This window comes from Chenopodium album, chromosome 17 (assembly GCF_948465745.1).
Source record: "Chenopodium album chromosome 17, dcCheAlbu1.1, whole genome shotgun sequence".
NCBI classification, from domain to species: Eukaryota; Viridiplantae; Streptophyta; class Magnoliopsida; order Caryophyllales; family Amaranthaceae; genus Chenopodium; species Chenopodium album.
Window position 1 is genome coordinate 28012373 of NC_137850.1, and position 144179 is coordinate 28156551.

Below are 144179 nucleotides of genomic sequence, written 5' to 3' on the forward strand. Positions count from 1 at the left end.
ACAACTATCATACTTTAATATTTTCAAATTCTCTCTCCTCACAACTATCATACTTTACTCTTCCACCAACCCGACTTCCTTCATATTTTATTACTTCCTCTGTTTTAAATTCTTCCTCCATTTTCTCCTGGGCACGTATGTTAATGTTAATCTTTTATCAGTAATATATATGATTTTCAATAAGCATAAATTTTAATAATTGAAATTAATAATCTATTCATTGAAACGATTCTAGCTAACAAGTACACACAAGAATATATTTTTTCTTATGTATAAATCACAAACATTAGTCAAAGTAGGACAAGTAAATAGTGCAAAAGATAGAATTGGAGTAGGTATTTAAAAATAGAGGGAGTACTTTTTAGGAAATTTTGCAAAATAACACCACAAAAAAGACACGATTTTGATAATAACACCACAAAAAAAATAACTTTTATTATAACACTGAAAAAAAAAAAAACCAAAAATTTGATTTCACCACCACTTAACGGATTCCATCCAAGAATCCGTTAGTGGGGCCCTTGAAGACACATGTCAATTGTCTACTGGTTTAAATGAATAAAATAATAATAAAAAAAAATTTAAAAAAACCCTTAACCCAACCCAACCACCACAACCGGCAATACTAACACCCACCGCCGGCGACCCCAATCCAGATCCCATACCCACCACCGGCATCTCCAGCCTATCACCAGCACCCGAGCCGACCCTGAAACACCCCAGCCCAAGCCACCACCGCAAAACCGACGCTAAAACCCATGGAAGCTAAAAACAACGATCGAACACCACCGAAATCGATTGGGAAACTGACCAAAAAAAGGGACCATGGGAACCCTTCACCCTCAAACGGGCGAAATCGACCATGGAAACCCAGAATGGTCAATTTTCATGGCCGATTTGGCCGTTTCAAGGGTAGAGGAAAGGGGGGTTTGTGCGGTGGTCAAGTTGGTTTACGGTGGTTTGGGGTGGTTTTCGGGGATGGGGAAGGGGAAAAGCAGTGGAGTCGGCGGTTATAGGGTGCAAGTTGGACTGGTCCGCCGGTTTTAGTGGGGGCAAGAGGTTCCAGCGGCGGCTAGGGCAGGTGGTGTCGGTGGTGGGGCTGGCTGGGTTAGGGGTAAGTTTTTTTTTCTTTCTTTTTATTAATTTATTCATTTAAACTAATAGACACTTGACAAGTGTCTTCTAGGGCCCTACTAACGAATTTCATCCAACAATCCGTTATGTGGTGGTGAAATCAAATTTTCGGTTTTTTATGTGGTGTTATAATAAAAGTTTTTATTTTTGTGGTGCTATAATCAAAATCGTGGCTTTTTTGTGGTGATATTTTGCGAAATTTCCTACTTTTTATTGTTTCTTTAAAAGTTGCGCCATACATGAAAAAATGGAGCAAGTAATACGGAAGGAATACTATGTAATTAAGCATAGAATTATTGTTATCAAACAATATAATGTCAAACACACCCTTCTTTATTTACTTATTCTTCCTTATATGTCCTTTATAATAGTCATGTAAAAAAATTTGTTTGGATACTAGCATACTACCTCTATTTTATTTCTGATTTTGTGCAATAAAAGGGTATTATTTATTAGATATATATAAAATATTTCTTTGTTATACATTAAAAGAAGAAGGAAAAAAAAAACCGGAGGTAGCGTTTGTTATAGTAACTAAACCGAAACATACACCTCATCACTCGTCTCATCCAACCTTAATTATGTGATTAGGCCTCCACACTACCTTTATTTTTATTTTTTTGGGAATTTAAGTGTCATAGTTTGACTTGATGACCATTGTTGGTGATTTATACATAAGAACAACCATAATAATGTGAGATCTTGTTATAATTGTCTAAATCTAAATAGTGTTTTCTAAAATAAACAATTTCTATGTTATATTTTGTACATAATAATGATAATTAAGATTTATTCCACAAAATTTAGCGTTAACAACATGCAAAATAGAAATTAAAAAAATTATATTTTTCCACATATGGATGCCCAAACCTTACAAGACAATAATTTGAGAGAAGTGAGTATATTACTAAGTTAAGATAATAAATAAGGTCCAACTTTTTGATAAATATTGTATTTGGGGTCCAACTTTTTTTTACTTTGTTTTTGGGGTCTAGGTTAGAAATTCTGGTGAGTTAACCTTAGTTTATCTCACCGTTAACCTTAGATAAAAAAGTTAGACTCTTGTAAAAAAGTTAGACCCCTTATCTAATAAAGTTATACCCTTAATGCATTTAATTTAATTATAGAAATAACTAATAAATTTTATACAAAGATTCCAAATTAATAATAAAAGTTAATACAATGTGGAATACATATACCACTTTTCAAATTAATTTGGTTCTCTAAATTACTATGAATAATTTAGATGCTTTTAAAAAAAAAAAATTAAATTTGACAAAAACACTTCTTTTATTTTACGGGTGACAAAAATTATCTGATTTATTTCAAACAATAAAATAATTTAGTAATACTTCGTAAGACTTAGTAATTTATGAAAATAAATATTTTTCATCAAAAAAAATTAATATCATAATTATTAACAAAATAATTTTAAATTTTTTGTTGTATCTGAATTCTCTAAAATAAGGGTGCGATAAAATCTACAAAAAAAAATTTCACAATAAGGGCCTATTCACTTCAGCTTAATTTCAGTTCAGTTTAGTTCAGTTTAACTCCAATCAGTTCAGTTCAGTTCAATTCAATTCAATTCAGTTCAGTTCAGTTCACCTCCTAATTTCCTTCTCTCATAAAATATTCAGTTCAGCTCAGTTCAATTCAGTTCAGCTCAATAAATGTGAACAGGCCCTAATACGATATGTGAATTATGCATAATATTTTTTTATTTGAATTTAAGTTTAATAAATAAGATTCATATTTTATTAAATTGTTTCAAATCTTACTTATATTAAAAGATTTTACTATTAATTTAATTGTTAGTATTATTATCAATTTTACACTTTTAATTAGTGAAAAATTGTCTTAAAAATTGTAAAATATAACAAAATTTATTGATTCCCTTCTTATTACATATTTATTGAAATGAAACATGAATTATTATTAATGAACAAATTAGCTAATTATGTATTTTGCTTACACTATTAAAAAAATTTTAAAAAAAATAAATAAATAAAAAAAAAAGTTAAATTGTTATCAATAATAAAAAGTATCATATAGGAAAGGACATTTTGTGAGAAACTACCTAATAAAGCCTAAAATTTGTGAGAAACTACCTAATAAAGCCTAAAATTTGTGAAAAACTACCTAATAAAAGATAAAATGTTGTAATTCCACCGTTGACTTAATTTTAGCATGTTGATCCACCTTAGAAAACCGCCGAAACCACCGTGAGGGTTGGTTTTCAAGGTGGCAAAGTTATTTTCGGGGTGGTTGGAGGATATTCCGAGTTGGTGAGGGTAGATTAGTGCTTTGGGATAGTGCTTTTAGGGTTCGAGGTGGTGGTTTTGGGGTTGAAAGGTGGTTTAGATGTGGTGTAGACGATTTCAAACAAGTTGTGTTAGTTTTGGGAATGAAAGCGGTGGTTTTGGAAGTGTTTTGAGGTCGATCATCGGTGGAAATTCGGTGTAAGTAGTATTTTACAACATTTTACCTTTTCTTAGGTAGTTTCTTACAACATTTTACCTTTATTAAGTTGTTTACTACAATTTTTTTTTATTATTAGGTAGTTTAAATATGGGTTTTATTAGGTAGTTTCTCACAAAAAGCCCATGATATCACTATAACTAAAAAAAAAATACGAGAAGGGTCCAAGTTTTTCAATTTTTCTAATTGGTTGTTTTATTTTTTTGAAAAAAGAAAGAAAAGAAAAAAAAAAACTTTATTGGTTAACTAGAAGGGTCCAAGTTTTTTAACTAAGGATCTAACTTTTTTGCACACAATTAACTAAATCTCACCGGAAAAACTATTCTACACCCCAAACACTGAGTAGAAAAAAGTTAGACTCCAAAAACAATATTTTCCAAAAAGTTGGACCCCAACTATAATCTTAACTCGTGTATTACTCCTTTTTTATTTTCAATTATTAATTTTTTTTAAGAATTGGTATTAATTAACGGGTGAGCTGGTAATTAGTAGTGCCTAGTGCCTACTTCTTCTACTGAATTGCATATCTTAGACAAAATAAAATCTAACAAAAGATCGAATTTGATAAAATAAAAAATAAAAAAGATAAAATTTAGAGGAAGTTGTAAAATTTGGCCGCAAGTAAAATAATATACAATTTGTTGGAGATCGACTTAGATTAGGAAACTATAACACCGACTCTTCTCTTCTTATATAAGATGCACTTTCATTGCCAATTTTCATTATTTTCAAGCTTTACTTAATTTTTTCAGTCTCAATTTCAATTAGTTTTTTCTCCTCCTTTCTCTTTGATACTTGAATTTCCGAATTCCAGTCTATTTCTTCCTTTGAATATGGAGTATATTTCCCTGGGATCGCAAAGTAACACTACGATCTTTGGCATTTGCAAACTTGCCATTGCATGTAATCTTCCGTTATTTGGATATATGAAGTATAACACTCCCTCTTGTTTAACCATGAACCAGAATTCTCAACCTTCTAAGAAACGCCTTTCTTATCGAGTAATGCAAGACGAAGAGAAGGAGCACATTAAAAAGAAAGACAACGACAGTAGTAACAATTACAAGAACAAGAAGAAGAGGAAGAAGTCATCGGTTGATTATTATTCGAAGGGTATAAAGAAACTAAAAAGGCTACCATCTTTGAAGTTGGAGTATGATAATGCTGCTATTAATCCGCAATATTATCGTGCTACAACTACTAATATTGACGATGATGTAATGGTAGTGATTGTTAAAAAGCTCGAGAATTCCGACGTGAACCCTCACCAGGCACGTCTATCAATCCCAAAATCGAAATGTTGTAACAAGTTCTTGAGTAACAAAGAAGAGAGGTTCCTTCAAAAGGTGGATGAATATGATAGAAAGTGCAAGATACCGGTGAAGGTTAGAGGGTGTAACTCGGTAAAGTCGCATAACATGTTTCTGACTCGATGGGATTATCCAGATCAATGCCGATATAGGTATGTGTTGAATGGGGCTAAACCAAGCTTGAATACTTTGAGAAGAGAGTTTGGGCTAGAGGAAGGAGATGTGATTACCGTCGTCGCGAATCGATCAAAGGAAGATGGTTGTCTTTGCTTAGCCAAGGGGGTGAAATGCTGAGGCCTTCTCTTACTTGGGGAAGGAAAGGTCTTTGGAGCTAATCAAGTTTTAATCGGGATATTTAGCTGTTGTCTGTTGTTCAAGCATGTTTAGGATATCTATTTAGTACAGTTTATTAATTAGTTCCAAAAAAAATAGCACAACTTATTTTAGGAAATTATTGTTGTTTGTTGGTAATTAAATTTGTGAACTTGGCTTGTGCTGTGATTATTTGATTCGATCTTAGAGTTCAGATATTTCTAATACTGGCTTTTTACTACTCCTTGCGTATAAATACTTGTAGGGGGGTATTTTAGGACAATTTCCAAATGGTTATAATGAAATTGTAGTCATTATAATTGGATAAATCTTAGCCTTCCAATTAATAAAATTCATCTTATTCATCTATTTAGTTGACTTAAACATAATAAAAAGTTAGTTTTTCAAAAACAAAAATCCATATAGATCATTTAATCAAAATTTATACATTGTATCCAACAAAAATTACAATCAAATAGATTTCAAATAAAAATCTACCGAAAAAGATTTCAACTATTTTTAATATTGGAAAATCTGGTCTCATGATTAAACCTATGTATTTTATCTTATTGGACGATTTTAATCTTATTGGAGGATTTTTAATTTTTTACTTTTGATGTCAAATAATTGGTTTCTTGAAATTAGAGACAAATCTCACATTTTATAATCTTCATCTTCTTCTCCCTTTTTTCTGGTTTGTTTTATGTATCACAAGCTTAGAGGCGCACGCAATGCGTGCACGATTCCTTTTGCTTTCTGTTTACTTGACACATTTTTCTTATAAAAATGTCTATACTTTTTTTTTTTTAATTTAAAGGTTTATATATTACTTGACATGCATAAATGACATTGTTCCAATACCTTTTTTTTTACTCATACATTAATTTTCTCTCTTTGACTCATAAGTCACTATATAGCAAGGAAAAAAAAAATTGTCTCACTACCCAAATGACCACACTATAAATATGAAAAAAATTACTTCTTTACCCATTCACTATAACAAAGAAAGATACTTAGCTTCTCGTTTCATATAATAAATACTATATTAATTGAATTAAATTGCCTAAAACTAAAATAATTTAATAATTTATGATATTTTTGAATCTTATACAATACAAATTACTATTAGCAAAAACTACATTAATTTGCACAAAAAAAAAACTTACATTATTAGACTTTATCCTAAAATCTATCTATAACAACTCAATTTTACAACTATCGTAGCATACATATCTGATGAACTTGGTTCTATATTAATCTGCCCAAAAAAAAAAAAAAAAAAAAAAAAAAAAAAAGAAAAAACCTTACATCATTAGACTTTATCCTAAAATCTATCTATAACAAATCAATTTTACAATTATCGTAGCATACATATCTGATGAACTTGGTTCTATATTAATCTGCCCAAAAAAAAAAAAAACCCTTACATCATTAGACTTTATCCTAAAATCTATCTATAACAACTCAATTTTACAACTATCGTAACTACATATTTGATGAACTTGATTTGTCTACAACTTTAAATTATTAACAAAATATGGAAATAAAAAATGTTAAAAGTGACCCTAAAGACCTCGCTCAAATGTAACATATTATATAGTGGAATATGTGGTCTACTTTCATAAGAGTAATGCAAAAAAAATAAAAAATTAAAAAATTAAATTAAATTAAATGAAATTAAAAAGGGACAACAAACCCAATTCAACCAAGAAAAAATGTAAATTAACCAAGAATTGCAGTAGATGATTTACCTTTAAGAAGATAATGCCAATCATCAAAAAATGCACAAATTCTTAAATGAACTTGGTTCACACTAATTTATTGTGGACCACTAATATTAGAGAAATTATAGTTGTTTTATTAATTAAAAAAAAAAGTCACTATAATAAAAATAAGGTCACTATGTTGAAATAAAATTCATTTTAGTACTATATAGGCTATAAGAGGTTAATTTTTTAATGAAATATTTTATATACTGGTCAATATGAATAAAAAAGATCACTATGTTAAAATTAGAGTCATAACGTCGTATTCAAGTTCACAATAATATTAAACGTTATACAAGTTTTAATAAAGGTTACTATGTTAAAAATAAGGTTACTATGTTAAATATAAGGGTCACTATGTTTAATATAATGTCAGTTGCGTGTATATAAATCTCGGGTCCACAATAATATTATTGTGGACCAGGTCCACGCAAGTCTTTTTGCAAAAAATGAACTTTCATGAATCAGTAATCTTCCAACATAGTAGAATTGATGATGTAACCGTCAAACAATATATAAGAAATCCCTACATATTCAACCAATATTATGATAATCAATCTCATGAAAACAATTAAATTAAACTCAAAAAATAGATGACTACTTGATAGAGCCGATGATTTTTACTTACGGAAGGCATGGCACTTAACTTTCATAATTAGACAAAATAATACCTATTTGTTTAAAGAGGAACTTAAAGAAAAATTATAGATACATAGAATTGATGAAAATAATTTATGGAGAGATTGAAGAGGAAAAAAAAAATTAGTAAGGATGAACAACTAAGATTGATTTTTTTTTCAATAGTAAGCAGATTTTGTTCCTCTCGTCAAAAAAGAAAAAATGTAGATTTTGTTCCTAATTTTAAAAACTGTCCATGGCTAAAAGATAAGATATAGATAGATTGATTTGTTCCTAAAAAATACTACTATGATTTTTTTTTTAAGAATTTATATTTAAAAATATAATTTGTAGATTGATTGAATCTATATATATATATTGAAAAAACGATACAGTAGTTATTTGTATTCCAAAAAACTAAAAACAGTTTTTGTACGTAGGGTAAACTAATTTTTTTTAAAAAATAGTTAATAGAAAATTAGAAATGTATTTGAATGTAAAGTTAGTTTGTAGCAGTTTTCTTTTATTTTTTTATAAATTTTTTTTTATTTGTACTTTTATTAGAAGGGTAATTTTGGCAAAGCAAAAATTCCCAACCAAAAAAGGGAGTTCCCTTTAAAGATTAACATAGATAGAGGATGATTATTTCTTTAATAAATTCAATGGAAATATTATGGATTTTGTAATGCTGTAGAGACTAGAGTAGTACTATTGAGTAGGTTTATTGTTGATAAAATAAAATCAAATGTTGTTTTTAAAGGATATTGGAGAATCCTTTGAACTTAGAAATTGCAGGTATAGGCGTCAATGGCAAAGTTCAGTTTTTTGTTTTAAAAACTGATCGAAAACTGTTTTTTTTAATCAAATTCTAGATTTTTTTTTATTTCTTATTAAATATTTAAGTCAAGTAAATGGATGGACAAGATTGCTCATTAAAAATAAAGGGTCAAGATTAAAACTAATTACAATAGCTACAATTTTATTGTAGCCATTGAACAGTCTTCTGATTTTTTAATATACGGACAAATAAGAAAATGGAGCAACTATTTAAAAACAGCCGCAAAAAAAAGTGGAGCAAGTACTTTAAAAACGGAGGGAGTACTTTGTTACTCTAGTTTTGATAATTATAATTTTTTTTTTTTGACAGAAATTATAATATTAATGTGAATATAAACATTGACGTATCTTCATATTCAAAACTACTTTGTTTGTTGGCTATATTAGGCAATTGGCTATTAATTCTTCCGTTATTTTAATAGTTTCAAGTTTGCAACAATTGCTATTAATCCGTACAAGCTAAGAGACGCACACAATGTGTGCGTGTGCAATATAAGTAATCTACTCCATATCAAACTCGATTCTTTTTTTTTTTCCACAAAATTATCTATTTAATTGTTCTAATAAAAAAATATTAGTAGGTTTAAGAATTGTTGATGATTTCATATACGCTAAATAATAAAATTTGATTTCCCTTAAAAAAAATTTAAAAAAAAAAAAAAGAAAAGATGGAAGTTTTTTTTTTTTTTTGAACTAAGATGGTAGTTACATTTTAAAAAAAATAAAAAATAAGGATGGTAATTTTTTTAGATGAAAGGGGTATTTTAGGAAAGTAAAATTTATCACCCAAAACCACCTTTCACTTTATATATTACTATGTATATCAAGATATAAGGATTTTTTTTTTTAAAACACAAGATTTTGGATGTTGTATGATACTGATATAACCCAAAATCATTATCTTGTTTCTATTCGTCAAACCCCTTTTTTTTTTTTTCCCAAAGAAGTCCCGCTACGACGGCCCGACAAGTCGATTTCCACGAGGATTACTTTTTTTTTTTTTTATCTGTGTTTATTCTATTATCACTAAATTAAATCACCATAAAAGATAAAAATAACGAAAAGGATAAAATTCTTCCTTTAAACCCACCAAAATCGTTGTTTCCATAAACTTAATGACTTAAATTAATGGGCAGTTCCCACATCAAATATGCTACATTAAGAAACCGCAATTTTCTTTGGTAATTGTTAATTGCGATTAGTATGTGTTTACTGTTTACGACTTGCTGAGCCGAACTCGTACTCTTTTACCTTTGTTGCAGGCCTTGTAGCTGTGCCAAGAACGATGGTGTTCAAAAATGACGAGGATGGAAATAAACAACTTTTCGGCGTTTAATGTACCAATTTATTAAAAATAAAAACACAGATATATGCACAATTAAAACAGCAATAATATTGATCCAACAATGCGAATAGATACCATCAAATACAGAAGTGGACATTTTACAATAAACTAGAAACTATTTGGACATTTATCCACCTATATTCAACAAAAATGTACAAAATATGGTGCCATGATTCTAAGCAAAAGTCTAAAGAATGATACAAGCTTCTTCTCCGCCTCATTTTGTATTTAGCTTCCATGAATATGAACTCTATGAGAAAGTTCCATTGCAATACCTACAATTTCAAGTGAAGAACATGAATAATTGAACATTATAGCAATGTATCACTACAAGTCCCATTAATGTAACATGAAAGTGCAAATATGGGACTTGAAAATGAGGAATTTTATCTAAAGTATTTAGTTCTGCTGTTAGTTAAATTTAGAGAAGCCCTACAACACTACAATGAACTATCACCATGACCAATGAATGGCCAACAAAAGTAAGCAGCCAATGCTGATGAACCACTGAGAAGTCTACACAAGACAACCAGAACAGGGCTGACTAGCTGAGGGTATAACATACTTAATGATTCGTGAAAGACAAAATATATCCACTCCAACCTTTGCCTAACTTGTACCAAAAATAACTTAATACCCAAAAAAGAATGAGAATATGTCCCAAGTAGCAGAGAGAGAAAAACAAACTAAAAACCAAGGTAAGCCGAGAAGGGAGTGACAGCCTGATAACGCAACCATTGAAACAAGTTTGAGAATCATAACATATGAAAAATACCAGTCTCCATGGGTTAAAAATTTTCGCCTGATCATTTCAACTGTTTTAGCCGCCCTCTCACAGAAAATTTCTATATTATGAGCCACACTAAAGCAGCAAGACATACAGGTTTCTTGCCTACTTTAGGATGCATTGGAAGGACGCTTTAATACAAAATGGTAAAGCACTACTCATCGAGTCTATGCTATGTAGATTCTTCTTTTCACCTCAAGTATCTGTGCCCCACCATGGGTATGCACACTAGAATCATACATCTGACATAATAACCGGAGTCCAAGTAACATACTGATGATGCTAGGATAGTTTATCAAGTAATACATATGTGCCCCACCATGGGTATGCACACTAGAATCATACATCTGACATAATAACCGGAGTCCAAGTAACATACTGATGATGCTAGGATAGTTTATTAAGTAATACATATGAAACTAAAACCAAAATGCATCCTTGAACTCTATCATCCAGATAAGATCATCAAGGTAAAATTAAGCTTACTTGCCTACCATTTAGTACCTTCAATGATTTGTTATGCGCTAAGTGGTTGAAAAAATGTGCGAATTGATTAATCACATCCGATGTTCTAAATATTTATGTAATTCACAGTAAGGTGGCCGAAAGCTAATACCCTGCTTTTGAAAATAGTAAGACATGAAGCTAAATCTAAAATAATAAGGAAAAACTGTCAAGAATAATACGACCTTTCGCCTATCTTCCAAGAAAACGACATTTTGATTATCCCAAAATAATATGACCTTTGATGGGCATCCGCTCAAAATAGAATGAAAAATTGGTAACCGGTTTAATGGGTCAACCATAACACATGGCACGTTGTGATTAGTTAGGATTTACTCCCTCCGTCCCCGAAAGAACGACTCTTTTGGCCTGATTTCGCGGGTATTAAGAAAGTTAAATAAAAAGAAGTAAAAGTGTATTGGAAAGATAAATTTACATGGAGTTTGTAAAAAAGTAGAGAGAGAAAGTAATAAAAGTACATGAAAAAACAAAATTTTATATGGAGAATCTAATTTTGCACAAATATTGTTGTAAATTGGTAGGTATTTTAATGCAAATGGGTCAATCATTTTGGAACTAAAATTAGGCCAAAAGGGTCGAACTTTTGGGGATGGAGGGAGTAATATTTTAATTTTTAAATTTCCTTTTTAACAAAATGGATTTTAACTTTATTTTTTCAATTTAAAAAAAAAAAAAAAAAAAAAAAAAAACTTCCCCTATCAACCCCTCCCCTTTCCCGTCAACTGTCATACACCTCCCCCTAGGCCCCTACCTACTCATAACTTATCAGTCATCACTCCTCACCCAAATACTAGCACTTCCCTCATAATCACCCCCTTCCTTTTCTTAGTTTTTTTTTCCCTTAAACAGTGGTTTAAGGATTTCAAGCGTAAGGGGGTGGTTTCGTTGGTGAATCTGTTTTGGGGTTTTCGAGGGTGGCATTAGGAGGGTTTTTAATGGTGGGTAGTTTTGTTTGACGGAGGGGGAGGCTGCTTGTGGGTGTTTGTGGGATGTCGTTTGTGTGGTGATGAATGAAGGATGTATGACAGTGATGAAGGCTAGGCAAAATCGTGGCTGGGGGCAAGAAAGTTGTGCGTAAAATGGTGCACTTGGTGGTGCTGTTGGGTGGTGCTCCTGCCAGAATTTATGGAAGGAGAAGATGAAAAGGGGAAAGGTGGAATCAGTTTTTTAATAGTAGTAAAAAAAATTTAAATTATTTTTTTAAGAATTTAATTGTTAAAATTAAATTTAAATGCTATTTTTTTATAAAAAAAACTCTAACCAATCAATATATGACACGTGTCCTAGTTAAACAATTGAACAGGTTACCAAACGGTCATGTTCTATTTTGAGTATATGTCCATCAAAAGTCATATTATTCTGGGATAATCAAAAGCTCATTTTATTTTTGGAAGATGGTCGAAAGGTCGTATTATTCTTGACAGTTTTTCCAAATAATAATTAAAAAATTACCTGTTGCTGAACTTTTCAATGGCATCAGATGCATAAAGAAGTGTTTCGTTGGCTTTCTCCAAAACCACATAGAGCTCTTTTCCTCTCAATATCCGAGCAACAACCCATGAGTTATTTTTGGCCCTGATGCACACTTCCAGGTCTTTATCATGATTTACATCATCATCTTTAGTTCTACTCATTTCCATGTCAACCTCTTCCCTCAGCTTGCACATTGCAACCAAAGATTCCTGGAAATACCAGATAGAATTAAACGAAACAGTATGATTACAATCAAAACTAACCTCATATATAACGCTATGCATAATGGACAGATGCTATGAATTCCACTGTTACTCATATTGTAAGCTTTGATTGGGGTGTTATATTATTTTTTTATTTATTGGGTGGGGGGAGGGGGGAGGTAACTTAAGACAAAGTAAAAGTTATGGGTAAAAAATACTCAATTTAAGTGAATGTAGCACAATTTGTTAGCATCGGAATCTACCTTTGCTAAGGTTGCAGCTTTTGCTGCAGGAGAAGCCCTGGACACGCATCTATCACCATCCACTAACAGATACCGATAACCACTGACATGGTAAGCATTCTCACCTCCCCAACCTTTTGCAAGTTTTTCTTCAACTTTCAAGATCTTTAATGATGCCTATCAGATTTTTAACATAAAATAAACAACATTAAACACAAAGAATTTCGACAATATCAGCATAAGAATGACCTTTAAACAAAATATATTTAAAGAAGGACAAGTCAAAAGCACTAGATTTAAAATTTTATAAGATTACCAAGCTAAATAGGACCAGAAGGAACAAAATTATAGGGGATTAAATAAAAAAAATAACTTAGGAGTAGATCTACATATATGTATGGAAAATTGCATATGAACAAAGACACAGACACAGACACAGTCAATAAATTAATACCAAACAAAAATAGAGAAAAATAATAATAAGCAAACTACCAAAAGATATGGAAAGAGTCACTGATTGTATAATGCAGTATAGTTGCTAGCATTTTTTTTTTTTTTTGGCAACTGACACAAGATATACTCATATTCTTTTAAAATACGGAGCAGAAATAGATACTAACATTCTCCAAAAGCTGCTGCTTCAGCACAGGTATCTCTCTTTCTGCATTATTAATAGAGGTGACAGGAATCAGAAGAATAATGGTGACATTTTTGTGCTGATGTGCACAAAGATACATTCTCTCTTTTGTTTGCTGAAGCCAAACAGTGGGGAATGAAGCATTCATATCTGATCCCCATTGGTTAGTTACAAGAAAACCATCCTTCCCTTTTGACCACTTGCCCTGCTGCAAAGGCCTTGCAATGAGATATCTACTTTCTCCACCAGGGGAGGTATCTCGTGATCCTTGAACTAGTTCTGTAGAAGTGGATGAAGTTGGAAGGATGGATCCTGCTGTAAGATGAGCAGCAGTATTTCCTTTACGTAAATAGGACCATGAGCTACCACTGGCAGATAAAGCACGAGGAGTCATCCTCAAAACAGCATAAGTATATAAGTTGACAGTGTCATCCTGGAAAATCACGTTAGATATTAGCATTCTAAATATATTTGGCGTGCTGTGATGTACCCAACAAAACTTTTACTGAAAATGATAAAACTAAACAAATTGGAATCAGAAAATACCGGACAAACAGAAGTTGACACCAACAGATCATGAAACAAGACAAGGGAATGGCACCCTGCACTTCCAGCACATGATTCAAGCACTCGTACTAGTGACTGCAAATTGCCCATTTCATTTAGGTAAGAGTAGGTAGTTACATCAAAAGGGGAAATTTAAAAAACAAAAGAAAAAGGGAACAATAACCCATTGTTCAAATTTATTTCGCATTTATCGGCAGAAGCATGCATATTTGATGATATAAATAAACAAGCCAATACTCCAGCATCAAAAACAATATTTAATACCCACAACAAACAAACCAAATATGAACGAATTGATAGTTACTCCCTCCAGCCACATAATCTTCTTGTGCTCCTTCTAAGAATGTCTACAAAAAATCTTCTAGTTACTTAAAATTATTATTATACCCTCTCAATCCATGTGATGTGGACCTCTCCACTCTCTCTCTCTGGAACTCTATTCATACTCTACATTCTACATTATGCGGCTTCTCTTACCCACTACCTATTATTTACTTTTTATTTTCCCACCATATACTAAAAAATCAACCCACTCTACTAAATCCTAAATTTGTGTGTCCAAATCTAACAGGAAGATAATTTGAAGACAGGAGGAGTAAAAAAAGATAATCCCTAAGTCTTGAAACCTGCATATACAGTAATAATTGTGAAGAAGTTGACACCCAAAACCAGAAAGTGTATGTAGTTCCCACATGGAACAACCAAATTAGTAAGGTGATCAGTATTGAACAAAATTATAGAAGACTATCTATAGCATCTCATACCTCATTTATAAAGGGAAATCAAAAAACACTTTCCATGCACGCCATTATTACATCAGTCTGCATCAGTGTAACCACAAACATGGTATGGACCCCTGATTTTGAACCAAATTTGATAGACTAAGTGATAATACAACCCAATTAGGTGAACCCTGCGACCAGGTTCAACAAGCCTATGACCTGCATTGATGAAGATTTTTATTTATGATTCATTTCCGTTCCTAGGTGTACTCAATTTGTTACGCGTACCAATTAGTGTTCTCGTTCCCGTATTCAAATCATATCATACCGCAAACCATGTAGCATTGGTCATTTGGTCTGCATACTTGCTTTACCACAACACTTTGCACGCAAGTAAAACCTGCACCACTTGTCAACGAAGCCAAAGGGTTTGCTACTTTAAGCTTAGAATTATAGCATTCCAAAACTATTGCAAGGGTTCAATGTCCTTTCTACTTTTTTTAAGAAATAATAGACCAATCAAGAATTTTACAATGTATGGCCCAACATGGACAGCCTTTATACTTGCAGGTTGCAGATCTACCTATTTGACCCCATCTTTTTTCATTGGCTGCAAGAAGTTTCTGAAAATCTTCTGAAACTCAAGGACAGTAGGCCCATTTCTCTTGAAAGTTAAAAGTCAGAGTTCCAGGTCAAATTAAGAAATTTCAGGAACTCAACTAAGTAACAAGCCATGTAGCATCAATACAGACAACAGAGATAAACGAGAAAGCTGATGAAAAAACAGCAAATCCAAAATTTAAAAAACATATCGATTATTAATATCTATCTATTCTTACTTAAAGTTTCTCAAACAATAAGTCTGTGAATTTTTCCTTTTTTTTACAATTATTGCAGAAATTAAACCGCTAAAAATATTTGAGGGTTAAAGGCCAAAGCTTTAGAATTAGACAAGTAAAAAGTAAATAAATAAATAATTGATGAGTTACCCATTAACTCGTATAATTTGAGATTACATAACAACAGGCAAAGAGGCCAAGAGGGTAGTGAAAGAGTCAAAGACAATAAGAGGTGTACTACTTACATACAAGCTGTGTTGCATTCAAGTGTGAAATTTTTACATTTATTCAGTAATCGGTATTCCCACGGGGGGTGAGAAAGATAGAGCCTCAAAAAAAAAAAATGTTGGATTCACTACTCAACCCTAATCTCAATGTTTGATGAATACTTGGGAGTTTGGAATGAATAAGTTATCGATTTCTTTTATGGGTAAACAGTTCAATTTAGTACCTGGGGACACACATACACCCAATTACCATCCCCAAGAAGTAATGGGATCTACATACTCTTTGGGACGTCCTGGGGAAGTATTTTCAACGTAATTGTCCCTTCCCCGTCTACAGTACAGGATACACTCTATAACAGGCGTACTCATGCTTCATAGGTAACAAGTGCCATTGATCATAAACTTACATGCCCTGACTACTTTACAGATTACAAGGCCACTCTATTGCCATTGACAATAATTTACATGCCTTGACTGCTTTAAAGATTACAAGGCCACTCCATAGGTAACAAGTGCCATTGATCATATATAAACATGCCTGACTGCTTTATAGATTACAAGGCCACCTCATCCAGTGTGCAATTTCATGTACATATAGCATAAGTTATTGATGGTTCGGTTGAGCAGAATCAACCGATCATAACATCCTGCAAACTCAGTCCCACAGGTGAGCGCAGCAAGCAAATGCGCAAACGAGGATCAGTCACAGCATCATACCATCTGATAGCACTGATGCTTCAAGCAAGGGGCCCAACAAGGGAAAGGCGTAGGGTAAAATTAATGCACCAATAAACCTACCAATCAAACAGTTTGTACGCCTAAAGCATAGAATAAAAATTGCAAATAACTGACTAGCTAGTAGCTACTAAACAGAGAATAAGTCAAAGCTAGGTCACTATGATAATAATTTTGTCCATTGTAATCAACACACCTAAGATTTGACAAGCTGGTCATTTTTCAAGCTAGACCAAAATGCATGGGGAGAAGTTCCCGGTATAGCATATAATCCTCAAAAAAATTTGGATAAGAGTTTCCCAGCATTTGGAACTATTCGAGAAAGGAACAGCCAAAAGAACAGTTAGAACCTTGGGCACAAGAAACATGTCCTGCATAACTTTTCTGGAGAACCCTTAATAAAAAATAGAATTTGAAAGATATATCCAGAGGATCCTTAGCAACAACAATCAAAGCCTTAATCCCAGAAATGGGATCGGCTACAACCAGGATATACTTCCTCTTTGGTAGAAGAACTAGATAATCTTTAGCTTCATAGAAAAGAAATTGTCAGTGCTTACAGGCATGATTATCCCAGTTCCTGCACGGTGAAATACTAATTGATGATGATACGAAAGATATACAAAAGGATTTAATATATTCATGGTTGAACACATATCAAAGTTAGGGCAGACAGGACTACAATTAGAGCTTTTGAATGAAGAGGGAAGGCTTTAATGACCCCTATTGTTGTCACCACTTAACAATAGAGACCACAGGGAGAGCAGAAACTGTTCCTAAGCTGAAAAGACGGAAGAAACAGATCAGAGGCTCCACAGGGAGCAAGGGGGGTTGGCAGACTTTACGGATTGGATGGGTATAGGAGATTTTGTATGACAGAAAGACAGAAAGAAAGAAAGACAGACAACAAGAAGTGTCGTTCAAGTGTCAGTTCAGATAAGAGATTGGTAATCAATGGCTCGGGTTCTTACAACTTTAGAAGAACCTTAGTGAACAACTGCACATGAGGCCACCTACTACAACCCCAAAATACCTATTCCTTCAATCGGGGTCGCATACAGTCCTAACCATCACTTGTATCCGCCACACTGGTCCAGGTTAAAGAAACCTTGGGCTTTACTCCACATTACATATCTTCATTCTTACCTTCACCTTAACCGATCAAAGTTCCTCATCTCTCAATCTCTCATCTACTATTAACCTGTTTTTCCATCTGTATTCCATATGAATGTTATCCCCCATTTATTTTTTGGGTAAAAGGATAAAACTAAGCACTACTGATGGAATCAATAGAAAAAGTGAGGAAGACCAGCCATTGCAGACATCCCCCCACTCATTGAACATCCTATTACAGTATTACTCAAACACTATACATGTTATGATACATCCAAACATTTACAAAAGATTGAAGTAGGCAACTAAGGCAAGTAGCACTATATGGCCAGTTTTTCACAAAAATCATTATAGCAGTATTTCTAGAACTAGAAGTAAAGATTGGGCTTCTTTTAAGACTTCTTTAATCAGGTTTAATTAATTTTAGGATTACGATGATATAAGAGAATTGATTTGTCACTGCCTAGGTCCTAGAAAATAACAGGTGAGCTTTTCCTGCCAGATGATGCAGTACACATCACCTGTCACTGATTCAGGACCAATTTCTGATCCTAAGGCTGAGACAGATGATAACTCAGAATAAGATAAGCTACATTTAAAATCCATCACCACCAATGAACAAAATAATTCAATTATATCAATCTAGGACGCATCAGATGAAGCAATAATTAAGAAAGAGTTAGGAATCTCTTCAACTATAAAAAATAAATAACCCAATTACATACCTGAATTTCTATTGCAGCCTCACGTCCTACAGTCAACATCTGCACAGTTCCTCTTTCTTGTAAAGAATCATGGAAGGATGGTAGTTGGAGTTTCTTTCCAGCAAGGAAATCTGCCTCAAAGAGAAAATTTTAAGTGAGGCACGAGGTAAGCAACTTCAGCACTATGCCACAATGGCAGAAATCCAATGAAGAATGACACAGGAACTTCAGCATTACCCCAGCAGCAGAAATCCAAAGCATACCGTTTTTGACATGCTGACAATTAGTAACTTAAAATAAATTTTTACAACTTAAGACAGTAGAAAGACAATCTCAATTTTATAAAAGAATCAGGCCTTACCAAACAGATAATCAGTGATAAAGGAGAATAAATGTGAGCGGGTAAGTGCTCCAGTAGATTCCTTGTCAAGCATTGCTCTTATGGATCCATTGAACATTACAAACAGAGAATGCACTTCTTTAAGCATTCCCCTTAGGGCCTCGATACGCCATATACCTTCCAACTCCTTATTCTTTTCCACTACCTAGAACAGACAAAACCACAGAATAAATATAGTGGATACTGAACACACATAGTATATGAAGCTGTTGGATATTCAAATTTCCATTCTGTTGGCCTCATCGTGGGATGAATTCATTGTCCTTTCTCTTAATGCCCCAATGAAACCCATATATGATGGTAAAGTTACGTATTTATAATATGCTAAAGTAAAATGGCAGTAATGTCAGCTTTTCCTTTATTTTTAATCTACAAGTCTACCATATGATAATAATAATAAGCATGTATAATAAATTAATTTGATAAAACACATTTCCACTATTAGAAAGAAATATTCAAAAAAATTGTAACATTACACCAAGGGGTGGAGAAAAAAATGAAAAAAGGCACCAAGTGAAATCATATATATTCTCAATTGTGGAAAGATGGGACAAATTGACTATAAACCATGATAGAGGGAGTGTTTTCCTCTCTTACTCATATCCCTTTCCCCAATATCTCCAACAATCTAAGTACAATCTGTCATCACCAGCATCTCCAACAATCAAAATACAATCTACAGGGTACAAGCTCTAAACCCAATACTGGTATATTTGTATTCAACTTAAGTAGTTAAGCATTATTATCAGTACACAACAATTAAGTTTATAACAAACAACAAATCAAGTCTTAGCTCTTAGCCTACCACAAGCTTCTAGAGATAGATTCCTCATCACCCAAGCAGAAACAAAGGCCCACCTCACAATAATAAAAGTCATACAAGTCAATTGAAAGGGATATTTATTAGTAAAAACACAATATACATACCATCACCATCCAAACGTCAGGCTCTGCTTCATAGAAAACATGGGAATGCCTCTCAGCCTCGATGACTTCACAAGCAGCATCTGGAGAGAAGATTCTACAGAAAAGATAGAAATTTTGCTACTGGTGAGCAGAAAACTCTATGCATACGATCAGATCATACCAAAAAATTAACACTCATCACATCAAGTTAGCATGTACATGCATTCGACTACACTAACTTCATACATACAATCTCAAAAAGAATGTAAAAAAACAAAACTCTTGAACAAATCAGTGCAGACATCAGCAAACACAAACTCCATTTCCATTTTACTCCACAAGTAAAAAAAAAAAAAAAAAAAAAAAAAAAAAAAAAAAAAAAAAAAAAAAAAAAAACATCAAACCTTAAACAACTTTAACAATCAGCCTATACCCATTAACAAACTCAAATTATTTGCAGAAATGAATACCCTTCTAAACTATACACGATGTGGTCTACTTCGTAATTCCCCCAATTATTTGTAGAAAAGAACACCCTTCTAAACTATACACAGGATTGCCTACTTCGCAATTCCCCCAGCTATTTGTAGAAAAGAATACCCCTATAAATTACACACAGTATTGCCTACTTTGCGATTTCCCCAGTTATTTGTAGAAAAAGAAAACCCCTCTAAATTATACAAGGTATTGCCTACTTAGCAATTCCCCTTTTATTTGTAGAAAAAGAATACCCCTCTTAAATTATACTAGCACAGTATTGCCTACTTTGCAATTTCGAAAAGAATACCCTCTAAATTATACACAGCAATTTCCCCAGTAATTACAATCGTAATTACAATCATAACACACAAGGTAACAATCATCAAATACAATACACATATCAATTCCGCAAACCAAAGCAAATTAGGTTGAAGCAAACAAGAAATGCAAGAGCAATAACTAACCTTGTGAAGGTGATCAAACCTTCACTAAGCCCAATCACAGAGAGTTGATCAGTCAATGGCAATTCGGAGGGATAGAAATACAGAATTTTTTCAACCTCTTCACCTTCTCGCTGACCCCTTCGCAGGTCAAACACACACAATTTCACGGCGTCAGCTGAGATCGTCGCAGTTGAGTAAAGCCCCATTATTCGAAATCACTCTTGCCCCAAAAATTATGCAAAATTCAGCAAATTAAACCATGAAAAAGTTAGGGTTTTAGCAGTGTTGAATCTACTCCAACAAGGGAGGAAGATTATTAGATTAAGATTGATTCACAGTCATGTCAATAAGAAATGAGAAATTTTTGCATGAAATATTATAATTTCAAAAGAAAAAAGAAATTTTGGCGATCTATGTTGCAATTATGGTATATCGATCCATGTTGCAAACACCCCTGCTACCAGCGAAAGCACTTGCTTCACATTTAATAGTGGTTTAATTTTTTATTTTATCTTACTAATACCCAAATCCCAAATTTATACATATTGATACCACTTAACGGATTTCGTTAAGTAAGACCCATTATTTCATAACGAATTCCGTTAAGTGAGTCCCATTATTTCATTAAATAAAAAAAAATAAAAAATAAATAAAAAAAAACCTTTTAAAAAAAAATTCCCAGCCACCTCCCATCCCCGTCAGCCACCCTCCCCCCTCCCCGTGCCGGCGCCCAAACGTCGTTCTCTCGACGCCAGCGAACCCCAGACCTCGGCCGACGCACCAGAATCCCTTGCGCGACACCGTTGCTCTGCCCTAGCCCCTAACTCCTTTCCCTCCCAAGAAATCCTAATATAACCCCTCTCCTACCCTTGAAACCTCCCAATTGCTCCTCGCACATCCCCGAAACAGGATTTTCGAGGGTGGAGGAGGAACGATTTGGGGGTTTTAAAGGTAGGGGATGGGTTTTTCTAGGGTTTCGTGGGCTTTGGGATTGTGGTTAGGGGTAAGGAGGAGAGGCGATAGTGTGCGACGCGGTGGCTGGGGTCGTACCAAAGAAGAGAGAAAAATTGATGGCGACTTTGGGATGGGTGGGGGATGTAGTGGTGGTAGTCGCCAGGGGAAAGGCTTAGCGACGTCGAGGGGAAGGGGTTGGCCGGTTGTCGGGGAGGGGAGGGGGGTGGCAGTGAGGTTTCGGGGCAGCGTTGTTGGGGAAAGGGAGGTTGGACGGTGCCACGGTGGCAATGAGGATGGCTGAAGATGGAGCAGTGGCAGTGTGGTGACTTGGGTGGCTAGAAGGTGGCAATGAGGTGGCTCGATGATGGTTGGGCCCCACTAGCAGAAAATTGTTTACATTACTATTAAAAAAAAAAATTATTTTCTCTCCCATATACATCAACCAATCAAATAATTTCCGACATCTTCCTCTTAATCATGAACCAAAAAAAAATTGTTCACGTTACCATTCACCTACCCATCTCAATTTATCTTTTACATACATACGAGTAGAGCCGGCAATCCTGACCCGACTCGTGACCCGAAATTGACCCAAAAACGTAGACCCGAAGTTGACCCGAACACAAAGCTGACCCGACCCGACTCATACCTGACCCAAAGGGGAGTTGACCCAAACTTGATCCGATACCCGAATACCCGACCCGATACCCGAATTAACCGGACCCGAAACCCGAAATGACCCGACACGATTTTGACCCGAATTGATTGACCCGAACGGACACGAAACCCGAAGTGACCCGATCCAAAATTAAATACATACTCAAAACGACCTAACTGATTTAGGGCTTAATTACTTTACCCAAATATACACTTATCAAAATTAACCTAAATTAAACAGTATAGTATTGTGTGTATAATATTGTTGAAATGTGCGTGTAATTTAATACTCGTAATTCATAAAGAGTTCCATTTGATTAAGAACACTAGTTATTGTTATTATTACTATTACTCTTAGCTTCTTCTTTTAAGTGTTATGTTGAATTTTTTTCCACTATTCACTTTATCTAATTTGAATTTTGACCAATTCCATGATAGTGATCATATATATGAAACAAACACGAGACATAAGCTACTAGTGTAATTAAAGTGTGGTCCATCATGTGATTACAATGTGACAAAAAATTATGTGGGGTCACCTACTCCACTCACCTATCTTTTTCTTCCTTTCTCTCTTCCATGTTATTTAACTACTTCCTCCGTTCTATTAATATTGCAACAAGGATGAAATTACGCATCCCAAAACACATTTTATATGCTAAATATCTATAATTGTGTAAGAGTAAAAATTATAAAAAGTTGATATTGTGAAAGTATTTTATGAGACGAATCCAACAAGATCCCACATGACTATATTTTGATTAACGTATAAATCATATTATTTGGTCAAACAAGAGTGATGAATAGTGCAAATAGTCCATTGTTGCAATATTAATAGAACGGAGGAAGCATATTTTAGGAAAAATTGAAAAGAATAATCCCACATTTCACCCATCTGTTCAAAATAATCCCACCTTTTCGAATTCCAGAAATAATCCCACCTTGTAACCACCGCAAATACCACCCGAAACCCCACCTAAATTAGTCGATGTTTGGGATCGGCAACGACATCACCAATGTGTTGTTTTGGGGTTGAATTGGAGCTTGTGGCTTCGATTTGTGGGGATAGCCCATCATGGTGGTTGGAGATGGTGGTAGCGATGTTGCTGGCTGCGATTTTGAAGGTTGTTGCGCTGGGAGGTTGGGGTAATTGTGGAGTTAGTGCAGTGGTGTTGTTGTGGGGTATGTTGGGTGAATTTGGAGGTGGTGCAGTGGTTGATTTATGCGGCAACAACTGATTTGGAGATGGTGCGGTGGGGTTGTTGGTATGGCTAGGCGAAGCCCGGGAGTTAAGAGGGGTTGTGATTGGTGGCGATTTGGTGTGTGTGGGTTCGGTGGTGGTGTGTTGTGGTGGCAGCAACTGTAGAGGAAGGTGAGACTGTTGTGATGGTGGTAAGGGGCGGCGACAGGGGGTTGTGATGGTGGTGATAAAGGGGGTGGTCGTGGGGCTAGGAGAATTTTTTATTTTTTAATTGTTTTGTTTTTATTTTAAATTATTTAAAATTAGGACCAATTAGAAGGTGACACGTGTCAAGTCACTTTCTAAAACAGGTTACTAATATCATAAACTGGTAAAAGGATCATTTTAAGAAGATGGGGTTACACGGTGGGATTATTTCTGGAATTCGAAAAGGTGGGATTATTTTGAACAGATGGGCGAAAGGTGGGATTATTCTTTTCAATTTTTCCTATATTTTAATGTTTCTTATGTATTTGCAAATACATAACAATACTCCATTATTACTTCCTCTTTATTTGAGATATAGGGGTTGGTTCACAAATGGCTTTTTGCAATTTAAATGAACACTAGTTAGTGACCCGGACCTGGGTTTGTTTCTCTTCTTCATATAGATAACATGACAAATAATTACATACATTATATCCTTTTTTAAGAAAAATAAATATAATACCCTTTCTAAATTGGATGCACAAATGAACCATTAAACCACGCACTATTCAACCACCGATCATAAGTAGTGAATAATGAAAAATTTTACACGGACTAACCTTCAGAGCTTTGAGTAACTACAAATTAAATCAAATCAACCAACAAAATCTTATTTTAAGATATAGCAAATCATACATATTACACAATCATCGAATCAGAATGTTACTTACAGCTTAAAACATATATATGAAAGGAATGGTGTCCTTTGAACAAGTGTATTATTCCGATTGAGGGTTCGGAATTATTAGAAAGCTAATTATTCAGTAAGGTCAAGTGATCGGAATGCCTAGCTGAAGGCCGCTTCCGATCAGTAATATTAATGCATAATTAATATTACAACTTAATCTTGACTGAACCCTTCGAGTCATACCCAATCGAGTAACTGAACCGAAACGAAGAATTAATCCGATAGGATTAAATGAGTCAATGCAGTATTACGAACAAAGACGTCGGATTCCGAGCTTAGAGCGTCAAAACCGAGCGTCGAAACTGAGCGTCGTAAGTCGAGTCGAATTCAGGAATCGACGAGGCGAGAAATCAAGCAAACAAAAAGTTATAAGTATAGCCCTTGCCTCAAAATGCCCAGGCAATCCAAGGGCTAGGGGAATATAGCTAGCAATATCTAGAGAAACAAGGTAAGGCTCGGCCGCAAGCTCAATATGCCTAGCATGGATGAGCATGCTGGTCGAGCATGCCTTGTATGCATCGCAAGGCCAACATGGTTGGCCGTACTTTCTAGGCAAGCCGGCAGCCAATCTCACACCGTCGTAAGGCCAGCAGCAAGCCAATGCTCGCTGGGCCTCACGAATGGTCGCACAAGCTGGCTGGGCACAACTAGCGCGAGCAACACCACAACAATAGCAGCCCGAATTGCGTGCGATGCCTGTTGTACGTTCGTGTGGGCTGGCCCAGCCAAGTACCAGGCTGCCAGCAGCATGCCTTTGTGCCCAAGGCTGGGCGTTACCTGGCACGCCGCGGTAGGTGGGCTTGGAGAGCCGGTTTTTTGAGGGTTTTCTTGGGGAGCAAGGGGATGGTGGTCCCCCCTTGTGGTCCTCACCCAACCCTTTGCTTTCCACTTGACTCTTGTTGTTCGTTGATTCATTTGCATTTTAATTAGATTTTTGAATTGAATTAAATTGTAAATTGCCTTTTTACCAACTCTCCCACATTGATGGGAGATTGGAATTCAAGGGCTCCTTTCCCTATAAATACCAATCATTTGGCATTGGGAAAGGGCACTTGAGTTGTGAACTTGAAAGGATCTCCACAAGCGAGAACATTTTCGTTCTAATACTCTTAGTTCTTTTGGTCTGGCCCCGACTAAGCTTCGGGGTAGGGGCCGTTCGGGTCGGGACTTGAGGGTGAGAGTCGTTGGAGGCTTGATGTAATACCTTAAAAATTCCCTTTCTTTAAATACCTTCTAACTCCAAATAAAACTCATTTTTAGGAAATATCCAAAGTATTACCGCCACCGTAATAACGACTAAGGATAATTTTCAAAGTCACACAGCGGAAGACTAACTTTTAAAACTCAAATAAAATAAAGTTTAATAAAATCAACACTTTAAAACCAACTTACATTAAATCATTAACTTGGAACCTTTAAAGGCCCTTAAAACCCAAACTAAGATATCAAAACAATAATTATATGTTAGTGTCAACAATTATATAAATAATCCAATACAATAAATAATAAACAAAGAAACATATAACCCTTTTCGCTCAATCCCATCATGCTTGATATGCTTCTTCTACCTGTACTTCTCTTTATTTCAACCTCACTACTCGCCATATAAATGGGTCACTGTAGGGCCAATCCAAAGAAAAACCAGACACAAACAACAAAGTACGAATCAGCAAAAGCTAAGTACATATGCACCAATAGGAATAATCACACTAACATGAATATCCTAGCAATAGACAATAAATAAATAAATAAATAAATAAAACATGCTTGTCATACAACACAAGTCAACTTACCTTTGACTCATGACTCTACTTTACTTTATTAATATATAGCTTTGCATAACGCATTGAACGAGTTTCCTTCCTTAAAATAGCCTATTAAAAATGGAGCTTCCAATTAGGTAGCTACCCCAATTGGCACCTACTATGTCACCTTGTGACGGAATTCCAGTGCATTAATAATAAGAAAGTACAGTGTCCTGTACCCCTGTAGAAGCTATGCTCAAATATAAAGTCACATAACTCCCCCCATATGGTCATACTCAAGGTATATACGTTCCAAGAGTTTTGGTGCGTATCCTCTTACACTTTACGTGATTTACCAATTTAACTTGTGATGACTCCAACCAATCAATCAAGAACATACATAACAATAATCAACACACACTTCCAATTAATTCTTGAATAAATTAGTGAGCACATACTATTTATTTTAATTAAGGTTCCATGCCTAGTTTTGTGTACAAAATTGTACGATTACTACCTTGGTGCATAAAATGCACTAATAACTTCCTTGACTCAATCTCAACTTATATGAGTGAGTAATAAACTAACTTATTGACTCGACTTCAACTATGTGGGAGAGTAAATAAATAAACTAACTTTTTGACTCAACTCCAATAATAAATGGGTGAGAATAAAATCATGAATCATGCTCAATAAATATAACTTTAGCTCTTTTCAATAAACATAAGCCTTGCTTATTAATTACATGCCTTCTTGATAATGAATAGTAAATAATATAACATGATTCAATTACTTTCAACTTGTATCAAGCTCATAATAATTATTCCAATATATTCACATGCTTACATAGAAGCACTACCACAAAAATAGGAAAAAGTAACGCGCAATACACAACTGTCAAGTTGGACAGGCGTTCTCTAGAATAAAATGTTGGGGTTTGGTGAGTCCGACTCAACGCGAAAACAAACCCAAAACCAAGACCGCACTTGCAATAAATAAAACCATAAATGTAATTAACTTAATGACAAGATTAAGATAATAATAATACCTTTGACGCGTGCTTCGCCCGACCTCGAGGGGCTCTTACTTCGAAAGCTAGCCTAAAAAATACGACGACCTCAACCCACAACTCGAACACCGACTAGGTCCAATGCCTTGAAGTTAGCAAGGCCCGACCGAAAACCTAAGTAATTGAATTCAAAGGTTTTCACAAAGGTGATGCCTTTTTCAACTCTTGAGTTCAAAGGTTTTCACTACTAGTGATGCCTTTTCCAACTCTTACTCAAGCATCATTCCGAAAGCCCCAAGTTGGGTATTTATAGGGAATGATGAGAGTATGATAATCTCTCCCATCAATGTGGGACAATGAGATTTTCACATTTTATTTTAAAGCTAATATAAAATTATTTAAGCAAACTAGTAATAAATCAACAAGTGTCAACCATACATGAGAGAGTAAGTGAGGACCACTTGGAGAGGGGGGGACCAAACTTGCTCCCCACTCCTTCTCCCCAAAACTGGCCAACACATCAAAACTCCTCCAATCATGTCGCGCCACATGGCAGCCCCACTTGGGCACCAAGGCAGCCAAGTGGGCTGCCATGCTTGCGGCTGCCATGCACAGCAGGCCCAGCACAAGCGTGCGGGCTGCTGTTGCTCTTGGCCAGCAAGCCGCACATTCTATGTGCGCGCTGCTGCTGCTCTCGTGCGTGCTCTTGGCTGCGGCACCCATGCTAGCATTGGTGCGCTAGCACGCACCAGCCAGCCAAGGCTCGGCTTGGTGCACATGCTAGCCACCATGCTACGCATTGTGCCCTCTAGCATTCGGTTTGCTTGGGGCACTCCTATGCTAGGGGTATTTTGGGAAATACGTTGATTTATTACTATTTGCACGTTTCGTCTTTTACTATTTTCGACTCGACTTCCGACGCTCGGTTTCGACGCTCTAAGCTCGAATTTCCGACGTCTAAATATTTATTACTCGGTTGACTCATTAATTCCTTCCGAATTAATTCGTCGCTTCGGCTCGTTAGTTGCTTGGGTGTGACTCGAAGGGTTCAGTCAAGATTAAGCTATAATATTAATTATGCATTAATATTACTGATCGGAAGCGGTCTCCACCCAGGCATTCCGATCACTTGACCTCACTGAAAAATTAGCTTTCTAATAATTCTGAACCCCCTATCGAATAATACACTTGTTCGAAGGACGCTATTCCTTTCAATCTCCCACTTGTCCTTCCGGACAAGTGTGCTTTTAGTGTACAACCCTTTTCCTATGTCGCTTAATGCCTCTTCATGAACTATTAGGTAAGTAATTTGTCATCCTTATTACGTCCAGAAGTGTTTCTCGATTCCGAGTCCGACTGTCAATAAACAAATGATTTCTAAAATCCATCCGAGCACGGCCATGCATTTTACAGTCTCGCTCAAAAAGAGGCCTTTTAAACAACAAAGACATCTTCCCTATCGTTAATAGGAGGACATTTCCAGTCTTGTAATGTAGCTTTTCTTACTGAGAGGACCTAGCCACCCGAGTGATGCCGTTATAATCCCCTATTACGGCAGACGTTTGACAATCATCAAAGCAGACTAGTACTCAAACAAGAAAGCTCACAATACTCATGGTCGAGGAAAAAGGTTCCGATAGCAATAATGAGAAGTATACTTATGACGATTTTTAATCTCTTAAAGTATTCTCATAGGTCGATCCAGTATGGTTCTAAACCAATACCTGTGCAAATGATTCGTGACGATCATGTCCTTGTAGCACAAGAAATGGTGCTATAAATCAAACTACACACTAATCTCATATGGTCATTAATTGTCCATTGTTTAAATGACCTCGATTAGGGATAATTTTCGATTATAATATTCAATGTTCACTTAATAGGTGTTTCCTTACCAAGACTGGTCTTGATACCCTATTTTGAATATTCCAAGAATCGAATGGACTCATTATTTAATTCTAAACCACAATTAAATAGCCAACGGAGTGATTTAAATCGCATGAAAAATTTAATTACTCCAAAACTGAATGGTTCATCATAGTGATTTACATTAAAATTGTCCAAAATTAATTAAAACACTAAAATAAAGAAATCAAAGCCAATCTCCGATGTGCCTGATTCCCATTGCCTCAACGTGCTTGTTGTGCTTCACTTGAGGCAAAGGTTTAATCAGTGGATCGGCTACATTGTCATCCGTTCCAACTTTACAAATTCTGATTTCACCTTCTAATTTCCATTCTCTAATCATGTGAAACCGCCGCTTGACATGTTTGACCTTCTGATGTTCTCTTGGCTCTTTGGCCTGAGAATTAGCTCCATTGTTGTCACAATAGAGGTCTATTGGACCCTTGATGGAGGGCACCACACCAAGTTCACCAATGAACTTGCGAATCCAAACTGCCTCCTTAGCTGCCTCAGATGCTGCTAAGTATTCGGCTTCAGTTGTGTAATCTGCAGTTGTGCTTTTCTTAGCACTCTTCCAACTAAACGCTCCTCCATTGAGACAGAATATGTACCCAGACTGTGACTTGAAGTCATCTCTGTTTGTCTGGAAGCTTGCGTCGGAATAACCCTCAACAACTAATTCATCTCTGCCACCATAGACCAGGAATTTATCCTTGTTCCTTTTCAGGTACTTTAGGATATTCTTGGCCGCAGTCCAATGCCCCTCTCCTGGGTCTGATTGGTATCAGCTCGGAGCGCTTAAGGCATACGATACATCTAGCTTAGTACATATCATGGCATACATGATCGTTCCAATAAGAGAAGCATATGGAATCTGATTCATCCTTTCTCGCTCATCAGGTGTCTTTGGACACTGCTTCTTGCTTAGGGTTATGCCATGAGACATGGGTAGGTGACCTCTATTGGCCTCTTCCATTTGGAAACGAGCTAGTACCTTATCAATATAAGTACTTTGACTCAATCCTATCATCCTTTTCGATCTATCCCTATAGATCTAGATGCCTAGTATGTACTGAGCCTCTCCCAAGTCTTTCATTGAAAAACATTTTCCGAGCCAAGCCTTTACAGACTCTAATAACGGAATGTTGTTTCCAATGAGTAATATGTCATCGACATATAAGACTAGGAAGGCGATGCCACTCCCACTGACCTTCTTGTAAACACAAGATTCATCTGGATTCATGATAAAACCAAACTTACTGATGGCTTCATCGAATCGCATATTCCAACTTCTGCTTGCTTGCTTTAATCCATAAATGGACTTCTTAAGCTTGCATACCTTGTCAGCATTGTTTTGGTCGACAAAACCTTCAGGCTGTGTCATACACAGTTTCTTCCAAAATACCATTTAGGAAGGCGGTTTTGACGTCCATCTGCCATTTTTCATAGTTGTAATATGCAGCAATCGCTAGGAGAATCCGAACGGATTTAAGCATTGCGATTGGAGAAAAGGTTTCATCGTAATCAATACCATGAACTTGTCTATAAACTTTTGCTACCAATCTAGCTTTGTAAATGAATACATTTCCATCTTTGTCGGTTTTCAACTTGAAAATCCACTTACATCCGATAGGTGTGTAACCTTCAGATAAGTCAACTAAGTCCCAAACTTGATTTTCAAACATGGAGTCCATTTCAGATCTCATGGCCTCTTGCCATTTAGCAGAGTCGGTGCTTGCCATTGCTTGCTTGTAGGTTGCCGGTTCATCCTGATTCTCGGTTAATACTAAACCAAGATATCTATCAGGTTGAGATCTCGGCTTCTGAGACCTACGTAGGGTAACGGACTGAGCATTTGCATTGCCGGTTCGACTTTGCATATTTTGATCACTTTGACCTTCGTCGACAAATGTTGTTTGAGCACTTTGACTGTCATTCTGATTTTGTTGCTCATCCTCACGAACTTCGTCGAGTTTGATTTTCCTCCCACTTGTCATTTGGAAAGGTGCTCCTTCTCCAAAAAGACACCATCGCGAGCAACAAACACTTTGTTCTCCGATTTGTTGTAGAAGTAATACCCTTTGGTTTCTTTTGGGTAGCCCACAAAGTAAACCTTATCAGATTTGGGATGAAGTTCGTTAGAAATCAATTTCTTGACATATGCTTCGCATCCCCGTATCTTTAGAAAAGACAACCTAGGAGGTTTCTTCGTCCATAACTCGTATGGAGTCTTTTCTACAGCTTTCGATGGAGCACGGTTCAGTGTTAGTGCCGCAATTAAAAGTGTGTGTCCCCAGAAAGAGATAAGAAGATCACTAAGACCCATGGTTGATCGTACCATGTCTAACAAGGTTTGATTTCTCCATTCGGATACTCCGTTCCATTGTGGAGTTCCCGGAGGTGTCAGTTATGAAAGTATATCATGATCTTTCAGATGGTCATCGAATTCTTGGCTCAAATATTCACCACCTCGATTCGATTGAAGGGCTTTGATTTTCTTGCCAAGCTGATTTTCCACTTCACTCTGAAATTCTTTGAACTTGTCAAACAATTCAGATTTACGCGACATGAGGTAGACATAGCTATATCTACTATAGTCGTCCGTGAAGGTGATGAAATATCGATGTCCTTTTTCTTGTGGCGGAGCTCATTGGTCCACATACATCGGTATGTATTAGACCCAATAAGTCGTCTGCTCTTTCTCCCAACTTGGAGAATGGCTGCTTTATCATCTTGCCTAATAAACATCCTTCGCAATTCTCAAAAGATTCTAAATCGAAAGAGTCAAGAACGCCTTCTTGTAGAAGCTTCTTGATGCGTTTGATGTTAATGTGGCCAAGACGACAATGCCACAAGTAAGTTTGATTTGACTCCATGGTCTTAGCTCTTTTGGTATCATAATAAACAATTTTGTCTAAACACACAAAAAGTGTCATTTCCATAAATATAAACAAGACATAAAACAAAAGTCTTGCGATCAAGCTTAAAATGACGTCCAACATCACAAGATCAAAGTATGGTAGATAAAACTCAACAACTTTTAGAATTTAGACAAAACACATGAGATTACAAGCTTTCTTTGGATAGATTATCTTCATCTTCCACTTGTGTACTCATGTCCACTTGAAAAGCGCAGCTCACTTTGTTCCTGAAATAGGAGCACAAAGTGAGTCAATTTTCCGGTATCTAATACCTTATAAATTGCTTGTATTCAAGTGTTAAGATGATACCTGAGATTGAGGCTGCTTTTCCTCTTGCCTTATCTTCCAGATACTCACTACATTCTCTTTTGTAGTGACCTTGCTTACTATAATAGAAGCAGCGCATCTTAGCCTTGTTCTTAAACTCCTTCTTCTTGGGCCTTAGAGAAAACTTAGCCGCCTTGCAAGAACAGGTTTTCTGGAGCTCTTGGACAACTTCCTTGTAGGATAGATTGTTCCGATTGTTGGTAAGTTGCATCTTAATTGCAATGTACCCCGAGTGGAGTGAGCTTAAAAGCATATGAGCCGCTTGCTCATCCTCCACCGGCCTACCAATCAGTTCCAGATGGTTAAATAACCTTGTTATCTTTTGCACATGGGCTTGAAGTGGCATCCCTGGTCTAAGTCTTACACTATAGACCCTGGCCCATACTTCTTGCCTCTCTTTGCTGAGACACCCATCTTGCGATGGGTTGATCCTCATGTTAGAAAGTGACCTAGTCACTTCTTCCACAAGTCCATTATAGTTGCCCCTGTCGCTCTTTGTGACCCTCAGATTGACCACATCTTCTAGAGCCTTGAGGAGTACATCCAGAAGGTAGTTGGAGAATTTCTTCTTCCACTGTTCCGGAATGGAGTTTGCCATGAGTCGAGAGACTCTCTTGCAATCATAACTCCACTCCTCATGAGCTTCAATGCTCATAACCCCTTTTGAGTAGAAAATCGGGATGGGTGTATCCAAGATATGCTCTAGGTAGAAATTGCGGAGGGTCATACGGAGTTCTTCCTCCCATTCCTTGAAGTTCACCAAATTCAAGCTAAATGGTAACTTTTCGGGAAGATCTGGGAATATTAGATTGTTGTCGATAGTTGAAGACATGATTCTACATTTGAAAGAATTTTAATGAAAAACCATTCATGATGCTTAAATAAGATTGAATTTAATTCATGCATATTTCAAACTTATTTAACGTCTTATTTACACATAAAATTGTCCCTATTTTGTGAAAATAAGTCGATTCCAAGATCCAAGAAAACAAAGAGTGACTAAGCATGCTTTGGCTTGTCTTAGCACTCAATCTCCCAAGGTAAGCAACACTTTGCTAATGGCTCCAAGCCACTCTTGGTTGAATAACGCATCTAATGCTCTCTCAATAATTTATTCACTTTTCCACGACATGTTAGGACTCCATCACTCATATTGTTGAGTACAACCAAAACCAACTTGCATACCCGGTATGCCTTATGAGTCAAGGGAGTAGTAGTGATGCCTCGCTTTGGCGTAGCCCATCACTACTCTCAATAGGTCGATAAGTGTTGTTTTGGAATGGCAATTTAACTCAATATTTAGGGACTTAGGGTTTCTATGTTGGTTGATTTAAGTGAACTTAATTAATCATCACAACATTCGAAATCCTAAACGTGCATCTAACATATAATTCATATATAAATGATCATAAATATGTAAAGCATAAGCATTTTGATGCATATTTGGCAGCTAGCATGACCCCTTGAATTCTTCAAGTCTTCAAAAGGTCTTCTTTTGCAACTTCATGGCTTTGTCTTCCAAGAGCCTCCGTCTTCAAGACTTGACCAAAATTATGCAATTACTAGTATCTACGATTAGGACTAATCTAAATATTAAGGTACAAAAATACTCAACGGTACGCAGACCGTATTTAGATTTACAAAAATACATCACGGATCGCAGTCCGTATTTTCTATCCTTATCGGGCCCCACTAGTTGCCATTTTATTAAACCTGTGAGATAATATACATTCCATTCATCCATTCACTATTTGTGAATGGCCCATGCAATTTACAACAATAAAACAAGTAACAACGCATAAACACGCGATAACTAGTAACTAATCTAGGTGGTTAATCCAATTAACACACCTAATTAAAACTAGTCAAAGTTGTTTTAACCGATTATGTAAATAAGCGCAATTAATAACTGAAGCTCCCACTAAATTCAGCATCCAACTTAATTAATCCAATTAATTAAGCCCAAAATTTGCCAAAATTAAATTTTGCCAATGCCGCTCAAAACTGAAGCCTAGCCTCCAAAATTTTAATTAAAATAAACAAGATTAATTAAAATAAATAAAACGGCTAAAATGCAAAATAATATCGCCTTAAAACCGGGGTATATGTGCTAATTAAGGGGAGGTGCACATAGCCGTGACTCATGCTAAGCGTCACACCCATAGCTTAGAATACCGCATACACGTCGACTCTTCTACGGGGCGTGCAAGAACACAAGCCACGGGGCCGCACAAGCTTGCTAGCTCGCAGCACAACCCACACGCACACCCCTGTCGCACTAAGCCACACACTCATAATGCTCGCACACCCTACCGCACCACAGCAGCCATGTGCTGCGCTACGGCAGCAGCACGCACACACGTAGCACAGCCGCAGCATGCTGCTGCTTGGCTGGTGCTGCTGTGGCTGGGCGCGCATGCCACGCACAAGGCTGCACGCAACCATCGAGCAGCCCCTTTGGCGGCCACATGCGGGCTGCTATGCAGCCCGGCTAGCCAAGGGAGGCTTTGCCTCGATTTGCGTGCCATAGCCTCGGGATTTCAATCCCAAATTTTGCGTGACAATTTATTAATTCTAAATTAATTTTAGAACTAATTTTAATGAGAAAAAATTGAAAATTTAAACAAGTCTAACTTAAATAAAAATCATCCAAGTGCATGTAACCAAAATTATTTCCAAGAACCATTCTTTAATAAAATTGGTTTAACTTGGTGCAACAAAATAAAATAGGGCAATTACTCACTATTAATTTAATTAATTTAAATTAACTTTGAGATTTTGACAAAATAAAAGGGAGTTGGGAAAAATGAACATAAGTTCAATAAAGACTCCAACTTTAATACTTGTGAATCCTTGAAAAATTATATCTTCCAATATGAAGATAAACAAATTTCTATCACAAGTTTAAAACTTTATGATTCCAATCAACTTAGAAAATATTAAATCAACAAGGTTTAACAAAAATTTATGGAATTTAGTAACTTTAAAGCTTCAATCACTTAACATAATTAAAGATTGAATCTTTAGTACTTTGAAGCCTCAAAGAACAACAATTTCACACTTAATGCAATTAATTTGCAATTATGTGAAAAATAAACCCAAGCTTTCAAACACAAATTACTACCAAGTAATCATGCCTAAAGAGGTTTAAAATTGCATATATAATATGTATTGAACCAATTACATAACCACCATAAATATGCAATTAATTTTCAAGGTTAGAAAGACTTAAAATTTTTCGTAAAAACGAAAAATCCCTCAAAAAGTGCATTTCTAGTCGTTTTTTTGGCTAAAAACAGAGTCGTATAAAGATTAAACCATTTCCAGAACGCCTTTTCCACCCAAAATTCACTATTTTTGGGTCGAAATCTGGGTTCGGGAGCTGAAGTAAGCTATAATACGGGATTAAAATTAATAAAACGAGCTACTAATCTAATTAGCAACGTAAAACCAGAAAAATTAAGCCATAAAACACCTTGAAAAATAATATGATCTTAAAATAAATGAGCGAGGCTCCGATACCGCTGTTGGGGTTTGGTGAGTCCGACTCATTGCGGAAACAAACCCAAAACCAAGACCGCACTCGCAATAAATAAAACCATAAATATAATTAACTTAATGACAAGATTAAGATAATAATAATACCTTTGACGCGTGCTTCGCCTGACCTCGAGGGGCTCTTACTTCGAAAGCTAGCCTCGAAAATACGACGACCTCCAACGGATGTCCACCCACAACTCGAACACCGACTAGGTCCAATGCCTTGGAGTTAGCAAGGCCCGACCGAAAACCCGAGTAATTGAGTTCAAAGGTTTTCACAAAGGTGATGCCTTTTTCAACTCTTGAGTTCAAAGGTTTTCACTACTAGTGATGCCTTTTCCAACTCTTACTCAAGCATCATTCCGAAAGCCCCAAGTTGGGTATTTATAGGGAATGATGAGAGTATGATAATCTCTCCCATCAATGTGGGACAATGAGATTTTCACTTTTTATTTTAAAGCTAAAATAAAATTATTTAAGCAAACTAGTAATAAATCAATAAGTGTCAACCATGCATGAGAGAGTAAGTGAGGACCACTTAGAGAGGGGGGGGACCAAACTTGCTCCCCACTCCCTCTCCCCAAAACTGGCCAACACATCAAAACTCCTCCAATCATGTCGCGCCACATGGCAACCCCACTTGGGCACCAAGGCAGCCAAGGGCTGCCATGCTTGCGGCTGTCACGCACAGCAGGCCCAGCACAAGCGTGCGGGCTGCTGTTGCTCTCGGCCAGCAAGCCGCGCATGATCTGTGCGCGCTGCTGCTGCTCTCGTGCGTGCACTTGGCTGCGGCACCCATGCTAGCATTGGTGCGCTAGCACGCACCAGCCAGCCAAGGCTCGACTTGGTGCGCATGCTAGCCACCATGCTACGCATTGTGCCCCTAGCATTCGGTTTGCTCGGGGCACTCCGATGCTAGGGGTATTTTGGGAAATACGTTGATTTATTACTATTTGCACGTCTCGTCTTTTACTATTCTCGACTAGATTTTCGACGCTCTACGCTCGAATTTCCGACGTCTAAATATTTATAACTCGGTCGACTCATTAATTCCTTCCGAATTAATTCGTCACTTCAGCTCGTTAGTTGCTTGGGTGTGACCCGAACGGTTCAGTCAAGATTATGCTGTAATATTAATTATGCATTAATATTACTGATTGGAAGCGGCCTCCACCCAGGCATTGTGATCCGTTCCATATGATTTAACCATAATTTATTATAATAAGAGGCTAAATAGAGCTTTACAATATATATCAGTGTTAGGTGATGACCGATCTATTTAATTTATCAGCTTTTTTTAGGTTTTTTTTTTTTTTAAAAAAAAAAAAGACTTTACTAAGCTTTTTTTAATACTTATTTATTTTATCCATCATGTACTCCCCTATTGAAAACCTAACCCCCCTAATTCATCCTTTCCACCGCCTCTCATTTCCATTCGCTCTCTTCTTTATACAGTTTCTTTTTCCGCCTCCCTCAGATCTCCAACACAATCGAGAGGTTTTCACTTTCTCTCTCCTCCGTTAGCAACTCCATTTCCGGCACTTTCAATGTAAGTTCTTCATCTTATAAAACGTGTGATTGATGATTTATTTTATATTATGTAATTGATTTATCACACCTATAGGTTAGCCCATGATCGAGATAGCTTATATAACCTCTATTGATGAAGTGGCCATGATTGAGGAGGATGAAAGAATTTTCTTAGATAATACCGGGGAAAATTTGTCAAGTCTAAAAGAAGACGTTCGAAAACTGCAAGATGTCATTGCCATGCTCTTGAATGTGGTAGAAGGACTAGCAAATCGGATGATGGTTATCGAACGGAACTCCCACCAGGGATTTAATGAAGAACTCAATGCTCCTAAGCCACGGGCAAAACGGACCATTGAAGAATACACACCAATAGGAATAACTTATGATGAAGCTATTGAATATCTTCATGATCAAGGTCTCATTCATGTCGGCCCCAGTCAAGACCCACCACCTGAGAAACGATCTCCCAATTGGGATCCAAACTCTTATTGTAAATATCATAGAGGCCATGGTCACAACACCGAAAAGTGTTTTACCCTCAAGGATCGCATTCAAGACCTCATTGATTCAAATCACCTTAATGTTCCTCTTAGCAACAGGAAGGCCAAGAATAGTAACAATAATAACAGTGGCTGGAAAGGAAAGAGGAACGACAATCCTTCTTCTTCCAAAACTACCCACTCAAACAACATTAGCACACTTAACTTGGATGAGATCCTTGCCATGAACAAACGAGAGCAAAAGAGAATCTTTACACCTATTGGCATAAGTTATGACACAACATTCAATCGACTTCATGCTAAAGGTCTCATAACTCCCATTGGACGTATTCAAGATCCCGCACCTAAGAAGAGGTTACCTAGTTGGAATCCAGATGCACACTGCAAGTACCATCAAGATAGGGGTCATACTACTGAGAGCTGTTGGAAGCTAAAAGAGGTCATCCAATATCTAATTGATAATAACAAGCTTCCCACACCTCTAAATGACAAGTATACTGGGTGATGATAATCACAAGACAAGAGGCGAGCTTCAACGACAAGATTTCGTAACCTCTTTTTCTATTCCTTTTTTATTCTTCCTTTCCCCAATAAGTCTAGCATAGGCACCTTTTATTTTTTAGATTTACTTTGTAGGTTTTTTTTTCTCTTTTTTACCTTTTAATAAAAATGAGCATTTCTTCTCTTGCACATGATCATTTCATTACATTGCATTAAAAAAAATTAAAAAAAAATCCATGTCGAACTAAGCACAAGATATACCAATGATTTGAGGCACCCCTTGTAGCCACATCATATCACCTTTCACCCTTTAAATATGCAATCCTTTCTTGATAAACCACTTTGAGCCTCGTCTAACGATAGACCTTTCTTTCTTTGACCCACATCTACTTAATCTTAGGATGGGATGGTGTGCAATTTATGCAATTTTCAAAGAACAAAAGCTTGAGTGATTTTACCTAGATCTTAAAAATTCAAAAAAGCAAAAATAGCAATAAAAGTGTACAAAAGGGAAAGTGTTCCAATGTCTTTGATATAAACATGTCACAGATAAGAACACGTCTCAGATTGCGTCTCTTATCGAGTGCTCAATACTGTGTCTGAGAAACATGAATGCCAAGTGAGTGATAAACCGCATGATCGGGATTGCCCACACTTATCCAAATAAAAAATGATAAAGCGAAAAAAAAAGAAAGAGCTCAAAAGTGAGAAACCTCAAGCATAATAATACAAATATTCAAAAGCAAGGTTGCACACCTTGGGGGCTTATCTAGGATCTTGAGCCTTTATCCCCTTCTTCTTCAACCTTTAGCCTAACCACGTTACAACCCTTAAAAGACTTCTTTGAGGTATACACATACTTGTGCGAGGTTCGGCTAGAGCTACGTTCGGCCTGATTCCTAACGGATACGTAGGCAACCTCACATTGGGGTGCGGACGTAATAAAAATGCATTCATATTTACGTTCATAATTGATCATATCAAGGGATCTCCTATGCTCATCCATATCCATTTAGAAGCTAGACTTGGGGGCTTGATCCCTACATTATTAGCTTACCTAGCCTAAGAGTCACCATCATTTGACTCTTCTCAAAATATTTCTCTATACACTTAGCCTTTGCAGCCTAACTTTAGTATCACTTTCACACACATCACAGATACATAGACAAATAATCCTCCCCATAGGAACCCTTTGTCATGAAATCTTAACACAACGATGAAACACGCCTTGTCATATCAAGATCACTCATTTTCATAATTCTTATTGCATCACAAAGTATGAAGTACTTAGCCTCCGTGCCTAAGTTACCCAAATAATTTCATCATAAAGTCAACAATTCAGATAGCCTAGGATGAATTAATCCTTTCACTATGAGATACAACGTGGGCGCATACATTTAACTATGCTCATTCAACATACCATCCAACACTTCACTTCTTTCTTTTTTATGTCTTTCTTTTTCAGGAGAAAGTCGGTACCCTCCACAAAAATGACGGAAAATTTTTGCTTTTTTGCATTTTTTGAGCCGCACAATCACATTATAATGCACACACGAGTCATGTACGTTAAGTCATGTCACCTCGAATTGAGTCTAACACATGTGTCAAAACACATTAAATCACATAAGAGTCACACACGTGTCAAAACACATTGAGTCAACCTCAAGTCAGTCAATCATCTTAGGTCAACCCTAAGAAAAACACCAGCAAAGTCTTTTGCAATCTTTTGATTTTTACAGGATACAACCATTCAACTAAGCTCCTGTTCGCAGCCAACCGAACGATCACAACAAACATTCAAGTATCAAAGCTCTTTTGCTCAGAGACGCGTGGGCATATCATTTCAAGCTCTTTTGTTTAGAGACGCGTGGACTTATCAAAAAGCTCTTTTGCTCAGAGACGCGTGGGCATATCTTTCAAAATCTCTTTGTTCAGAGACGCGTGGACATTTCTTTCAAACTCTTTTGCTCAGAGACGCGTGGACATATCATTCAAAAGCTCTTTTGTTCAGAGATGAGTGAACATCCCTCTAAAAGCTCCATTGTTCAGAGACGAGTGAATATTCCTAAAAAAGAAGCTCTTTTGTGTCAAAGACGAGTGAACATCAACGGCGACAAAGCACGACCACAACATCAGCAACGGCAAGATGGCGTTCCCTAGCTTGTGGAAGGTTATCACAACAACAATGCAACAACAAAAATCGGTTACTCCAGAGACGTGTGCTCGACGGTGCAAGATACGCGTTTCTTAAATCTTTTATCTGTTTTAACTAACGCTAGTTTGTAGGTATCGGCGTTACAAAAATAATTTAGGATCGCAGAACGTTCTGAATCATTCTCCGTCCTTATCGCTACTTTGACTTTCATTTTCGAAACTTGCTTTTCTCCAAACTCAGTCAAAGTGGGGGCTTCTGTAGACACCCAAATGTGTCTCCCCAAAACCAAACCCAGTGATGAATACCTTTCGCGTCATTTGATTATCGAACGAGGTGAAAGTGTGGAAAGTCTAATGATGAGGATGTTTTTATTAAAATATTTCTCTTTCTGTTTTCAAAAATATTTCTTTTCTTACTCCTATTTTATGAAAAACAACCAGTCTAATTTGGTTTGGTCCATAATAAAGGTCCAATAACAGTGTAGTTGGATTGGGCTCGAAAAGAGCTTTTCAATGATATATTATAGGCCCAATTCCGATGAATTATGAGGAAGTTATGGATTAAATTAAATTAGGCCCAATGATTTTAAATTTGGCCCGATGATCTAGAGGATGGCCTATTAACTATTATCTTAAAAAGGATGTTTTATTTAGAATAAAATATATTAAAACTGATTTCGAAAACTGCTCGGACGCTTAATTACCTACAACCGGTGTTGAAGGTAATTACGCGTGGAAAAGCGCGTTGACTTTTGAACCAGCGCGAGACGACGGCGTCGTCGCCAGGTGCTGACCTTCGTCGCCTGGTGTTGGCCTTCGTCGCCTGGCGACGGAGTTCGTCGTTTGGCGCTGGCTTCTGTCGCTTGCGACAAGAGGAGTTTTATTCCGAATATGATTTTCTTTGACCCCGTGCTATTTTTCTTATAAATAGGGGTCGTATCTCACTGTTTTAAAATCATCTACAATAATCATCTACAATCAACAATCATCTCTTCTTTCTCTCTAAAGCTAGAAGCTTTCTTTCTCTCTCTCTCTCTCTATTCTTTTTCTAAACCTTCCCTCTCACAAAATTTCTCATTCACAAGCTCTAGACACACCTAGCCAAGTTCGAGGTTGCCTTCGCCCAAGACATGAAAGGTTTATAATTTCTGATGGTTTGGTCCCAAATCCCTATTTCAACTATTTAATTTAATTGTTTTATTTATTATTTTCCTTGAAGTTACTAACGCGTGTATTTTGTTATTAGAAAGAGATATGAGGCATCCAAGTAAGTAATTTAATTGCTTTATTGATCTTTTGATATAGAAATCATGCTTAGATTATTTTGTTGATTCCTAGTATCATGTTAGGATGTATTATTGCTTCCTAGTATCATGTTTAGGGTTAATTAAAATTTCTAATACCATGTATGTTTTTATAATGTTTCTTATTTCTTTCCTAATATCATGTTAGTGTCATGTTAGGGCTAATTGATCTTTAATGTTTAGTGACATGCTAGGGTTCGTTATTAATCTTATTAGTATCATGCCTAGGATCTTGCTATTATTATTAAGCTTTATTGAGATTGAGATTATGATGATTGATGATTGTGATTATTATGTTGCTTGATATTTAATCACGCCCTCTCTTGCAGGTTTAAAGGGAATTTGTACTTGTAATCACGCTTAATAAGATAATTAATATGATTATAATTCTAGTGATTGCCAATAATAGTTGTTTTGGGTGTTTTTGTCCCTTGGGAGAGTTACAACTCGAAGACTGGTCCTGCTGACTCTGTACCTGCAAAAACAACGGAGACACCGGTTGGGTGGTGCTCCGCCTCCAACGCTCAAGTTAGTAACTTGAAGGAGAATAAAAAGTGCGGAAATTTAGGTGGGGATCAGCTTGGATTCCAAGCTCAGGTGTTCTCTGATGAGAGAGAGAGAGTAGGATGTAATAAATGATAGTAAATTTCTGAATTGTTTCAATTGTTCCCCATTTCGAGGGAATATCTCCCTATTTATAGGGTCCTTGGGAAAGGTGCCCCTTCCTAGGTTATTTTAACCTAGGACTGATGGGCTGCGCCGCCAAATAGCGGATTTTTGGGGAATTGGACCCTTAAAGGCCGCAACTCTAAGGGAATATCTGGAGAGGCCACGTGTCAGCTGGGGATTGGTCAAGGGTGACCTGCCAGCTCTGACACGTGGCACCTCCTCATTGGTCCACTTGTCAAGGGTAAAAATACCCCAAACATTTGCCCCTCACAGGTGGCACGTGGCAGGCCACGTGGCGCCTGTGACACGTGTCAGCCCATGAAGGGTGAACAGTGAAAACGGCTATTTTTTGACAGTGGTGACGGGGATTCGTGCCGTTTCACCCCCTATAAATAGGGATTTACCCCCCTCCTTCTCCTCTTCACTTTTCACAATCTTGACTTTCTAGAGAGAGAAAAAGAGTTTTCTAGAGAGAGGTGCTCTGATTCCGGTTGCGTTTAAGCAAGTTCAAGATTTCCGTGTGCTCTTTCGAAGTCACCCGGTCACCGGTTGCTTTGCCGTTTTCAGATTTTTTCAGAACTCAAAGTAAGGTAACCATCCGTTTCCTTCTTTAAGTTTTCTTCTTTTTCCTTTTTCTTTAGCCTGTATACACTCATTTCCGGCTGTATACATTAACTTTTCAAAAAAAATAAAATGAACTCTCCATTTGCACACACGGCACTGCCTAGGACGCTCAGCCGGTCACCAGGGACGGTTGAGTCTAGAACCGGGGGTGCCTTGTCTGGAGTTTCTGGAGTGCTTTGCTCATCTCCGGCTTCTTCCCTCTCTGTGTCTGTGCATGACACAATGGCTAGAACTAAACAGACGGCTACAAAGCCCAGCAGGCGGCGCACTAGGGAAGTGCCCGCAAGTGAAGTAGTGAGGGAGGAGGACTATGAGGCGGCTGAGCAAAGTAATTCAGCTGAGGACACCCCGTCTACCTCCAGCAACAACGACTCAAGGGGAGACGGTGAGGAAACCGCCTCCTCTTCAGACCGAAGTAACTCAGCTGAAGAAGCGGCTGAGGAGCAGGAAGGATCCGGGGCGGAGGGAGAGAACCTTGCTGAGGCTTATCGCCAAACAGCAAAGAAAGAAGCAAACCCGGATCCTACTAAAACCCGGATGAAGCCTGGGGACAGGGCCCTTCTTGAAAGTAGCTTTGAGGCTTTCAAACAACTACACCCCTTTGGGGAAGACTGGGACATCATGGTCCCTCCGGCTGATGCTGTTTTAGCCTGGGGGGATGACATTGACAATGCATACAATTACTTTGTCTGCTATGAGGCGGTAATAGAAGCCGGCCTCCGCTTTCCCCTTCATAGAGGCATCCGGAAGATTCTGAAGGGATATGACTTGGGAGTGTGGCAATTAACGCCTAACTCTTGGGTCAATATCCTTAGCTATATCGCCGCCTGCGAGCTCCAGGACATTGAGCCCAGCTTCACCGCCTTTGCTCATATGCACTACCTCAAGAGTGCCCCAGGCGGATATGGAGCGTGGTACACTATTTCCATGCTCCCGGAATATTTGATGACCTTGGACAAAGTGTCCAAGTGGGGAGGTTGGAAAGATAAATGGTACTTGGTCTCTTCCCCTCAAGTGAGGATAAACAAGATTCTCCGGCGCTATAACAAAGAGCCGGCTTTGGTGGGCCAGAATTGTGTACACCCAGCTCTTACTACCAAAGCCCGGGAGCAAATAATAGAGTCGGAGCTCCTTAAGACAACAACTGAGCCCTTGGGGGATGGGACTCACATAGTTGTTCCAAGAAACTGGATCCCCCACCCGGATTTCTTTGCGGATGAGAGATTCTTGTCCGCCTGCGGGTTGAGCCCTATGTTTCCAAAGGGTAGATACACTCACCCACCCGGCGGTCTTCCGTCTGCAATTTAAATTTCATTGCTTTGAACTTTCTCTTGCTCTAACTCTTTTATATTTTTCTACAGAGGAAGCAAGGAAAATGGTCGATCCGGCTAAGACCCCTCAAAAATCTGCGGCTCTGCTCCGCAAAGAGAATATTTTGGCCAAGAAGGCCAACATTGAGGCCAAGGAGGCCAAAAAAGGAGGGGTAAGATAATTCCAACTTCCCTTGAGATTTTCCAAGTTCCTTTGATTCCGGATGACTTATGGTTTCCTTGTGTTTTTGCAGGCTTCAACAGGCATCCTCCCCCGTTCCATGACAAAGGTCTTAAAAAGACCTGGGGATGAAAACCTTCAAAAATCGGCTGCTAAAATCGGGAGGAAGGCCACCCCAACGGCCTTTGGCGTTAACGCCAAAGGTTTCCCTACAACCGGGGGAAAGGGCCCCGAAGCCATGGCAACTCTGAGTGAAAACTCAGAGAAATCAAAGAAAAAGTCGGATGCTCATGAAGCATCGAAGGATGGCGAGCCATCCAGGGCTGCAGGTGGTGCTGCAGCCGCAGAGGAGGAGCCGGCGAGGGTCGACTCCAAAGGTAAGATTGAAATTCCTTGGCCGCTTGACTTTATGCGCGTCAAGACTATGACTGACCCTTCCGGGGGGTCTGTAAGTAGCCGACAAAGAATGAATGCCAAATACGCTGCTAGCCTCTCACCAAGTCCTTCTTATGCTGCAGATGCTACTTCTGCCCCGGACCTGGCGGGGTTTGGCAAACGGATGGTGAGAACTCTCACCCAGTCGGAGAAGAACTCCATACCCAACCGCCACGAGGTCGACTTCGACCAGATTCTGGGGCAGCTGGCGGAGGTAAGTGAAACTTGCCCCTTATCTTTTTCATTTCTTTCCATTTCATTTTGTCTTTCAATTTTAATGAGTGCTTAGATTCCCGGATGACCTTGCTCAGGTTATGGTCCGGGTGGATGGGCTCCGGTTGCCCTTCCGGAAGAAGCAAGAAGAGGTAACTGATGCCAAGAGAAGGGCTCAAGCCAATCTCAACTCTACTGAATATGCCTATATAAATTTTGATGTTGAGATTAAAGCCCTCGAGTTGAAACAGGAGGAGCTGGTCAGGACTTTGACGGCTGCTAATGATGAAGCCAACAACAAGATCAGCGACTTGGAGCTAAAGCTGAAAACTGCCGGCTCCAACCTCAAGGCCTTGGAGGGGGCTGATCAGGAGAACACTGCCCTAAGGGCAAAAAAGTCCCGGCTGACTGCTGAGCTTGCCACTCTGAAGGGCAAGCATGCTGAGGACCTCGAAGTTGAGCAGGCCCGGCTCATCAAAGAGAATGAGCGGGACAATGAGATCCGCCTCCGATACGCTTGGGGGCTTCTCTATCCTAAAGTAGACTTTGAAGTCTACAAGCTGAGGTACAACTACGCCACTGAGGTGTACGATGCCAAGGTTCTCCAGGATCCTGCTCCGGCTCGCTTCAAGGAATGGGCCCTGGAAAACGGTGCTGAGGTTTCGGACACAGAGGAGCCGGACCTGGATGAGATTATAAAGGAAGTGAACAAGGACAGCCAGCCTGAAGAGGCTGTGGTTCCGGATGATGTTCCTTCAACGACTCCAGCCCAGCCGGAACAGCCAGCAGCATAGCTCCCCTACTTCTCTGCGGCAGTATGCCAACCTTTTGCTTTTCCGGCCTGCGTGCCGAGTAATTATGTAGCCTTTCCCTATATTCTCTGTACACCGGATGTTGATCCGGCTAACAATGGTTCCTGGCCTTGGGCCAATTTATTTGATGAAGTATACCGACTCAGTCGGTTTTTCTTATACTTGCACAATTTTTCAATTTTTCAATTTTTTCACTTTTGCATATATACTCAATATATATACTTGTGAATTTGCCTATCTTATGAAAAGCATGCGGCAGGTACAAATCCGGCTGTCCTTGCCCCTGGGCGGCTGTGTGGTTGGTTTAATCTGAAAAAGGATTGATTGCCTTGGAAACTTCTCATGCTTCAAAGAGTATGGGATGTTTGTAAGGCAATCAATCACAACAGTGATTGCCCCAAACCAAGTACACAGCCGGACAAATGACAGACATACAACCTCTGCCCCAGTCGGTATCAAACCGCCTGGGTATTCTTTATAGCCATTACGCAAAAAAGGGTTTGCCCTAAAAGTGCGCAACTTGGAGAAAATTTAACTAAGTAAAAACTTATGATGGTACTCCGGCTGATACTGGTAGGTAGCCGGAGCATGTACAACCAAATATTCCTTAGTAGAAATAACACAGTCAGACAGCTATGAGTTGGTTGTTTTGACCACTCAATCTTTGCCGCCTGCATGGGTTTGTAGAACAAGCAAGGTGGCTGTTCTCTGCGACGATTGCACCCGGAGGGGTGTCGCCGGACGCCTATATCCATATTGGGACAGACGAATTTGTGAAAATGGACAACCATCTGGCCCTTGGCCTCAGGTCTTGTTGTAGACCGGCTGATAGCCACTAAACGGTTTTGTGCTTAGCTTAAGAATCCGGCTGTTAGCCTCTTGTCTTTATGGACTTTTGATTTCATATACTAAGTATCAAACTTAGTTATCTGGCCATTGGCCTCAGGCTATTCATTTGTTACTGAACCTTTCATCATTAGTATGGGTAAACCCAGACGGATAAAAAGACGATAAATGAAACAAAAAGCATCTCTCATTAATACTTGTTACAAAAAAAAAAAAAAACTTTACATTACTCAGAAGTAGTACTTTTTTAAGTTGTCTACATTCCAAGTTCTAGGCAGGCGTCTACCGTCTGGGGTTTCCAGGCGGTATGTGCCGTCCCTAACTTCTTCATAGATCCGGTAGGGGCCTTCCCAATTAGGAGTTAGCTTTCCAAGCTCATTGGCCCTACCAGTTGCCTCCATTTTCCGTAACACAAAATCGTCCACTTTCAAAGGACGTTTGTGCACTCTTTTGTTGTAGGCTCGCGTCATTCTCAAACGGTATATCTCATGTCGTAGGGCAGCATTGCCCCTGCGTTCCGGGAGGGAGTCCAATGCCAGCCGCATGGCCTCCCAATTTGCCTCTTCATCATAGAGCATCACTCTGAGCGTAGGCTCATAGTGTTCAATGGGTAAAACGGCTTCAGCCCCGTATACCATGAGAAACGGGGTTTCTCCGGTTGATCCCTTGGCAGTTGTCCGGATGGCCCAAAGAACATGAATTAACTCTTCAGCCCAAAGACCACCGGCTTTTTCAATTTTCTTTTTTATGCCGTCTGAGATGAGTTTGTTGAATGCCTCAACCTGACCATTTGCTTGAGGACGGCCGACTGAGGCAAAGTAACTTGAGATACCCTGATCTCCTAACCAAATCTTGAGCTGGGGCGTCTCAAACTGAGGGCCATTGTCAAATACCATAGACATAGGTACCCCAAACCAGGTGATAATATTCTTCCATATGAAAGAGATGACATCCTTTGTCTTGATATTCTTGACTGCCTCTGCCTCCACCCATTTGGTGAAGTAATCCACAACCACCAAGATATAGCGCTTCCTGCCTGGAGCAGGCGTATAAGGACCCAATATGTCCATGCCCCACTTAGCAAACGGGACTGGGCTGTGGATTGCCGTCAGAGCAGTAGCCGGGCGATGTATTAGCTTGCCAAACCTCTGGCATTTATCACATTTCTTCACAAATTCCTTGGCGTCTGCCTCAAGAGTAGGCCAAAAATAATGCCGCCTGGCTCTAACGACTAGGGACTTGCCGCCTATGTGGGAGGCACAAAATCCCGCATGCAGCTCTTCGAGTACCTCCTTCCCCTTTTCTGGGGTAACACATTTCAACAAGGGCTTGAGAAATCCAGCCTTGAAGAGTTCTCCGTTCCTCAACTCGAAGTTTGCTACTCTCTTTTTCATGACGGCTGCTTCCTGAGGTGAATCAGGGAGCGTGCCGTCTGCAAGATACGCCCGGATGCCATCCATCCAAGTAGAACTTCGATCCAGAATTCCAATGGGCTCTTCATAAATACTTCTTTTTTCAAGAACTTCCCAAAAGACTGACCGAGGCGTATCATGGCAGGCGGATGATGCCAGTTTTGACAATGCATCCGCCGGGTGGTTATCTGACCGGGGCACTTGATTCAACCTGAATTCCTCAAGGGTCCCGGCCTCATCTTTGACAGCCTGAAGATATTTGATCATTGCCGGATGGGTCGCTTCATAAGTGCCCTCATACTGGCTAACAACCAACTGAGAATCAGAATGGGCGTCAATCTTTGTTGCCCCTGCTGCCTTACACATACGGATTCCGGCTAGCAGGGCTTCATACTCCGCCTCGTTATTCGAGGCCTGGAACTTGAACCGTAGTGCATACTCATATCTATCTCCTTCTGGAGATTCACAAACAATGCCTGCACCACAACCGTTCTTTGTAGAGCTCCCATCTACATACACCTTCCAAACCTGATCAACATTATCCGGGAAGACCGGACGGGTCATTTCAACAATGAAGTCGGCAAACGCCTGACCTTTCACTGCTTTCCTTGGTTTGTAAGAGATTTCAAGACTTTGCATTTCAATAGCCCATTTCAACATTCTGCTGGATGACTCTAGAGTGGACATTGGCCGCTTGAGGGGCTCCCCGGTGTAGATTACCACCGGATGTGCCAGAAAGTATGGCTTCAATTTTTTGAAGGCCATATATAGAGCAAGACCAAATTTTTCCACCATGGGGTACCGGAGTTCAGCATTTTTTAACACATGGCTTATGAAATATACCGGGAGCTGCGTGCCGTCTCGTTCAGCGAGGAGAACGGCACTGAGAGCATGGTCTGAGACGGCTAGGTACATGTACAACTTCTCTCTTGGCAAAGGACTAACAAGCCTTGGCAAAGAGTGCAAGTGCTCTTTCAATTTTTGGAATGCCGCCTCAGCATCATCCCCCCATTCAAATCTAGTCTTCTTCCTGATTGCTTGGAAGAAATAAAGGCATTTGTCACCTGACCGGCTGAGGAACCTCCCCAAGGCGGCCAGGCAACCAGTGAGTCTCTGAACTTCCTTGACAGTGCGGGGTGACTTCATGTCAATTACCGCCTGTATCTTCTCAGGGTTAGCCTCTATCCCCCTTTGATCAATCAGGAATCTGAGAAACTTCCCAGACTCAACACCAAAGACGCATTTCTTAGGATTTAACATAACCTTATGCCGCCTGAGTGTGGTGAAGGTTTCTCGGAGATCAGCAAGGTGATCCGCCTGCTGCTTGGATTTGACTATCATGTCATCGATATACGCCTCTACATTCCTCCCAATTTGATTAATGAAGACTGTATTAATCATCCGTTGGAATGTAGCCGGCGCATTCTTCAAGCCAAACGGCATCACAATATAACAGAATAACCCCTGATCAGTGACAAAGGCCGTCTTTTCCTGATCTTTTTTCCACAGAGGTATCTGATGGAAGCCGGAATAGGCATCCATAAAACTCATCAAAACATGGTTGGCTGTTGAATCAACCAGGCTGTCGATTTTAGGAAGTGGATAACTATCCTTTGGGCATGCCTTGTTGAGATCTGTGTAATCTACACACATCCGCCAAGTACCATTCGGCTTCTTTACAAGCACAACGTTTGCCACCCAGTCGGGGAAATTACAAGGCCGAATGAACCGGGCATCTAGCAGCTTCTTTACTTCGGCAGCTGCCGCCTGACTTCTTTCCTCACCGTGGTTTCTCTTCTTTTGCCGGATGGGCTTCATTTTTGGATCCACGGCGAGCTTGTGGACAGCGAGATCCGGGCTGATGCCTGGCATCTCTTCCACTTCAAAGGCAAACACATCTTTGAATTCTTTCAGCAGAAGGTGCAAGTCTGCACCCAGAACCGCATTAGCAACCGTCCCAACCTTAACAGTTCGCTCTGGACGGCTGTCGTCCAGAACAAGATCAATACTTTCACCAGCCGGTTGGGGACGGAGCTCCTCTGACCGTTCACCGGTCAGTGATTGCTATTTCTTTTCTTTTTTCACCACCACCAGCTCTGCAGCTTTTCTCTTTTTTTCGGCTGCTGGTGGAGGTGAAGGAGCATCCTTGACGTTGTCAAGGTCTATTGGTTCCTTCCCTTGGCCGTCTGCGGCCACAGTATCTTTGACAGCTGAGAGGTAACACTCCCTGGCCGTCTTCTGATCCCCGTTCAGGGAACCAACAGAACCATCATCCCTCTCATACTTGATAAGCATGAGAGCAGGGATGATTACAGCCTTGGCTTCGTTGAGGGTTGGCCTCCCAAGAATAATGTTGTAGGCAGTCAACTCCTCAACGACCAAGAATCTGACGACAATATGTCGTCCCTGGCCCTTCTCCCCCAGCCGGATGGGTAGGTCAATTCTTCCGGCTGGATAGACCATCCCACCCCCAAAACCAACTAAAGGGTGGGTGACCGGATGCATGCTGCTGGAGTTGTATTTCAGCTTCTGCAAGCACCGGAGGCTGATGATGTCTGACGAGCTGCCGGTGTCAATAAGGATGCGCCCAACTAGCTGGTTGGAGACCTTGCATTCAATAACAACCGGGTCGTCATGCGGGCGGCGGACGCTGCCCCTGTCCTTCTCAGTAATGAGGACATCAGGAAAAGTGGAGCTGGCAGACGCCTGCTCCTCATCATCCTTATCCATCTTTCAAAGATGGCTTTTGGTGCCCCGGATGGTAGGGCCACCACAAGAAAATCTGCCTGCTATGGTGAAGACCGGATCCCTGTCGGTTTCCGAACTACTAGCAGGCTGGGGGGTAGCCTTAGAGGACTGACCCTTGTTCTTCTTCTTTGTCCCGGCTGGGGACTTGGAAATATATGACTTCAGATGCCCTTTGTCAGCCAGACGGTCCAACGTCCGCTGTAAACTGAAGCAATCGTTGGTGTCATGGCCAACCTCCTCATGGAATTGGCAATATTTATTTTTGTTCCGTGACTGGACGGAACTCTTCAGTGGATTCGGCTTCTCAATGGACAGCCGGTCCTTCACCTCCATGAGGATGGAGTTACAATCTTTGTTAAACTCGTACCGGGGAACGTACGGTTTAAACTCTTTCTTCTTCTTCTAGGTCGGCTGCTCAGAATCACTGACCGCCCAGACTTCTTTTCTTTTCTTGCTCTCTTCTTTTTTCTTCGCCAGCTGAGCAGACCGACCCTCTTTTTGCTTGTCAGACTTCTTGGAGTCTGACAGGCTACCAGGCGTACAGAGGTCGGTTGCTTGTATATAGCTTTCCGCCTCCCTCAGGGCCGCCTGTAGCGTAAATGCCCCTTTTCTGACAAGGTCGAACTTAAAAGTCGACCCGTCTCTCAGACCTTTGAAAAAAGTCTATGAATGCTACCTCGTCAGACAGCCCCTGGATCTGAATTCTGACCAGGTTGAACCGTCTGACATATGAGCGTAGCCCTTCTCTCTCTCCCTGCTTAATGGTGCTCAAGTCTAAACTTGTTTTCTTAGCAGGGATGTTCATTGAGAAGTTGGTGGCAAACAAGAAGGCTAGCTTCTTGAAGCAGTCAACAGATCCGGCTGGCAAGTTGCCAAACCATTGCTGGGCAATGCCCTTCAATGTAGCCGGAAAACAACGGCACCAGGTGGCATCGTCCCAACCTTGTAAACACATTAGGTTGGTGTATGCCATCAGGTGATCTTCAGGGTTAGTGGTGCCGTCATAAGCACCAACCAAAATGTTTTTAACCTTGGCCGGCCGAGCCGCCTCGGTTATATTGGCTGCAAAGGCAGACGGCTGTTCGCCTAGCCTCATCAGCTGGAGCTGTCAGTCCAGTGGATAGACATTAGTATATGCCGCCTGACCTCCGAATGGAGGTGGCTGCATGAATTGGAGGCCATATTGCCCATACTGTGCCTGGGGTGCGTATGGCATAGACCCTATCATCAGCTGAGGTTCGGTGTTGACGGATTTACCGCCTGTCCGACTCTCATGCAAGGACTCAGAGTTCCTTGTAGAAGCTTCCTTGAAGCTGTCTGGAAAGCTTGAGGTAGAAGCTGACTCAGACTGCTGCTGCCTCCTTCGATTGATGACTTCTCTAGCATCGAAGGTGGACGTTTTTCTAGCCTCCGGCTGGGGTCGCCGGGGCATCAGAATCTTAGACCAGTCAAGTGTTGCGGCTGCCTTCTCCTTTGGATGGGGAGTTGGCTGCCTGTCCTTGACCGGCTTCTTCTTCTTCCCATCATTGGGAGTCTTTTTAGCCGGCTGACTCTTGGAAGAGCCTGCCTTGTTGTTGATCATCTTCTTGATTTCACCCTTGAAGGAGTTCATGAATTTCATGAGCTCGTTCCGGGTGACTGGAGCTTCTCCTCTAGTCTTCCGGGTTTCCCCGTCTGACCTCCCAGGGGGCCGGCTTGGGCCCGCCTGATCCAGATTTCGTTCCAGCTGGTCTCTGGAACGGATGGATTTAGAGATGAGAGAACTATCTTTAGTCATATAGGTCTCCACATCATTGTCTTCTTCTTCTTCCTCCTCCTCTGTGAATACCTCTGGCTGAGGCTGAGGCTGAGGCTGAGGGATTTCAAACCCTACCGGTTGCAGGTCTTCCGGGTTACCCGTCTGAGTACCCGGACGTAGAGAGGTAGAATTGAGAATTGGTACAGAATTTTGAACCATCTTGAGGTACTCTCCCCACAGACGGCGCCAAATGTTTTGGGTGTTTTTGTCCCTTGGGAGAGTTACAACTCGAAGACTGGTCCTGCTGACTCTGTACCTGCAAAAACAACGGAGACACCGGTTGGGTGGTGCTCCGCCTCCAACGCTCAAGTTAGTAACTTGAAGGAGAATAAAAAGTGCGGAAATTTAGGTGGGGATCTGCTTGGATTCCAAGCTCAGGTGTTCTCTGATGAGAGAGAGAGTAGGATGTAATAAATGATAGTAAATTTCTGAATTGTTTCAATTGTTCCCCATTTCGGGGGAATATCTCCCTATTTATAGGGTCCTTGGGAAAGGTGCCCCTTCCTAGGTTATTTTAACCTAGGACTGATGGGCTGCGCCGCCAAATAGCGGATTTTTGGGGAATTGGGCCCTTGAAGGCCGCAACTCTAAGGGAATATCTGGAGAGGCCACGTGTCAGCTGGGGATTGGTCAAGGGTGACCTGCCAGCCTCTGACACGTGGCACCTCCTCATTGGTCCACTTGTCAAGGGTAAAAATACCCCAAACAATAGTTTTGTTTGGGCATTAATATTCAACCAACATAGATAAACAGGTTTAGGGTAAACCTATTGATTGCATGTTAGTCAGAAAGTGCACATGAATACGAGAAGAATAAAGTAGAGGCCTATTTAGGGCAGGTTCAATCTCTTTTAGGTTGGATTTGTACCTTCATCCCCGAACTTCCAGTCTTGGTTCCAGACCTATTGGAGTTAACGATCTCCTGGATCGTTAAGGGGTGTAACCTTCACCCTGTGAATGGTTTACAAGTTCCTAAAACTTGTTGGCGACTCTTTTGCTCTAGCTTCCTTCCCTTTGGACGCCACCATGCTTAAGTGTATGATCACAGTGGGGCTCAAGTGTGGGATGCTTGAAATATTCCCTACAGTCTTTTGGTGACTCCGCTGGGGAGGATTTCTATTTTAATTCCTAAAATTTATTTTGGCAATGATTTAGAATGAGTGGATGAGACTCGAAAAGATCTAAGTATTTCGTGTGCGTAATTTTGATTAACATTGTGGCATAAACATAAAAAAGGTTCTCATTGGAAAGACCATTCGTAATGAGTCAAAAACATAGGATTTTTACACAGGAATCTAGGGAAATATCTTTCACAACTAGAATCGAAATAATGCTACGAAAAAAAAACTAGAAAATTCAAGAACAGAAAGCTGCTGAGGCATGTAGGAATTAGCGCTGAGAAAACAGCTTTGGCGCCTAACGTTGGCGTCGTCGCCTGGCGACGACGCTATTTTCTCGCGCCAAATTCTTCCACTACCGAGCCAGAAATCTACCTTCTTATTTCGACTAGTTTTCTAGTATTGTTTGCTCGGTTCTACTTCCTGATTAAGTTTTTTCCTATTTTCTGAAACCCATATGTGTTCTATATATGGACATAACCCTCTGGGAATTCATGCTCCATCTACCCAATCGAACGCTCTTGGCAACGAAGGGTACATCCGAGAATGTTGAATTCACCAAACCATGGAAGCGAGTCTAACTCGCGAGGTCCCCACATGCGCTAACCCTTCCAAAGGTAAGGCTTCCGCGTGGTGCATCCGGACTCATAACCATGGACCCTCTTTGACTAACCCATATCCTGAACTTTAGAGAACTAGAGCCATGGTTAGATTGCAAACTCATTGCATCATATCGTGACTATATGACTACTTGTGCATTATTTGCTGTGCAAACTCTATGTGTTTTTCCTAACCGTTTGTTTGACTTGTGTATGAGTTAAATAAATAAAAATAATGACTAAAAGGACTTTACTAATTTAATAATGATTGAAGTCTAATAAATTGGTCAAACTGGACTTAGTACGACTTTTAGGCTAATCCCTTTAGAGCAAAACACTGGAAACAGTCCCAGATCGATGTCCCATAACGACGCAAAGATCTGGGCTGTGGCGCCACACGCTAGTGTCCGGCGCCAGGCGACGATTTCGTCGTTTGGCGTTGGCTGCCAGCGTCTGGCGACGGTACTGTCGTCTGACGACAGCTTGTATTTTGCTCGAGTCTTCACGACGAGTCAGTCTAATCAATTGGCTAAAACGGTTTAATCGATTTATTAATGGCGATAATTATGTTAAGTCCTTAATCGAGTCTAGGCATATAGTCCCATGGTCTCACAAAAGTGTCAAAGAATGCCACTCACATTCGCTGTCAAAGCACATACATAATATGTCACATCTTGGCCATGTCTAGAGAGTCTCGTATGCGCGTCTTTTCCGTCATTTGAGTTGGGGGGTCCACTTCATTCCTAAATTCTTCTATATATTCTCATATACATCAATTTTTCACTCTCTACATACTTTTTCATACCCATCATTCTCCCCTTTCTTCCATGATCTCTTCCCATCTATCGCATGCTGAATAGAGCTTGAGTCAAAAATGAAAAACTTACCCTTAACATCCCTTTCCATAGCACTTGGTCAAGGAGAGAAGGGCGATTAATTAAGGACAACACCTTCGTTCAAGTACTCCTTTTTGACAAACAAATTAGTCGAAAAAGAAAGGCTAAGAAGATAATGACGTCTCAGGAAGAAGTTAATGAACTCAATAGAGAGAAAGAAAGCTTCTAGCTTTAGAGAAAAAGAAAAGATGATTGTTGATTGTAGATTGTAGATGATTGTAGATGATTTTAAAACAGGGAGATACGACTCCTATTTATAAGAAAAATAGCACGGGATCAAAGAAAATCGTATTCGGAATAAAACTCGAAGCCAGCGCCAAACGACGAACTCTGTCACCAGGCGACGAAGGCCAACGTCAGGCGATGAAGGTCAGCGCCTGGCGACGACGCCGTCGTCTCGCGCTGGTTCAAAAGTCAACGCGCTTTTCCATGCGTAATTACCTTCAACACCGGTTGCAGGTAATTAAGCGTCCGAGCAGTTTTCGAAATCAGTTTTAATATATTTAATTCTAAATAAAACATCATTTTTAAGATAATAGTTAATAGGCCCTCCTCTAGATCATCGGGCCACATTTAAAATCATTGGGCCTAATTTAATTTAATCCATAACTTCCTCATAATTCATCGGAATTGGGCCTATAATATATCATTGGAAAACTCTTTTCGAGCCCAATCCAACTACACTATTATTGGACCTTTATTATAGACCAAACCAAATTAGACTGGCCATTTTTCATAAAATAGGAGTAAGAAAAAAAAGGATTGAAAACAGAAAGAGAAATATTTTAATAAAAATATCCTCATCATTAGACTTTTCACACTTTCACCTCGTTCGATAATCAAATGACGCGAAAGGTATTCATCACTGGGTTTGATTTTGGGGAGACACATTTGAGTGTCTACAATGTGGATAATCTATCTAGTACTTCGTACTTACTTATTATACTGCAGTTCTTTATAAGATAACAAAACAATTGATCTTTCTTTTAAAATCACCTAATCTGATTGCACCTATAAGTTAAACCTTACTCTTTCAAAATCACCTAATCTGATTGCATTCGTAAGTAATGAAATCTTATTAATTATGAAGTACTCTTTTGTTGTTACAGAGATTTCAAGACAAGATTTTGAAGTAAAGGAGCTTTCCAATACAACGTAGATTGAAAATTTGGAGTTGGTGTCGTGTAGGATTCTAAAACAAAGCTCTGAATTTTAATACTTTGTTTTTAATACTTCGTATAACTTCGTCTAATACTATGTACCTCTTTTTGTTTTAATTTTATATTTTGTAAATTCTGAATTGATGAAATTTTTAATGCGGATATTGTTTGATACTTAGATCTACTATCATAATTTTTGTTTCACTTAATTTTTTTTTAAAATAAATTTATATTTAATTTTTGTATGAAACCGACATATTGTAATTGTAGCTGCTGGATACAATTTTTTTTTTTTAATAAAAAAATAATGAAAAGAGGACAGTCAGCTAAGATATGCGTTCTTTTTTTATAAGAATACATAACGCCTAACATAAGATAACAACTCTATTTTCTTCGTTTTCTACTCATTTTGTACATTGAATTGGAAACTGCTATCTTAGATAGGCGTTCTATATTGTATAGAATATAGAACGCCTCTTAGAGGCGCCTAGTAAACTTTACAAGGCACCCTAGTTGAAGAACGCCTCTAAAGTGTTCTATATTACCTATTTTAGGCGTTCTATATTGTGTTTTTTGTAGTAGTGAAGACATAGATAACCAATCAATCAATTCAAGTATCACAACACAACTTAACATGATACTAATCTCTTACTTGATTCCAATTTAACTTCCTAACATGGTACTATGCAATTTAAATATCCTACGCGCATACGTACATACCTCAATTCGTCTTTCCATCTAGCCACAATGCTAGAAATTACTCAACTTAAAGTCTCCTACAATACCAAGTATATAAACTCAATTAGTTCCTTGATTACAAAAATTTTCAGCAACTTTTAAACACTTTAAAACCTCTCTAACAAGCTGAAATTTTAGTTTAAAACCTTTAAAACTCTTTCTTTAAGTGATTAATTAAAACCACAAAGTAAAAACATAGTTATAGTGCTTATATAAAAATTCCAGCACACTTTTTAAGGTCTAAACCCCTCAAATAAATCTAAAAATTACATTAAAACCACATAAAACCTTCTCTACTTATGAGTAATCAACCCTTTTTTATTAAAACACAAAAGTAGTACTTTATAATAAAATTCCAGCAATTTATTTTAAATAAAACTCATTAAAACTCCATAAAGATACAATATTTAAGCTTTATTATCACTTACAATCAATGGGTATATAAAAACCCCAAATCAATTGTAAGTTAGAACCTTAAAAATCAACTCTTTTATAATTAAAACCCTAGCTTTCAATACTTTATAAAATCATAATTTAAAATACTTTATATTCTAAAATTTACTATCTTTAATCATCAAAACATAATTACAAACATACTAGTAATAATTTAACACCAAAATTAGTACCCAAAATATATATAATTACATAAATAACAATTTAAAAACAAGGAGGAGAGAGAAGGGAGGATGACCACCGTGGGTGGCAGCTGGTTGGCGGCAAGGTGGGTGACGTTGAATGGTGGAGCGCAAGTGTGCGTAAGGTGGGTTTGTTCCCCATGTATCTCACGTACACCACCAAAACAAAGGAAAAAGAAAGGAAAGAATAAGGAAAGAAAGAAAAGGCAAAGAGAAAAAGAAAAGAAGAAAAAGAAAAAAGGAAAAAAGAAAAGAAAATAATACTTACCCCAATATGATTCTTGAGCCTCTTTGTGTGGGAAATTTTGGGGTTTTGAGAGGTATTTATAGATTGGAGAGTAGGGTTTAACTTTGGGCTCAATAAATAAATGGACTTGAGTTATAAAATATTTGACCCACAAGGGTTCAAATAAAGGGTTGGACTTATAAATGAAATGAATTATTCCAATAAGAGTGTGTAGGACTAATTCACATGTGATATTTTAAACAAGGCCCAATAATTAGTAAACGTTTCGCCCCAACATATATTTTACTTTTATAAAACCCTATAGTTAAAATACTTTAACCCTTTAAAATATTTAATTAAATACTTGAACCCTTAAAAATATATTTTATAAATACTTAAATACTTTATAAAATACATAAAAATATGGAATATTAGACTTGCGCATTTGCGAGGCTCTACGCTTTCAAGTACGAGCTCTTAGAAAGAGCGAAGCACACATCAAGGGTATGATCGTCTGTTCTTCTTTGTCTTTCATAGTTAATTAATTATGTGGTTATTAATTAATATGCATGTTTAGTTACTTTAATTTGTGTGCGGATTTTGGGAGGGTTTAGTTCCGCGTGATGTCGGACATCTCGAAACCCAACTATATAGGCCATACTTAATTTGGGGTGATTTATTAAAAGTGTAAACATATGAGTTAAGCATGCAAAATATACCTAATGCATGCTAAGTTAGGTATAGTAAACAAATACTCACCTAACACAATACTCATGACCCAATAAAATGTTTCTCTAAGAGGGTTTAGACCATTTAGTACAATGTATGTATCATTTCCTTGGATAGTTAATTTATAGGGATAAATATATTGAATACATATCGGTTATAATTTTAGAAATTAATTGTGTCAAAGCAATTAAAACATTGTAATTATTCAACTTTTCAATTGTGACAAAAATAAATACTAATAATTGCTAGTCTACTGGTTTGCAAGTAACACCTTCTCTTTCTTTAAAGTTGAAATTAATAACTTCAATTGTGTCTAAATACGATAGGTTGAAAACTTAATTTGGGTAATAAAAGCTGATTTATATTTTTTTTAAACAATTGAATTAATTAATTTATTATACAGTTGATCATTATTCTAAGGCATAAATCAAGCACATTTAAATACAATAATACAATTGCAAAAGTGATGTGGCAAAAACTTAAAAGTGATGTGGCAAAATGACAAAAAAATTGACATATGGCAATAGGCCACTCCTTGCCTTGGAGTTTTAATTATTATATAGATATAGATGTGTGTGGGCCCTTTGCTGAGTATACAAGGTAAAAGGACAACTTAAGACACATTTCACCACCAGCTGCTCCCCCCCCCCCTTTTTATGCACATAAGTCAATTTCCTCCCTTGTGCTACCGCATACTTTATGTGAGGTGGGTAGCCCGTCCTTAGGGATCCCATTTTCTCTATGTCCTTGGCCCTTTAACAGCCTAAGACTTTACACTTTTTAGGGTGTATTAGGATTTAAATTCTTAACCGTAGATCTTAAATTTGAGATGAGCCAATCAATATCTCTTCTTTTAAGAAACCAATAGAGTCGCCAATGAGTTTTAGGAAAACTCATAAACCTCATTCACACCTTTCTCCCAAGTAGAGTTCAAGGGATAATTAGCATGAATCATAAGTTTACCCATGCCCAAATTGGTGTACTAAACCAGAAATGAGTTCGGGAGTGAGGGTTTTAGGAAAACGTTCTTTTGAGAATCGCAATCTTAGCCCTAGTGCGACCTCTATTAGCTCTTCGTTTCACAATTTCATTAATTACCAAATAATACATGCAATATGAGACCTAAAACTAAGTTACTTGATTTTATTTAAAGCATTTAACACAAAAAAGTCTATATTGCAATGAATGTCGTTATTTTTTTTTTTTTATTTCAATTCGTGAAAACAACAAATGTAAACAATTTTCACCTTAACTTTTTTGATAAAAAAAACTAATTAATTATTTCAACTCTAGTTTTTAAGTAACGCAAGATATACTATGTGAAATTAACTAATTAAAGTTTTTTAAAAAATGATCAAATAACATTAATTAATTAATTATGGTTTATTCAAAAAAAAAATAAAAAAATAAAAGAGGAGATTGATTTAAGTGCTCAGGAAACTAACTATTCTCTTTTGTTTGCTAGATCTCTGTTTTAGGCGTTTATGGACATTCCTCCTTCTTCGTACCCCAAGGATTTCAAAAGAAAAGATTACGGTTGAAGAGTATTCCGATATAGATCCGGTTGGACCCGACCCATATTTTAAGGTCTAGGTCCTTAAATTTTAGACCCGGTGGGTCTGGGTCATTGGATCTGGGTCTAAGTGTAATGGGTCGGGTCTGAGTCTGGGTCCATTAAGTGTAGACTCAGATCCGACCCATGGACCCGTTTTATATTTTAATAAAAAATATATATTGTAAAAAAAATAAGAAATAAGTAAAAGACAACCTTAATCAGATTATTCAATTCGTAATAGTACTGGAAGTTCAAACAACAAAAAACCCTAAAAAAGCAATAAAACAGCCGCCTTCCCCTCTCTTACAGCTTCTTTACTCATCCCGTCATCCGTGGCTCCGTCTTATCCCTTCGCCGGCTCACCGCGACTGTTCAATTTCTCCGCAACTCGGCAAGTACTCACATGTATTCTCTTTCTTAATTCTCTTACACTTCTTGTTGTTCACTTGCATGTTCATTTACACCTTTATCAACCAACAACAATTTGTTCATCCTTTGTTTAATTATTTTTAGATTTTGCTTAATTTTTATTGAGATGTTCAATTATTCATTTGTATAAGTTATAATAAATCCGATTATAGTTTAAGAAATGAGTTGCTTGCGAATTTCGTTTTACACTACCAATTTGTCAATCTCGGTCTACAAAATTAGATTGGTTATTTTTTTAATTAAAAAACTATGGGTTTGATTTAACTGTATGTTGTGTACTTGTGTATAAACAATGAAGTTCTTAGAGCTTAAATAATTTAGTGAAATTGATATACAAAAAACATTGTTCTCTTGTAAAAAAATGAATACAGTAGAATAATTTGTGAGCTTTTGACTTTGTGAAATTGTGATAGCATAATTAGTATAAATTGGTATAATTTTATGACCTTTTCATTTTGTGAGTGCATAATTTGGTTGTATTAATATGTAGACAATGGATGGGGAGCAGTCAAAGAGTAGTCAAAGTACCCATATGCGTACAAATTCTTCAAACAACCAACCTAGTGTACCTATTGTTCATGACTTGGATCAAGGTGGGCCATTTGTGAACTTAATGGACGATGATGATGATGATCTAATCAAAGTGTGTAAAAAAATACAAGTAAGAAGCAAACGTCGAAGGCTTGGGAGTTCTTTGACAAGTTTGATGTGAATGGTGTCCCAAAAGCAAAGTGTAAGTATTACATATACTTTCTACCGATATTAAAAGTGGAACTTCACATTTTCTCAAACATGCAAACAAAGTGTATCCTGGAAAACATTTTAAATTTGCACAAGGACAAACACAGTTGAAAATCAAAGCCGAGGTTGTTGGGTCAAATATCTTAGAATTCAAACCTCCCAAAGAAAAAGCACTCAACCAAAATTTCAAGAAGGACTTTAATTGTATGGTTGCGATGCATGAGTATCAACTATCCATAGTGGATCACACACATTGGCTTTAGGAAGTTTATTAATGGCCTCAATCCATCATGTAAGATTATTTTAAGGAACACTTTAAAGTTAATATTCTCAAAATATTTGAAGATAAGAAATCTCTCAAGGCATTGTTGGAGAATAATGGGAGTAGGATTTCAATCACCACGATATGTGGACCGCCTCTAATCAAAAGAAGGGTTATATGGTCGTGACTTCACACTTCATTGACCATAATGGAATCCACAAAATCGAACTTTGAGGTAAGACAAAAACTTCTTATAAATTATACATTTGCATTCTTTATCTAATTAAAGTTATGTTGTGCTTGTTGAAGTGAACTCATTTTGTGTTTATATTATGTTTTTGATAGGTTTTGTTATGTGCCTAGTCCACATACTTAAGGGATTATTGCTAAGGTTTTGATGGATTGTTTGTCTCAATATTCGTTGGAAAACAAAATTTCTTCTATTGTTGTGGATAATTATAGCACTAATGATGCAATGATGAAGATTTTGTTGGAAAAGTTTGAAAAAATGTCTCTTATGCTAGGTGGTGATTTTTTACATATGCGTTATAGTGCTCATATTTTGAACTTGGTTGTTCAAGATAGATTGGATGTCATTAAATCTTGTATTGAAAAAGTTTGAGAGTGTGTTTCTTTTTGGATGTTGACTCCAAAAGAATTGAGAAATTTGAAGAGGCTTGTTGACAGGGTAAAGTCGTATCCCCTAATCAAAAGTAATTCCTAAAACCACTAACTAATAATAGATAGGGAAGTAGGGTCGAATCCACAGGAAAACTGGTCTTACTATTCTTAATTAATTTTTATAATCTAAATTATTAAGTAACCAAAGTATTATTGTAAAAGGGATCACTATACTACGGAGGATAAAAGTAGGGAAGAATAAAGGATAGAGAAAAATCAATGAATTAAAGACCTAGGGCATAGGTTCACCAATAAATAATACTCTAGGGTAAAACATAATAATCAATCATCAATGCATCAATTAACCAGATTATAAAGGGCTTTCGCTACGTATTACAATCATAGAATTAATCTACCGGTATTAAATCTCATCTCTCGAATCTCGACTTCACCATTTATAAATTAACCTGCCTATTGAAACTAAACCTAAACATCAATTCTCATCTTTGGAATCTCGAATCAATATTGTCAAACTCATGCATAAAAGATCAGGCCTAATCTAGTCACAGAGCATTAAATCAATCAATAGAAAATTAATATAGCATTGATAATTAACAACAATAAATTACCTCTTTATATTATTTATGGATCCCCATAAACCCTAGAAAGAGAACTACTCACACATAATTAAATCTAAATTAATCAAATCAATAAAATAAGACATGATCGAAGGAATAAAATAAATAATTGAGATTAAGAGAAAATAAATCGTTACCAAAGTAATCAGAATAAAGAGTTGAGTAAACAACAAAGTATATAGTGTAGAGAGAAAATAAGCTTAAGTAGAGAGAAAATCTAAGAGAAAGAATTACAAAAGTAAACAGAGAATAAGGAAGTGTAAAAAAATACTAAACTTGCTTAACACATATTTATAATAAGCAAGAATCCTAAACTAAAACAAACTAAACGACGCTTAGAACGTCCTCATTAAACACACGCGCCCGACCAGGCGCGCCTTTTTAATCGGGCGAAGGGCTGCTGCGATATAAGTTTTCTTTGCCCAATCGGGCGCGCCATCGGGCGGACCATCGGGCGGATACCCTTAGGCCGCTTGAACTCCTCGTTTAGGCTCGTAACTTGGCCCAAACCAAATATATATCCTCTTTGGGGCTTTAATCATTCGGTCCAAATGCCTCGTCTTCACACACGTCAAGCCCTTATTCACCGGTTTGATTACTCTAACCGATCTTGGGCTACAAAAGATGGTCGTGCTCTTCCAATGCTTGTAGTTGCTCCATAAAATCCCAGGAAAATGCTCTAAAGGTGCAATTCCCTACAAAACTCAACCAAAACTACGAAAACACTAGAAAACACATATTAGTAATTAAAGTGGCTCTAAAGAGCCAAAACACTACTAATAATGACCAAGGGACGGGGGTAAAATACTACATAAATTAGACATATCACTTGTCGATTTTTCAACTTATCTAACTCAAAAAGGTTAGTTCTTGATTGTAAACAAGGTAGAACTCACCTATTTAATGTTTCTTACTGTTTTGCCTTATAAGGAGGTCTTTACAAGGTTAAAATGTTTAAATTAAAAGCTGAAATTTGTTGTATCCAAGTGAACAAGATTGGATGTTAGCTCATTTTGTTTTCGAAAAGTTGGAAATTTTTTACAAAGCAACTAATGTTTTTTCTGGAAGGAAATTTGTTAACGTGAACTTGTTTTTTCGAAGAATATGTGAGATTAAAGTTGCTTTTAAGCGTTGGTTAAATAGTGATGTTGAGATTATATATTAGAATGATGGCCAAAAGTATCCTTGAAAAATTTGACAGGTACTGGTAAGATATTAATGGACTTTTGGGTGTTGCCACCATAATCCAAGGAATAAAATGGATTGTGTGGAGTCTTACTTAAGTAAGATTTATAATGATGGAGTCGACTTTGAAATAGCAAGAATAAGGCAGATTCTTGATAATGTTGTTGTTGAGTATCAAAGGATGAATGATGCATCGAATGATCAAAGATTACTATTTAGATCTAGAGGTAATATAACTTCTAAAAATACTTGTGATGGTGATGAGGATGAGTATGCTCAAGCAAAGAAAACAAAAAAGGGGAAGGTGAGCGTGAGATGTGAAGTTGACCATTACATAGAGGATGATACATTGCCCGATGATGAAAATTTATATATACTTTATCGGTGGAAAATGGATATAAACTACCACTTTTTACCTTTATTCTAGTTATAAAAAGTGGAATCTACATGCCGAATATTCTAGTTGAAATTATTAGAGTGGTAGTGTTACTTAAACTTTTTACAACTTTGTGGTAGTTTTTTTTTAAAAAAAACTAATAGGTAGTTGTTTTCAAAACGCGCGTTTTAATTCGTAGTTCTTGACAAAATTTCCCAATATTTATGCTATACAATTTTAAAATCTTTATGGTTCGTTTGACAACTCCTACATTTGTTGCTTTTTTCTTCCTTTAATTTTGTCACTTGTAACAAGTTTGTTTTTGGGTTTAGAACAATTATTTTTTCTTTTGCTTTGTTGATGTGGCTTATTTAATTTAGACTTTTCACTTTTGTGTTTAGGCCAACTTTGTGTCACACTTTTATGTTTCGTTCCCCCAATTTCTTCATTTATGTTTCTTTGCACCATTCTTATCCCAAGGTTTAATTTAGATGACTAATGTAGGTTGAAAAGATAAGGCTCAATCAACGAGGGTCAAAAGGGCTACTAAAACGATAGATTTTATTTTAAGGAAAAAAAAACATGGGATTATCTTTGTGGAGTTTCAAATTGCCTCTTGTGTTGGTGTAATGTGCCTCTAAATCATTATATCCTTTATTAGTAGGACAAAAGGATGGGCCTCTTTTCATTTGGCAAATCTTGTAAACCAAAGCCTATCAAGATTATTCTTAAAGTGTTGAGCATATATATATATATATATATATATATATATATATATATATATATATATATATATATATATATATATATATATATATATATATTGATATCACCTTTTTGTATGTGTACTGTATTTTATTCAATTTGAGCTAATGACAACAAAGTGATTGAACAAGATAAATGTACTTGAAAATGTACTTTTTTATTTATAATTAATGAGAGTACATAATAAGTAGATTCGACAACATGAATCTCTTATTCTATCATAAAGAAAAAAAAAACAAAACAAGACCTAGGGTGCTATATCTTGAATTGTCGACAACTTCTTAAGATTGCGTCTTTGAGTTTTGTTCTTTTCTAGCGTAGGTGAGATCCTCTCTAAAGATCTAGTCCATTCGTATGATACATGGTTTCATTTATCAGGTCCCATTTAATTAGTGTTCCCACTTTACGAAATGTGTTTAAACCAAGGTATTGCAAATGGAACAACTTATATGCATGGTGGATACATGTTGTTTATGAAATTTGGGACAAGTTCATGATCAGAATGTTTTTGTGTAAGAAGAGCAACTTTAAATTGCCACTTGGAAAAGAAGTTAATGAAACCTGCTTCTTCCTCTTGCTTAAGTAGATCGCGGAAGGTAGTTGTAAGCTCGATGTCATCTCCATATTAGGCTAAAAACGCTTTTACAACGTCATCCTAAGTGAAAGTTAGTTTTGCATCGAGGTTGTAAAACCATGATCTAGCAGTTGGGTCCAACGAAAGAGAAAAAGTAATTGCATATAAGCTATGCTCGACCCCTTTCAATTCAATGCCATAAATCTAAGAAAGCTCATTAATTGAGTTCAAGGTTTATTGTAACCTTAAAGGTTGGTAAAACCGTAGTCAAGAAGTTTTCAGGGAGTCTTGCCACTAGGTTGTGGTGCAAGCTCTAAAGGAGGATACAATAATTCTTAATTAATTAATTGTTGTGTATGATCATCTATTTTTTTTTAATAAAGATTTATTCATAAATAAAAAAAAAGTCATACGACATCTGCAAAGAGATTTAAACCTAACAAATACATGACAATTGAATCAAATAAAAACATCCTTTTAGAGCTACAATCGTTGTTGCAAATCGTACATTCTTCTTACGAGTTCATATCGTTGTGATTTACAGCCTTCTTCAATAAGTAGGTCTATCAAACTATTATAGTCGTATAGAAATTTTTGTCTGATTCATCAGATTGTAATCGAAGGATTAACCTCTTTTTGACCCCGTACAAATCTTTACCCATGAAACAACTTGTACTACAATAAACTCAAAGAACAAAACTAAAACAAAACCCACCATAGGAGCACTTACTACACTCAAACCCACTATAGAGGTACTTACTACCTTCAAAGAGTGTAGTTTTATTGAGTTCAATAACAAAAACATAAGGAAACTATAGGAAATATTTCAAGCATCCCACACTTGAGCCCCACTGTGATCATACACTTAAGCATGGTGGCGTCCAAAGAGAAGGAAGGTAGAGCAAAAGAGTCGCCAACAAGTTTTAGGAACTTCACATGGTGAAGGTTACACCCCTTCATGATCCATGAGATCGCTAACTCTATAGTGGTCTGTAATCATGACTGGATATTCAGGGATGAGTGTACAAATCCAACCTAAAAGAGATTAAACCTGTCCTAAAAATAGCCTCTACTTTATTCTTCTCATATTCATGTGTGTTTTCTGACTAACATACAATCAATATATTAATCCTAACCTTGTTTAATCTATGTTGATTGATTATTAATGCACAAACAAACCTATTATTGGCAATCACTTGAATTAAAATCATATTAGCCTAAATAAAATTATTAATTATCTTATTAAGCGTGATTTCAAGTACAAATTCCCTTTAAATCTGCAAGAGAGCGCGTGATCAAGCAATAACAATACTATCAAGCAACATAATAATATTATAGATACAACAAATCATCATCATCATAATAATCTCAATCTCATCAAAGCATAATATTATTAGTAAGATCCTAGGCATGATACTAACATGATTAATAACAAATCCTAGCATGTCACTAAACAATAAAGACCAAAATACTAGAAAGCAATAAAAGACATCCTAACATGATACTAGGAATTAAAATAAACTAAGCATGCCTTCTAAAGATATAGCAATGAAATTACTCACTTTGTTTCCTCGTATCTCTTTCTATCAAAACAATACACACGTTAGTAACTTCAATAAAAATATTAAATCAAACAATTAATTTAAATAATTGAGATAGGGATTAAGGACCAAATCCTCAGAAATTATCAACCTTTCACGTCTAGGGCGAAGGCAACTTCGAGCTTGGCTAGGTGTGTCTAAGTCTCGTGATGGACGAATGGTGTATTTTTGAAAAGGGAAGGCTTAGAAATAGGGGGAAAGAATATGCTTCTAGATTTGAGAGAGAAAAGATGATTGTTGATGATTTAAAAACGGGGAAATACGACCCTATTTATAGAGAAAAGTATCCGGAAACGATCAGAGAAGATCGAATTCCAATCGAAGTAAAACAACTCCCATTGCGACGCGACAAGGCCATCACAATGCGATGGAGCTGTCGTGGCGCGGTGGACTTGTCATTTAAAATCAGATTAAATCTCTTTAAAACTGGCAATATGGAGTCATTTTTCCAATATAATTAGATAATTAGAGTTTGTTCTTTATCATTTAAAATCAGATTAAATCTCTTTAAAACACTTGTTTTATTTCAAATGAAATTCCTTATTCCTCAAAAAAAAAAAAAAAAAAAAAAAAAAAAAAAAAAAAAAAAAACAGAAATTCCTTATCTTTTCTAAAAATATAATTATTTATCATAATCTCCTTAGAACTTAAAATAACATTCTATATTATTATAGAAAATTAAAGTAATTCCTAATGACTTTAGGAATATAATCAATAGACCCTCCATTTGATCATTGAGTCGCCCATAAAACTTATTTAACATCCAATTTAATATTTGGGTCATAATTTCCTTATTATTCATCAGAATTAGGCTTATAATATATTGTTGGAAAACTCTTTTCGAGCCCCATCCAACTACACTATTATTGGGCCCATATTATGAACCAAGCTAAATTGGATTAGACATTTTTTTCATAGATAAGGTACGAAAAGAAATATTTTCGAAAACAGAAAGAAGTATTTTTTTTATTAAAAATAGAATAATCACGAGACTCTATCACATTTCACTTCGTTCGATAATCAAATGACGTGTAAAGTACTTATCACTGGGTTTGGTTTTGGGGAGACACAATTTGGTGTCTACAGAAACTAAAGGGAAAGGGTCGAAAATAGCCAAATTTCTCTTTCGATTTGGCTATTTCCAGCCTATGAAACACTAATTTTAAAGAACTCTTATGTATGATCATCTAATAATCATTGGTATTTATAAAAAATATATTACCTCCAATGGACTCACACACACGAGGAGTCCACGAGCTTGCGCAGCAAGATATCCCAACTTACAGCCAAGGCAGCGCCATGAAACCTAGTGAGGCATATTCAATTCTATAACTCTCATGGGGGACATCCAAAAAACACCGAAATAAATGTATAAATATAATTTTAATTATCTTTATTTAGATAAACAACTTTCTTTTTTTTTTTTGAAAATGTTGTGGCATCTAAGCATCCAATGTATCATTGAAAATTTAAGATTATCATATCATATGTAATTGTTTATCATATATTTTTCTTCTAAATTAACGTCACACTTTGCATTAGTACTTATTTATTAATTTAATATATGATGGGTAAATATTTATAGTAAATTATCATCAGTATTATATTTAAAAGTTTTGGTAATTGCAAGTTGTGGGGTAGGATAAAAGCAAGAGAGTAAATCTATGCCCAAAAAATTAAGGGCAATCAGTGGGGAGTACATGGTGGTGTCATTTGTGGCACTCATAGGGTAGTTTTCTTCCTATTATATGATCGTTGTTTAGTTTCTTTAGTCGTGTTTTTTGGAATAATGCTTGCTTTGCGTTCTTGTGTGTTAGTCTAAAGAAATGTGTGTTTAATGGTTTTATTACTCTTTTTATGCATTTATTGGCTATTCTCTCGCTTTCCTGTTTGCTTGGTTTTTTTGTAGGTATGTTGGGTTTTTCAGAGACTCAAATGTCGAGGAGGAAGCACAACATGAGCTTTGGAAGTTAACAAAACCAAGTTCGGGAAGTAAGAACGCAAGCGAGTCAAGTTAGAAGTCAAGGCATAGTGACTTGGGCAAGTTGCGGGGGCAAGATCACGTGTTACCCCAATTCATTAAAGTTGAATAATGAAGAAATGAGTCTGTATTGGGTAGGAGAATGCCGCATTCGCACTTAGCCTCCTGCCTAAGCTCCCCTGTCTGCCCAAATCTAGCTGCATTGTGTCACACATCAGTTGAAGCCAGCAGTTGCGTACCGCGCCAAGAAGAAGGGTGTTGTGGCACGGTAGTGGCAATGCTGCAGCGCACATGTACCGTTGTAATACCTCGAAAATTCCCTTTCTTTGAAATACCTTCTAACTCTAAATAAAACTCATTTTTAGGAAATATCTAGAGTATTACCGCCACTGTGATAATGGCTAAGGCTATTTTCAAAGTCACACATCAGAAGACTAACTTTCAAAAAATCAAATAAAATAAAGTTTAATAAAATCAAACTCAACTTTAAAACCAACTTACATTAAACCAATAAATTAGAACCATTAAAGACCCTTTTTAAATTCAAACTAAAATATAAACAATATTTATAGGTTAGTGTTAACAATTACATAAGTAATCCAATACAATAAATAATAAACAAAGAAACATATAATCCTCTTCGCTCAATCCCATCATGCTTGATATGCTCCTTCTACCTGTACTTCTCTTTATTTCAACCTCACTACTCGCCATATAAAATGGGTCATAGTAGGGCCAATACAAAAAAAAAGCCAAACACAACACAAAAGTACGAATCAACAAAAGCTGAGTACATATACACCAATAGGAATAATCACACTAACATGAATATCCTAACAATAGACAATAAATAAATAAATTAGGGTGTAAGTTAGATCAAATTCCTTTTTAGACACTTTCAGTTGCTAATGGGAATCATATTCCTTGTTAGTCCATGTGTAAGGGATTTACTTGGGATATGCAAGGACATAAATTTGGTGCTCATATTTTGTTAATTCCATTGGGAAGCTGTGATATGTTGATGGGTATTCAATGGTAGAGGATGTTGGGACCTATATACTAGGATTTTGAGAAATTGAGAATGGAATTTTGTGTTGAAAATGAGAAATTTTTCTTGAAGGGCATTCCTACTAAGAAGTTAGCAGTTGTGGAGGGTAATCCATCTGACAAAATCTTTGATTCAGTAGTTCAGTTATGTCTTATACAAGTGATGGAGGTTAGTTGTACTCTGGAGTAGTATAAGTCCGATCAATCTCAGTTTTCAAAATTTGCTGAACTTAAGCAGCAGTTTAGCATGGTGTTTGAGAAACCAACTGATATGCCACCAGAGAGAGGAGTTTTTTTTTTTATCACTCTATACCCTTAATTCCTAGTAGTTTTCTAGTGAATATCTGGCCTTATAGATATCCATTGAAGCAAAGGGATGTTATTGAACATGCATCACCTAGTTAGGAATAAATATGATACTTGGAGGTTGTGTGTGGACTATAGGAGCTGAATAATAGGACTTTCAAGAATAAATTTCCAATTCTAGTGATGGACAAATTAATTGATGAGTTGGCTAGAGGTAAGATCTTTCGCAAATTGGATTTGAGGGTTGGATACCATCAAAGTGTTTTGGCAAGAATTTTAGTTGTAATTAGTTATTATTAGTTAAGTTGAGTTAGTTAGCTAGTGGGTTGATGACGTGTATTCCACTAACCAACTATAAAAAGTCATGTAATAATTGTGAGTTGATTATGCAATAAATAACAAACTCTCTTTCTCCCCAATTCTCTCTGTTCTTTCTCTTTCTTCTTTCTCTCTTTAAACCCATTTTTACGCAATTGAAGGAGCTTCAAGCTTCCTCCCTTATCAGTTTTCCGCCACACCTAAAACTCGACCCAAACGAAGTTGCTCCACCGACTAACCCCTTTCTCTCTCCTTCTACTTCCTCCGCCACCACCATGCTGAATAAATTAGGGTTTTGTTTTTGTGTAATTTGGTGTTTGATTTGATTTGGGTAATTGATTTTGGTGTACTTGATTTTGGTTTATTTTGGGTTAAATGGGGGAATTGGGGAAGAAGGCTACTAACGCTTCTAGGGGCGTGGGTGGGGGCTGATTTGAATTCGCCGGCATGAGTAGGGTGGTTCGGGCGTCTGCAGGTGCTGGTTTGGGTGGGAAGGCAGAGAAGGGGTGGGGGTGTGGCTGTTGGGACTGGAGTTAAGTGAGATTGTTGTTTTATAAAACAAATTGTTTTTATTTATTTTGTCAATTTCGGCCAATAAGATGGTGGCACGTAGACATTTTAATCGAAAAGCAGACCGGAATAGAGGAGGGGTGGTGATACCTACTAGTTTTAAATTTTGCAAGTGGTTTTTTTAAATTTCATAAAAAAAAAGGGTGATTTTTAGAAAAGTGGTGTTTTTGGGTGGTTTTTTAAAAATTTTCCTAAGCCAAGTGTTGTTCTTTAGATTAATGTCGTTTTTTTTAAGAACCACGAGGGCGAGTGATGATAATCAATCTCTGGGTCACCGAGAATCCAGAGGGGAGCTCTAACCACTTGAGTTATACCTCACTCTCTGATTAATGTTTGAATTTGGCTTGGTCATCAGCAAAACCTTGGCAATGTACTGGAGGATGTGAGGTGGAGTTAATGACGGCGTGTTGGAGGGTGGTTCGTTTGGTTGGTTTGTGTTAAATATGAATTTAATTTATAGTTAGTAGCACAAGTTGTATTGTCATATACAAATACTTACCTCCGTTTTATTTAGTTGACACATATTCTTTTTTAAAAAGTTTATTTTTACTTGTTACATCTTATTTTTGGGTAAGTTTTATACTTTGCATTTTTAGTGTATTCCACTTGCTTTATCATTTTCTCTCATTCTCTCTCCTCTCCTTAATATGTGTGTCTAAGGGCTTGTTCTCTTCAGCTTAATTTCATTCAGTTCAGTTCAATTCAGCTCTAATCAGGTCAGCTCAGTTCAGTCAAGCTCTAATCAGTTCAGTTCAATTCAGTTCAGCTCTGTTCAATAAATTAGAACAAGCCCTAAAAAGAACATGTCAACTAAATAAAAATGGATACTATTGGTACTTTACATGGTTAGATATATGTCAGTTGGTGTTGCACTTGTCAGTTGTAACTATGATAAAAGATATTATTGTCATTATGAGTTTAATCTAAAGTCAGCACAAGTTAATACGGAGTAGACTAGTCGTTATATATGGAGTGGGGTGTAGATATTAATAAATATTATTCGAGATTTCGGTATGGTCTTGGGTAGAGATGTCAAAACCGAACCGATGCGAAAAAAATTATCCGTTTTGAACTGTAACCGATCCGATTTGATCCATGAAATTCAAGACCTAAACCAGATCTCTAATCGAACTGAACTCAACCCGAATTCGAACTTGACCCAATCTGAACTTAACCCGGCACCGATTTGATCCGACCTAAATGCAACCCGAATCCGATTTGACTCGATCTAAACTCAAGACGAACCGATTTGATCTGACACGAGCTCAACCCAATTCGAAATTGACCCGACGAATAACCGATCTAATCCGATATGTTGACCCGATTTTAACTCGATTTGATTTTTACCAGATCCGAATTTAACCCGACCATAATTAATTATTGACCTTGTTTTTCAAGTTCTTATACTACTATATTTACTAATTATTAATAAGTTAACGTTTTTTTTACTACAAAGAAATAATCCGGAGTAACAAGTTTACTTCATGTATATACCAATTATATAAAATTACTTTCTAAGCTTTATATTCGTCTCATTTAAAATTTGCTACAAATAATTTGTAATACTTGAACATTAAAACCTCTTCTTTCAACTCGATAAAAAATATGATACATGAATGACTTGATATTGACCCAATAATAAGGTCAAAACTCAATAATAACTCTAGTTTAAAAATAACCTTTATTTGGATATGAATTGGGTTAAATCGATTAAAATCCAACTAAATACATAACGGAATTGAATTGAAATTGACCGATTAATGAATCAACGGATCAACCTTATCTTAATCAAATCGAACATGACCGAACCAAAATCATCTGAACCGAAATCAACCAGACCCAAATTCATCCGACTCGAAATTAACCCGGTTAAACCCGTTTTGAACCCGATCTGAATTTATCTGAACCGAACATGAATCGATCTGGAGTTGACCCGACCCATATCCGACTCGGATTCGATAGAACATGACCTGGATTTGATTCGACCTGAATTTGACCCAACCCGAATTAAGAGAATAATTTTGACCCGAACAGATCCGATCCAAACTCCATCCGGTTATCCGAATTGACACCTCTAGTCTTGGGCCGGTGAACAATCCTTGTTGTAGTATCTTATCTATCATTGAAAATATTAGATTATCGTATAATCATAACATATATTACTATTCATTATTCATTTTATTTTTCTAAATTAGCGTCGTACTTTGCATAAATACTTAATTATTATGCTTAGTATATGATGGTTAAATATTGTAATAATTCATGATCAATGACTTAATTAAAAATTTTAATAATTGCAAGTTGTGGAGTAGGATAGTAGCAAGGGAGAAAATCTATGCCCATAAAATTAAGGGCAGTCAGTGGGACTGTAGGAGTACAAGTTTATATAAGTGGGCATGGGATTTGATCATAGTGAGGTGGAAGAGAGAGATTGAAAAAAATAATACTCCCTTCGTCCCCAAAATTTCAATCTTTTTGGGTTGATTTCGCTGTTATTAAGAAAATTAAATAAAAGAAATAAAAACATATTGGAAAGATAAATTTACATGAGGTTTGTAAAAAAGTAGAGAGATAAAGTATTAAAAATACATGAAAAATAAAATTTTATATGGGGAAGCTAATTTGCACAAATATTGTTGTAAATTAGTGGGTATTTTAATGTAAATGGGTCGATCATTTTGGGACTAAAATTAGGCCAAAAGGGTCGAAGTTTTGAGGACAGAGGGAATAATAATAAATTTGAAGATCGCCGTTGGAATTTGGAATGGTTTACCAATGGCTATGCTCTAAATAATACCTTTGTGATGGCTATGGTTAGCAATATTTATGGGTTACCAATGTTTTTTAGTTTGGATTGGCATGAATGGCTTAATTTCAATCTTGCTTATGACAGTCATTGGAAAATGACTTTCTCAATAGCACTCTGGTGGCATATATGGAGGCAGAGAAACATTGCTGTTTTTTATCTCAAAATGTTCAAATCTCAAGTTGTTTCAAGTAGATACATTGTAGACTATCAAAGCACTAACCACATGATGCAAGGAAAAGAAAAAGGAACTGCAATGCCAAGTAGTTCGAGCACCCTTAAAACTTGGAGCCCTCCCCCCCCCCCCCTCGGGATGGGTCAAAGTGAATACGGATGGAGCTTGGACCTCAATCAGTGTGAGGATGAATTGTTAGAAGAGATGATGGCACTTGGATCATGGGTTTTTCAAGTAAATAGAATGCAATTTCTGCATTTGCTGCTTTGTTGCTTGCAGTTAGGGAGGGTTTGAAGGAGATAGAGTTGGACATAGATGCCCACTCTATAAGGGTTATGCTTAACTCTGCTGAAATTTGCACACAAAATGGTAGCAGTGGTGAAGGACATTGAAGATATCATCAGGTACTTTGATACCTTTGAAATCGAGCATGTGAAGAGGGCCAACAATGCTGTTGCACATGAGCTAGCTGTTCTTGGTCTTTCCATGGCTATTAGACGTCACTTGCACTTAGCTTGTCCAGACTCCATCAAACCTATCTACAATGAAGAGCTTGCAGCTCTTACTGCACTGCTCAGATGTTCCCTCTGCTTTTCCAATTAGTGGTTCGTGGAGGCGGATGTACCATGCGCATGGTGCACGTGTTCCAAAAAAAAGCGGAAAGAACATTATATAGAGATGTAAAGAACATTTAGCTAAAATGAAAAGAACATTTAGTTAAGGTGAAAAGAACATGTTATAAAATTGTAAAGATTAAAGAAATGAACATAACACTATCTTATAACGAACATCATCTTCAACCTTTGTCACATTATTCTCAAATTCAACATCTATATCCAGATTCATCAAATTTTAAAAAGGAAAATAAACAATGAATTTTATGATTACAAAATATATATTCTAATTCAAATCTAAAGTAACACAATTAAAGAAAAATAAATACAAAATTTCATTCAAAATTACCTTCGATCTTTGATTAACAAATCCACATATTCACCTTCATTAAAAATCATTCCATTAACAAAACAATGATTAAAAGCACCTAGACTCGATCTAAATGCGCAACCATCGCCTTCTATCAAAAGAATTTCTTTTTCTCTATAAATTTTCTATTTCTCTCTCTAAGATTTTTATTCCTCTCTCTAAAAAATTCAAACAAGTGAAATTAAATATGAGGAAATATACAAATTTCTAAATTGAGATTGGGAAATAATTACCAAAACTCTTCAATTATGGAACAAATAATTCATTTAAAGATTGAAAAGCTAGATGTTATTTAAAAAATACTATTCTATTCTCTTCTTTTTTTTTTTGAATAAAAATAATATTTATTACATTATATTATCATGCTCCTTATTAATATTATGGATATTCTTTAAATATATACAAAGAACATAAAGCTGGATGTTTTTAACAAAATAGAGAATATGTTCTTTACTAAACAATTATGTTCATTACAAAACAATCATACGTGATGTTCTTTATAAAATAACTATATGTTCTTTACAAAACAACTATATGTTCTTTACTGAACAATTATATATTCATTCCGCCTTTCTTAAAGAAAATCGGATGCACGGAGCATGGTGTATCCGCCTCCACGATAAAAATTTCATTGCTTTTCTATAGCTTGGTTCTACCAGTTTTATCTAGTTTTTCAAAGGGCCATTTATTACTTATTTGTATATATTTCTAGCTTTTGTAATGGTTCTAATTCGATCTCTAATTTTACTTTTATCCTGAGATCAGCTACTATGAACACTAATTTAGCCTCATATTTTGCTCTCGGATTGAGGCTAAAAGTTATAATCCCTATTAGTTAATAATGTTGTCTACTTTGTGTTTAAAAACAAAAATAACACCTTTGTGAAATTTTCCTTTATTTTATATCCAAGAGAACTGATATTTAAAAGTTTACAAGAAAAAAAAAATAAAATAATAATAATAAAAGGGGGGGGGGGGGGGGGGGGGTAAGGAAAGTGAGAAAATGGGCACATTCTTCTGATGGTTACAGTTACCTGATTTTATGATCTTCAATCTATTTAAAAAGATACATATTGTAGCTAACATTCACTATCTCCTTGTAAACCGAAAAGCACAAAGCGGTACTCCTGAGTATTTGAATCACTGTCACTATTGAACTGAGGACCATGAATTTGCATCAATCCAATCAAACGCTATCGGGCTCAGGAACGCATCTGGTATACCGAATGAACTGACCAAGGCCAGAGTATGAGGACGAAGTTCACTGCAGAGCTTCATCACTTCCTTCCTCACCACAGCAGCATTCTCAACAGACAGGTAGCCATAACGAAGGAATGAAGCATCTTCTTCCAAGACCACCAAAGCATACAATGTTCGTAACAAAGCTAACACCTCCTGCACATTTAAAGTATGATTAATCTTGATAACATATATTAATAATATAGGATCTTTCAAAAAAGTCAAAACCTTAATAGCCCATTCAGTTGATTGTAATATATGCAAAAGTGGTCATGATCATGGATTTATATGTAATTTTGTATACAAATGTTAGTAGAGTACGTATCATTGTACTCCTCCAACACCGAATTTTTGTTTTTATTCATAAATTGAAAAGTGAAAAAAATAGTAATGAAATTTGTAAACAAAAGCATATAAGTAGTATTTAGGGATACTATGATACTTGCATCATCATAGACAATACTGTCATAAATGCATACAAGTATATTATCATTACCATCAGTGCACCATTCATTACTGCCTACCGAACATGTCATAAGAATATCCAATTTAGAAGCATGCCCAAATACTTGGAAATTAGAGGAGGACATAAACTTAATCATGACCCGATTTTGTTTCAAGAAAAAAATTATGACTTGATTTTAATATGGGAAAAAAAACGGTATTGAAACAGACAGCTCAAACATCAGTCAGATGATTTTTTATTTAATAACAATATGAGCCACTTTTAACCCATAAACTCTATACATTAGTAATGATGCACGTGACTATACAATGTACATATAAGGGAGCATTTTATGGTCTAGCTTTGTTTCATCCTGTTTGTGGATCAATAAAGACTAGACTTGGGCTTAATTAGCTTATATCAAGCCTACTAGTATCTTAATATTTAGCTTACTTTACATTATGCTAAAATGATAATGGGGCCATTGGACGGCCAAGCTGTTTAGATAAAATTTGCACTGAAATAGTCTAATTCATGTGCACAGCTAGTTTATGGTTTTGGTGTCTTAATACATAATTCCTTCATTTTATTTAGTTACAACATTCTATACTTCACTTTTGCCAATGCATAACTTCGACTATCAAATGAATTTGTAAAAGTTATAAAAATTAAATACTAATAAACTATACCATTAAGACGAATTTAACAAGATCCCATGTGTCTATATTTTCTTTCAAGTATAAATGACGAAAAAAAAAAAAAAAAAAAAAAACAGAGGATGCACATAACTGTTAAAGAACCAAGCTACTATACATGTTGCAGTTTATAAAAGGTTGAATTTCCAGATATTGTCAAATTTTGCATTTTTTATACAAGAACAACCCTCTATTGGCTCTATGCAGATTTTGAATGAGTTGATGGAGTGTTAAAGTTAGAGCTGTCAATTCGGGTAAACGGTTGGGTTTGAGTCGGGTTAGTGTGAGTCGGGTCATCTCGGGTCAGGTCAATACGGGTTAATGTCATAACATATACGGGTCGGGTTCGGTTTGGGTCATGCTTGAGTCGGGTCACGTCGGGTCATACATCTTATCGGGTTTGGGTCGGGTTAGTAAAAGGTCGGGTTACATTCGGGTCGGGTGAAAAATAGGTCGGGTTAAATTCGGATCTTTACGGAAGTTAGGGTCGTTCTCGGGTTCGAGTCGGGTTCAATTCAAGTCAATTATTTACGGGTTATAATCAGGTTGGGTCATTCTCGGGTTTAAGTCGAGTTCGATTAAAGTCAATAATTTGCGGGTTATAATCAAGTCGGGTCATTCTCGGGTTCGAGTCGGGTTCGGTTCAAGTTCAATAATGGGTTATAATCAAGTCGGGTCATTTCCAAGTCGGGTCATTCTCGGGTTCGGCTCAAGTTCAATAATTTGCGGGTTATAATCGGGTCGGGTCATTTCCAAGTCGGGTTATTCTGGGGTTCAAGTCGGGTTCGGTTAATAATTTGCATGTTATAACTTATAATCAAGTCGAGTCATTTCCAAGTCGGGTCATTCTTGGGTTCGATTCAAGTCAATAATTTGTCCAAGTCTTGTCATTCTCGGGTTATAATAATCAAGTCGGGTCATGTTCGGGTATCAAATATTGGATTAATATGGGTTTAAGGTTGATATCACGTCGGGTCATATTGAGTCCGGTTACATTTTTTTTGTCGGTTTGCTAACAATTATTTTTGCTGAACTTAAATTATTTTTACTGAACTGAAATTAATTTTGAACTAAAATTATTTTTGCTGAACTGAAATTATTTTTACTGATTTTCTAATATATTTCTTCTTTAAAGTTACTGAATTTGAACTTAACTTATTTTCATTGATTTTTTTTTTTAATTTTTAAACTCCAAATTAATTTTTTTTTTTTTGTAAATTTTTGTAAACTCCAAATTAAAACATTTAAAAAATATATAATAGGCAAGTGAATAATAAAATTTGAAAAAAGGACCAATAAAAGGAGCTTAAATAGTTACATAGAAGTTGAAGATAAATTTAGAAAAAAAAAAAAAAAAAAAGATACATTTGGCTGATTTGATTAGCAAAATCACTATCACCTATTCACCTCACCTCAAATAGCTCATATAGGAAGTTGAATATATTCCTTAAAAAAAAAAAAAAAAAAAGGAAGTTGAAGATAATTAGGAAAAAAAAAAAAAATCAATCACAATAGAGATTTTATGGGGAAAATAATCAATAATGTCGCCAATCTCGCCATTAGAGTGCCACCTTCCTAAATATACTAAGTTTCAGAGATTTTCCTATGCCTCTACTCGGCCACCTACTCCACCACCTCTCATCGTCACTTTTTCTCTTTAACAAGGAGAAATCACTCCAAATTCCTGGTAATCGATTTATACAATTATACAAGCTATTTAAATTTTCGGATCTAAACATTATAATTGTTTTTTAGATAATTTTTTCTTAACTAATCGGTTTAATTTTTACAATTTGAAGTTCATTTTAACATGTTAAAATTAATCTTTACATTTTAATGTCGAATAATAATTAGATATTTAATTTGGTTGTCTGTATACAATTTTTAAATATACAATTTGAAGTTGATTTTTACAATTTGGTTGCTTGTGGTTATCTCTCGCTATTATCCTTTACTTACCACCATCTCCATTCTCTCCATTCGCCATATACAATTTAAAGATGTTCATTCCATGTATGGATCTATTTGGGTGTCATGTTGTTTAGAATGCAAATAATAATATAGTATCCTTTGATTTAACTCATATTAATATGCTATTTTTTTTGGTGTTAAAGGAATCAAAAAATCATGACCGAAGAAATGTTTGAATTTGACTATGCGAAAGAGGTATAGTTCATTCTAATTAATTATAAATTAGTAAATTACGCATTTTTTTATTGATCTTACTCCTAATCTTTGCCTGTTTGTTTGGTGTAGCACGTGACTTTGAGCTTAAGCAAGCATCAATTACATGCATGAGTGTTGGAAATGCTACACCAACACCTGAACCCCATCAATCAATATCTCCAATTCAAGGAAAGCGATCCCCTATTTGGCAGAATTTTGAGGTTAATGGTGAACATGCTGCATGCAAGTTTTGCAAAAGATTAATCCAGAAACTTGCTGGTACGACTGGTACGTCTAATCTAAAGAGACACCTTGAAAAGTGCCAAGAATATAAAGACTTAGATAAGTCTAATGAGTCTCCTGCATCTCCATTTAACCAAAAAAAATACTGAAAGTTATTTGCTAGAGCTATATTGAAGCATGGTTATTCTTTAAGTATTGTTGAACATGAGGGGTTTAGGGAATTGCATACATATTTGAATTCCAAGGTTAGAACTATTTCTAGAAACACAATATTGAAATGGTGCATGACAAAGCATGATGTGTTAAAGCAATATGTTCGTAATACGCTTATGGCCTTATCAAGTAAAGTTTCCTTGACTTGTGATGTATGGACAGCTTGTACTACTCGTGGTTATCTGTCTCTTACGACCCATTTTGTGGATAATGATTGGCAATTACAGTCTAAGTTGCTGAACTTTAGGCATTTTCCACCTCCCCATACTGGTCATGAAATTTATAATCTGGTTTTTAGTTTGATCAAGATTGGGGCATTGAAAGAAACGTTTGTAGTATGACTATTGACAATGCAAGTAATATGGATTCTATGGTTAAGGAACTCCAAATTGAATTGGATGCAATGGCTAAATTACCTCTTGACGGAAAATATTTTCATGTTAGATGCTCTGCCCATATCTTAAACTTAATTGTCAAAGAAGGTTTGAAAGTCATTGATGAATCTGTTGCAAAAGTTCGGGAGAATGTGAAGTATGTTGATTCTTCTGAAGCTAGACTTAATAAGTTTGAGCGGTGTGTTACTAGTTGTAATTTAGCTACGGGTATAAAGCTATGGATGGATGTTCCTACTAGATGGAATTCTACTTTCTTAATGCTTCGTCGAGCTCTTGATCTTTTACCGGCTGTGAAAATGTTCAACAGGAAAGTCATCATTTGGCGCTTACTACTCATGAATGGGAAACAGTAGAAAAAATGTGTGATTTTCTTGAACACTTTTATGACATTACTAATTTGTTTTCCGGTTCTGAATATCCCACTTCCAATCTTTATATTGCCAACATTTGTAGAATTGAGTCACTATTAGTGGCTGCTTCTAAAGGGGATGATCCAAAACGCAAAGAAATGACAGATCTTATGCGTTCCAAGTTTGATAAATATTGGTGAAATTACTCTATGCTACTATCTTTTGCTGCAATTCTTGATCCTCGGTTTAAGTTGAAATTTTTGAGACCTCTTTTCAAGGATTTGTATGAAGCTCACATGGTTGAAACAAAAGTTCAGGAGGTGTTTTATGATTTTTTGTTCAATTGTTTAACCATTACAAGGAGCCTCTTCCTACTTTTTCTTCCCAAGATAGTTCAAATTCAAATTCAGATGCATATCGTCCACGCAAGACTAGTAAAGTTTATGCGGTAAGATAACAACAAGTATTATCATTATTCAATATGTTAATCACTTTTCTGGGTTATTCTGTTTTGATCTTTTTTATTTGTGATTTCAGAATTTTGTTACTGATTTTGCTAGTGGTGACATGGGTAAATCTGAATTAGAATTATACTTAGAATTGCCTTTACAACCTTGTAATGCTGATGAGGAATTCAATATTTTGGGTTATTGGAAGGAGCAATCAACAACTTTCCCAAGTCTTGGCCGTATAGCTAAAGATATTCTTGCTATTCCTATTACTACGGTTGCTTCCGAATCTTCTTTTAGCATGGGTGGCAGAGTCTTAAACAGATGTCGGAGTTCACTTTTGCACAAACATGTCGAAGCTTTGATAACAACTCGAAATTGGCTGTATGGTTATGCTGAGTTGGAGAAAGATGGCGTTGAGGTGGAGAAGGAGAAGGACGTGGATGATATTTTTGCATAGCCAGATTTGTAAGTTGTATTTGATTTTTTAAAAATGAATGTAATGTTTTTGAATCTTTATAACACTATTATGTCTCTCTCTTATCTGTTTGTTTGCTTATCTTTTTGCAGGTGGATGTCACTCACCCTCATTGGCTCACTGGTTTAAAACCTCAAATTAAGGATTAAGGCCTGCTGCCTGCCTGAGTCTTACTGTCATTTCAGCATTCTAGTTTAAACTCTTTAGTTTATATTCTTGTTTAATTGTAACCACCTTGTTTTGGTGGTGATGTATTGCTATCATTTGGTGGTCTAAAATAATTGGAATTGCTATCATTTGAGCCTTTTTTGCTTCACTCTTTCTATAATAAAGTTTCTGATTGAGCTTATTTGAGGATATTAAAGTGTCACATTCTGCTCATTTTCTTCTACTTTGATGCTTACCTTCTGCACATTTTCAGGAAAGTCTGTTCTGGAGCTTTAGTCCTCCGTCGTATCAGACTATCAGTATCAGAAAGGACATCAGCTCATAAACTGTTGCTTTTGCTGCTATTTTTCTGTTTTTTTTCCAATAATTTCAGTGTTTGGTGAGCTTCATTTAGTTATTATTACTTCAGTTATCATATATTAAAATAAAGCTTGATATTCAGTTCATAATGAGAGTTTGGTTCCCACGTTGTTTAGTTATGGTTGTTATACATTGTACATACAAATATAAACGAAAGTCAATTACATATAGCATGGACTCTTTTTTTTATGTTATTTAAATTTTTTTTGGTTAAGTTATGGTCCTCAACTATGTATTAATCATTTTATATTTTACCAAGCAAGAATATATAATATAGGATAAGAATAAGATTTAGTGGTTGGTTGAATTATGAACTGAATATCAAGCTTTTTTTTAGTTATTTCATATGGCACAATGCCCATCTTGAACTTTATTTTCATAGAAAACCATATGTCACATTTCTCAATTGTTTCGTCCCAAACATGTTGTGAACTTGTGAAACTAACCTCTTAAAATTCAAAGTGAAATATTGAAGGAATAGAGTTAGGATTCAATTTCCGATCCAATACCAACATGAGATAACGACCTATACATATTGATTCAATAACAAGTCGAGTTGAATTTGGGTCGAGTCAATAACAAGTCGGGTTGATTCGGGTCGGGTTTGTAACAGGTCAGGTTGAAATTCGAGTCGTGTTTGTAGCAGGTCGGATAAAATTCGGGTCAGGTTAGGAACAGATCGGGTTGAATTCGGGTCGGGTTAGGAACATGTCGGGTTGAATTCGGGTTTTAACGGGTTAAAACGGGTTTGGGTCAATTTTGGTTCAGGTCGAGTTCGGTTCAGGTCAATAATTTACGAGTTACGTTCGGGTTGGGTCGTCTCTGGGTCGGTTAATGTTCGGGTTCGGGTCTCAAATACTCGGGTCCACTCGGGTCTAGGGTTGGTTTCAGGTCAGGTTAGGTCGGTTCGGGTCACCATTTTTTTCGGATTCAGACGGGTCGGTTAATAGGTCGGGTTAGGGTCAATATTTCGGGTCGGGTCAGCTTTTGACAGCTCTAGTTAAAGTTGTGGCTCAAGTATCTCTAAGAAATGGGACAACAAAGAAATGAAGAAGCAAAGTAGAAAGCAATAAAATGCTATAGCAGAGGCAACACGTCCATGAACCTGAAGCACTTCAGAGTAGGGTTGTCTTTCGAGGCAGTAGCTGCTGGCAATTCTTTGTGGCCCGGACTTCTTAATTGACTTGGATATAAGGGAATTAAGGTTTATCAGTTAGCGAAATTACGCTTATCAATTTTGGGAATTTGAGGACTAGGGAATTGAGTTATGACTTATCAATTTGGGATCAAATTAGGGTTTATTAATTTTGGGAATTAGGGTTTAAAACTTTGGGGATTCGGTAATTGAATTATGGCTTATCAAATTGGAAAATTAGGTTTGATTAATTGTGGGAATTAGGGTTCAAAAAATTAGGATGATTTAGATTTGTGAATTTGGCAACTAAGGTTTATAAATTAGGGTTTCATAGCTAGTTTTTGTATGTAGAAATTAGAGGGAAATCATAAACATGAGACTGTAAATTGAATTTTTGGACGAAAACCATTATAGGGTAGTGCTACCCAAACTTTTTGGGTATTTAGGGTAGTTTGACAAGGGTTTTTTTAAGTGGTAGTTATTTGCAAAAGTAGTCTTTTAATGGGCAGTTTTTGACCATAATTCTTTTAGTTTGGGAAACAAAATGCATGTTCTCATTGAAAGTCAAAAGTAGAAAAGACTTCCTGAAAGAGTAAAATTGAAGAAGGCATTACGAAGTTGAATTAGTCAACACAGGAGTAATTTCAGCTGTGGTTTGTAACGTAAGAAACATATGTCATGATCATTGTATATGTCAGGTAATGGTAGCTTGTAACAGTAACGGTTAAAATAGGGGAAGAAGGTGAGCTAATTTTGGTATAATAAAATAGTACATCCCAGTACGAAGCTCAAAAAAGTATAGGCAGGCCTTATATATGTTGTAAGTTATTACTTGTATGAGAGTGGTCCTTAAGTAGTTATGATAGATGATTAAATATTTGTTCTAAGAACCTATGTTTTCCTAATAATATACAAAATGCTGAAATAAACATAAATGTCCAAAGCAATCCTTTACCTTAAGTGGTCCAGCAGCAACATTAGCTTCAGCTTCAATAGAAGTAAGCAAAATCGCCTTGTCAGCAAAAGCTCTGCCCAAATCTTCCGCAAGCTGATAAGCCTGATTGGAAAATAAGATTCTTTGCATTAGAGAAAGAAAGTGATACTATATTGTGACCTGGAGAAAAAAAATTCTTCCCCAACTGCACGGATTTTCTTAGGTTCTATCTACAACAAGTATGATCTTTATATAAGATGAGCATCCTCACCAAAGCAAAAGCATATTCTTTATTTCTTCCTTGCTTTTGATGTGCTGAAACTTCAGCTACAAAACGTTTTAACAGATCTCTCTCTCTCAGGTAGAAAATGTCAGTCTGAAAAAAAAAATTAAAAAAAATAAATATATTATATACGAACATATGACTTTCTTGAAAACATATCAATGAGATACAACCAACCTCTGTAAAATGAATACCTGAATCTGGCTACTTCTGAGAATAGAACCAGTCAGTTGAGCAGGAATAACAGGGCTGGGGCCGTTCATATGCTCCAACCACAATCCTTTAAATGGTCTATTTTGCTTTTGAGTAGCCAAGTATTCCCCAAACAATGCTTTACTCACCTGGAAAAGTCATAATAAAAGCAATTCTCAGGTCTTTAGGCCCCAACATTAAAGAGAAGCAAAAACCAATTGCTATTTGACTTGTCTTAACAATGAACCAGCAAGGCAGAAACCAATTAGAAAGTTGTTTCAAGTGCATGAATAAATAATCCTTAGTATCAATTATAAATGATCCATACCATAAGGCCACTCTTTTCAAAACAGTCTCATTATTTTGTGAACTTGTAGAAACAGTAAACTTGATGACGTGTACACTTCAAATTGGCCCAATTTTATTTTATTTTATTTTTTTTTTTTTTTTATTTCCTTTCTCTCTTCTCTCCCCAAGGCCAGCTATAAGGGGAGCAGCCTAAGCGACCTCTCAGGGGCCCCCTTTTGATAGGTCCTGCTTTAATAAAATTAAGACTGTTTAGAGGTTGAAGACGACAACTCAAATGAAGGTAAACACATAGCTTATTTTTAGAGAGAACTTAGAAAGAAATAATTGGGGAAATTCATTGTGGGGCCCTAGATAATCAACGGCCATTATCTCAGAAATTAATGCTAAGCCCATCAAATGGTGCAAAATTTTTTTATTATACCGCCGACTATTTTGTTTGTGGCTGGCCACACCAAACACACGAGTAACCCCTGACCACATAATCCCTGACTGAAAAACCCCTAACCAAGTAACCCCTGACTGAGCGACCAAGTAACCCCTGACTGATTAAGTGAGTAACCCCTTACTGACCGAGTAACCCCCGACCAAGTAACCTCGACCATTCTTTCAAAAAAAAAAATATGTGGCCGGCCACACCGTGTGGCCAGCCACATATGAAAGTTTGTGTATATTTATGGAGTATAAGAAATTTGTTACCAAAAACATCAATATAATAAATTTATTTATATTCTTTCAGATTATACCTAGAACGTGCCAATACTTTTTATCTTGCCCTCTTTATCTCCCATCTCATATCAATCTTATGTCACCCAACAAAGTTTCAATATAGTGACTAGAAAAATGATCAAATATTTCGAATTAATAATCCAACAATATAAGGGGCAAAATATTATGTTGGTGGATTATGTATGAAATACGTTTTCTTTAATTAGGGCCCATTTTTCATTTTTGCTTGTGCAACACCTTAGCCCAGGCACCTATTAGCCCAACCACCGTACCCTGCCCAATCACGAAACAAGCCCCTTATGTAGTCCCTGCTGCCAGCTTAACCTTTGAACTAGACTTCTGTCCACTACTTCTCAGGACACTGCTAACAACCCTCTCCTCTTCCAACTTTAACCACCATGACCAACAGCCCCACTACCATTTCCCTTTGGATCAACAAAATGTTCACAAGCCGATCGTTATCATTGCCAATATTATTAGGAGAATTGGTAATACGCAAGCAGATCATTATTATTACCATTATTTCAGTTTCAGACACATACTCCAATTTCTAAATATTCATTACTTCGTTAGGAACACCGTCCACAACGAAACTCCATCACCAAAAATAAAAATACATATAAAATAAAAGCTACTGGTCAAACCAGATATCTAACATTAAGCACTGCATTTTCAGTAAAAGAGTGCAAAGAATCAAAATGTAAATAGATTACTGAGTTTTTAGCAATGTGATGGAATTTTAATCAGAAACTTTTTGAGCAAATTCATATACCAAATTTACAGTATTTGACCTACAAACTGGATTGAAGAGCACTTTGGTCCTGGCCTATAAAAATAAAGGAGACGCTCAAGATTGTTCTAACTATCGAGGGATCAAGCTTATGAGCCACACTATGAAGTTGTGGGAAAGAGTGATTGAACATAGGTTGAGGGCATGCACAAGCATTTTGGACAACCAATTTGGTTTTATGCTAGGGAGATCCACTATGGAAGCAATCCATTTGATAAGACAAATGATGGAGTTTTATAGGGTAAAGAAGAAAGATCTTCATATGGTCTTTATTGATTTAGAGAAAGCATATGACAAGGTGCCAAGAGAGGTACTTTGATGGGCAATGTTGAAGAAAGGTATCCCACGAAGGTACGTGGACCTGATTAAGGATATGAATCCGGATGTCTCAACAAATGTGAGGACATGTGGAGGGTTGACAAAAGATTTTCCTATTACAATCAAGGGTCTGCATTAATCCCTTTCCTTTTTGCAACGGTCCTAACTGAAGTAACTAGACCAATTCAAGATGAAGTCCCATGGTGTATGCTATTTGCGAATGATATCGTACTGGTGCATGAAACTAAAGATGGGGTTAATGCCAAGTTGGAGCAATGGAGGCAAAGGTTGGAATCTAGAGGGTTTAAGCTAAGTCGGAGTAAGACTAAATATCTGGTATGTCACTTTGGTACTCAAAGGGGGTCAAGCAATGAGGTGGTGAGTTTGGATGGAAAGGACTTGACCATGAGCGAATGTTTTAAATATCTTGGATCGATCATCCAGAAAAATGGTGACATTGATCAAGACGTGGCCCACAGGATTAAGTTAGGATGGAGAGCGGCCACGGGAGTGTTATGCGACCGAAGCATTCCCTTAGAGTAGAAGGGAAAATTCTATAGGGTTGCTCTATAGTACAGAATGTTGGGCTTCTAAGAAGGAGCACATTCAAAAAATTGAGGTTACGGAAATGCGAATGTTAAGGTGCATGTGCGAGAACACTCTAAGAGATAGAATCAGAAATGAGGTTATTCACAACAAGGTAGGTGTGGCAGGCATTGCGGAAACTAAGGGAAAATCGTCTGCGTTGGTTTGGGCACGTAAGAGACCAGAGGGTGCAGCGGTACAAAGAATGGAAGAGTGGGACCATGGAGGGGTTAAACAAGGGAGAGGGAGACCGAAAATGACTTGTTGGAAGGAGTTAGGAAGGATATGAAGTATATGGATGTGCATGAGGATGAGGTATTGGATCGTAAGGGATGGAGGAGGAGGATCTTTGTTGATGATTACACGGAATAATCAAATTTGGTTCATGTAGCCGACCCCACTTTTGGGATTAAGGCTTTGATTGATTGATTAACCTACAATTCGGATTCAAATCGACAACAATAACTCTAAAAAAAGATAATCATGTGCACAGCTCAATGGTAAAGCTCCCACGTGATTTAGATCCCATATCTCCTAATCCATTGGTTGGACGAGTTGTTCATTACTTTGTGTTCTCCTCCAACCTCCTTACAGCAGTAGTAGACCAGATAATCACCATATAAGAAGGGGGAAAAAAGCAAAACCTGAAAGGCCGGTTAGCTCTCAGCTCTCATCACACTAAGCAAAGGCTACCTGAATTAAGTAGGTTGTGTTTGTCCACAAATTGTCAACAATAACACATAAAACGAAAAATTCATGCACAAAGCACAACGAATTCATAGACTGACAGCTGTCAGCAGTTCATAGACTTCAAACACCTGCTTTAATTTTTAGTTCTAGGTGTGTTTGGCCAAAAATTCAGTACTACTTATTCACTTGCTATGACTACCAACTGCAATCAATTTCCACCTAATGCTTAAGCTTCAGCACAAAAGCTACAGCTTGAGCATATGATGAATGAATGACCAAGAAAAGCTGAAAAATTAGATGCTACCTGCTGCATGAGAACATTATTGTCTCCTTCAAAGGTTAATTGCACATCGTACTCGCCTTTCAAGTGACCTACACGATTTTCAGTCTTCAGACCTTGGCCCCCACAGGCTTCACGGCACTCCTGGAAAAGTGACGATAAAAAATACATCAGTTTTGATGAAAAGGCAGGAAAATAGAAATTAAAACTCACCATAGCCAATATTTACCTGAAGTGTCCGCATGTTATGCCAAGTTAGCATAGCTTTTAGGGCACTTGAAACAACATGAATCGTCTTATTCATTTCAGGTGATCGTTTCACATATATAGATTTCAGATAGTTTCCAGCAAAGGACATTGCATATCTGCAATAAAAACACATGCTAGTTAGTACAAATACCAAGTAGAATCCAGAAACCATATAATTGGGCATAAAACTGAAATTTATCAATCATATGTAAATGCTATGCCTAGATTATGAATTTATGAGCAAAATAATCGATTACATTTTAAGAGTAGGATACAAGATGCACCATGATTTACTATTGCAAAACCGCTAAATGGATGACTTACGTCTTTGCAAGAAGAGGCAAGAGTCGACGCTGGTGGCTTGGATAGTCGAGTAATAAAACTTCAGGTTCATTTGGTGCCAGAGAAAAGGCTCGTCTTGACAAAGCATACCTTAAAGCTGTAGCTAGACCAACCTAATGGAAAATGCCAACATAACTCAACAAAAACACGTAGAAATAAAAAGAAAAAAAAAAAACAAATTCATTTACAAGATATCAAGCATGAGGCATCAGTTACCTTTGCAACGTAAATGGAACTGACTGCAATGTTGACACGTCCAGATGTCAATGGAGCAAGAAATGCTGCAAACCTCTGAACAAAACCCAAGCACATAAAATTAGACAACTGAAGTCTGAAGATAAAATTGATTTTCCATTTCGTTTCATTGCAAAAATCAATTCAGAAAAGGAGATATCCACGGTAAAAAGGTGAAATTCAAGGGAGTATCAAAAGGCCAGCTGAACAAAAACCTGAACAGGGTCTTTAATTGCACTAAGATACTGGCCATCAGGAGAAACATCGGCAACTGAATCCAACAAATTCTCCCTAGGTATGCGAACATTATCAAACCTAAAAAATAAAAGACATATAAACATGATGCTTCAATGACTAAAACAATCACGGTCAAAAAAAGCTAAATATCATCACCAATTACCAGATACGGCCATTGTCAACGCCATTTAACCCAATTTTATGACCACAATCAGCAATACGTATATTTGGACAAACATTGCCGTCTTCATCTCTGATTTGCACTATAAACGCATGGACACCTTCATCTTTCCCATTTATATGGAGTTGTGAGAAAACAATAGTATGAGTTGCATGCTACAAAAACATTACAGAAAACGGACGTCAAAATATGGTAAAAGCAACAAGAAAGAAAAGCAAGAGAGATAAGAAGAGATAGAAATCCATTCCATACTTTAGCTGCTCCTCCGATCCAGTACTTTTGAGCTGATTCACATGGAGTATTGATCATAAACTCTTTAGCATTTGGATCATAAGTCGTGACTGTTTCAATTTCTCTGACCTAACGACATCAACAACCAAGTTCAGAAATTTAAAAGTTAATGCACACAACGACAGTATCAAAGTAATTCAATGAAGAATATCATCCTTACATTACTTCCATGCCCCAGCTCAGTCATAGCAAAGCAACCCTTCATGCCGTAATCCTCCGTAATTTTCAGCCACTTGTCATGATGACGCTTTGTGCCAAAAAATTGGATTGCACCACCCCTGAAATCAATGAATACCTGAAGATTAATATATTCCGCTTCGGCAAGGTAAAAGCAGAGCCCAAAAACGATTTACATGCAACAAAAGGGTATATGTATGGATGTCCACTAAATAAACCCGTTTTAAAAGAGAGTGGAAAGAGAAAGCACGATAGGCATACTGTAGTAGTTTAGCTTATTTCCTCAATGAAATTTCCTCGTCAAATAAAGAGAAGCTGGAAGGTAGATGGGCAGGAAGACAAAAATGATTGAACAATAGAAAACTTCAAAAATAAATAAATAAGTCTGGTGAAAGGGAGAAAGCAAGAATTACAGAATACAGACTATCAAGTAGCAAAAAGATACACATTTATTTGAATGCATTGAGCTTTGGTATCTCTAAAGTTTGTTTACTTTTCGTTTGCAGATCAAATGAACCTAGCTAACAAAATAATTCAAATTAGAGGATAATTTCAAACATGACATGTATGCCTGTTCAATTATTTACGTAGAGGTCGTAAACAACTTGCTTACTAGCTTGACCATAAACTTTTTCATGATTGTTAAGTTCAACACCAACAATTACTTTGGTTTAAGGATAAAGCTCAGAAAAACTTGTGAATGAGCAAGAAATGTAGACTACACTATTCAATTTAACTCATAAACACTCCAAATACATCCTACCAGGAGAAAGACGCAATTGATGATGTCGTAGTCCAAGAGGCACAATAGCATGGAATTAATGAAATGGAAACCCAAATTACGTGAACCCCACATTAACAAATGCATCTACAAAGTAGTGATTAATCAAAAGACCCAGAAACCTCAAAATTGTTCATCCAAAGATGTCAAAAGAAGAAAAGAATTTTTAAGCTATGTTCCAATGCTAATTAGAATCCAAGCCCTCCAATTCAAAATCCTTTTTCTCCAGTAAACCCTTCAAAGAGAGAAAAAGGGGATGGAGAAACTTCTTAATCAATCACACTAGATCTTAAGAGATACCCTCTACACTAACTAAAAAGTCCCATTTAAACTTGGCACACATTTTTAGGAGAGGAATGTAGTGATGTATCGTTGTTTAAAATTGAATTTTTAAAAAAATGAAAACAAAACAAAACAAAACAAAGAAAGGTAAAGTGTTTTAGTAGATTAATTACTGTTGACTGCCATTCCAAAGACTTACTAGAATCAATAAATAAATACATTTAGCTACCAAAACCCTCTAGAATGAATAGAGCCCATCATCATTTATAATAAATTGAAAATTAAAAATATATTATGGTCCTTAACAAGATGCACTTCTAGAAGAGCATTTGTTCATTGGGTGCCAAAGGTAAGGCTTTCAACAAAAGTGTGGCCATTAGGAGAGTGACGTGGCTGCTTATTTAATGGTGCATTATGCATAATGAACAAATCATGACTAATATCATATATCATCAGCTTGAGGGAGTCAGAATGCCAATGAAAAGGTTTAACTAAAGTCTACTGAAGTAGGCGTATTTAACTTTCCTATTTTTGCATAAAGATAAATCTCAACTAGATAAAAAGTAATTAGTAAACATATAACTATAGAAATTAAATCCCCTTCTCATTGTCACAAGATATGAAATCCACTTTGTAGCATCAAGAAAACGATAACATTTCCACTTTTATGAGAAAAAGTGAATTATACTGAATGATGTCTTATTATTCGATCCCCTAAAACCATTTAACAGCTAAATATCTTCCATTTTAGTATAAATGACATCAATAATGTCATCATAATAAATTCTTAAATAAACTAGCTTGAAATTCCACATAAAATACTCCCCAAATCCAGCTGCACAAGAACTCTTAATCATCATAATTAAGCAAATAAATCAAACAGCTTATATCAGATGTATGTACTATCCAAGCAACCAAATTTGATGGATAAAACTGGTCAGAAAAAAGGAAAAAACCAATCCTAATAAACCATAGCATAGCTCACAAAATTATGGAGAAGGAGACGTCATTGTTAAACAATAATTGAATGATCATCACAACCACAAAACTCTATCTTAACCATCAACTTAAGAATTTAGAGGGCAAAAATCCCATACCACAGAAAGTAATGAGCCCCCAGCATAACAGCAAGGGAGTGATCATACATCTGAACAACCTCATTCAAAGCCATTCTCCTAAGCTCAACTGCCGCTCCTCCCTCCGTAATCCACCCTCTAAAAACCCCATGATCAACCAAACAATGCATCCGCTTCATTGTCACCTCTCTCTGCTGTTCCATAGTCTCATTATAGTCAGGGGAAACAAAAATTCTGCTGCCTATCTTTCGTGGATTAAACACACTGCTCTGAATTATCAAATTATAGAGCGAATCACGGTCTTCAATGTCGTGCATATCCAAAAGGGCTCTCATTTCTTTGGTATCAAAAGTGATCATCTCTTCTTGAGAAGCCATTAAAGAGTGAGGAAAAAGAATGAATTGTTGACTTGTAAATGGGGTTTGTGCAATGTGCTCAACTAGTATCTTAAACTACTCTATATATCAAAAGCTGATGTAAGGGGGTAGGTGAAGTATGGCTAGTAGTTGGAAGTCAGCAAATGCAAGCTCCTATTTAACAAGTATCCAACAACCTTGAACAGAAAATTATTTTTGAACATTACCAACAAAAATAAATAAATAATATACACAAGAGTGATGTGTTTAGAAGTCAGCTTGACCGTGGTACGGTTCTTAAATCTACAATCAATTCTTGTTTATACCATCTCCTTTCATGTCAACATAAATCAAAAAACCTATATTGAATATTAATAAATTATTCATTGAGAAGATTCAATAAGTATTCACAAAACTATATTTTTTTTTATATATAAATTACTACTACATTAGTCCAGGTAGATTAGGTAAGTAGGGTAAAATGCCAATATGTTTCACTTAAAAAAAAAAAAAAAAAAAAAAAAGGATTAAGTAATCAATCAAAATTTAAGTCCTTGACTTTCAAAGAATAATTTTGGCAATTTTATGAAATAAAAATAAAAATAAAAATTCCTAGTAAATTACAACATCCATAAAACTACAAATACCACCGCACACACAAAAATTAAAAAATTTAATAAAAATAAATTACACCCTCCATCATCTTATATTCTTATGTCTTATTTTTTGCACAGTTTTTGATATATATGAACATAATTTTTCGTCTTAGTATTTATTAAAAAGAATTCTTCTTAATTAAATTTTTTTTCTGGGTAAGAAATGGCGATAATATTTATGAATTTTGCAAAAATAAAAGAAAATTTACCAGAGAAAGAAATGGACACCAAGCTTGATAGCAAGGGAATGATCATAAATCGCCAAAACTTCATTCAACGCCATTTTACGAAGCTCATCTTCTTCCGAATCCCCAGTAAGCCAACCCAAAAAAACACCACAATCACGCAAATACTCAATTCGCTTGACGGTAATCTCCCTTTGTTGTTCCATAGATTGATTATAATCAGGGCAAACAAATTTCCGATGACCGCGAATCGAGGGGTTAAACAGATTGCTTTGAATCATGATGTTGTACAACCAGTCACGGTGGTTGATGTTGTGGGAATCCAATATGGATCGCATTTGCTTGGTATCGAAATTTGCTTCCGATTCGACGAGTTCTGGTGGAGTGTAGGAGAGGCATGGCAAAGAGGAGAGAAGATTGGGTAATGATGAAGGTGATGAATTGAGTATTGGGTTGAGATGGCGAGTAAGGATTTTGGTTCTGAAGGTGATTTGATCTTCAGAAGACGCCATTGATGGAATGAAGGGGAAAAATTGGAATTGGAGGAGAGAGAAAAATGGTGAATTAAAAATAAAAATACCCGCGGAATGTAATAGAATGGGAGGTTTGGATAGGAATGCAGGAAATGAATGGGGTGCACATGTAAATAGTGGTTTGGTATGGTTGACTATTATTATTGTATCGGAATTTGAATTGAATACAAATAATGTTGTAGTTTGAGTAACGTATTTAAACTACATATACTGCGTATAATTGGTAAATTATGGGTAGGTAGGTATGTATGGCAGTAGGGTCACTGCGTGTTATTGGTAACGCATGCGTTACAATTTACAAGATGTGATTCTATTAAGGTCTGTTCTGATTTATTAAATTGAATTAAATTAATTGGATCTGAATTAAAATAAAGTGAATTGAATATTTAATGAGAGAAGGAAATCAGGAATTGAAATGATTGGAGCTGAACTTTTAATAAGTTGAAGAGAACAGACCCTAAGACAATCAACATTAGTCCGACCTGCTAGCTCGGCCTGATCCAATTCGAAAATATGGCAGATTTGGAAAGCCTAAAAACAAATTTTAGTTTAAAATCTGAGCCCGATCCAAAAAAAGTCCCGTTACATTTTTACGAGTTTGGGTACGAGATATTATTTTAAGACCAGGCTCGATCTAAAATTTTATCACCTCTAATCCCAATGTTTTAGGCCATATTTGGTCGTAGAGTTATAACTTATACCCAATATGTAAGAATTAGCATTTGAACCCAACCAAAACATTAGTAAAAAAAAAAAAAGTGTGTTTGATAAGATAATTAGCAGTTAGTGATAGAGGTAGCTTTTCTCTAACATTTAAAATGTTAGCGTTTGGAAGGTAGCGAGTTGAGTTTGACTATTTTTGTTTATTTTACAAATATCAGCGCGTTTTTTGTACAACTAACTGTCTACACCGTGTGACTGCCTACAAAATAGAACGGAGTAACCTCTATATAACACTAACAAACCTCAATTATTTTGACACTGTAACCCCTTTAATATTTTTCCTCTCAAATTGAAGATTCCAAATAGGACTAACAAAAAAGGAACGGAAGGAAAAGGAATGGCTTTATATTTTGCTTTAAAATTTATCAATTTTAGCAGAAAATATAGAAAATTACCAGAGAAGGAAATGGACATCGAGCTTAGTTGTAAGGGAATGATCATAAATCGCTATAATTTCATTCAACATCATCTTAAGAAGCTCCATTTCATTGGAATTACTAGTAAGCCAACCCTTAAAAACCCCAGAATCACGCAAGTACTCAATTCTCTTCACGGTAATCTCACTTTATTGTTCCATAGATTGATTGTAATCCGAGCAAACAAATTTTCGGTGACCAAGAATCGAAGGTTTAAAGAGATTGCTCTGAATCATGATATTGTAGAGCCAATCACGGTAGTCGATGTGGTGGAAGTCTAAGATGTTGTAAAATAAGTGTTTCAAAGGCTACAAAAATATAAGAATAATGTTATGCGTTTGTTTACTCAAAAGGAAGATGGTGTGGCGTGACTTCGTCACTGACTTTGAAAACGAATTCCGGCACAACCGGGGTGCACATTGTATCACCGGTACGTTCTCTAAGGTTACACACCACTCTCACTCAAAGGCACTTTTGGGTGAAAGGTGGAGCCATATAAACTTATGTCTAAAAGAAAAAGAAATGTGTTTAGCACTTTTTGGATAAGTTGTAATACCTCGTATTTTTATACGTATTTTATTGAAAATAAGTATTTTGAGAAGTATTTAATTGAATTTAAATGTTTTATTTAAAGAATTTTATTTATTTATTTTAATAAGTGGAAATAATTTATAAAAGGAAAGTTTATTTAATTAATTATTTTAATTAAGTTGGGGTTTAATTTAGGAAAGTTTATTTTAGTAAAGTTTTATTAGGGATAAGATTAGGAAAATTAAAAAGGGAAAGTTTAGGGAGAAGGGTTTTAGAGAAGGGGTATAAATAACCCACATATGAGGCAAATCAAACTTTGTCCAGAATGGAAAAAATCCAAGGTAAACTTCTCTCTCCTTTTCCTTATTTTCTTTCTTTTTTTCTTTCTCCTTTCTCCCCCTTACCCTTCTTTTTTTTCGGCCACCCCCACCACCACTGCCAGCCACCGGCAGTAGGTGGCTGCCGCCGCCAGCAGCACCAGCCGCCGGCAGCAGGCGGCCACCGGTGCTGGCAACCGGCGTGGTGGCTGCCACCACCTTCTTCCTCCCTCTTTTTTCGAATAAAAAAAAATTATTATTAATTTTTGTTTTAAAAATCAATTTAATCCTAGATCTAAATATTAATTATGGATTTTGTGATTTGATTTTGATGTTTGATTAAAAGTATTATGTTAATTAATTTTCATATTATGTTTTTAATTAAAAAGCCCTAATTTTTGAAACCCTAGGTTCTTGATTTATAAATTATTGAAGGATTATCATATATAATGGTGTAAACCTTTGATTAAAGTGTTTTAAGACTAAATTACAGCAAGATTTAATAAAATAAAGTGCTGGAATTTTTGGTAAAGCATTAGAAATCAAGTTTCTTTAAGGAATTTTAATTACCCATTAATTGAGATTGAATTATGATGTTTTAAATATAATTTCAGCTTATTTTAAATAAATTATGAGGGGTTTTATAATAGTATATATTGTTGGAAATTTGTGTAGAGTGGGTTTTAATATTCTTTTATGATTTTAAATTGTAGGAGACTTTAAAGTGAGTGATTTCTATTAATTGTGGCGATATTAAGATCGTATTCAAGGTACGTTCGCGTACTTAGCACAATTATGTTGATGTAATAGCGTGCTAAATGTGTTTGATTGATTACAAGTAGTATCATGCTAGGTTTGGTTTGGAAATTATGATTTGGATGTCATTGGTGATTGGATTATGAATCATGATTTATTTGTGATGAATTATTGGATGGAAATAATAATTTGGAATATTATTTATGAACCACATATTTATTTGTGGCATGTTAGAGAGCATGTTTAATTAAACTAAATGTTTAATTTGGTTCAGAATATTGAAAAGGAATTTATTTATGGTTCATATAATTTTAATTGATGCTACAAGCATGAGGAAAGGAGTTATATATAAGTGTCTATGTACACGAGGAATAAATTGTATGTTGGTGCCTTTGTGCACTTAAGGTGTTATTAACACCGAGGGATAGGATTTGTGGCGCTTTATGCATTTAAGGTGTCATTGGCACCGAGGTAGAATTAAAAAGGATTCAACATTAAAAATTATGTGGTCACTAATTATTCAAGAATTAAATTGAAATATTTGATTGTTTGAATAATTATTGTTGATTGAGTGATTATGGTTTGAGAGTCATCACCAAGTTTAATAATTTGTAAATAGCGTAAAGTGAAAGAGATTACGCACCAAAACTCTTGGAACGTATATACCTTAAGTATGAACATATAGGGGAGTTATGGGGTTTTATATTTAACCATAACTTCTAATGGAGTACAGGACGCTGTATATTCCTTTTTATTATTATTATGCGCAGGAATTCCGCCACCTATGTGTGGTTTTTGATGCTGGCACGGTTAGCTCGCGTGTCAGTAACCTCAATTTATTGGGGGAGGATAGGGGGAAACCCGTTCGATGCGTAATCAATGCTAAATAAATTATTTAGTGTCTAGTAAGAATTTTATTGAGTGTTGTATGCTTGAAAAAACAGGTGCAACAAGGTAAGTTGTATGTTGAAACGGAATTGTATGTTAGTGTGTTAATTACGCTTATGTACTCAGCTTTGCTGATTGTGTGTTTTGTGTGTTTGTTGGCCTTGTCTTTATATTGGCCCTATGATGACCCATTTATAATGGAGAGTAGTGGAAATAGGTAGAGATAAGCTTTTCAGGTGATGAAGCATTTTCATGAATGGGCATGAGTGAAGAGCGTATTATGCTAGTTTCTATAAGTATATGATGTGTTACTGCTTTAATTATTTATGATAATATTATTATGCGCGACTAACAAAAAGGTTTTGAATTTGGTTTGGTTTGGTTTTAATAAGGGCCTATAATGGTTCCAAGTATTAGGTTGATTTTATTTTACTTCGTTTGACTTTGGTTTGACTTTACTTTCGTGGATTGACTTTTCAAGTAGACTTGTTTTGAAAAGTTTTGAAGTTAGTCTTCCGCTGTGTATCTTGGATAGTTGCCTTAGCCGTTCTCACGGTGGCGGTAATGTCTTAGATATTCCTATTTAAAGTTTTAAACAGGACAAAACATATATTTTAAAAGAAAGGAATTTCTAGGGTGTTACATAAGTATATTGTAGTATATATGTTCTCTTGAGAAAATGTTCCAAGCAATATATATAAATCGCAAGGACATTCAAAGAATGAATCTAGACACCAAAAGAGTGATTAAATCAGAATAATTATTCACTTTAATGGGGGGTTATAAGGGAATCCAAGAGAAAGAAGAAGAATACCAAGAGAATGACTTTAGACATCAAAAAGTCTACTCCACAACCCGCTTGTGGGCAATCATAGTTGGCCACAACCCACTTGTGGAGTAAACTGATTTCCTTCTAGAATAGATATGAAAAAATCTACTCCACAACTCACTTGTGGCCAAACGTTGTAGGCCACAACCTACTTGTGGAGTAAACTAATCAACATGGATTTTACTCTCTTTAATCCAACAATCCCCCACTAAAGAGAGGAAACACAAAACCGAAAAAGAGATGAGAAGCAACATATTGGGCATAAGAGAAGATTAGTACTTAACACATAGATATTACATAAGTAATTTGAAATCTAGTGCTTAATGGTATGAGGTAATGAACTACAAGTTTAAGGGTGGACAAACCTTAAAACCCTTAAGACTCTTGATCATAGAGTGGACGAACCTTGAAACTCCAAGTTTTAGAACATGACCCCCCACAACACATACATCACTCCAAATTTTATATAAACTCCGCGAAGAGATATACTCTTTTATAGCCAAGCATATTCACCTTAGGTCTAGTGGAGGCTCTAGGAAATTCGCCCAAATTTTTCATAGAAGATGGCTAGTCTTCACAACCACATAGGTGAATCACAAGCACTTCTCAATAGTACTTAGTCATTGGGGTTAAAAAATGTCACCAAGAACTCAACAAATGCTACATCGTAGCTATCAAGCCCCACAAGACCATGGATTCATTAAGAGCATAATGCTCAACCTCACAAGTTACAACAATTACAAATATCGGTGATTCCAAAGTTTTAGTGCGTCCACTCAAACATTTGGATTCATTAAGAGTCTAAGGACTCATCCTCAAACGATGGATCAATCAAGTGCGTCTCAAATAGCACTAACCTAAATGGTTTATTGATCCATTAAGAACTCAAAAGAGTTCAACCTTAAACAAGCATTACAACACATGCCATAGGGATAGGAAAGTAATGCTTTTAATCCTTCCACGTGGGCTTAAGGCCTATCCCCCTCGACATTTCCACAAGTTTATCTATGATTGTTACATGTCCTCAATATCCTTACCATCATGCATAATTGTTTTTGTTAGAATACTTTTCCAATAAGAAAAAACTAGCATGCTGTTACCAACATCAACTTAATTTGCACAATTATTAGGAAAATATGTCTCATTCACCATTAGGTGAATAAAGTAACAAGACAACCCAAAACAAGAAATTTCAAAGACTTAATCAAGTCTAATCCTTGGAAATAACATAGCCACATTACTGAACTTTCTTCATCAACCATCAATCACCAACACTTGCCTTCCGAAATTTTGGAGCAACTTTTTCTGGAGGCTAATGTATATCACGATCTTCGTACCTAAAAAGATACTTAGTAAAAGATGAAGCAAGTTTAAATAACAATGTGAGTCATTCACTATTAAATTTGTAAAATATTGCACTACAACTATTTCACAAATTTATGCTATGTTAAAATAAATACAATGCATATTACTATCACATTGCTAAATGTATTAGCATATACCAATCAAGACATACTTTAAGACTTCCTTAAAGTACACATTATTCATGCTAATACAAAACATGTTCTACTCAAACGATGACATGAACAACAAATATCATATCATCGCAAAAATCTTTCCAATCACGAAACATGTATGACACTTTGGAAAAAACCAAAAAACTCATAATAATTATTATTATTCTCAAAATAATAAAACACATGTCATATTCAAATTCGTGAAAATTGCTCAATAAATTGGAAAGATAAGAAGTTCAAGAAAGTTATTCACTACAATTACTCATGTGATTCTCAACACCACCACATCACTCACATTGTAGAAATAACTCATAAAAAAAATATATTACCTTGAAGTAATAAGTGAGAAGCAAACTCAATCACAAGTATTAGATTCTCACAAGGTACCAACCACACTCTTGTACCACCTCCTAGATAACAGTCTCAAGTCAACTTACACTTGAACTTTCAACTCACATTTCTTATCTTCAATATGGAACCCCCCAATCAACTTACATAAGTCACCACTTAGAAGGCTTAAAAAACTTCAACCAATAGAGGAAAACTTATCATCAAGGACAAAGATCCAAAATAAATAAAACATCTAAGTAAGACCTATATTGTTCCATTAAGACAAGAAAAACAAAGTAACCTTTACTCACAAGTTTAGCCTTGACCACTTCCAACAACACTTAGTGAATTGACATTGGAAAAACTTTAGAAGAAATATTAGAAAACACACTCCAAAAAAAAAAAAAGGAGAACTCTAAGCATGTTAGAAATGATCTAACTTATTCTCAATTGTTTCTTCCAAGGTAAACTATCACTCACGCCATCAATTCATTAAGTTAATGAAACACTCTTCAAACATAGAGACATCAAAACAACAAATAAAGGCAAACAAATAATATCTTTTAGCAAAACTAATCACTTTCATGCTTTGCATCAAATAATAGTTATATCTAATATTAATGCCTCTTATTCCTCTATGGTAAACTTGTTTACTCAATAAACAAAATAAATACATAGATGGGAATATAGAAATCAAGAGACATGAGAATTCAAATATGCATAACCAATCACTTGTCACTTAAACATGACATAATGCATAAAAATTGCTAAAAACAAATTATTTCAGTAAAGGATAACAATTATAAATGGACATGCAGATAAACCAACATTCTCACACAAAGTCATGAAGTATATAATCAATTGCTTAAAAAGCATAAACAACTCATAAAGCATAGACAAGATATTACACAAGCCAAGACTTTGAGTCCAACACTAATTCATCATATTACACTTTCCCCCACATTGGACGACAAAGGTCTTTCACTAAGTATTGAATTTAGATAAGGAAAAACTCTACACATGTAACACCCCAATAATTCTCTCTTAAAAACCTGTGAGAAACCTGTAAATAACCTGAACAAATCCAAGAGAATTACTGGTGTGCTACCGCCACGAGTTCAAACGTTAAGGCTATCTCAGAAGTTAGCAGCGGAAAAACCAAAATAGTTTTAAATAAACCTCAAAGCAAAGTATTTAAATCAAAATAAGTATTACAAGTTGGAACCTTTAAGGCCCTTATTCAAAACCCAAAAGTAATAGTAAGTAATTAAAATTCATTGTTAAAACAAACTTAAACCAAGAGAAATAGTGTCAAATAAATTCGAGTTAAATAAAATCAAACTTGCAAGGAATGCGAAAAATAAGCAACCAACTCTCTACTCAAGATCCCACAACCCTGATGAATGCTGCATGTGAGAGAACCTGTGGTTATTCTGCTCCCCAATATTACAAGTGTAAAAATTGGATCGTCACAGGGTCATTTGAAGGCGAAGGCCATGACCAAAGAAGGACACACACACAAAAGCACGCAATCAGCAAAGCTGAGTACATACAAGCTGCAAAGTAAAATAAGGAAGTAATTAACATTCTACTAATAATCAATCATACGCATCATTAAATCACAAACTCAACACACGACTCGATTATTTAATTTATTAAGACTCCACTAGCTAATAGTAGCTAACTCATTTCAATTTATTCATTGGATTTAGCAATAGACAAGGTTGTCCAACCCATGTCCCATTTGGAACATCAATAAAGAAAAACCCCATGCCTCCTTTCGGAAACATCAATAAACATCCAACGACCACGGGCGCGACTCCGTGACCGTAGTTAGTATGAGATCTCACCTAACTCCTAGTTTTGAAAAAGTATTTGAAATAAGAGACTCGTAGATCAGACGGCCTCGAGAAAAGTACACGGCTAATACCCCATGTACCCCAACCCCTGATTGTCATTACTCCAGAAGTGCACCAATCCAGAGTTTTATTGCTCATCCATCTTGCACTTTACGTGATTTACATGTTTAGACTTGGTGATGACTCACATGCATGACAATTCAATCAATCCAATATCAATTAAATCAAGTAAAACAACTTTTCAATTTCAATTCTTGATTTATTAGTGGCAAGCAACATTTATTATTTATTCCTTTACTACCTCGGTGTATAAACACCTTGAGTGCATAAGGCACCCCAAACTCTTAACCTTGTCTTATAAGACATGAACCATTCCTTTACTCATCCTATTTCATTAAATCATGAATGAGTAATAATTAAATCATTTCACCAATCACATACCTTTGCCTCTAAGCACACCTTGCATAATTAGTACATAACCAATAATTGCAATAAGAAATAGTGCACATCAAATGAAATTCACAATGTATAACCAAACAATTTCACCCAGTCATCCCTAGACATGATACTAAGCTCTCGATCCATCCTTAAACATGCACCTAAAAGCAAGGTTTTGTAACTTGTACGTACCTTGAGTAAACAATTCGATTGGCCACTTTAAAGACTAGAAATCACCTTCTACAAAGTCCTCTCCTAAACCAAATAATAAAGAATAAATCAATACCAAAGCAATTAAAATTACAGCAATACTAAAGTATTTAAAAACCTCTCAAACCATTAAAATAAAGTCCTTAAATTAATCCAATTAGCCAAAACTAATAGTACAACATCCCAACTACAAGTTTAGGTGTTAAAATCATGAAAATATAGTGTTTAATAATAAATTACAGCAACTTTAACTTACTAATACATGCTGAAAATTTGTTTTATTAATAGTTTTTGCAATTCAAATAGTCTATACCTATCACATTGCATAAATAGTTGTTTAAAAGATATTAAAGCATTCTAAACCTTTATTTTTTTGGCTCAAACCAATAAAAATCAGATTATATAAAATCCGAAAAATAAATTAAATCGCAAACTTCAAACTTTTAAAGATCTAAATACATAATTCAATAGCTATAATAGTATATTTCACTTTAAACCTTAAAATCCTTCAAATAAACAACCTAAAAGTCCAATTTCACAAGATATATAATCTGAAAATAAATTTAAATTGTAAAATTGTGGGTTTTACAATTATGAAATCATAGTATTTCTAATTAACTTGCTTAACACGTTTTCAAGCCCTAAAACATGAAAAATCAATGTTTTAAGCCCTAAAATATACAAAATACATAATCTGAAATTTTATTTAATAATTTAGATATACAAAACCCATAAATTTATAATCTTTTATAATCTAAACATACTATCAAACCATAATAATATAATTTAGAACAAGAATTTATATTAAAGCTTAAAACTTTAAACAATTAAATAAGATAATAAAACAATAAAAAGAAATAAAGGAAGAAGAGGGCAAACGGCAGCAGCAAGGTGGCTGGGCGGCGGTGTTGCGGCGGTCAGCAGGGTGGCCGGAGGTGCAGGCGGCCGGTGAGGGGGGTTGCTTCAGGCAGCAGCAGTGAGCAGCTTCAAATTGTGTTTTTTTTTTTCTCTTGTGAGTACGTGAAGAGGAGGAAAGAAAGTGAGGGGAAATAAGGGTTTTGGGGTTTTATATATTTTGTGGGCTTGATCTTCAAAATCAAGTGGGAGTGGGAATTGTATTTGGGCTTGAATAAAAGTTTAGGCTCTCTTTATTCATATTTGGGCTACCAACACCATTTATAATAAGAATTTCAATTATATTGGTGCTTAATAATCTAATAAAGTTAAAATAAATTTTGCATACAATAATTTTATTTAATGAAAACGAAGTAAAATATTTATTTAAATAATAAAGAAATATAATAATTTATTCTAAAAAAATATGGGGGATTACAATCTACCCCTCTTAAAAGAAGTTTCGCCCTCGAAACTTAACCCAAAAACCATAATTTCTCCAAAACCGTTCAAACTTTATGTGTTTTGTATTGCTGTAAATTGCTTGCTTCTTAACAAACACACTTAACAAATCGGACTTTGTACTCAATGAACTCATATTTGGCTTAAGTGTACATACTTTTATTGTATGTAAACGCAATAATAATGCATAATGATAACCAAAAACATGCAAAAACGTGCAAAATCAAGCAATAAATGGTATAATTGAGGTAAAAGCGCGAAATTACATCGCATTCTTCCCCCCTCAAAAGAAAAGAGTTACGCCCTCGTAACTCACCTCGTCGAATAACTCGGGATACTTGTTCCTCATTTCTTCCTCGGCCTCCCAAGTGGCTTCTTCATATTCCTGATTAGACCAAAGGACCTTCACTATCTTCACATCTTTGTTTCTACTACTGCGCACTTTATGATCTAGTATCTTCACTGGTGTTTCTTCATAAGTTAGAGACTCATCTAATTGAATAGTCTCCGGTTGCAAAACATGGGTTTCACTAGGCACATACTTCTTTAGCTGGGAAATGTGGAACACATCATGCATTTTCTCAAACTCCATTGGCAAAGCCAATCTGTAAGCCACCTTTCCCACACGTTGGAGGATTTCATATGGCCCCACATACTTAGCACTAAGTTTCCCTTTCTTGCCAAATCGCATCACACCTTTTGTTGGAGAAACTTTCAGAAAGACCTTGTCACCAACATTAAACTCATCATCTCTCCTCTTTAAGTCAGCATAACTTTTCTGTCTATCTTGTGCTGCCTTGATACGCGACTGGATTAGTCTCACCTTGCCCACCATATCCTCAATGAAATCTGTACCCAAAGTAACCCGGTCACTGTAGTCATTCCAGCAAACCGGACTTCTGCACTTCCTTCCATACAGTGCTTCAAAAGGTGCCATCTTGATGCTTGCATGGTAACTGTTATTGTAGGAGAATTCTATCAAAGGTAGGTGATCGTCCCAATTTCCTTGGAAATCTAAAGCACAAGCTCGTAACATATCCTCCATAGTTTGGTTTGTTCTCTCAGTCTGACCATCTGTTGCAGGGTGAAAAGCAGTACTCATCTTCAATGTTGTCCCAAGGTTCTCCTGCACTTTTTGCCAAAACTTTGATAGAAACCTTGAATCTCTATCTGACACTATGTCCTTAGGAACTCCATGCAACCGAACTAAATTCTTCACATAGACACTTGCTAGCTGCTTCTTTTTCCAGGTCTCTTTGATAGGAATGAACATTGCTGACTTAGTAAGTCTGTCCACAATCACCCAAATCGTGTCATTCCCAGAACGAGTCTTGGGTAGGCCTGTCACAAAGTCCATGGATATAGAATCCCACTTCCATTCCGGTATCTCCAAGGGTTGTACTTTTCCCATGGGTCTCTTGTGATCTATCTTCACCTTCTGGCACGTCAGACACTTGGATACAAACTCAGCTACCTCTCTCTTCATATTCGGCCACCAATAGAACTCTTTCAAGTCCTTATACAACTTATCTCCCCCGGGGTGAACTGAATAAGGTGTATTATGGCACTCCTCCATGATTTTTCTTTTAATCTCCTCACACTTCTGTGGTATACACCATCTCTCTTTATATCTCAAACTCCCATCCTCATGAATCTTGAATTCAGTCTCCGCACCACTAGTCACCCGATCCCTAATCTTCTGAAACGACTCATCCTCCAGTTGCCTTTCTCTAATCTCCTCAAATATGGTAGGTTGGATGGTTAAAGCACTCAGTAATCCCTCTAACTCTCCTTGATTGATGACCTCAAGGTTCAATCTCCTCATATCTTCACACAACTCATTAGCCACAATTAAAGCATTGACATTATGACTCGACTTTCTGCTAAGGGCATCAGCAACTACATTTGCCTTTCCCTCATGATACTGAATGTGGACATGGTAGTCTGTGAGGTACTCTAGCCATCTACGTTGCCGCATATTCAAATGATCTTGGGTGAAGATGTACTTTAGGCTCTTATGGTCTGTGAAGATCTTACAAGAAACACCATAAAGGTAGTGCCTCCAAATCTTCAAGGCAAACACAACAGCTGCAAGCTCCAAGTCATGGGTAGGGTAATTGACCTCATGTTTCTTCAGTTGTCTCGATGCATATGCGATCACCTTTCCATTCTGCTGTAAGACACATCCCAAACCATGCTTCGAAGCATCACTATACACTTCGAATCCTTCTCTCCCATCAGGTAATACTAGCACTGGTGCAGTAGTCAATCGCTCTTTGAGGGTTTGAAAAGCTGACTCACAACTCTCATTCCACTCAAACTTACTCTGCTTCTTCATAAGGGTAGTCATGGGTCTAGCTATCTTCGAAAAATCCTTAACAAACCTTCTATAATACCCAGCTAATCCCAAGAAACTACGAACATCAGTCACATTCTTAGGTGTGGGCCACTCACTTACTGCCTTAATCTTCGCAGGATCCACAGATACACCCTCTTTCGAAATGTAATGCCACAAAAATACAACTTTCTCCAACCAAAAATCACACTTAGAAAACTTAGCATACAACTTGTTCTTTCTAAGGGTTTTAAGGGTAGTTCTCAAGTGCTCAGCATGCTCTTCCTCATTCTTCGAATACACCAAAATGTCATCAATGAATACAACTACAAACTTATCCAAATACTCATGAAACACTCGGTTCATCAAGTCCATGAATATGGCTGGTGCATTGGTTAACCCAAAAGGCATGACAGTAAACTCATAATGCCCATATCGAGTTCTAAAGGCTGTTTTTGGAATGTCTTTATCTGCAACCTTCAACTGATGATACCCCGACCTCAAATCAATCTTCGAAAACACACTTGCCCCCTTTAGCTGGTCAAACAAGTCATCTATCCTAGGTAAAGGGTACTTATTCTTCACAGTCACATTATTCAGCTCTCTGTAATCAATACATAGCCTCAAACTTCCATCCTTCTTTTTCACAAATAACACAGGTGCTCCCCAAGGTGATGCACTAGGCCTAATGAACCCCTTGTCTAACAACTCCTGTAATTGAGCCTTTAGCTCACTCATCTCAGCTGGTGCCATCCTATAAGGTGCTTTTGAGATAGGTGCAGCTCCCGGGACTAAATCAATGGTAAACTCAAGTTCCCTCTTAGGTGGCATTCCTGAAATCTCTTCTGGAAAAACATCTAAAAACTCATTCACAATGGGTACATCCTCAATCCGCCTACTCTCACTCATACTCAAATCTTGGACACAGCAAAAGTACAATTGACATCCCTTACTCACTAGCTTCTTGACCTTCAAAGCAGAAATAATCCCAAAACCCTTAGGCTTCCCTAAACGTCTATATGACACCGTCTTACCCAAAGGATCTCTCAACTGCACCCTCTGCATCTCACAATCTATCTTGGCCTTGTATGAACTCAGCCAATCCATCCCTAGAATTACATCCAAATCCCCTAGATTAAACTCAATAAGATTCGAAGGAAAGATAGCTTCTCCTATTTTCAAAGGCAAGCCTTTGAATATTCTATTACAATGGACAAGTTTGCCAGTAGGCAGACTAACCGACACATCAACATGACTGGACTCAGTTAAGTTTAATTTGCGCACAACAGAAGTAGAAATGAAAGAGTAAGCTGCTCAGAGTCAAACAAAGTGTTGACAGAGGCAGAATGAATAGAAAAAGTACCAGTAACTACATCTGAGGACCTCTCAGCTTCTCCCTTGCTCATCACAGTCAAGCGTCCGGGAGTGTTGTTTCTTGCCTGGTAACCATTGTTGTTGTTGCCTGAGTTGTTGCTGCTGTTTCCAGATCGGTTGTTGTTGTTGCTACCATTGCCGAACTTCCCATTCTGACCATTTCCAAACTTCCCATTCTGACCATTTCCCCTGTTCCCCTGGTTGTTGAAGTTGTTAGGCCTCTGTTGAGTGTTCCCACCATTCCCACCATTTCCCTGTTGTTTCTGTTTGGTGTAACACTCATATTCCCTGTGCCCCTTCTTGTTACAGAACCGACAAGTCACTAAATTCCCATCACAATCTCTCCCAGGGTGGTTTCTCCTACACCTCTTACAATGGTAGGTTCTCTCTCCATTGTTAACAGTAGAAGAGTTGCTAGCAGTTTGGTCACCTCTATCAAATGAGTTCCCATTCCTAGGCCTCTTATAGCTACTTTGGTGCTCTGGTCTCCCAAAGTCCTTCCTCTTCTCCCCGGCCTTGGCAGTCTCTCCCACACTCTTAGAATTTAGGTGGTACATGTGGGCAGCTCTTTCATATACCTTGTCTAGAGTTTTAAATACCTTCCCCGCTAGGTCTTTTTGCAGTTGGTTAGTTAACCCTTGCTCAAACCTCTGAGCCTTCAACTCCTCAGTGGGTACTACTTCAGGGGCAAACCTAGCAAGTGCCATAAACTTATTATAATACTCGGAGATTGTCATCTGCCCCATTTCCAGGTTTATGAACTCCTGGGCTTTTTGTTTCTTTAGGAAAGGAGGGTAAAATTTGTCTCTTAAAGCGGTTTTGAATACCTCCCACCCAAAGTTAGGCTTGGCTTTCACTAGCTCACAGTTATCTCTCCACCAAATGTCAGCTTCGTCCTTAAGATACATGGCTGCCTGATCCACCTTCAGATTATCAGGGCAGTTCAGTGCCACGAACAATTTGTCAAACTCGCGTATCCAGTTCTCTAAGAAGGTGGGGTCCGCACCTCCCTTGAACACTGGGGGTCTCACTTGTGCTAGCTTCTTGAACATTTCTGCCTGGGGGTCAAGCTGATCCCCTCGGTTTTGGTTCAGATTCTCTGCCAACATTCGGATGGCTTCAGCAAGGGCGGCGTTATTGGCCATGGTAGTTTTACGCCTGAAAATATAGGGACATCATACTCTAGTTCAAATGCCATACGCATATACTCACAGAATCATCATAATAAATATCACATATATTGGTTCAAAAGGGCACCTTGCTTTGCACCCCTTTGTCCCAAGTAGGATCATACCAATATAAACACAATTCACACCCAAATTCAAGTAAAGTTAAGAAAAATAATCCCCATACCACGTCACTCTTACTAGCTTAATCATAACCAAAGGAAATATCTTAAAATCTTTATTTCACCAACTTTAACTTTCTTTGGCTCACAAATATTAGTAAAATGAAACTTCTAATATAAAATAATGACTTTATTATAACTTAAATAAAAGTATGAATCCCAAAGAACAATAACTCTATAGCTTTAGCTACTTATTTAAATTAATCATCTAAAGCATACTATAATAAAGTTCTAATAACTATTATTAATGGCAAGTTGCCTTATTCATGCTAACTCTACCCTAAAAAAAAAATCTCAAGGTATCACATTGCTGTTCCTATCTTTCTTTTCATCATAGTTATTGACATCAAAATCGAGATCCTTTTCATCATCTGAATCTTCAATAGTTATATACTTGTGAAGCGGATTAGGATTCCTAGTAGCTCTTTTTCCCGCATTTGGATCTTCCAGTGGTGGTTGTAGCCATTCAAGGTCATCCTCATCTGGAAAGTCAATAAGGGTATAGTCATGGAACATTCTTGTATAAGTTTTAATCTTATGCTTCTTATTCTTCGCAGTTTTAAACTCATGTATATACTGGTAGTCTTCTTCATCAGGATTATCTGGCGTCATAATCCTTTCGTACCTCTCTAAGGTATCTTCACTTCGCGCATCATTCTCATCCTCAGACACAACAACAGGGTTGTTCCTAATAGCATTATTCGTGCTTCCAGACGTGCTTACTGAGTCACTCATCTCCTTTCTACCTCATCCCAACGCAACGAACATACAAAAGCATAACACAAGCACATCACAAAACACATCAATTACGACATTAATTACTACATGTTAGATAAATAAGAAAAATGACACTTCAAATGACAATAAAATGTAAAGATATGTATGGAATATGCATGCATTCCCTTCTTAAGTCTACCCAAAGCTCGCCAAGTAGACGAAATAAACTTCAAAATCATTTTAGATAAAACGTTTCAAACATACTAAGTTTCGAAAAATCACTTTAGCCTTGAACTTAAATCCTCAATGTTAATTAGTTAGGCACCTAAGACATATTAAGCTAATTGGCTTTAGTGGTAATTAAATCTAAACCTGGCTCTGATACCACTTTGTAACACCCCAATAATTCTCTCTTAAAAACCTGTGAGAAACCTGTAAATAACCTGAACAAATCCAAGAGAATTACTGGTGTGCTATCGCCACGTGTTCAAACGTTAAGGCTATCTCAGAAGTTAGCAGCGGAAAAACCAAAACAGTTTTAAATAAACCTCAAAGCAAAGTATTTAAATCAAAATAAGTATTACAAGTTGGAACCTTTAAGGCCCTTATTCAAAACCCAAAAGTAATAGTAAGTAATTAAAATTCATTGTTAAAACAAACTTAAACCAAGAGAAATAGTGTCAAATAAATTCGAGTTAAATAAAATCAAACTTGCAAGGAACGCGAAAAATAAGCAACCAACTCTCTACTCAAGATCCCACAACCCTGATGAATGCTGCATGTGAGAGAACCTGTGGTTATTCTGCTCCCCAATATTACAAGTGTAAAAATTGGATCGTCACAGGGTCATTTGAAGGCGAAGGCCATGACCAAAGAAGGACACACACACAAAAGCACGCAATCAGCAAAGCTGAGTACATACAAGCTGCAAAGTAAAATAAGGAAGTAATTAACATGCTACTAATAATCAATCATACGCATCATTAAATCACAAACTCAACACACGACTCGATTATTTAATTTATTAAGACTCCACTAGCTAATAGTAGCTAACTCATTTCAATTTATTCATTAGATTTAGCAATAGACAAGGTTGTCCAACCCATGTCCCATTTGGAACATCAATAAAGAAAAACCCCATGCCTCCTTTCGGAAACATCAATAAACATCCAACGACCACGGGCGCGACTCCGTGACCGTAGTTAGTATGAGATCTCACCTAACTCCTAGTTTTGAAAAAGTATTTGAAATAAGAGACTCGTAGATCAGACGGCCTCGAGAAAAGTACACGGCTAATACCCCATGTACCCCAACCCCTGATTGTCATTACTCCAGAAGTGCACCAATCCAGAGTTTTATTGCTCATCCATCTTGCACTTTACGTGATTTACATGTTTAGACTTGGTGATGACTCACATGCATGACAATTCAATCAATCCAATATCAATTAAATCAAGTAAAACAACTTTTCAATTTCAATTCTTGATTTATTAGTGGCAAGCAACATTTATTATTTATTCCTTTACTACCTCGGTGTATAAACACCTTGAGTGCATAAGGCACCCCAAACTCTTAACCTTGTCTTATAAGACATGAACCATTCCTTTACTCATCCTATTTCATAAAATCATGAATGAGTAATAATTAAGTCATTTCACCAATCACATACCTTTGCCTCTAAGCACACCTTGCATAATTAGTACATAACCAATAATTGCAATAAGAAATAGTGCACATCAAATGAAATTCACAATGTATAACCAAACAATTTCACCCAGTCATCCCTAGACATGATACTAAGCTCTCGATCCATCCTTAAACATGCACCTAAAAGCAAGGTTTTGTAACTTGTACGTACCTTGAGTAAACAATTCGATTGGCCACTTTAAAGACTAGAAATCACCTTCTACAAAGTCCTCTCCTAAACCAAATAATAAAGAATAAATCAATACCAAAGCAATTAAAATTACAGCAATACTAAAGTATTTAAAAACCTCTCAAACCATTAAAATAAAGTCCTTAAATTAATCCAATTAGCCAAAACTAATAGTACAACATCCCAACTACAAGTTTAGGTGTTAAAATCATGAAAATATAGTGTTTAATAATAAATTACAGCAACTTTAACTTACTAATACATGCTGAAAATTTGTTTTATTAATAGTTTTTGCAATTCAAATAGTCTATACCTATCACATTGCATAAATAGTTGTTTAAAAGATATTAAAGCATTCTAAACCTTTATTTTTTTGGCTCAAACCAATAAAAATCAGATTATATAAAATCCGAAAAATAAATTAAATCGCAAACTTCAAACTTTTAAAGATCTAAATACATAATTCAATAGCTATAATAGTATATTTCACTTTAAACCTTAAAATCCTTCAAATAAACAACCTAAAAGTCCAATTTCACAAGATATATAATCTGAAAATAAATTTAAATTGTAAAATTGTGGGTTTTACAATTATGAAATCATAGTATTTCTAATTAACTTGCTTAACACGTTTTCAAGCCCTAAAACATGAAAAATCAATGTTTTAAGCCCTAAAATATACAAAATACATAATCTGAAATTTTATTTAATAATTTAGATATACAAAACCCAAAAATTTATAATCTTTTATAATCTAAACATACTATCAAACCATAATAGTATAATTTAGAACAAGAATTTTAATTAAAGCTTAAAACTTTAAACAATTAAATAAGATAATAAAACAATAAAAAGAAATAAAGGAAGAAGAGGGCAAACGGCAGCAGCAAGGTGGCTGGGCGGCGGTGTTGCGGCGGTCAGCAGGGTGGCCGGAGGTGCAGGCGGCCGGTGAGGGGGGTTGCTTCGGGGCAGCAGCAGTGAGCAGCTTCAAATTGTGTTTTTTTTTTCTCTTGTGAGTACGTGAAGAGGAGGAAAGAAAGTGAGGGGAAATAAGGGTTTTGGGGTTTTATATATTTTGTGGGCTTGATCATCAAAATCAAGTGGGAGTGGGAATTGTATTTGGGCTTGAATAAAAGTTTAGGCTCTCTTTATTCATATTTGGGCTACCAACACCATTTATAATAAGAATTTCAATTATATTGGTGCTTAATAATCTAATAAAGTTAAAATAAATTTTGCATACAATAATTTTATTTAATGAAAACGAAGTAAAATATTTATTTAAATAATAAAGAAATATAATAATTTATTCTAAAAAAATATGGGGGATTACAACACATTTCACATGGGGCTAACAATAAGAACTAAATTCTTACGAGGAAATTCTATAATTTCATAGAATCATAACCCCCACATGCCAAAGTTAAGTCTAAAATCAAGACATTAGTTAAGTGTGGAGAAAGGAATAGGCGAACATACCTCCGTGGTGCCTCTAATAAATTACCTTAGTGATCAATGAAGAACAACCCAGTGACCACCACTTATATTGATTGTGCATCCACTTTGAGTTCTTGAAATACATTTAGACTCTTGTTCTTTACAAGATTCATGTAGGCATCGTGTGGAAATTTGCTAAATAAACATCAAAAGAGAAAAACATCTTAAGAATTATTTTCCACATGTAAAGAAACCGTCAAATACTCTTTAAACAAAAGCCAATACTTAATTAAATTGAACCAAGTAAGAACACATAAGTGAGAAGGCATGAAGTAAAATTTTAAAACACTTGAAAACTTATCTGAAGGTGGACAAAAAGGAAGTAAGATAATCTAACCATTGAATTAAAAATAATTCAAACTTTATCATACTTCTAAAATTTATCACAAGGTTAACACAACTTAGTTAACACACTAGAATATTAAAAATAGCCACCAAAAAAAAACAAAAAAAATCAAGAGTGCAATTAATAGAACTATTCATGTATTCCCTAATAAGAACTATAGACATATGACACAACTAAGAGTCACAAAAACAACCATTAAGAATACTCTCCTATGGAGAAGAATACACATATGACTCTTCACAAAATAATCACATAATTCTTATTCAAAAACTTCTTATACTTAACACAAGTTCTTGAAAAGAAGTACGCAAAGTAAGCATAATGAGCATGAACAAAGTTTCCACAAGCATGACATATACATATCAACGTATATATTTGCTAAAAATAATAAGCTTTGATAACATATTTAACGTAACACAAGATTCTTGTTAAAGATCGATTATAAAACCTACAACTTAACAAGTCTTAAAAATAAACCATGAATTATCTATATCAACATAGACATGTAAACATTAGGTACTTAACATATTTCTAATAGAAATTAATCTAAAGCAATATCCTAATATATACTTTCTTAACAAATAAACCAATTCATATGTTCAAAAAACAAACAAATTGGTAAATAAAACCAATTAACATATTTCCAAGTACTGAATTCAAACCAAAAGCATAGAACAAAGACATAGAAATAATCATGCCATGTAATATCACATATATATAACATGGATTATGCTTTAGATGGTAAACTAATAATCATGTAACAAAAAATACATAGTGGATAAAATAATCATCCAACATTATAATGCCAAAAATCATAACTCATTCATATATTTGTCAACATGACTATTAGAATTAAAATCACATTCTAAGCATAATCAAAATTAAAATTAGTTTAGAAAGGACCTCCCTTGAATTAAATCAAGTGTCAAATATGAGCATTCTCCGTAGTACGCTCAAATATCCTCTTCAAAACAACAACTCAAAGATATCGTCATAAATAAAAAAAGTGAGCAGATATCAACAATCCAATCGTTGAAAATGAAGCCTCGTAAGTCCCGAACAAGCTCCCAAAATTTCAGCCAAATTTAACAACAAATGACCTTTGATCGGGGACCATCTTTGGACTGCTCCCAGAAAAACGTGAACAGAATTTTCTTTCAAAGATTATTTTTTCTTCAGACCATACAATCTTTCAATCATTACCCATTAAGTAGCCATTGAAATTAATAATTCATTTTCAAAATTTTTGTAAAATAAGTGTTTAAAAGGCTACAAAAATATAAGAATAATGTTATGTGTTTGTTTACTCAAAAGGAAGATGGTGTGGCATGACTTTATCACTGACTTTGAAAACGAATTCTGGCGCAACCGGGGTGCACATTGTATCGCCAGTACGTTCCCTAAGGTTACACACCACTCTCACTCAAAGGCACTTCTGGGTGAGAGGTGGATAAACTTATGCCCAAAAGAAGAAGAAATGTGTTTAGCACTTTGTGGATAAGTATATTGCAGTATATATGTTCTCTTGAGAAAATGTTCCAAGCAATATATATAAATTGCAAAGAGATTCAAAGATTGAATCTAGACACCAAAGGAGTGATTAAATCAGAATAATTATTCACTTTAATGGGGGGTTATAAGGGAATCCAAGAGAAAGAAGAAGAATACCAAGAGAATGACTTTAGACATCAAAAAGTCTACTCCACAACCCGCTTGTGGGCAATCGTAGTTGGCCACAACCCACTTGTGGAGTAAACTGATTTCCTTCTAGAATAGATATGAAAAAGTCTAATCCACAACCCACTTGTGGGCAAACGTTGTAGGCCACAACCTACTTGTGGAGTAAACTAATCAACATGGATTTTACTCTCTTTAATCCAACATAAGATGGATCGCATTTTCTTGGTGTTGAATACGGAGGCGGGTTCAACGAGTTCCGGAGGAGATTAAGATAGGCATGGCGAGGAGAAGAGAGGACTAGGTGAAGAGGAAAAAGCGAGAATTGGGTAGAGGTGGCGATGGAGAATTTTGGTTCTAGAGGTGATTTGATCTTTTGACGATGTCATTGAAAGAGGTGGGAATAGATGGAATCTAAATTGGGGGAGAAAAATAATGAGTAAGAACTCCCGCGTAATGTAATTAAAGTTTGGTTTAGAAAGTAGGAATTGAGGTGCACATATAATAGTGGTTTGGTTGACTTTTATCGGGAAATAATTGAATTCAAACAATATTGTAGTGGAGTAACATATTTAAAATGTATTGTATAAACTTGAAAATTGAAAACAAACAACGTTGTAGTTGGAGTAACGCATTTAAACAATACATGATAAAATTAATGATACATATTTTGAATGATGCTAAAATTGTACTTTTTCTTATAACTGACAACATGACACAAATCAGATACAAAAAAAGTGGTTACTACCTAGGGTTTCCACCACGTTTAATTTAGACGGTCAATATAACATGACATGCTTATCAAATTGGTTGGACTAATGATGAGGTTTCCTAACTCATTAAAGTTAGTTCGAACACGAAAACAAACCACCATGACCCACTTAACAACTCTATTAATTATGGCTACAAATGTATGGTCAGACCTCACACATTATAAGACATACTTATCTTATATAAAAATGGATTAATTCGGGAGATAATAATAATAATAATAACAAAAAATATAGTCAAATGTGTTTATTGTTGTATCAAATAATGGATGAGGTGGGAGATTTGTCATCCATTAATAAGTCCATAATGTAATAAACTTCTGATCCTCACATAAATTAAGGGTTAGAAAGGGTGTGTGTTGTGATTATTAATTTAATTTAAGTGTATTATTCCTTTTTTTTAAGTGTTAAATTAATTATATTCTTTAATATGTATATAATACAAAGTAAGATGCATGTAAGAGGGTTTGAGCATTCAAAAGACCAGGATATATAAAAAGATAGTGGAGGAATTGGAGGTAATAGTTTAATAAGTTAGGGGATTGAGAGAAATGAAATAATAAATTCAAGTAGTAGGTGAATATGTGAAGGAGCAATTGTGCAATAGCGTAGAAATTGGGTCTGCATATCATGCCAATTCTCAATTGAATTAGGAGGAAGATGAGTAAACCAAGAGAAAGCAGTGTTAGTTAAAGAACTAAAAAAACCATTCTAAGTTTGAGAAAACCATTATCAGACGCCTCTTTGCACTAGTAGTTGAATATAACAATTTAATCAAGTGTATTTATGCAGACATTTTGTATTGTCTCCAGAAAAGAGAGGGGAAAACTCAAGACTTTAAACCCCCTTGGGAATGGATATACACACACACACACACACACACACGTAAGCAATGAACACTAACTTAAACTCGAAGCATTTGAGTTGAGAAAAGAAGGTTCCAACTTCTAAGCCAATCGATCGATGCAACAAAAAGTATGTTTTTATTTTAGGGAATTTCCAGTCTTAGTTCTGGCAGTAGGAATGTGGTCTTTGCCTTATCCGGATCTATCTACACTATCTCAGCTCGTGCAAAGCAGTAAATATCCGAAGGAAGGGTACAGAGTTGATCCTCGCACCGAACTCTAAGCGCTAGTTGAATCTTGAACGGGAACTAGCAATCCGGACCGTATTAAAAAGGTTCCTAAGACACAGCATAGAAAAGTTACAATATTAAGAAGCAAAGTTCAAGAATGAAGAAGGGGCAAAATTACTGAATAAATACGAGCTGTGGCTAATACCCGAGGCATCAAAGAAGCATTTTCTATGGGATCCCGAAACCACCAGCCACCTCTACCTAATTCATTGAACTTAACAGTCGGTAACGATGATACATTTCGCTTGTTGGATTACTTAAATATCCACCAGATAGATTTGACAGGGTTCTAGGGCCTTTTTTACGCGTGCTGGTCTAATCAAGAGGCTTGCATACCATAGGGAGGTTTAGCAAGTAGCCACTCCCTTCTCAGGGAACCGTACGTGATACTTCCGCATCATACGACTCTGTCCCGAGCTTCCGTCATCGGCCCTTGTCGTTAGACAGTGGGAAAAGTAGACTTCAAGTATTGGACTTACGTGAGTTGGTCGGGTCAAGGGCCTGGGTCAGGTGCTGGCAACGGCAATAGCATATCATAGAAGGAGATAAGAGGTGGAGCCAACGACCCACTAAGACTAACATATCTACAACTACATCCTCGAGCGGTAGTCAAACGAGGGCGTGAATGTGAGATTTCAGTGGAATGATCGGCTTGACAGAAAATGGGATGAGGGCGTCCGTTTCGTATCTCCTTCGATAAGTAAAGTCTCCTCTTCTTCAATGTAACACCCTAGAAATTCCTTTCCTTTAAAATACCTGTTTTTCTCTTTTTAAAACTTAAAATAGGAAAATCTAAGACATTACCGCCACCGTGAAAACAGCTAAGACAACTATCCAAGACACACAGCGGAAGACTATCTTTAAAAACATTAAAAAACAATTCAACTTTAAAAGTCAACCAAATGAAAGTAAAGTCAAACCAAAGTAAAACGAAGTCAACCTACAACTTAGAACCATTGTAGGCCCTTATCAAAACCAAACCAACTCAAAACCTTTGTGTTAGTCTCACAAACATAATATAATAAAATAATCAAAGCAATAAACCACATCATTAACTTATGGAAACTAAGCATCATTCGCTCTTCACTCATGCCCATTATGAATATGCTTCAGAACCTAAAAAGCTTCTCTCTACTTGTCTCCACTACTCTCCATTAGAAATGGGTCATCGTAGGGCCAAAGTAAAGATAAGGCCAAACAAACATACAAACACACAATCAGCAATGCTGAGTACATAAGTGTAATTAAAACACACTAACATGCTTTCACCTATCATCACACAACTTACCTTGTTGCACCTGTTTACAAGCATACAACCTACAACATGACCCTCAATTAATTAACTAATTGATTCACTTAGCATTGATTACGCATCGAACGGGTTTCCCCCCTAACCTGCCCCAATAAAGGGTTACTAACACGGGAGCTAACGGTGCCAGTATAAAAGAACCACTTGTAAGTGGCGGAATTCCTGTGCATAATAATAAAAAGGAAATACAGAGTCCTGTACTCCCAGTAGAAGTTATGGTTAAATATAAAACCCCATAACTCCCCCATTTGTTCATACTCAAGGTATATACGTTCCAAGAGTTTTGGTGCGTAATCTCTTTACTTTACGTTATTTACATATTATTAGACTTGGTGATGACTCTCAAACCATAACACAATCAAACATCATAATTATTCAAACAATTAAACATACCAAGTTAATTCTTGAATAATTAGTGACCACATCAATACTATTATTTTAAAATAGGAAGTTGGAGGGACACTTGTCCTCCTTTTATTATTCTTGTTTTAAAATAATTTTATTATTTACTGGAAAAAAAAAACGCACACACACCTCTTCCACCCCAATCCTTTGTTTTATATCCTTATGTTCAATTTCATCCCAAGCACCACTTCAATTTCGTCCCAAAGAACACTTCAATTTATTTGTGTTCAAAGGCTCATTTCATAATTTATATACAAACAGTAATTTGACTCCATAATTCTTACATTTCATTGATTCAAAAACACTATTATTTTTCCTTCCCTTTTCTCACTCCTTAACCATGATCCGTATTTCGGGTGATTTTGTGATTTCCCCTTGGACTCTGGTTGCGTTCTTCTGACAAGTAGACTTGAACACCTACAAAACACGAATATATCGGCAACGAAATATTTGCCTCCGACGGTTAAGTTAGTAACCCAAAATCGGAAAGGCTAGAGAGAGAAAGTAGAGAGAAGTTGGAGCTGTTTTATGCTCTATTAAATGATATGTCTTAATCTATCCCTTCATCATAAATGATTGGGTTATTTATAAGGGTGGGGATCTGAGATTTTTAGGGTCTTGTACCCTAGGATGACGTTTTCTGATTGGCGGTGCAATCAGATTGGGACACGTGTCCTTGGGAAGCGCCATTTTGCGGCTTTCTCGGGATTTAGGCCTCTTGATGTAAGGAGGCCCTTTTCTCTCTAATTCATGTGCTCTTAAAAGGGGTTTGCATATTGGTGTATTCCTATAGTGATACGTGTCTCCCTTTAATTGGGCCACGTGTCACTAGAGGATTGGTCTACGCTTTGGGGTAATTTTTGCCCCAAACATTTGCCCCTCGGAGGGGGTGGCTCGTACTCTATGGGCCGCCTCCTCTGATTTTCTACCTGTCCGGACATGTCCGAATATTTGTAGAATTTTGAGCATTGCTTTAGTATGCGGACAGTACTGACCATCTTATTGGGGGATCTCTCCCTTAGGCTAGACGCTTGGTCCCGTCCGCCTGTAATTCCTTTATTTGGACACTTCTTAGGTCATGAGGTTAGTCGGACGCATCAGGCCGACTATCTTTTTTAGAAAGGACACTTGTTACCTGGGTTTTCGGGACACCGGTTTAGATTCGGCTGACTTGGCTGTCTATTTTGACGTGCCGTCAGCCCGTTCGTCTTCTCTTCCGTTTAAAGTGACAGAAGAGGGTTTTTTGCCCATTTGAATTCTAGGTTAACTTTTTCAAAAAGTAACCGTTCGAATTTTTAAGCGGGAAAGGTGGATTTACCATTTTTCCCCCATAAATTTGCATATAAATATAGGATGTTTGACTTCATTTTCTTACTTTGGAACTTTGAGAATTCTAAAATAAGACTTTTTTCTAGGGCTTCCTCTAACAAGAGAAGAAGCCGTTAGCAGTTCAGGTTAGGGTTTCGGTTTAATACCTATCGCCCTATTCTGATGGCAGAGTAGTAGTCAGAGCTTTTTAGAGAGAGAAAGTGATTTTTCCCTTAATCTTCAAGAGCTCCGCCGTGTGATTAAATTTTTTGGTCACATATTTTGAGTTTTCCGGTAAACCTTCAAGACTTTCAAGGATTTCCAAAGTTTTCTACACGTACAGAGGTAAGTCGCCTGCTCTTCTTACTTCTCTTTTTTATTTGCCTTAGTCTTTCTTTTGTTTAAACCTGGCTCAACACTCGACTTCGTCCGTTTCTGCTCATGAGGTTGGCCGTTCCCCTTGGACAGAGGAGTCTAGAGTGGACGGAGACGAGCTGTCTCCTTCATGAAGTGGGTCCATTTCTAGTGTGTACCGAATCTCATCCACCTACTCTTCTTTGTCCCTGCAGTTGCAAATGGCCCGGACGATGTAGACGTACGACAAGTACGCCGCTAGAATTCCAGCAACAGTCTGGTAAACCCAAGAGTCCCCCAAAATTCGAATAACACGGACGGGGAGACGGCCACTACCACAAACACCAACACGAACATTGCCATAGTTAGTGGCAGCGAATGCTTGGTGGTCGAAGTGACCACCTCATTCGAAGAATGCCAAAGGCAGGGCGTTTCTTCAGGTAGGGAAGCGTCCGAACAGGCTCCTGGCCTTCGCTTTCCCCAATTTGCCAACTCGGTCATAGATCCAGCCGAGTTGCAGTCTTTGAAAGAACCTTTTTCCTCTTCTCAGGCGGACGTTGGGGCGTCCGCTCGAATTCCTAAACAACCCCTTCCACGAACTACCAGGTCGGCCAGACCTAGAACTGGCATAGTAATCGCTGAATCGACTGACCTGCCATCTCGCAGCGCTCCTCCTCCTAGAAATCAGGTGGACACTAGGAGGAAGGATAAGGGCAAAAGGCCCTTAGTTACGGAGGGAGTTTCTATCTTCGAAGGCGGCCGGGGCTCTAAAACTAGGAGCTCGGCCGAAGCTGCTGAACTGGACATCGTGTTGTCCTCAGAATTTGGGGCCGCCCCCCACCCTGATGAAGGGGAGGCGGAGAATCAAGAGGCGGAGAACCCGGAGGCCGAGGAGGCCGGTGAGGAGGCCAATGCGGACAATTTTAAAGATACGTATGCCTGTTCAGTTGGGGACACGGCCCTAGGTTTCCACAATGATGGGCTGGAGGAGTTCAAGAGCTTCCTCATGCTGGGGGAAGGATATGAGCTCAAGGCTCCTAAGCGCTCCCATTTAGTGGCTGCCTGGGAGGATGAGCGGCCGCGCAGGCGCTCCTTTAGCGTATACCGCGCTGCTCTCGAAGTGGGACTTCGCTTCCCTCTTCATCCGTTCATCCAAGAGCTCCTGGACGAGTACAACATTGTCCTCTTTCCAGCTAATGCCGAACAGTTGGTTGAGCATCTTTAGGTACTTGGTGACGTGCATCAGGCAAGGCTTTAAGCCGGACATCCTAGTATTTTGCGAGATGCAGTCCATGGTCCGCCTAGACAAGGGGACAGACGGCTGGTTTATTCTGTGCACCACCAAGGATTATCTGGTGATGATGGGCCGGGTGTCCAAGTGGCGCGACAGGAAGAACCGATTCTACCATATTAAAACAAAGGACTCAGAGTTCAACCTGCGGATGAATAGGTTTAACGTTGCCCCCATCCAGCTTGGACGAGGAACAACCGTACGTACAAGCCACCCGTCCATCCGAGATATGCGTACCAACTTGACCCAGTATTTATGTCGTCATGCGGCCTATACTGCAACATCCCCCAAGGTGGAGACTCTTACCTTAGCCATTTATGAATGAATTATATCAAAAAAATTTCTAACTCTTTTTCCTTTTTCTTACATAGACGAAGCTCTAGCCATGCTGGACCCAGAGCAAAAGGGGGAGGTGGACATGTCCAAGCTTGACTTGGCTCGGTACAAGGCCCGTCAACAATTGTACAAGCAGACCAAGGAGGTACTGGCCGTCTGCTTGCCTTTCATAATTTTTCACTCTCCTGCTGAGCTGGTATATTGGAAGAGAAGTCCTTCAGGACTTAACATAGACATTCCCATTTTGGCTCTTCGTCCGTCTTGGGAATCTGGAAAGGGCTTCCTTTACACCCTTGCTCGGATGCTCCATCTTAACTTCCCCTAACTTCATATTATTTTCTTTCAGTTCGCCACTCTTACCCCCAGGTCAAAGAGGAAGCAGCCGACCTCTGCTTCGAAGGAAGGAAAGGCGTCCAAGTCCCGCAAAAGCACTGCCTCTAAGGGGACGCCTAACGTTTAGGCGGCCAACACGAAGTCGTGGATTGCTTCAAAGCAGTTTGAAGGAGAGCCACCCCAGCTGTCACCTAGTGGGGGCTCCAAGTCCGTGGATCAGACCACTTAGTCGATCTAAGAAAAGTACGTCCAAACGGACGGCGGGGGTAAGTCGACCCCGGCAAAACCGGCCGGCCCCATCTCGACTCCGCATGTTGAGTTAGTTAAAAAGTCTAATTGGCAGGCGGCTGCTTCTCAGCTGGCCAAGGATCAGCTCGGTCGTCAGGACGGAGAGGGGGTCGAATCCATTCCTCCTCTTGCTTTCAACCTTCCCACCCCACCATCTTTCTCGGACGGTGAGGTTCTTGTTATGGTTTTTAACTTGTCTTTTTTGAACTTATTTTGTTTATTCTGACCTTTTTCTTGCCCGTGTGCAGATATTGCCGAGGAGATGAATATGAAACCACCTGGCCAGTCGCTTATGGGCGCGGACCGGAAGGTTATGAGGGAGGCTATGCTACGGGTCGTCCCTCAGGAGCAGCGGGAAAAATTCCGCGAGAATAAACGAGGGCTTCCTTGGCCCTATGGTCAACTGCACGACTGAGGTAATATTATCTTTCATTCTTGCATCCACTTCTTATTTTTACTTAGAATATTTCTCACTTTTCATACTTGCTGACTTTCACTCGTCTGCATGCAGCTCTTCCTTCGTCTCTGCGCTTTCCAAGAGTGGAGGGACAAAGAGAACGAGAAAATCAAGAAAGCCTGGGCCTAAATCAGGAAGTTTGAGGACGCAAACTCTGGCAACGTCACCCTCTTTAAGCTTCACTAAGAGACGACCCTCAATGCTTTGTCCGACAAGGCAGCTCGGCAAGCAGAGGACATCGTCAAACTAGGGAAGACCCTTGAGAGGGAAGAGCTGGCTAGGCAGACGCTCCAACAAGAGCGGGACGAGGCGGTCCTAAATGCGTCTCAGTGGAAGGAGGGCTTCGAAGCCTCCGAGAAAGTAAAGGCCGAATTATCCTCGTCCCAGACGACCCTCAAGTCCGCCCAAGACGAGGCGGCCTCCCTCAAGCTCTAGGTAGATGAGCTAAACAAGTCTGTGGCTAACTTGACTGAGAAGCTAAAGGCCCCTCGGCCGCCTAGTGCAATGGAAATTGTCCAAATTGAGCACAAGGTCGAGGAGAGACTCAAGAGTCATTTCTTCGAGGCCTTCCAGCTGATGAGCAAGGAAGGCATGACTGCCTACCATCAAGAGCGCTTTACTAAGCGCTTGGAGTATGTCTGCCTCAAAGAGGAAGCTGAGAAGGCTGGCCAACCTCCCCCAGAACTTAAAGTTACCTCGTCCGACTCTAAAGACGAGAAGGACGATGATGATGATGAGGACGAGGCCGAGCCAACTGAGGAGGGGGAGGCAGGTAAAGGGGAGCCAATGGACGCTTCAGCCTAACCCACTAATGAAGGGGAGGCAGCCGAGGAGAAGCATGCTGATGCTGTGGCCGAGAAGGAGTCGGCCTTGGAGGAGCCTGCCAAGGATGATAAGCCGGCTGAGTAAAGAGCTCAGATCCTCCAGCAGCAAATTTTTAAGCTTTATGTACTTAGATTTTTTGCTTTCATTATCAAACATTTTCTGAACCGGCCGCCTGCTTGAGCGGTCTTGTATAAATTTTATTTGCGCCGCCTTATTTTGAGCGGCTTGGTTAGGATTAATTCAACTTTTGTTTCTCTATACTTGGCATTTTTAACAATTTTTATGATTTTATATATGCCTGTACGAGTACTGGGGGTATGCGCCTTTGTTCGGCATTCGCGTAGTCCAAATTCCAGGTGGCTTGATTAACTTAGTAGGTTTTATACCTCAAAGGGTATGACGACTAATAAGTTAATCAAATCATAATAATGATTGCCCTTGGACTAGGTGAATGCCGAATCAACATCATATATGGCCGCTTTATTAGCTTTGTTTGAGTTGTCCTTTGATACTATCGCTCGAACGCAACTCAAGAAATTTCAAGTAATATCTCAACTTAGAAATTTCTAAATTTTGGCTGGGCTTGTACGCCTAGGCATGCCCTTGCCTCCATTTTGGTGATAATACCTTGGGCAATTTTTGTGGCTTCCTAACGCTCAGTCGTCCGATCATGTTGAGGTCGGACGGGCTGGTTGACTTTTCAATCATTGCGGCCAAGTTGTATAGCTAAGGGATGTCCTAGCTATACTTATACTCGGCCGATTTGTAGCACCTTCGTAAGGGCCGAGCTACTATGTGGCAAACAATATCATTATTACTTTTATACGGCATTTCTGCTTAAGTAATCATAAATAAATGGCAAGAATTTAGATAACAATGTTCGACTTTTCATTAATTATGTCAAAATTACATTCTCGAGGGCCGTACGGCTTTAATTACAAGGCTCGGTCATCTAGACCTAGTTGCATATACAAATTTTTGGCTAAGTACTAGAGTTAAACATAATACTTTCTTAGATTGTCCGAATTCCAAGTACGAGGAATATGACGGCCATTTAAGGCTTCAAGGCGGTATGTACCATCCCTTACTTCTTCTTTGATTCGGTATGGCCATTCCCAGTTAGGGTTAACTTTCCATCTTCATTAGCTTGGCCAACTGCTTCCATTTTTATCAAAACAAGGTCCCCCATCTTTAGCGGACGCTTAGACACCTTGCGGTTGTATGCCCTCGTCATTTTAAGACGGTAAATTTCATGTCTAAGTGCCGCATTGCCCCTGGCTTCTAGAAGAAAGTCCAGAGCCGTCTTCATAGCCTCCCAATTGGCCGACTCATCATATAGCATTACCCGAAGGGTAGGTTCGTACATCACAATTGGGAGTACGGCTTCAGCGCCGTAGATTAGAAAGAATGGGGTCTCTCCTGTTGAACTCTTGATTATAGTTCGAATGGACCACAACTTATTTACCAACTCATCCGCCCAAAGGCCGCCTGCTTTCTCAAGGTTACGCTTGATACCGTTGGAAATCAGCTTGTTGTAAGCCTCAACTTGGCCGTTAGCTTGCGAACGTCCGACCGAGGCAAAATAATGGGTGATGCCCTGGTCACTTAGCCAATTTCTGAGTTGGGGTGTTTCAAATTGGGGTCCATTGTCGAACACCATTGACTGTGGCACACCATAGCGAGTGATAATATTTTTCCAGACAAAGGCGGACACATCCGTTCACTTAGTCCTTCAGACGCCCTCAGCTTCCACCCATTTGGTGAAGTAGTGTACTGCTACTAACACATACCGCCTCTGCCCGGACGCAGGAGTATACGGCCCCAAGATGTCCATGCCCCATTTTGCAAAGGGGAGTGAACTACTTATGGCCGACAAGCTATTTGCAGGTCAGTAAATAAGGGTGGCAAACCTCTGGCACTTGTCACATTTTTTCACCATTTTCATGGCGTCCGAATTCATGCTCGACCAGTAGTACCCCATATGGGTAGCCTTTTCCGCTAAGGCCCGTCCGCCTATGTGGGATCCACATTACCCTTGGTGGAGGTCGTCCAACACATCATGCCCTCTCTCTAGGGTGATACACTTCAGGTATGGCTTAACAAATGCTTTTTTGAATAGCTCCCCATTCTTCATTTTGAACCAGGTCGCTCTCCTTTTCATCAGCCAGCTCTCCTTGGGATCGTCCGGGAGTGTCCTATTCTTCAGATAGGAGACCACCCCATCCATCCAAGTGGAGCTTCTGTTTATGATATGCACGGGCTCGGCATCAATTCTCCTCTTTTCTTTTACTTCCCAAAATACTGATCTAGGAATATAAGATGATGCCGAGGATGCTAACTTGGAGAGTGCGTCCGCTTGATGATTTTCTGAATGAGGAACTTGTTGTAGAGTGAAATGTTCTAGGCTGTCGGCCTCATCTTTCACCATCTGAAGATATTTCAGCTAAAAAATGATACCAGCACCACATTCGGTTGTTGTAGCACTTCCATCCACAAAAACCTTCCGAATCCGATCCCCTTCCGGCTATAAATCTGGCCGCGTCATTTCAGCTAAAAAAATCAGCAAAGGCCTGCCTCTTGATTTCTTTTCTGGGCTCTAACGTTATATCAAAACCTCTTAGTTCCAAGTCCCACTTAAGCATTCGGCCACTATTGAATGAGCAAGAAAGTATGGCTTTAGCTTTTTTGATGCCATGAACAATGCTAGCCCGAATTTTTCAATGGGGGGATACCTCAGCTCGACATTGTGTAAGACATGGCTTATGAAATACACAGGGATCTGATGGCCGTCCCTCTCTACAAGGAGGACGCCACTTAAAGAATGCTCTAAAATAGCAAGGTACATATATAACTTCTTATCTTTGAACGGGCTGACAAGCCGAGGAAGTGTATGCAAATGGTTCTTTAATTGTACAAAGGCTTCCTCGGCCTCTTCGGTCCACTTGAACATAGATTTTTCTTGATTGTTTGAAAAATATATCGGTACTTATCCCCTGACCTTGACAGAAATTGGCCGAGCGCCGCTAAGCAACCGGTCAGTCTTTGCACTTCTTTGATTTTCCTCGCCGACTTCATATCTAGGACTGCTTGGATTTTTTCAGGGTTGGCCTCAATGTCGCATTGATCAATCAGAAATCCGAGAAACTTGCCGGACTCAACACCAAAGACACATTTCTTTGGATTTATCATCATCTTACGCCGCCTGAGTTCGGTAAACGTTTCTCGAAGATCATTCAAATGGTCGGCCAGCTGCTTTGATTTGACAATCATGCCATCAATATAGGCCTCCATGTTCCGGCCAATTTGATCTTTAAAGACAGTGTTAACAAGTCTCTAAAAAGTAGCAGGGGCATTCTTAAGGGCGAATGTTATTACTTTATAGCAGTACAGACCATGCTCGGTCATAAACGCGGTTTTTCTCTTGGTCTTCTTCCCACAAGGGGATCTGGTGGAATCTGGAGTATGCGTCCATAAAGCTCATTAAGGCATGTCTGGCCGTTGAATCGACAGTCGGTCGATTTTAGGCAAGGGAAAGCTATCCTTAGGACATGCCTTGTTGAGGTCAGTGTAATCCACGCACATTCTCCATGTTCCATTTGGCTTTTTTACCAGAACTACATTTGCTACCCAATTAGGGTAGTAATATTGCCGAATGAAATCAGCATCCAGCAGCTTCTTAACTTCTGTTGCGGCCGCCTGGTTTCTTTCTTCTCCATGATTTCTCTTTTTTTGCCAAACAGGCTTTATTATTGGATTTACTGCCAACTTGTGGACGGCCAGACTTTGATCTATGCCCGGCATCTCATGAACCTCAAATGCAAAGACATCCTTGAATTCTCTTAACAGCTTTATCAGGTCATCCCCTAGCAAGCCCACGACCATAGTGCCCACCTTGACTGTTCAGTCAGGTTAGTCCAGATCAAGCACTATGTCCGTATGATCGCCAGCCGGCTGCGGCCTTAACTATTCTGGCCGTCCGACGACCATTAGCTGCTATACCTGCTCTTTCTTGATACGCTTCAGGCTGACCTACTGTGTTTAGAGTAACCCTTCTTCGGAATTTTGCTCGGACGACCGTTGTTGTCCCCTAACTGTTGGCTTCACGACCAGCTGATTACATTCTTTAGCTATTTTTTGGTTACCATGAACGGTACCAATTTTTCCATTCGTCTTCTCAAACTTCATCAGCATTAAGTGAGGTACGATTACTGCTTTGGCTGCCGTTAAAGTCGGACGGCCAATAATGACATTGTAGCCTGTAAGCTCTTTGACCACCAAGAAGCGGACGACCATGTCCCTTCCTTCTCCCTTTTTCCCAAATCGGACGGGTAAAACAATCTGTACTACCGGGTGAATGATACTCACACCAAATCTAACAAGCGATGGGAGATATCCTGGAGGGCATCTTCTGGAAACTGCAAATTTTTCAAACATCCTAGGCTGATTATGTCGGACGAGCTGCCCATATCAACTAGTACCCGACCGACCTTCATGTTAGCCACCTTCAAGATGAACACCATGGGGTCATTGTGAGGGGCTCTTATCTCGCCTCGATCTGCCTCACAGACCGTCACTTCCAGGAAGGGCTCGTCCTTAACCTCCTCGGTGTGCATCACATTCCCCAAATTCCAAGCATCCTACTTGATTCTCTTCATGGTAGGGCCGCCTGATATGACAGCTACAAAACCATAGTCAGTGCTATTTCCATCATCATCCTTGTCAGTTTGCTTTTTCTTCTCGGATTTGTTGTCTGTCCGAGTGTACGTGAATTTTAACTTTAAGACTTACGAATTCAACATGCCCTTTTCAGCCAGTTTATCCAGCAATCTTTTCAAGTTGATGCATTCATTGGTGTCATGTCCCACATCCTTGTGGTAATGACAGTATTTGTTTAATAGCAAGATCCTAGGCATGATACTAACAAGATTAATAACAAATCCTAGCATGTCACTAAATAATAAAGATCAAAGCGTTAACCCTAACATGATACTAACATGCTATTAGGAAAGAAAATAGGAAGCATCATAGAAACATGCATGATATTAGAAATTCTAATTATTATCCTAAACATGATACTAAGAAGCAATAAAACATCCTAACATGATACTAGGAATAATTAAAGCATGATTTCTATATCAAAATAATAACAATTTAAACTACTTACTTCGGTGCCTCGTATCTCTTTCTAATAACAAAATACACGCGTTAGTAAATTCAATGAAAATATTAAATCAAACAATTAAATTAAATAATTGAAATAGAGATTTGGGACCAAAGCCTCAGAAATTATAAACCTTTCACGTCTAGGGCGAAGGCAACTTCGAACTTGGCTAGGTGTGTCTAGAATTTGTGAATGTGGAATTTTGTGAGAAGGAAGGTTTAGAAAAAGAATAGAGAGAAGAAGCTTCTAGCTTAAAGAGAGAGAGAGAGAATTAGAATTAGATTGTTGTGAATGATTGTTGATGATTGTTAATGAATGAAAACGAGGAGATACAACCCCTATTTATAGAAAAATTGTCTGAAAACGATAGAAAATACTTTAAGTTCTATACGGAATAAAACTGGCATCTGTCGCCAGGCGATAGAAATTAGCGCCAGGCGACAGGATTAGCGCCCGCGACAGACATTAGCGCCAGGCGACAGACTCTGTCGTCTGGCAACAAACTCTGTCGTTTAGCACTAACTAAAAGATAAAACACGCTTTGTACGAAATCCTTTTCCTAATATAATTAAGTAATTAGAATCCGCGTTAAACAACTTTATTATCAAATTTATCATAAAACACTTATTTTATTCTAAATAAAACTCTTTTAAAATATAACTGTCAATCCTAATGCTATTAGAATTTAAAAGAACAATCTAGATTATTCTAGAAGATTAAAATCAATCCTAATAACTTTAGGAATAATAATTAATAGGCCCTCCTCTGGATCATTGGGCCACATATAAAATTCATTTCGGGCCCAATTTAGTATTTTGGCCATAACTTCCTCATTATTCATCGGAATTGGGTTTATAATATATCGTTGGAAAGCTCTTTTCGAGCCCAACCCAACTACACTATTATTGGACCTTTATCATGGACCAAAGTAAGTTGGACTGGCTATTTTCATAAATAGAGTAAGAAAAGAAATGTTTTCAAAAACAGAAAGATAGATATTTTAATAAAAACATCCACATTACTAGACTTTCCACACTTTCACTTCGTTCGATAATCAAATGACGTGAAAGATATTCATCACTAGGTTTGGTTTTTGGGGAGACACATTTGGGTGTCTACAGTAAGCGAACAAAAGTCAGATGCCTCGATATAGGCTTCAGCCTCCCGCAGCACGCCTGCGTATGTCCAAATCTTTTTCCTGACTAAATCAAAATTGAAACCGTTATGCCTTAACCCTCGGAGAAATTCTGAATATTTTATCCGATAGGTTATGAATTTGGGATTTTTCTTGATTGAACCTCTGGACGTACGAACGCAAACCTTTATTCTTTCCTTGGATGATTGTTGCCAAGTTCAGGCTGGTCTTCTTTGGGGGAATGTTGTATGAGAAGTTTCCAACAAAAAATAGACTAAGAGTGGTAAAACAGTTGATGCACCCGGACGACAAACTATTGAACTAGTCCTGCGCCACACCGTTAAGGGTGGCTGGGAAGCACCTGCACCATGTGGCATCATCTACACTTTGTAAATACATCAGATTTCTTTACAAAGTGACGTGTTCTTCCGGGTTTCCTGTACCATCATAGGCACCCACAAGTACACTTTTAACCTTTACTGGTTGTGGGGAGTTAAGAATTTCCTGAGAAAACGGAGACGACTTATCACCGAAATTTAACAAACGCATTTGCCAATCATTTGGCTGAGGCTGTGCAGGCAGTTCGGCTAGGTAGGCTGCCTGGTCGATCAACTGGCCATATTGCCCGTATTGTCCGAAGACATGAGGGTTAGGCTGCAGAAATACATTAAAATTCTGGGGGGTCTGATATTGAAACGGTTGAACAACTAGAATAGGAGTTTAAGTATGGTGAACTTGACTTCTGTTGGTCCTGGCCGAGCTGGTATGTTTGGAAAGAGTGGGGTTTGAGAATTATCCAGCATTATGGGAGTAGAGGCAGTGTCCGAGTAGGCTGCTCGTTCTCGTTGCTTGTGCCGAATGTATTCTCTTGCGTCTTCCCAGCGTCAAGAAGACTTAGGATCTTCCCTTCGAGGTTGTCTGGTCTGCTCCCTAACCGACTGTGTTTTCTCCAGGAACCTAGACAGGTTCGTCCGTGGCACTCTAGGAAATCTTCCAGGTCGTCTGAAATGGGTGTTTCCAACATCTTCAGCATTAGTTGTCTTGCTCTGGGTCTTCTTGTGAGTGCCCTCTCCTCCTCTCATAGGCGGCTTCCTAGAGGAAGAAGGAATCTTACCCTCAAGCTCCTTTCGGAGCTTACTCAAGGCGAGCTTAAGTGAACTAGAAGTGACAAGAGGATCCTCGGCCTCATGAAACGAAGCGGTCAGAGGATCACTAGAATTGATTTTTGCAACTATATCCTCTACATGTCTGTCCTTACTAGGAGTGGGACCTGTGTTTGGTGTCTGACCATCTATTGCCATAATGGACGAGAGTCCCCACAGACGGCGCCAAATGTTTCGGGTGATTTTGTGATTTCCCCTTGGACTCTAGTTGCGTTCTTCTGACAAGTAGACTTGGACACCTGCAAAACACGAATATTCCGGCAACGGAATATTCGCCTTCGACGGTTAAGTTAGTAACCGAATTCGAAAAGGCTAGAGAGAGAAAGTAGAGAGAAGTTGGAGCTGTTTTATGCTCTATTAAATGATAGGTCTTAATCTACCCCTCCCATCATAAATTATTGGGGTATTTATAGGGGTGGGATATGAGCTTTTTAGGATTTTGTACCCTAGAATGACGTTTTTCGATTGGCGGCGCAATCAGATAGGGACACGTGTTCTTAGGAAGCGTCGTTTTGCGGCTTTCTCGAGATTTGGGCCTCCTGATGTAAGGAGGCCCTTTTCTCTCTAATTTAGGTGCTCTGAAAAGGGTTTGTATACGTTGTGTCTTCCTATAGTGACACGTGTCGCCCTTTGATTGGGCCATGTGTCACTAGAGGATTGGTCCACGCTTTGGGGTAATTTTTGCCCCAAACAATCCGGATTTTCATTTTTCATCAAATTCAAACCAATTCAACACTAATCAACTTACACAAATCCAATCAAAATTCCACATAAATTACAATTTTACTTTTGTAGTTTGTTGATACAAAAACTCAAATGCAAATGCAAGTGTAGTTTCATTTTTGTTGTTTTTTAGTTACAGGAAAGATAACAACTACAGTTTCACAAATCCAGGTGAGCAACTTAAATTACGGTTGGGGTAAACATGTTAATCTCAATTCCATAATAAATTTATAATCCATTGTTTGAAAAAGTGAAACTTGGATTTCTTAATGCCAATCACGGATGATTTTGATGGGGTATTCGTCCATAGAATTTTGCATGTTTTTTTGATAAAAATATTTTCGATTAGGATGATCGATTCGGAGTGGTGTTTATTGGACCTTTTTTGTTCACTTTGATTTGTAGCTTGATCTGTGTTATATACAGAGATTTGGCTTATTATGGGCAGCTGTACTTAAAGCCAAAACAGCTGCACGTCTAACATGCTGCATTAAAAAAAAGAAAAAAAAAATATAACACAACCAGATCTCAGAAACACAATCTAAATGCAAAAGTAAAGAATGTTTTATGACTCTAAGAAACAGTAGATCTGACAGTGAACTGAGAGGCAAGTTAGTCATTGCAGAGCAGCAATCAGCTAAATCCTAATACTTGTTCTGTCAATCATATATCCTTAAGTCCATAATTCAATGAATATTTAGAGAACAAGCCTAAAGTAGGTAAGAAAGGTTGATAAGATAAAACTACATTTAATTTTCATGATTCCAATGCTGCAATGACCTCTTAGTAATGAGAAACAATTTCAATCATCTATCTTCACATATTTTATCATGAAAGGTACTGCCTTCTAAAACTTTGCCTGATGGTGAATTCACTTGGCTGATGACTTTACATACTGTGTTTCGCATATCGTGGCTTGAAAAAAAGTCATTTGACAACCACAGAGCATGTCAAGACTCAGGATAAAGGCTTGTGAAATGTAACATCTGATGGTAAGGTTTAATACCTTCAAAACTAAACAAAATTTCATTTAAGGTATTATGTGAAATCGGGGGAGGGACTACCAACACAAACTAAAAATGTTAATTTACCGCATAAATTAATCTCCAAACTATAATATCTCCAAGGTGTTTTAATTACATACTATATCCTCTTATGTTGTTACAGTATGAGCCTCATCTCATGTAATGACAATTCAATTCTTCGCATCTGACAAACTACTCACATATCACATGGCACCAAGGAATAGAATTCAATAATTAGGTGGGTGAATGACCAACCTTCACCTAGACAAACACCTTAGCCTATTCATGATAAACCAGTCTAGTCCTAATATGTACAGATAAGTACAAGAACCAAACAATCCATATGATTACAACATTTTAAAACTACCAATAATTTCAAGACTAAAAACAAATTTGAAATCAATAATCAAGCAGAGAACAATATGCTAATGCACTCCACGAAACTCTTTGTATCCATAGAAACATCAATGGGGAACAAAAAGTGCAAAAGAATTACCCGATCCTGATCCTCAATTAGCTTCAAAAATGAAGAGATTTCAGGATGCAGTATCTCATCTATTTTTTCAGGCCTTTCCACCAAAGAATACTTAATGGCAATGATGGCAGTGGCCCTAGTGAATCCAGCAGGACTTGTAATTCGCATCTATGCAATCACAAACACAGGAACAACTTAGTAAAACTACAAAAACACAAGCAAATTAAGTTATAACAATCATTGCCAAAAAAAAAAAAGGTAAGATTATATATCATGGACACCTTTAGTGCAGGGACAAGTTTAGTGGGCTCAATGAGAGCAATTTTACCAATGAGTCTAGGTCTTTGTGTATACTTTTCTTTTATTTGATTTTTGCTTGTTTTGTATAAAAATGGGAAATACCTCTTTTCCTCAATTTGAGAATGAGCCATTTTGGGTGTACTTTAATAGACCAGAGGACTTCATTAGTTACCATGGTTATGATCTTTGGGAGGCTTGCGGGATTTGTTATCATAATTTGACTAAGGAAACTAGAGACATTGTTGAAAGCATGTTTAATGGTAGATTTCGGGCATTGTCAATTGATGATGCTTGGGATTTTTATGTATGGTTTGCTAGAGATAGTTATAATCGTGGTCATGGTTGTCAAATGCTTCTATTGATGATTATTATGGTCCATGTTCCATGAATAATGAATCTTGCATGCCTTCTTGTGCCCCCATCCCCCATATTGATGATGCCACTCATATCTCTAGTGTTGAACTTGTGGAATGGACGGCGGTACAGCGTGGAGAGATAAGAGATCTAGTTGAGGAGAGAGGAGAGAGGAGAGAGAGGAGAAAGAGAACGAGAAGGAAAGAGAAAGAAAGAAGAGAGGAAAGAGGGAGAAATAAGTGGGGCAGGGTTTTTTTATCACATTGACATCGGTTCGAACTGGTGGGATTAAGGCCTCGTTCTTTAGAGTTGCTCTGTTTTGCTGAGCCCTGCTCTGTTCTGCTCAAATTAAATCTGCTCTGCTTAAAAGAAATCTGCTCTGCTCTACTCTACTCTATTTTCAAATAATAATTAATAATAACAATAATAATAATTAATATTCAATAATAATAATAATTACTATTGTATTGATGATAATAATTTATTATTTTGAATAATTATAATAATTATTAATAAAATAATTTTAATAATTATTAATATTGATGATAATTAATATTTATTAATCATAATAATAATTAATAATAATAGTTATCATTATTAATATTTAATAATTCAAACTATTAAGAATTAATTATTTAATAATATTATTAATAATTTCTAATAATTATAACAATTCTTTCAAAAAAATAAATAATAATAATAACAATTAATAAGAATTTCTTTTATAAACATTTGATATTAGAATCACAATGTGTAGAAACATTATATGTTTGTGGGTATTGATTGTTAGTTCATTGAGTTGAATTATTTTTCAAATCTTTCCATAAAATTTAAGAATTAAAAAAAAGAGGTTGTTTTCAAGTAGTACTTTGTATATCATTATTATATTTAGGGTATAAAATATATGATTAAGACAAATTTATAAGTAAAGTCATTATTACTCATTAAATTATTTTATTTTAAAAATTTTGTGAAATAAATATAAGTAAACCGTTGTCTTTTATCTTTTTACTATTAACATATGTTAAATATGGTATACATATATTTATGTTTTCTCTCACCTAAATCAATGGTATATGCACTTAGTAATAGTAATAGTAATAGTAATAGTAATAGTAATAACAACATTAATAATAATAACATTAATAATAGTATTAATAATAATAGTAATAATATTAATAATAACAACATTAATAATAATAATAATAATAATAATAATAATAATAGTAATAATAATAATAATAGTAATAATAATAGTAATAGTAATAATAATAATAATAATAACAACAACAACAACAACAACAACAACAACAACAACAACAACAACATTAATAATAATATTAATAATAATGTTGAAATCTGCTCTGCTCGGCTCGACTTTGCTCTGCTCGGCTCGGCTCTGCTATCATGAAATCTGCTCTACTCTACTCTGCTGAAATTTAATCTGCTTTGCTCTGCTGACCCCTGCTCTGCTGTGCCCAGAAGCTCAAAAGAACATGGCCTAACTCAAGTTTGCACCGGTTCGGTTTGAACCGGTGCGATTACTCTTTTATTAACTCCTGCCTTGTTTTTTTTTCGCATCGGTTTTTAAAAACCGGTGCTCATTTATTTTTGTCTACTAGTGATAGATAAAAGAATCCTTAAGCAATACAACTCGAGCATGAGGTATATGCCTAAGATCAACCACGGTCATGACTAGCCGAGGCCTAGCTAACCTTCCCGAAAATACTCAACTTAAGCCTATTCAACAAATCTTATCGCGTCCCCATCACAAAGTTCAAATCCCCCCTAATGGTAGTGTCTCATGACTCCTCGAAAGAGCCGGAAAAACATATATATAGCGGGTTTTAAAACACTCGACATCTCAATGAAAAAGTACCCTCTCCATATGCTTGTGAACCAACTCCCTCCATCGACGATGGCTTCAACTACTCTTTATAACAAAACACAAAAATATGAGGATCTCGTCACAAAGTTAAGGAATAGAAGAGAACTAGAAGAGCTTGTATTTGATTCCAAGCTAAAATGTAACTCATTAAGAACATCCCTAAGGAGGGTTCTAACTTCGATCTCTAAGTACAGACTATAACAATACTCTTAAGAAAAAATGCACCCCCAAGCTAAGATTGTTTATTTGCTAGGATGGTGGCTATTTGTCATATCTTTTCTTTTATTTGCTAGGGTGGTTCTAACATTTTTTTTTTTTTTTTTTTTTTTTTTTTTTTTTTTTGTGTAGAAAGCTTCATGTACAAAACCAACTATTATTTACAATGAACAAGGAGAATACATTTAATAAAACTAAAACCGGATGCCTTAACTTGTACAATGCATATACACCTTTTGAACAACCTTCATTAATGACAAGAATAGTTTAAGCTGCGATCTTAGGAGTTGGTGTAATACCCCGTATTTTTATACGTATTTTAATTTAAATAAATATTTTGTGAAGTATTTAAATAGTTCGAAATGAATTATTTGTGGCATTTTAATTATTTATTTTAATAAGTTTGAAAATATTTTATAAAAGAAAAGTTTTATAAAAGGAAATTTTTATAAAAGCCAAAGTCAAAAACAAGTTTGAATAGGAAAGGGATTAGTAAGGATAGAAAAGGTAATTTAAGTATAAAAGGGTTTCTAGAGAAAAAGGGGTATAAATATTCAACACATCGGCAAATCAAACTTTGCTTAGAGTGGAGAATACCCAAGGTAATTTTCTCTCCCTTCTCTCTTATTTTTCTTTTTCTTTCTTTCTTTTTCCCCTACCCCTTATTTTTTTACCACCACCGCCGCCCACCACCACACCACCGGCGGGCCGCCGCACCACCAGCTGGCGCCGCGCGGCAGTAACGGCACCACCAGCAGCCGGATGTGGTGTCGGGGCGGCGCACACACTTCGAGAATTTTTTTTTTAATTCTTTTTCTTTAATCCTAAATCTAATTATTAATTATGGGTTCTGTGATGATTTTCACGATGTTTGATTATAGGTAGTATGTAAATAAATTTTCAGATTTGATTTTTAATTAAAAAGCCCCAAATTGAAAACCCTAGGTTTCTAAATTATTGCATATTAAAGGAATTTGATTTTGTGTGGTTTAAATCTTTGATTTGGGGGTTTTAAAACATATTTACAGCAAGTTTTGATGATTTAATAAATTTAAAAATTTTGTTAGTAAGCTATAATTAAGTTTCTTGAAGGAGTTTTTGACTACCCATTAGCTGGGATTAAAGTAAGGGGTTTTAAATTAATTTTCAGCTTGTTTTAAATAAATTATGAGTGGTTTAATGAGGGTATATATTGCTGGAAATTTGTGTGGAGTAAATTGTAATGCCTCTTTATAATTTTTGATTGTAAGAGACTTCCAAGTGAGTGATTTCATATAGTCGTGGCGATTTTAAGATCGTATTCAAGGTACGTTCGCGTACTTGGAATTTATTCGGTGAAGTAGGAACATGCTAGGCTTTGAATAATTGATTCCAAATAGTATCATGATAGATTTTGATTGGAATTTATTATTTGGTTGATGTTGGTGATTGAATTATGAAGCATGGATTATTTGTGATGGATTAGTGAATGAAAATAATTAATTTGGCATGTTGTATACGAACCACACTTTTATTGTTGGCATGATAAAGAGCATGTTTAATTAAACTAAATGTTTAATTTGGTTTGGAACATTGAAAAGGAATTTTATTATGGTTCATATAATTTTTATAGATGCTATTAGAATGAGGAAAAAGCTATTTAAGTGTCTATGCACACGAGGAATAAATTACATATTGGTGCCTTAGTGCATTTAAGGTGTTTCTAACTCCGAGGGATAGAAATTTTGGCGCATTATGCGTTTAAGGTATCTTTGACACCAAGGTAGATTAAAAAGGGTTCAACATTAAATATTATGTGGTCACTAATTATTCAAGAATTAAATTGGTATGTTTAATTGTTTGAATAATTATAATGATTGATTGTTTTATGGTTTAAGAGTCATCACCAAGTCTAATAATATGTGGATAACGTAAAGTGAAATAGATTATGCACCAAAACTCGTAGAACGTATATACCTTGAGTATGAACATATGGGGGGAGTTATGGGGTTTTATATTTAACCATAACTTCTATTGGGAGTATAGGACACTGCATATTTCTTTTTATTATTATGCGCAGGAATTCTGCCACTTACAAGTGGTTCTTTTATACTGGCACGGTTAGCTCCCGTGTTAGTACCCCTTTATTGGGGTAGGTTAAGGGGGAAACCTGTTCGATGCGTAATCAATGCTAAATAAATAAACTAGTTATTTAATTGAGGGTCATGTTGTATGTTGCATGCTTGTAAACAGGTGCAACAAGGATATAAGTTGTGTGATGATAGGTGAAAGCATGTTAGTGTGTTTTACTTACGCTTATGTACTCAGCATTGCTGACTGTGTGTTTGTATGTTTGTTTGGCCTTGTCTTTACTATGGCCCTACAATGACTCATTTCTAATGGAGAGTAGTGAGGACAAGTAGAGATGAACTTTTCAGGGGATAAAGCATATTCATGATGGGCATGAGTGAAGAGCGAATCATGCTTAGTTCTCATAAGTTTATGATGTGGATTATTGCTTTGATTATTTTAATATATTATGTTTGTGAGACTAACACAAAGGTTTTAAGTTGGTTTGGTTTTGATAAGGGCCTGCAATGGTTCCAAGTTATATGTTGACTTCGTTTTACTTTGGTTTGACTTTACTTTCGTTTGGTTGATTTTGAAAGTTGAATTGTTTTGAATGTTTTTAAAGATAGTCTTTCGCTGTGTGTCTTTGGTAGTTGCCTTAGCCGTTTTCACGGTGGCGGTAATGTCTTAGATTTTCCTAATTTAAGTTTTAAAAAGAGTAAAACAGGTATTTTACAAGATAGGAATTTATTGGGTGTTACAGTTGGAGCTCAAGTTCTCGATCTAGGCACTAATTCAAGGAGGATCCTTGCCACTTATTCAAAATGTTGATGGCTTTAAAATTATAAAACCTCACTTATTAGGAAAAATGTGGGATCAAATACTACCTTTCGGGGTTTGAATTCCTTTGAGATAGGCGACACCATCTTACCACAAATCTAATATTTAAGTTGCGTACATTCGGTAATGTTATTCTCACACTAGCCTAAACTAGCCAATTCTATGTTTAACCAAGGGCATCTAAACCATTCTCGAAATTTTTTACTAAAAGAAAGCAAGTATCTACCGCATACAATCCAATATCATCATTGCAAACCAATCAAAGGCAAAACAAATTTTCGTTTTTCAAAGCTCATTTTTCCATTTGTTTTGAAAGAGACGAATGGGGGATAAGAAAACTGATTAAAGAATTTGGATATTAGGGATAAGAAGATTTGAAGAAGGAAAAAAATTTGGATATTAGGGGTTTGGATAATAGGGATAAGAAACAACCTCATCAATAATCAAAATCATTCTCAAAATATCATCAATAATATAGAGACCAAATGCAAGTCAACCATACCATGCAATCAACCATCAAAATAACCAACCACAAATAGACCAAAGCTAATCATAGAAGAAAGACACTCTAATGCACACATATGGTAGAGAAGTGAGACAAAAACATCAATATGCAATCGTTCTAGCCTAGGTGTGCCATATCATCATGAATTGAACAACAACCAACCTAAATTAAGCGCGCAATCTAGAATATAATACAATATGAATCCTACCACAAGTTTCAAAGGCTAAACTAAACCTTTCATGCCAAACATTCCACGTACAACTCAAAATTCTCAATAAATGCACAAAATAGCATCACATATTGTAGGGAATATTTCAAGCATTACCCCAAACTTGAACCCCACTGTGATCATACACTTAAGCATGGTGGCGTCCAAAGGGAAGGAAGTTAGAGCAAAAGAGTCGCCAACAAGTTTTAGGAACTTGTAAACCGTTCACAAGGTGAAGATTACACCCCTTAACGATCTGTGAGATCGTCAACTCCAAAAGGTCTTGAACCAAATAGGGTTCGGGGATGAAGATACAAATCCAACCTAAAAGAGATTGAACCTGCCCTAATAATAGGCCTCTACTTCATTCTACTCGTATTCATGTGCGCTTTCTGACTAACATGCAATCAATAGGTTAACCCTAAACCTGTTTATCTATGTTGGTTGAATTTAATGCACAAATAAACCATTATTGGCGATCACTTGAATTATAATCAATTAACCTAAACAAGATTATTAATTATCTTATTAAGCGTGATTACAAGTACAAATTCCCTTTAAACATGCATAAAAGGCGTGATCAAGCAATAACAATAATATAAAATACCAAGCAACATAATAATCATCATAATCATCATTATAATCATGTTAATAATAAAGCTTAAATATAATAGCAAGATCCTAGGCATGATACTAACAAGATTAATAACAAACCCTAGCATGTCTAAAAATCAAAGCTTTAGCCCTAACATGGTACTAACATGATATTAGAAAAGAGTAATAGGCACCCTAAACATGATACTAGAAAGCAATAATAACATCCTAACATGATACTAGGAATTAAAAAAATTTAAACATGCTTTCTACAAGAATAGAGCAATAAGATTACATACTTTGATGCCTCGTACCTCTTTCTAATAACAAAATACACGCGTTAGTAACTTCAAGGAAAATATAAAATCAAAACAATCAAATCAAATAATTGAAATAGAGATTAGGGACCAAACCCTCAGAAATTATAACTTTTCACGTCTAGGGCGAAGGCAACTTCGAACTTGGCTAGGTGTTCCTAGATCTCGTGAATGCAGAATTTTGTTTGATGGAAGGTTTAGAAAAAGAGAGAGAAAGCTTCTAGCTTTAGAGAGAGATGATGATTTTAGATGATTGTGAATGATTAAAAACGGAGGTTCAGGACCCTATTTATAGGAAAACAGTTCGGAAATAGGTAGAATTTGATAAGGAATAAAACTCCACTCTATCGCTGCAAAACCAACTTTGTCGCGTAGCGACAATCCTGTCGCTTGGCGACAAGCCTGTCGTTTGGCGACAGCCTGGATTCCTTCGCGCTTTCAAACACGGAGTCCACTTATCAATCAAAATTGATTTGTAAAGTCCGTATGGAAACTGAAATCGTATTTTTCATAAAATAATATTTTATTCCAAGTAAAACTCATCGAAATCTTATTATTAATTCTAATCTTATTAGGATTAAAGAGAACCTTCTAGAGAATTCTAGAAGACTATAATCAATTCTAATAACTTTAGGAATAATAATTAACATTGGCCCTCCCCTAGATCATTGGGTCGCATGTAAAGATCAAACCGGGCCTAGTTTAGTATTTTGGCCATAACTTCCTCATTATTCATCGGAATTGGGCTTATAATATATCGTTGGAAAGCTCTTTGCAAGCCCCATCCAACTACACTATTATTGAACCCTTGTCGTGGACCAAACTAAACTGGATTGGCTGTTTTCATAAAATAGAGTTGTTTTCGAAAACAAAAAGAAAGAATTTTAATAAAACTAACCGCAACACTTGACCTTTCACACTTTCACCTTATTCGATAATCATTCGACGCAAAAGGTATTCATCACTGGGTTTGGTTTTGGGGAGACACAAATGGGTATCTACACATATAAGCACATATCTTATCAAAACCAAGAACCACCTAATAAACAAAGACCCCAAGACCTCCCCCAAGCTAGACATTTTATTACCAATCCCGCACTAAAGTGTACACAATGAGAAACATCTCCCCCCTAAGATAAAACTTGACACCGGCCTTGGTGTTACAAGTGATGGGTAAGAAGAGAAGGGAGCGGTAAATACAAATGTCTACATGCTACTCCCATCATCCTCTCTTGGCGGCGATTGCATATTATTATGTTGGGTTTTGATGAGTCCGACTCATCGCGGAAAATAAAACTTGAGCCAAAATCAAACTCACAATTAATATAATCAAAAAACATAATTAACAAGAATTAAGGTAAGATGAAATTACCTTTAAAGCGTGCTTCGCTCGTTCACCGAGCTCTTACTTGAGAAAGCTTAAGTCTCGCAACGGGCGAAAACCTCCTACGGTATCCACCCGCAATACGACCCCGACTAGGTTTATTACTTGGAGGTTAGCCAAGTTCGACCAAACTACTCGAGTAATTATGAATTTAAAGGTTTTCTCAATGGAGATGCCTTTTCTAACTCTTACTCAAGTGAGTTTTCCCATACCTCAAGTTGGGCATTTATAGGGAAACTCATGAGTGAAATCTCCTCTCCCATCAATGTGGGAGAGTTAGTAAAATTATTATTCTCCTTTTATTTTTAAATCAAAAACAAAATAAAATAGCCAACAACTAATTAATCAACAAGTGGCACATTTAGAGGAGGGGTTAGGTAAGGACCACAAGGAAAGGGGGGGGGGGACCAAACTTGATAACCAAGGCTTAAGGAAAAACTGGCCCTTTGCACCACTTGCCCCAATCAACTTGTGCCAAGTAGTAGCCTAAGCCGTGGCACCCAAGCTGCCTTGCTGGCGCTTGGTGCTTACGGCGGCGCCTGCTGCCTTGGCCAAGCAACGCCCACGCTTGCGCGCCAGCCCAGCAAGCTTGCTT

At 37.0% G+C, this 144179-nt stretch overlaps 2 protein-coding genes and 2 long non-coding RNA genes across 8 annotated transcripts; 1 reads left to right on the plus strand and 3 right to left on the minus strand.

The window, feature by feature from the left end:
• Positions 1–9829: 9829 nt before the first annotated feature.
• On the minus strand, positions 9830–21315 carry LOC145589551 (vacuolar fusion protein CCZ1 homolog B-like). Of its 2 annotated transcripts, XM_081646165.1 has the most exons (10): positions 20828–21315; positions 19905–19998; positions 18939–19122; positions 18815–18853; positions 18599–18708; positions 14217–14312; positions 13654–14103; positions 13055–13210; positions 12568–12797; positions 9830–10078 (listed from the first exon to the last, which is right to left on the minus strand). In XM_081646165.1, the coding sequence occupies exons 1-10, from the start codon at positions 21010–21012 to the stop codon at positions 10054–10056; spliced, it is 1569 nt and encodes a 522-aa protein (XP_081502291.1). In that variant the 5' UTR covers positions 21013–21315; the 3' UTR covers positions 9830–10053. The 2 variants fall into 2 exon arrangements, with proteins under 2 accessions (XP_081502291.1, XP_081502292.1); XM_081646166.1 differs by lacking the exon at positions 18815–18853.
• Positions 21316–25983: 4668 nt separating this feature from the next.
• On the minus strand, positions 25984–58669 carry LOC145587739 (uncharacterized). Of its 2 annotated transcripts, none has more exons than XR_014101411.1 (3): positions 58244–58669; positions 57532–57587; positions 25984–26169 (listed from the first exon to the last, which is right to left on the minus strand). It is a non-coding gene; the product is annotated as an uncharacterized LOC145587739 (long non-coding RNA). The 2 variants fall into 2 exon arrangements; XR_014101412.1 differs by having other exon boundaries at positions 58241–58669.
• Positions 58670–60920: 2251 nt separating this feature from the next.
• Positions 60921–70276, plus strand: LOC145589552 (uncharacterized). 2 transcript variants are annotated; one of them, XR_014101724.1, is made up of 3 exons: positions 60921–61099; positions 61614–62361; positions 69796–70276. It is a non-coding gene; the product is annotated as an uncharacterized LOC145589552 (long non-coding RNA). The 2 variants fall into 2 exon arrangements; XR_014101723.1 differs by lacking the exon at positions 69796–70276 and adding an exon at positions 62472–63945.
• A 6669-nt stretch (positions 70277–76945) lies between these two features.
• LOC145587740 (acyl-coenzyme A oxidase 3, peroxisomal-like) lies at positions 76946–95173 on the minus strand. 2 transcript variants are annotated; one of them, XM_081644429.1, is made up of 13 exons: positions 94588–95173; positions 91211–91328; positions 91012–91119; positions 90742–90914; positions 90557–90656; positions 90324–90398; positions 90090–90220; positions 89746–89881; positions 89541–89660; positions 85821–85967; positions 85615–85719; positions 85365–85466; positions 76946–77468 (listed from the first exon to the last, which is right to left on the minus strand). In XM_081644429.1, the coding sequence occupies exons 1-13, from the start codon at positions 95073–95075 to the stop codon at positions 77223–77225; spliced, it is 2049 nt and encodes a 682-aa protein (XP_081500555.1). In that variant the 5' UTR covers positions 95076–95173; the 3' UTR covers positions 76946–77222. The 2 variants fall into 2 exon arrangements, with proteins under 2 accessions (XP_081500555.1, XP_081500556.1); XM_081644430.1 differs by lacking the exon at positions 94588–95173 and adding an exon at positions 93388–93768.
• Between the last annotated feature and the right edge of the window lie 49006 nt (positions 95174–144179).

Bases quoted from the DNA above. Each gene is read 5' to 3' on its own strand.
- LOC145589551 (XM_081646165.1), bottom strand. From the start codon at position 21,012: ATGGGGCTTTACTCAACTGCGACGATCTCAGCTGACGCCGTGAAATTG. The intron at 18,854-18,938 runs GTAAGGCCTGAT...ACTAATTGTCAG, and splicing joins TATCACTGATTATCTGTTTG to CATGTCAAAAACGGTATGCT. The intron at 18,709-18,814 runs GTAATGCTGAAG...TCTTTGAGGCAG, and splicing joins TTTGGATTTCTGCTGCTGGG to ATTTCCTTGCTGGAAAGAAA.
- LOC145587740 (XM_081644429.1), bottom strand. From the start codon at position 95,075: ATGGCGTCTTCTGAAGATCAAATCACCTTCAGAACCAAAATCCTTACT. The intron at 90,221-90,323 runs GTAACTGATGCC...ATTTTCCATTAG, and splicing joins GTTCCATTTACGTTGCAAAG to GTTGGTCTAGCTACAGCTTT. The intron at 89,661-89,745 runs GTAAATATTGGC...TCACTTTTCCAG, and splicing joins ATAACATGCGGACACTTCAG to GAGTGCCGTGAAGCCTGTGG.